This window comes from Cnephaeus nilssonii, assembly GCF_951640355.1.
Source record: "Cnephaeus nilssonii genome assembly, chromosome: 8".
Classification (NCBI taxonomy): domain Eukaryota; kingdom Metazoa; phylum Chordata; class Mammalia; order Chiroptera; family Vespertilionidae; genus Cnephaeus; species Cnephaeus nilssonii.
The window spans coordinates 43,269,127-43,413,305 of NC_137079.1; the positions used below are offsets into that span (position 1 = coordinate 43,269,127).

The following is a 144,179-nucleotide window of genomic DNA, read 5'->3' on the forward strand; positions in this document are numbered from 1 at the left end:
CCCTTAGCCCTTCCTTGAGCAGTCACTGTGATTGACAGTGGGCAGACAGGTGCAAGAAACTAGAAGTCACTACATGCAGCCAGAACATGTCCACTCAACCCGAACGTCTTTTGAGGAATAGTCTCAGACTGCCCCCTGAGACGACTTACTGTTTACAAGACAGCACTCGTTATACACTTTCTATTAAATATATGAAGAAAGAATCATTAGGAATGGGGACAAAGACTGCAAATCTGATTAAGACTGCTTTACAAAATACATCCTGACCCCCTTTGCTGCTAGAAAGGGATAAAATATATACAAATCCTGTAAATAACATGTTTATTTTTTTGTAGAAAGCCATAACAGAAAATGATTAGTCTATAACTATGTAAGAACATTTACATCCATACAATCAACAACTTCAAAAATTCATATTTTAAAAATAGTTTGAGTGTTAATTACAGGAGAGCCCTGATGGGATCATTTGTGAGCGGTTCACCTTGCAGCAGTGCTCTTTAGACGTAAGCATTTTTATCAAACTGTTTGGAGGGGGTTGTGGTTTTGATATCTCCTTCTCCACCATGGTACTTTGTCCGAGAAGACATGACAGACGTGGCCCCATTGTATGCGTATCCCATTCTGAAAGGCAAAACACAGTTCGGTAGATTCTGTTTTACACGTGGGGCAAACAAAAATGGGAAGAATCCATTCTCCCCCTACTTCTGTCATAGCTAAGTCCAAGTCCCCCTGATTACTTTCAGTTAGCCTTCTTCCCAAGAAATGTTTCAAAGTCAGTTCTGAACTGCTGGTGTGATAATCTCTGCAGAAGAAACTCCTGGCTTTTTCATTTGTTCAGTGATTATCCTTTAAAACCATTATTTAAAACTTCTCTTCCGGGAAGCTAGGAGACCACAGTGACCTTCATCAGCAATTTCTATGTGAAAGTTATGATGAGGCCAAAGTGAAGAATGCCCCATAGTCAGACCCATGGTTCTACTTCCAGAACTAGCTTTGAGATGTAAGAATGATGAGCTTAAAAAAACAAACTATAATTAGCTATATTCTATTCAATATAATATTTACTATGTTTAATATATTTACAATATATTCCTAACCTTTCCCAATTCTGGGTTTTTGAAGTTTCTAAGAAGCATGAACTATCTATAACGTCTCACACATAGTGATTTAGAACAGTATAGTACTTTTTAAAAGGTCATTTTGTTTTTTTTTCATACCTGGGTGTTTTGTTGCTGTCAGATATTGAAAAGCAAAATATGACGCCACCAATTATGCAGAGTGTGGCTCCTGACCATCCAATAAACAGAGCGGCTCCTAATTCATACCTGTGAGGAAGTATTACACAAGTATTACGGCTTCTTATTAAGGGGGTCGGAGGGTGTTAAACAGTAACACTACTAGCTAGCATTTACTGAATGCTAATTATAATTTTTGCTATTAGAGTTTTTACAGGAAGTAATAACACCTTGAATCCATATAATGCTTCAAACTTTTCTCTAAGTGTTTTTATAGACATCACTTGATTATATATCCCCAGAGAAATAAATAAAGAATAAGAGTATACCCAAATCTCAGGGACTGTGTTTCTCATGTTTGTCTATCCCATTCTTGAAGAATAGTGGTGGTTTTTTTTAATAAAGAAGTGGTTCTCAAACTTTTTGGCCCATAGTCTGCCATTGCAAGGGGAAAAATGATGTTGCCATTCCCTACCTAAGGGTGCTTTTCATTGTAAAGTGAAGTCACAGTAGGAAGGTCTGATGATACAGAATCCACAGAGGAACTAAGAAAGGAAAGTAAGAAGTGAGGGTAAGAAAGACATGCCAAGGTTAACTCCCTCCCCAGCCCAACCCCCTGAGCCAGGTGCAGAGCCAGGGCCAGAGTGTGGTATCAAGGTCACACCATGATGTTGACAGCAGCTGGCCTGGGCCTGTCCTGAATTTGTCTCATCTCTTTCTATGCGCCGTGTCCCCACCCAGGCTGGGCAGGTCTTCTGGGTGGTTTGAGTCACAGCAGTGGTGGGCAGTGGAACAGCCTGGCCTTGGCCACCACCTGGCGCAAGTAGGAAGCAACACCTACAAAATGAAGGACTTATGGTCCACTTGCCTATTTTCAGATGTGACTACAGAGGCAATTTCATGGCCTGTGTTTGCAATTGGGAGGGAGACATGTGCACAATTCATGCTGCCCTGGGGTCCCTCCTTTCCTCATCTTGTGTTGCCTTTCCTTGGAAATCAAGGTGATAGTGGAAGCAAGGCATAGTTGTAAGCACCGCATCCTGCCCTGGAGCCTGATTAGGCTCTGGGAACCTAGAAACTTCGACTGGTAGCATCAGAGGCAATGGCAGAAACAGAAGGTTGGAGGTAAGTAGAGAAAAACATCTCAGTCTGCACAAAATAAACAGTCCAAAAGAGGACTGAAGAGAGACGCGCATAGGTAAGAAGCGAGCTGGCCAGATCAAGAGTGTTGAATTGGCAGTTTTATCAATGATACCTTCATTAAATATGTTATACATCTACAAGGGATGTCCTGGAATTCCCACATCAGCCCTGCTTTTAAGATGTTTTAACAAGATTATGCAAATAAAACAAGCACAGTGCCAAGCTGTAAGGTCAAAATATCATTTGAGCCCTGGCCGGTTTGGCTTAGTGGATAGAGCATTGGCCTGCGGACTGAAGAGTCCCAAGTTCGATACCGGTCAAGGGCACATGCCCGGGTTGCAGGCTCGATCCCCAGTGGGGAGCATGCAGGAGGCAGCCGATCAGTGATTCTCTCTCATCATTGATGTTTCTATCTCTCTCTCCCTCTTCCTTCCTCTCTTAAATCAATGAAATCAATAAAAATATATTTTAAAAAAAACAAACACACACACACACAAATATCATTTGACCTTAAAACATCTAAAAGTCCTATAGTAAGCTGGCATCATATCCATCCATTCTCTTCCTCTTACTGCAGAGACAACTAGATGAATAGCATACTGAAAATTTCTATTTGAAGGGCACTGTTATAAGATTACAATTTAATGATACTTTCCACTTTTCTCTATCTCCCCCCCCCCCCACACACACACACACCAGATTTTACGCTGTTTTCTCTCCTGAAACTATGTGTTAGTATAACTTAGTGTAAATAACTCTGGAAGAAACAGTCTGAGATTTTCTGACAGTGGCCAGGTACCATGGTTGATTAAAAATAAGTCTAATTGACCACCAGAGCTCGGTGCTATGGATTCAAAAGAACATGTAAACGTGTGCAGTGTTGTGACAAATCAGAGGATACATTACCCAGGCAGCTCAAATGTCAGCAATTGTCTTTATATTTATTTAAGCATCTTGAAACTTTCTGAAGGGATTTAAGAATCAAGAGTTTGGCTTATACTAAAAATTGGTTCACTTATTTCTTTTTAAAATATATGTTAATTTTCTTAAGGTCATGGAATATAGACTCCAATACAAGGAAAATATCATTTTCATTTGAATTCCTTGTGATTTTTGTTGGAGACAAACACTTAATGAGTGGTAGTACCATTTTAGGGTTGAAGTTTTTAAGAGACTCCATGTCTATACCAATAATTTTTAACAATTCGGATGTGAGGGCTTTTGTGACTTGGTGCTTTCTCTTTCGGAGGCTTTTTTTCCTTTATTCTGTTAAAAGACATGTTTAGCAGACTTACTCACAGTTACTTGAATTCATACCAATCAGTGTGCATGATCTGGCAAAAATGGACTTCCATTATTGAAAGTCGGGACTGAGGAGAGCAATCTGCTATCCACTCAGATTTGCCATGAGGACACATCCTTGACACTGATTGGGAAACTGTCTCTGCTTGGAACTCTTTCTTCATTTTGGTAATACTAAGAAGCTGACTTCAACACCTTAGAAGACTATCCAAATTGCAGGTCTGTCTTTTGTTAACAATACCCTCCTGGCCCTAGACTAGCTTTCCCTCTCATTGTGTGGTCTTCTTATTGAGCTGTTACAATCAAGGAAGTGCCTTCATTATTCTAAAAGGCTAAAAATCTGCTTAACCCCAGAGGGCTCTATCATCAGCAGGTTGAAGACAGAACCTCGTTTGATAGATCAGAACGTTGTTTTTGGAGCCTCTCTCAGATATTCTGCTCAGTTGGTAGGACTAATCCAAAGCTGCCTATAGGACTTCAATTCATGTATGTAATTGAATGCAAATTTAGTAAATGAGTAGAAGGGGAAATTGTACTTGAATTCAGAGACATTAAAACACAGATTATGCACTTAAAATTTTCCCCAAAAAGAACCGTAAAGATCAAAGGCATTGAAATAGCCTCTAAACCAGTGGTTCTCAAACCTTTCTAATGCCGCAACCCTTTAATACAGTTCCTCATGTTGTGGTGACCCCCAACCATAAAATTATTTTTGTTGCTACTTCATAACTGTAATTTTGCTACTGTTAATGAATCGTAATGTAAATATCTGTGTTTTCTGATGGTCTTAGGCGACCCTGCTAGCGGTTGAGAACCATTGCTGTAGAGCCTAAGACCATCAGAAAACACAGATATTTACATTACAATTCATAACAGTAGCAAAATTACAGTCATGAAGTAGCAACAAAAATAATTTTATGGTTGGGGGTCACCACAACATGAGGAACTGTATTAAAGGGTCGCAGCATTAGAGAGGTTGAGAACCACTGCTTTAAACTATTGGATGAAGTTATTCCCATCCGCCAGGTTGTGCTCACATCTCTCATTCCACGTTGAGAGAAACAGAACTAGAACCACTTTGATGGCCTTAATTCTGATGCCTTTCATACTTTAATTCCTATTTCAGCCTGTAACCTTCACAGCAATCCTGAGGGAATGGACTGAGGAACACCTGTTATTTATCTTCACCTCCTATGTTTGCCTTCCTTGCACCCAAACCCCTGCTACCACCTGATCTGCCATCCATGGGGAGCTGGGGAGCTGGGGAGCATACCCTGGTCGCCACCACAGAAACTACAGGCTAAACATCGTGCTAATTCATGTGTTTCGTGGTAGATGAAAGAGACATAGCTCCTTTCTCAAGGACCTCACAGTCTGGCAGGAATAGTCAAACATTAAGCAAACAATTATAGTAAAGTGTGATGAAATGTAACAATAGAATCAGAAGAGCATTTATTTTTTCAAAATAAACATTACCAGTACTCCCAAATCCATATAGATGTGGTTCAAGTAAATGTCCATGGTGACAAAAGTTACTATTAATGTCAGCTCATGGTACTGGAACTTTTTTGTGTGCCAAGATTTTTTTACACATATTACCAAATTTGACCTCCATTGCAATTCTGAGAGATGGGTTTTATAAATGAGGAAACTGAAGCTCAGGGAGATTAAATTACTTGACCCATATCTCAGCTAAGTAAATGGTGGACAGAACCAGGATTTAAAACCCATAACTGTGATCCAAACCCTGAGCTCTTAGCCATCACTCCTTCCTTTTATGCACACCTCAGCTAAGTAAAAGACTTCATTAATATAAAAAATGCGATCAGTGCACTGGTTTCAGTTGTCATTTCAGAAGCCGTGTGTGTTCTCTCTCCCTGGCTCATTATGTTCTCAGTGGCTCAGAGCTTGGGGGTATGGAATTTTTCTAAATTCCCTCAGGCTATCTTTTCACCCAGCACAAGAAAAGGTGAGAGCAGTAATTAAAATCAGGACATGTTGGACTTGAAAAAGAGAAAATCAGCTCCTCTAAAAGCAAAACAAAAACTGTTTGGTGAATGAAAATAACCACATCCTTTTAAGATCCCAAAGAAGTGAAGTGACCTTGCCGAAAGTCACGGAACTAGGAGCCAGGTCTTTTGACCATCAGGATAGTGGTGTTTCCCCCCCAAAACACATTGTTCTACTCCTCATTTTAACCAAGAGTGGCAGGAGCCAGCCTTTTGGCTCTCTGAGCAGCACCATGGCCGTGGGCAAGAACAAGCAAGCGGCTTACGAAAGGCGGCAAAAAGGGAGCCAAGAAGAAAGTGATTGATCCGTTTTCTAAGAAAGATTGGTATGATGTGAAAGCACCAGCTCTGGTCAATATAAGAAATGTTGGGAAAACACTAGTCATGAGAACTCAAGGAACCAAAATTGCATCTGATGTTCTCCAGGGTCGTGTTTTTGAAGTGAGCCTAACTGATCTATAGAATGATGAAGTTGCGTTTAGAAAATTCAAGCTAATTACTGAGGATGTTCAGGGCAAAACTGCCTAATTTCCATGACGTGGATCTTACCCATGACAAAATGTGCTCCATGGTCAAGAAGTGGCAGGCCATGATTGAAGCTCATGTCAATGTCAAGACTACCGATGGTTATTTGTTTTGTCTATTCTGTGTTGGTTTTACTAAAAAGAGCAACAATCGGATTCGGAAGACCTCTTAGGCTCAGCATTAGCAGGTCCACCAAATCCGGAAGAAGATGATGGAAATCATGACCCGAGAGGTGCAGACAAATGATTTGAAAGAAGTGGTCAAGAAATTGATTCCAGACAGCATTGGAAAAGACATAGAAAAGGCTTGCCAATCTATTTATCTGCTCCATGATGCCTTTGTTAGAGAAATCAAAATGCGGAAGAAGCCCAAGTTTGAATTGGGAAAATTCATGGGGCTTCCTGGTGAAGGTAGCAGTTCTGGAAAAGCTACTGGGGATGAGACAGGTGCTAAAGTTGAATGAGCTGATGAGTATGAGCCTCCAGTCCAAAAATCTGTTTAGAATTCAGACATTTAATGGTGACAAATAAAAAATCCTATTTGTGAAAAAAATAAATAAAAGAATGGCAGGAGCCAAAATAAATATTCCAATTACCTTAAAACAACTAAATACATATAAAAATATTTGAAGTTTAGAAAGTACACTTATATATTATCAATATTAACATTTTAAAATTGAATTCCATTGGTTTGCCTTTTATTTTTTTTAAATCCTCACCTGAGGATAAGTTTTTATTGATTTTAAAGATAGATGAAGGGAGAGGGAAAGAGAGAGAAACATAGATCGGTTGCCTCCTGTACGCGCCCAAAATGGGGATTGAACCCACAACCTAGGTATGTGCCCTGACCAGGAATCTAACCTGCAACCTTTTGTTGTAAGGGACAATGCTCCAACCAACTGAGCCACACAGGCCAAGGCAGTTTGCCTTCTTTTAAAGATTACCATCTAAAATAAACTTTACTCAGAAGCTTATAAAATCCAAGATCTATATAATTGCATGGATGGATTTTATCCTATATAATAAAAGGCCAGGGACCATAAGCTTAACGACTAGAATGACTGCTCGACCAGTTGCCATGAGGTGCATTGACCACCTCTTGGCCCCTACCCTCCCCCAACTCTTTCACCCCCTCCCACCCCCACTCACAGAAACCACAGGGAACCACGGGGAACCACAGAGAAGCAGATGGGTGGTGGTGGGGCAAGACTGGGGACTGGAGAGTGGGCAGAACGGCTGACCTCTTGGTCCCTCCCGCCAGCCTGCAGGCTCCGATGGATCAGCGATGGTGAACGGGGGAACTGGGGTGGGTGGCAGGGGGACCAGGCTGGCTGTCAGGCTGTTGGGATCCCCAGCTCATCCCTGGCTGCTCGGGGGCTCAGGCCGGCGGGAAAGCGGGCACCGGCGACTTCACCTCCATGTGCATGCACCGAGCTGGCCATTGATGGAACGCTCTGCCCGCTCGGGACCACTCATGCAGGCACCGCCACCAGAAGCTGCTGGGCGCACCTGTGACCTACCCACCCCGGTGGCGGAAGCGGCGTTCAACCTGGGGACTGGCGAACGGGCAGAAGATGGCCCTGATCGCAGGCTAGGTCTAGGGATCCTACCTGCACGATTTCGTGCACTGGGCCTCTAGTATTAAATAAGTACCCTAACGGCATTATTTACAAACAAACATTTCCCCCAAATACTCTTCATTCTAGAAGCAGGGTGTTTAGTGCCTTTTTTTTCTCCCTGAGACTGTCGCAGTCTAGTCTCACTTATGCAATTCACATCATTTAACAGTTATCTCATGCCGCCTGAATGATGCCCCAAGATTTCCCACTTAAGTCTCCACATGAGACGACTAAAAAGTGGCAGGTGCCTCCCCAATGGTGACTAAAGTAGAATGGGATAATTTAAATAATGTCTACTTATATATGGAAACTTCATGGAGTATTATCAAATTTAGGAAACCCCAAATAAAGACTGATTTTTTTGGGGGGGAGGGGTGCCAATTCTAAATTGCTTTTCAGTGGCTAGTTTATGGTAGACATGCATGCATTATCTTTCCATGTATTATCATTAGGGTAGTTCAGAATTCTACACATTCTATATATTAATACAGGTACACTGTAACACTTGTTGATCACATACCATGTGCTGCTGTGGTGGGTGTTTTATATTTCCTTTCATCCTTAACCTTCACAAGCAGGAGGTGCTATCTCTGTCAGCCAGCCAGGGTCTGAGCAGAGGTCTGACTCTAACACCTGCCTCTCAATCTCTCTGCCTCCTTCTCTCTTGTAAAGTGCTCAGTAGGTATCTTTACAGGAGTTCAGATTTTTGCCAATTATTCATGGGAACTTCATAACCCATCCACAGTATAACAATATGATATTAGCCAAAGAACATCTCATGTCCCCAAAATTACATAGTTCAAAAACAAATCAGTTGTTTAGCAATATCCATGCCATTGGTCTCCATTCATGTGTGTAATTGGGAGTTTACTGAGCCTGCATTTTCAGTGAGAAATGATATGCCGGGTTATAATACTCCAAGTAGGCACAATAACATGTTTACACACAAACGTTGAAGTCTGGGTAAACTGACTGCAGAGGGGGCTGTGCTTCAAGATTACAAATTCTGAAGACAACCAACACTGTCCCGAGACACTTTAGGGCAAGACCAGCACTGGCGAGCACAGGTCAAGAATCTGTGGAGACAGGTGTGCACATCTGTTTGTGTTGAGAGAAAAATACACAGATGGACTTGGAGCAAAAAAAAAAAAAAATTTGGATCAATTAAAAGCATATCTGCATTTTGCTCAGAATCCTCAGCAGCCTACCCGAAAACATTTCAGAACCAAACCAGGTGTTGGGGAAGATGTATGCAGAGTGGGTTCTTATTAGAAGGGCTTCAAGACTTTCCATTTCAATTTGTTGTGTATCTCTAACTCAATGCTATGAATGAGGTGATGAGAAATAAAGAGAAGAAATTATACAAGCCTTGTTTCTTTACAACGGTTTCATGCTAGACCCCTTTCAAGCCTACCTTCTAGTTTAGAGCCAAGTATCTTACAACAATTATCCTTTCTACTAGGTCTCCAACATTTCAATCTACAGTTCTCAATGGCTAGCCTTAATATACTGTATAAGGTAATAAAATGGTGCATTAATGTACTCTGCTTAAGGGCCAGTACCCTTTAAAATAATAGCTAACATTTACTGAGTGCTTATTATGTGCTAGGCACACTTCTAAAGAGCTGAAATGCGCTACCTTGTCTAATTCTCACAATAACCTCAGAGTACCTACTACCCATTTTACAGACGAGGAACACAGACCACAGAAAGGACAAGTAACTTCTTCAAGATGCACAACTAATAAGTGGCAGAGCTGGGGTTTACTCCCAAGTAGCCTGGATCTGGGGTCCTTACTCCTTTTTTTAAAAAATAATTGTTAAAGCTTTTAATAAATTTACATACACAAGTATGTACAGGTCAAGTTTCACAAATTCAACATGCATGTGCCGCAGGAATCAATACGCTAGAGCCGCACTGTGCCCCCTTCCAGTCACGGCTCCTCTCTCGGACTTCTAACAGCTCAGGTTAGTTTTGCCTGTCCTTGTAGTTAAATAAGTGGAACCATGTTATGTGTACTCTTTTGAGTCTGGCTTCTTTCATTCATTACTCATTTTGAGATTTATCCAAATGGTTGTAGATGGTTTATTCTCATGTCTTTTAGTGTCCCACTGTGTGAATATATAACAATTTGTTCACTCACTCTACTGCTGAGAGGCATGTGGGTAGTTGACATTTTAGGCTATTACAAAAAGTGCTGCTATGAACACTGCACGTGTATTTTTATAAAAATATGGATGCATTTCTGTTGGGTATATTCCTAGGAATGTAATTCTTGGGTCACATGTCCAGATTTCGTAGATGCTGCCACACAGGTTTTCAATGTGATTGTACCATTTACATTCTCACCAGCAGTGAATGAGAGTTCTGGTTGTTCTATGTCCTTACCAACATATTTTCTACCTCAATAATTTTCAAACATGCCTTCAAACAGAAGTTTTTAATTCAACATTTCTTGAGAGCCTGCTATGTGTCAGGTGCTCTTCTAAGTGGTGGGACATGTGGGTCCTCACTCTTAAACAGTACATTATGCTGCCTCCTCTCCTCACTCACTTAACCAAAATCGCCTCAAGCATGCTCACGTCTTTCTACTCCAAGAGAGATGCAGACAGACAGACAGACAGTCACACAGCACTGCTGCTTGACCATCCTTGCTGTAAATGTCATGGAGCATGGACTGGCTGCAAGAGACTCCAACAATCAGCAAGGCGTGATCTCTGCTTTGAGATGTTCCTGGTCTGGTTTGGGAGATGCACCAATAAGCAAGTGCTAATCTCCCAGGAGGATTATGATAGAAGCATGAGGTGCAACATCAGCAGCCAGGAGGCCCCTCACCCAGAATGCAAGTCCTGCAGGAGAAGCAGGGGTTAGCCAGGACGTGAGGAGGAGAGGGAAAGGGCTGGAGGGCTGGGGGTGGTAACAAGCTGAGTGACCAGAAAGCATGCATACTGGCATGGATGGGGACTTCATTAATGGTCAGTAAGAACAAAACACAGATGTCTAACCCTTGGTTTTCAAGTCATGCTGGCATAACAAAAGCATCAAATAAATTGGTCTGAAGTGGCCTGGCTACCACCAAACACAGTCACAGAACAACACCTTACTATTTAACAGTTGCATTTTTTGTTCATGTGGCATTTCTACGGAATCCCTTATCCAAGAACCTATGGGCTGTTTACTGATATTAACCCATTCTCCAAATAACCTCATGAATGGAGTAAGCCTGAATAAACAAAACCTCCATAATTCATCAAATTATAAAAAGGACAGAAGAAAGAAGTTCAATGTCTTGGCAAGGTCACCTAGTGAGATCGATATTCATTTCAACTTCACCAAGGAAAATGTTTAAAACCATTCTATAAATGGTTTTAAAAACTCTGAAAATAGGAAACCCTGCAGGTAAGACCCAAACATGAAAAATATCACAGCCAAAACATTAATGATAATTCTCATATACTAAAGAAGAATAACTCTAAGATTGTGATCACCTGTTTGATCAATTAGGGCAACTGGTTCAGTGCTTTAACTTTGCATGCTTTGAAAACAAGTTCCTTTATGTCAATCACATCTTACTTGGAACAGTTTATTTAAGAAAAAAAAGCAAGACATTCAGGAAGTTAGTGGTTTGGATGACAATACAAAGGTGGAAATAATGTAATTAAATTTTAACACCCTGGTAAGGTGAATCACTAAGGGGTGTCTGTTACCATAGGCTTGCAGGAGAGTAGATTGCGGGGGGCGGGGGTGTGTGTTTGGGGGATTATGTAGGTTTTGTTATAATAAAAAGAAGGAATTTAGTTTGAAACAGCCCAAAGGGAAGAACTGAGAAATAGTTTTTAAGGATTTGCAGGAGCCCATCCAGGAATCATAAAAGATAATTGTAACTTGAATGAAAACAAGGAAGCAAAACCAAAGGAGAAAAATGGGGAAATGGCAGAATACAACCAGAATCAGATGACATTCTTTAGATCGAAATCCTGTCAAATGATTGCAGCCTGGAAGAAAAGTCTTCCTGATAAGTGGTGGGAAGGGAAGGGTTTCAGAAATAAATAGCCACTGAACATAAGCGTGATAGTGTTTGCCATGCTCCTGCCACAATCTTTAGTCCAACTATACCCTAGAAGCCACTCTTCTTTTTTTTTTCTCAACAAAGTGCCTACTGAGTTCTTTGCATATAGTAGGATTGTAGTGGAAACTATTTTTTAAATATATTTTTATTGATTTCATTTATTTCAGAGAGGAAGGAAGAGGGAGAGAGAGATAGAAACATCAATGATGAAAGAGAATCATTGATCGGCTGCCTCCTGCATGCCCCCCACTGGGGATCGAGCCTGCAACCCGAGCATGTGCCCTTGACCGGTATCGAACTTGGGACCCTTCAGTCCGCAGGCCAACGCTCTATCCACCAAGCCAAACCGGCCAGGGCATGTAGTGGGAACTTTTTGATGACCTTAGCTATGTTTTCCTAATTTAGGCAACCAAGATGGGCCTTATATAAGTATGTGCTGGAAATCTACAAAGAAGATTCAGTCCATTTAATACAGAATTCTTAAGAAAAACAACAGCAGCAGAAGCAAGCCAATAACAAAACCAGGTTCTGAGGCCTGAACCATTTTCCAGTGCATTTTAGGGTTTAGGTATGGGAGAGCAAGTACATGCTCACTAGAAATTTAAACTAGGGCATGAGCAGAGCAGCTCTCACTGCCCTTCCTAAGCACCTACCAGTGATGGGCAACCTTTTGAGCTTGGTGTGTCAAACTTCGCCAAAAAACTGAGCATAACTCGGGTAGTGTGTCACTTTGAGGAAAAAACATTATTTCACGATATTCATAGTTTAAATAACATAAATGTATAATTGTTATATATAATTGTATTTAATAAACCAAAAACTAAATATTTAGTGCTGACACGCGTGTCAGAGGTTCGCCATCACTGACTAGACACTCACCTGCCTTCTAGGCCTGAAGGGATAGATGTTAATTGGCAGTAGCTGGCGTTAGGAAGAGTAATATGTGCTAAGGATGGTAGGAGGAGAGTTGAGTGTGCCTTCTATGTCCATCCTCTCAGAGGCTTCCTCTGTCTGCTGGGACAACAGAAACCTTTCCTGCTAATTATGAAAAGACTAGCTCTACAGATAAGAGTTTCACTTACCAGGCACGGTGCTAGGCGAGTAAGATAGAGGTGAAATATATGTTTTCTGACTTCAAGGAACTTACTCTCGTGCAGGTCAGTGAAGGCACTGAAGAAAGTCAGAACCTCCAAATTTCAGCTCACCTGGGCTTGGCCCTGCCTTTAGCCTTGATTCCCTGACATATTCTAAGTTCACGTACAAACTAAATCAGAGGCACACATCACTAAATTCTAGCAAATGCCAGCTAAGGAGTGTATCCCCCTAGAATAAGCCAAATGAAAATCTTGCTTCAAAGATCATATTTTAAGACATGAAATGCGTTTATTCTATGTTGAGAGACAATTTGCAGCTTATCGATCTTCTCAATTTTCATATCCTCTATGAGAGGTGTTGGTAAAGGGAAAACAGATGAAGTCAAGTTAGTAGACTTGGTTTGCACAGAAGTGAGGTTTTTTTAAAAAGTCTGTAAATTTCTCTAGATGTCACATCATTTTTATGTCTCTACTAGAGACCCAGTGCATGAAAATTCGTGCACTCAGGGGGGTCCCTCAGCCTGGCCTGCGCCCTCTCGCAGTTTGGGAGCCCTCAGGGATGTCCGACTGATGGCTTAAGCGCTGCTGAGGAGGCAGGATAGGCTCCCGCCACTACCGCTGCACTGGCAGCCGTCAGCCCGGCTTGGGGCTGAGCAGCGCTTCCCCTGTGGAAGTGCACTGACCACCAGGGGGCAGCTCCTGCATTGAGCATCTGCCCCCTGATGGTCAGTGTGTGTCATAGCGACTGGTCATTTGGGTCAATTTGCATATTAACCTTTCATTACGTAGGATTCTATCATTGTAGGTGGTTAGAATCTGATCATATTTACAACTTTCAGGCCTTGACAACTCCTTGATCTAAGGGATTTTATGTAAGTTATAGAAGGCGTTTCTTTGTGCATGATGAGTGAGAAAAATAGTCCCTATCGCAAAGAGCTAACATCATTTCAATAAGCAGGATTTAAAAAAAAGTCTATATTTTCTATAAGTCCTTGATATGGATGGCCTGTTACTTACAAATACTACCAATCTGTAAGTCCTGCTGTTTTACATAATCCCTAGCTCTTGTGTTTTTAATTACATGAAAGTAAATTGGCAAATTGTAGGTGTTCTATTTTAAGTCACTGCAGAAGAGCTTAATAAAGACATCTATAAAGATAAGCCACATCTTAAATACAACATGTAATTTAAAAAGCAATCTATAATAATAAAAGCATAATATGCTAATTTTACCGGAAGTCCTTCCAGACGAAGCCGGGGCTGTGAGGGAAGCCAGTGCCAGCAGCCGGGGGAAGGCAGGCCTACTCTTGCACAAATTTCATGCATCAAGCCTCTAGTCTTAATAATAATAGCCAATACAATACAGTAATAGCTAACACAGGGGTTTGCTCATTTCTAATCAGTTCTGAACATATATAAAGGGCATCCCAAAAAAATGCATACACAGTTTAACAGCTGATAGCTCAGTTTTGAAACTGAAATGTACTTTGATAAACACTGCCTTTATAATTATTCCAAGTGTGAGAATACATTTTTTGGGACACCCTATAAGCAACCTCTCTTAACTCTCAGAGCAACTGTATGTGAGGGGTACTAGCATTAGCCTAATTTTGCAGACAAGAATGCAGACGCAGAGGGCGTGAGTAGGCATAGATGGAAAGAGAAATGCTGGGAGGCTGAGTGGGAACAGGATAGTTCAATGTAGCACCAAGAATGTGGAAAAGAAGAAAACCTTTCAGAATCCATAATTAGTGAACTGAGTTTCACTAAAATCTGAAAGGAGAATAAGAAATTCTAATGTACTAAACTGAATAAGGTGACTGAGCATAGAGCAGCACATACTAAAACCACACAAAGAACACATGTAAGTTACGGTGCATACATGAATTAGCTGTGACCTTTGAGGAAAGGTTAAAACTATTTTTAAGTTTCTGATATCCTTGATAATTGTCAGGGAAATAAAAACAATGATGTTTAGGAAAGATAATCCAGAAAAGTCAGCAATGTCTTTAATACAATAAACCAAGAGAAATACAGTTTTGCTCTATATTTATGATACTAAACCCTGAAATAAAAATGTATCATTGAAATGAAAAATAACATTTCGTTTAAATATCATTAAAATGTTTCCGATCTTCAGGAGTCATCTCAGTTTTCATCTCAATGCTCAATGTTTGGTGTCATGTACATCTGTGCAAATACCATTATTGAAAATTTATAACTGAATACATTTTTCTAAAATAGGCAGAAGAGTAAAAATTACACTAAAACAGTTGTTTTTGTTTCCCATTTAATAAAATTTCAGAATAAAAACCATTTTTAAATGTACAAAAGAAACTCCCTTAATGAAAAATATATGTAGCATACTGTAACAAAAATGATAAAGTAGTCCAATATTATAAATCATGCATTTTAGAGCAAGCATTCCAGAGTTTGGCCGCCTGGTTTGAGTCGTAGTTCTATCAGCCTTCTAGTTTAGTCCAAGTTCCGGTGGACACATTACTTGAACTCTTTCCTCAATTTAAAAAAAAAAAAAGGGGAGTACCAAGAAAACCTACTTCATAAAGCTGTTGTAAGAATAAAATAAAAAATACCTGCAATGCTCTGCCTGCTACATGGGAGGGACTCAATGTGTTAGCTGTTATTTTCATTACATGTCATTATGTAAGCATTTCATTATATAAGCATTTACTATTTATGCATAAACTATACTAAAGAGAGAACTAGAAACTCAATTTTTCTGAAGATTTCTAAATCCACTGGAAAAAAGTAATGTACACCTGACCAGCCATTTTAGTGATTACTTTCTTAAAATTTCTATAACATTTTATCTAAAGACTGAAAGAGAATCATCAGCCTGGTGGACAGCATACCCACATGGCTCTCCACAGAGTTATGTGGGTATACTCTCATGAAAGACAAAACATCTGAAATGTTATTATTTCTAATTTGGTGCCCATGGGGTTTTCCCAATGCAAAGAAATAAGCCCAAGGAAACTATAAAAAGCAACAGCCCATAGTTAAAACAACAACAAGCAAACTGATCTGTAAATGCCAAAGCATTCACCTGCAACTGAGACCAGTCACATCTGAGTGTCTGTGCCACGCCCAGAGCATTTAAAAAAAAAAAAATGCTTGCATCAAGTACAGTGTTTTTTTTTTTTTGTTTGTTTGTTTTTACATATAAAAGTTTATTAGGTGGAGCATGTTAAGGCCATAGTTAACAGAGCAAATTTAAAAGGCTAACAAAGAATAAAAAATAATATTTCATATAAATATCATTAGAATGTTTCTAATCTTCAGAAGCACAGTTTCCTTTCAGTTTTAATCTCAATGTTTGAGATGTAAACTGGCCTAGAGCTTAGCATCTGGCAAATACCGTTCTGGATGGACAAAATCAAGGCAAGCTTTCAATTTCCTGTTCTCACCCTTCATCATTCTTTCCTCCCCAATTACACTTCTATTCCACTTTCCCTCCATTTAGCTTCAATTTTATGGTGTCCAGTGGATGAAGTTTAGATTTCTAAATCCGACACCTTAAGCTATTTAGAAACAAGACAACATGTAACACTCATGTAGTAATTAAAGGCATCATTTGCCAACGTAGCACCTAAAATGTTTACTCTTGAATGATGTCATCAAATACCATCTAGCCCTTATATCTCACTTTCTTTTCATAAGCCATGGAGGAAATTTCCATACCTTAACTTAGAATATGATTTTATGTACATTTCCTATGAGCTAGAAACATAAAGACCGAGGTGAGTACTTACTTTTGATCAATAAAAAGAGGATCAAAGAATTCCGTTGTGATTTTGTTTGCATACAGGGAACAACCGGTCATTGAGCATAACCCTAAAATGTATCAGAGGAAAAGGACCGTGGTTAGTGAGTGCTATTTCATTAACATGGTGAAAGTACCTTGTTTGGGTGAAAGTTACTATTTACCTGACAGTATGAATACAACCCCAGCCAAACAAGCAATTTTAGCTTTGGCTTTCTCTGAGCCTCCGACTTTGGTACACTTCATTCCAAACAGGGCAATTATGGAACCAAAAAAGCCCAGGCTGACAGCGGCAATCATAAGTCCTCTACATGCCTGGATATAACCTGCAATTAGAGTAGGTCATTTACATGTTAACATAAAACAGGTGGCTGTCCGGGAGAAATCCTCATTCTACATTGTCCTCCTGAACGATTGTTCTGTTTTCCCCAAAACAAAAAAGCAAATAAATAACCGTAATTGTTAAAACACGGGGTAAGACAAGCAAGAAAGGAAAACAAGTTAGCTTACATGGAGTGCCTGTTCTATGCCACACACTTTTAAGTTCAGTTTATGCATAATCTTCAGGTTAGCTCTCTGGGTGCTATTATTCACATATGAGGAAACTGAGGCAAGCCAAGTTTCTATGATATGCCAGAGATAATTAGTAAGAGGCAGAAATGGACTTTATGCCGATATGACTATAAAATCCAGGTGATGCTGCCTTCCACTGTGCAAAACATCACCTGCCACTCTCTCGAGCCTCTTACTCCTTTGTACATTGGAACTTTTAAACAGATGTCTGAGTGGTTCAGACATTATAAAATTTATCATTGGGCAGCAAAACCTCCCAAAGGATGAAATCTTCCAATATCAGTGAAAGCTTGTAAATGAGAACAACTAAAATATAATCATGAGCCACGAGGAGCCTAAATTAAGAATTATTTTCATGGCATTGTATTATTTTTCAGGGCACATATGATAAAACGTGGTTTAAAAAAGCACTGTCTATTTACAGCAAGAATAGCTTATAATTAGTAAATTAACTGATTACATATAAATGGATGCTTTCAAAGCAATCCTAAAAGCTTGTTCTCTTGGTTTGTTTGATCATTCTTCCTACAACATTTATTTCCTTAGTCACATATTTTTATTTGCACAGTCATGGTTATGATAAACTTCAGCCTGCCTTTCATCCAGACACTAAGAAATGCTAAATTAACAGGATTTAGACTAATAAGCTTGTCCACATATGGACATTTTCATTTCAGCATGAAAAAAATGCCATATTTCAGTCTGAAACCGTGATGGCCCATACTAGGTGTAAGTACATATTTGTTAAGCAAATGAACATACATGTACTTTAGGTTTACATTTGGAATTAAACTTGTTAATCTGAAAAACCTTGTTAATGCCAAGAGACTGAAAGTTACTCATTGTGTGTCCTCAGACAAAAGCTATAATGAACAATATTTCTAAGACTATGAGAATTATAAACTCAGAAAATAATGCTGGCACGTGGCCTCCCGTCCATGTTTCTTTGGGAAAGAATGAAATTTTAAGTTTTAATCCTATTCCTATGATCCATTTTAAAGAGTTCACAGAAGATGTTCTATTTAATTGAACAAATTTAGGCCCCCATATATTCAGACTGCAATGACAATCATCTTCTATTTTGTAGCATGAACTACTTCCAAACAAAATCATTTCACTGATGGTGAGACCATCAAAAACAGCAACAGGAACATTTTTAGCAAAACGGGATAATGGAGGCTTGTTTTGGTAGCAATGATCATGCTGCAGGGCTCTCTGGGGGACTGCTGCCCAGTACTGACCTAGCTCTATTTTAAACTTCAATCCTCAAGTCCTTCTACCAGAACCCAGGGAGCAGGTAGAAAGAAGCCCAGAGAGAGAGAAGCCTGTTAGTTCCTTGCAAGGTTAAAGAGAGTCTACCAGAACCGCAACTGCCTCATCACTTATCACCAGGGCTACTGGGACAGTGTGTGGGTTCTTTATAGCTTTGTTTTAATCTATGGTTTTGAGGTGTTTTAGCTGACTCTTGACTGAAATCACTAAACGGACAAAACAGCGTGTGTATGATGTAACCTCAATAATATATGTGTAAAAAAACAACTATCCTACAAAACTTTACCATGAACCTTAATTTGCATTTACTTTAATAACCTTACAGGCTTTATGAATAGAAAATGCAGGAGCCTGGCAAAAGGTTAAGTCCTACAGTCCGGCCATGTAGACTACAAAATGCATTTTCCCAGATGGTGAACAGTGGTTAGAATCCCATGCTGATAAATTCAGTTCTTAATATGACTGGGAAAACAATAGCAGCCTTTAAACTTTATTTAACCACTACTCATACCCTTTTGTTCTGAGTTTCTCACTCAGGTCTCCCATCTCAACCCTTGGCACATGTTTGGGAGTAGAGATGGGAAAGCAGGGTTCTGATGTGGTCAGGTCCTTCCTCAGTACCACTCAAAACCCTGATGTGAGGGCAAGGCACCTCTCTCTGGAGGGAAAACAGTACCAATAAGTAAATTGCTATTTTGTCGCATGCACAAAAAAGGCACTTCATCAGCACAATCATTGGCTAGATTTTCTAAAACGGGGAGCAAAGAGCAGGGATTGGGGTTCCTTAGGGATAGCTCCCCTGCCAGCTGTAAATGCAGTTCAGTTGTTGGTAAGCCTGAGCTTTGTGAATTAGGGGCTACCAGTCCTTAAAACACCCACAGACTCAGGCCTTAGGTGACGGCCAACAAACTCAGAATTTATCTTTTGCAAGGCAGACCTCTACAACCTTGCTTTCAACAGTTCCTCGGGGCAAAACTTAGAAGTAAAACCATCAAGTGAAGTGGTGGTAAAAACTAGTCAAGGAGGCCATTATTTTTGACAGGTCTAATTTACTGACACCGTTAATAGCTAATTAACACATTAAGGTGCTGAAGCATGAACATATTTACTTAGAAGTTCTCTGAAGTATAATTTATAGTTAATTCTCTTGTAAGAAATGGCAAACATTCCCACTAACAAAAATAGGTGGCATATACTAAAAAAACAACCTGGCTGAAAATTATTCTCAGCTAAAGTTCAAGTGGTGTTTTGAAAGGAACATGGGTTAGCAATAAACAGAAATCACTAGCTTATTCAACTGTGAAATTTTTAATTAGTAAAATGTAGTGGCCTTAATGAATTCTGTTAAAGGAAACCTTCAAGGTGTCCCTTACCTAAAAGTTAAGTGTTTCACCCTGGCCAGGTGGCTCAGTTGGTTGGAGCATTGGCCCATACATCAAAAGGTTGCAGGTTCAATTCCCGGCCAGGAGGAGTACTGGAGGTAACCGATTGATCTCTCTCTCTCTCTCTCTCTCTCTCTCTCTCCTCCTCCTCCTCCCTTCCTCTCTCTCTCAAATCAATTTAAAATAAATGCATATCCTCATGTGATGATTAAGAAAAAAAGTTAAGTGTTTTCCAAATGATGTGTACCTTATTTCCCATTGCAAACTAGCAAAAATGAAAATAGCCACTTGGTGGAGACAATTTCCTAGTAGCACACATGCTAATATTAAAGGGAGAAGGAAAAAATGAGCTTTTCTTATGCTCGTAGCTTTGTGCATTTTTTGCGAATACTTTGAAAGAAGATCGGTATGGGGAGAAGGCATGAACTTTGAATTTTAGCTCTGGTTCTTCTATTTACCCACTGTGTGCCCTTGATTATGTTAGCTAATCTCTCAGCCTCTGTTTTCTCATCTGTAAAATAGGACAAGAACTTTTATTTCACAGGATGAATAAAATGAACAAAGTGTCTGGTGAGGGGGATAAGAAACTCATGGAAGCTTCCCTTCCATAATACTAAGATTGATTCTAAGCAGAAATTAGGGTTGGGGTCTTAATATATTTTATTGATTTTTTTTTAACAGAGAGGAAAGGAGAGGGGTAGAGAGTTAGAAACATCAATGAGAGAGAAACATCCATCAGCTGCCTCCTGCACACCCTCTACTGGGGATGTGCCCCCAACCAAGGTACATGCCCTTGACTGGAATAGAACCTGGGACCCTTCAGTCCTCAGGCTGATGCTCTATGCACTGAGCCAAACCGGTTAGAGCTAGGGTTGGGGTCTTAACATGGCATAACACTAACTCTAGACATTTAGCTTTTTCTCAGCCTCTTTTTCCTTACAGAGAAAACTGGGGTGATCTGATACCACCTGACGATGAAGAATCAGAGCTTCGAGCTCCCATAGGAAATTCAGAGTAATGACTCCATCATCTGCTTCCGAGAGGCTTGTTCTTCCATCTAAGACTAGACAGGAGAACCACGAGCTTTCTCTCTCCTTTCTTGGCTTTTCTTCTCAATCCGGACCTCACGCCCGGTCAGGCCTGGGGCCCCCAGAGTCACTTTCTCCCGTCACTGCAAAGGCAGTGTGAGGAAGTCCACACGCAGCATGCTGTCAGCAGGACCTGCCTCAGGATCAGCATCCAACAGGTGCGGCTGCCCGGAGACTGATGTTCTCGCCCACACTGATGTTGTTGTTATTTCTCTCTCTCTCTCTCCCTTCCTCTCTCTCTCTCTCAAATCAATTTAAAGTAAACACATATCCTCAGGTGACGATTAAGAAAAAAAGTTAAGTGTTTTCCAAATGCTGTGTACCGTATTTTCCATTGCAAACTAGCAAAAATGAAAATAGCCACCTGGTGGAGACAGTCAAGGGGGCCGCTTTGAAAAGTTCCGCTGGTAAATGGGGCAATCAACTCCTCTCGCCATGAAACTGTCGCAGTGTCACTGAATCCCCGTATGTTATTCTGGGAGATGCAGGAAAGTAAATCTGCCGCTTTGGCGGAGCCAGCAGGAAGAGTCTGATAAATCTGACTATAGTACACATGTCAAAGCCCTCGTAAGTTTAAAAGACAAGCAACAGGCCGAGAGTGCAACATTTATAACAAATCAAAGATTGACATCCAAATTTAAGAAAACAAATCATTTAAACCAAGAGGAAACTACAGAACCATGGGTATAAGATATGGACAAGCAATTCACAAAAGGGGCGGGGGGAGAAGATCAATATATGATAAGATGGTCAAAATCAGTGCTAATCAGATCAGGGAAATGCCAACTTAAATGATAACATGATAATGTCACCTATAATATTAGATGAAAAACTTAGAGATGAAAATGTAGAGAAATAGGTATTCTCACACACTGTTGGTAGAATGTAATTTGGCAGTATAAACTGAATATTAAAATGAATATTCTACAGCCCTGACAATACAATTTCTCAGCATGCACTCTATAACAACACACATACAGATAAAGAGGCAAATACAAAATTTTTCAGTAAAGCACTAACAAGAATGAAAAGCTGGAAAGGGTCCAATGTCTAACAACGGGTAAATGGTTAAATAAACCAGTTTGTCCAGGCGAATGAATACTATGCAATCATTACTTCTATATGTACGGACTGGGGAAGATAAGTTATTAATTTTAGAACGCTGCAGAAGAGTACGTAGTTGTGGTGTTATTTGTGTTTTTAAAAGTCCTTTTCTAGACACATGGAAGGCTATTTTGCAAACAGGGTTGTATATAAATGTCACTCCTCTTCCATTTGCTCCATTCACAACTCCCTCTAGAGCTAAATAAGTGAGGGTTATCCCTCCTTCCTTCTGCCTCCAAATCTTGATGCCATGCCCACTTTCACCTCAGACGTATTCTTCTGCACGTAATAATACCCAGCGAGCTCTTATTTGTCTCCCTTCTCTCTTGTCCCCCAACTGTCCTACAGAAGGAGCCATACCTATCTGGCACTCTATCTCAGGTTAACAACAATACAGTCACAACAGAAGAACGCGCTTAAAACAGTAACTGTTAAGCCCATATTCCTGAACGTAAACCACAGCAACAAAGAAACAAGAGGCTGCCTGTTCAAAGCATCGACCTGGATGTGCGCTCTGCAGAGCCACAGGAAATTCAAGGGCAATTCTAGGGAATCCACAGTGTGCCAGCCACTAATTTTACCCAGCAGGGTGTCACCCATCTAAAACCGGACACGTAGGCCCTTACAGGCAGGTTCCATCAAATACCACCGTGGAGCAACAAACATTTGCTTTTCGTGGCAAGCACCATCTTAGGGGAATTAAATCTTGTCTTTTATTTACTCAGCTATGCAAATAAAAATGTGCAGGGCAGTAATAAAAGAAAACACCTCAAATCTAGAAATAATGTAAATTTCTGTGGGGATCCATCCAGTCCTGCGCTGTTAAAATCCTGGAGGAAGAGCCCTAGAGCATGAGCACGCCTCTGACCCCGTTGATATCGACTGTTCTCTTGAGACTAAAACAGAGCCAGTTTTCTATGTGACCATCTCTCTACCCGTTGCTATAATGCAATGCAATAGAAAGCCCAATGAACAAAAACGATGTAGCAAACAATTTACAAAAGAACACCACGAGGGAGGCCCGGAGAGGCACCGACACAGAACCTGTCAGTCTCCCGCACGAGATTCTGAGTGGCCAGGACTCTCCACCCGCTGAGGCTCAAGGGCTGTTTATTTTCCTAACATTTGGAGGAAGCATTAAAGCCCTGGCTGGCACGTCTGTAGAAGAACTATTTTTTTTTTCGCGGTGGGGGGGGGGGGAGGGCACCCCTATAATATTTCTTTTCTGCTGCCCACTTTAAAAAGAATTCACGAAACGGCTAAAGGGAGTTCCAGGCAAGCCTATTTCGCTTTGAGGAGTCAATGACACCCTTAGAAGCCAGCTCTTCTGGGGAGTCGACGTGGAAGACAAGCCCCCTCTGCGTGACTGCGTGTCCTAACCGTCCGCAAGAGACGAGGGCCCCACAACTGTGTCCTTTACTCTCAGGACAGCAAAACTGCTCCCCTGCACCCCCGACACCCGAGAGTCACCCGCCGCATTTAGGCCTGTCTGCGTGTCCCCCTCCTAACCCCCACCCCCCCTAACCCTGGGATCCCGGGCTCCAATGGGCGCCCATGCAGGACAGACGTCCAGGGAAGGCGAATGACGGAACTTGGGGGCTCTCCCCAGCTCCCTCGGGCCCCAGGGGAAAAGAGGGACCGATCTCAGAGGAGTCTGCTCCCCTCCCATCAACCCCACCCCCACGAGGTCCCAGCGGGGGTCCCGAAGCCAAGCGGGCGCCCCGTCCGTCCACTGGCCTGACAAGAGGGAGGGTCGGGGGCAGGGGCCGGGGGATGCAGACCGTCCAGCGCCAGCATGGAGGGGAAGTCCTTGCAGCTGGAGACGCCCGTGGAGTCGGTAACGCATGTCTTCCACAGGTTGGCCCAAAAGGTGGCGGTGGTGATGACCGTGCCGTCGTTGGTGGATACCTTCCAGTAGTCGGTGGGCACCGTGGAAGAAACCAGCAACCAGCCCGAGATAGAGACCGTGAAAGCGATGATCTCCAAGGCGGTGCTCGCCATGCCGCCCGCTGCAGCCGCGCTAGCGCTCGCGCTCCGCTCCCACTCAGCCCGGACCCCGAGTGCGGGAACACGGGCTCCGCCCCGCCGCCCCGCCGCGCCCCGCCCCGCCGCGCCCCGCTCCGCCGAGACCCGCCGTTCGGGGGCGCGCAGCGATCGGAGGGCGCGCAGCGATCGGAGGGCGCGCAGCGATCGGAGGGCGCGCAGCGATCGGAGGGCGCGCAGCGATCGGAGGGCGCGCAGCGATCGGAGGGCGCGCAGCGATCGGAGGGCGCGCCCTCGGAGGCAGAGCGCTCTCCCCGCGCTTTTAGGAGGGCGGCCTAGCTTGTCTCCGGCAGGTGCTCGGCGCCCCAGGTGGAGAGGAGCGCAGGTCTGCGCACCCCTTCCTCCCCCCGCCCCCGCATCCCGGGGGCCGAGGGACCGCGGAGAATGGCTCTCCTGTTGGACAGACTGGCAGCCGGATGTGGACAACCTGTTGCGTCCCACCTTCCCCCACCCCTTCCCAGACCTTCCCAGGGCAAACAGCTTGGCTTCCAGAGTACCTTGTAAACGCAGAGCAGAAAAAGCCTATTGTGTGTCCTGCAAGCCCTGGGCCTGGTAACGCAGCCTCTAGAGGGTTTCGTGTCACACTTGTTGGGTGACCCTGTGCTGCTTGTCAGGAAGGGATTATTATGGCAGATCTGGGCTCGAAATCGGCCTTGCTCTAAAATTCTTCGGTTCTTTTTGGCCCTGTAGGATATGGGAAGCCATTGTGAAGAGGTGCTTGGCACAGACCTAAATTCAAGATTGCCTCAGGTGGCGAGCACAGGCTCCATCGGGGACTTCATTGCAGTCCCGAGCTTCCGTGCTCCAGCCACAATGCTGGTCTGTTGATACTAGTGCACTCACCACACGCAGGACATGTATCTAAGACATCTTCCTTATGGGACCCTCCCAGCTCCCAGGTCTGCGGCTATTCTATGAATTGATGGTTCTGTCGCAGTGGAAACGGCTCTATATCTTGTTTTTTCCACCTCCACCTTTCATGCCTAATTGAAAAGTTTAATTTATTCCTTCATTGCTGTCTCAAGGTATGCATAAAGATCAGGGTGTACTTTTGGCTCCTGAGGTCACGAATCTGGGCATAAATGAGAGAACAAAGACACTGGCTTTACTATGGGGTTATTATTTATCTATTTAAGGCTCTTGGTATGAGCTTTCAGGAGTCACTTCTTGCCAAAAGTAACCAAAGGTCCAAAACCTATAAATAAGTCCACTATAATAAAGCTAGTCGCTAACCCTCTGTTTCACAATCTTTGTGCAGGAACACTTTGGCTCTTTGTGAAGAATTTCTCAATTCCCTTTTGTCACTTTATTTTTTTAACCAAATGGATACAGAATGAAATTTGAGGAGAAGAGAGGAGGTTGGACCACAGAACCGTCAAAACAGCTTTGGAAGGACCGCTGAGGACCGCTAGGACAAGCTCGCACTAAACACAATTATCTTTTCTAGAGATAATATTTAGTTCACGCTCTAACCTTCAGAGTCATGGGTTCAGTGTGTGGCAAAGCGTGTGTTATGGTTTGCTTTGGTTTTGACAGCCTTTTAGAAAGTTTTTTTCTTCATATTGAACCCAAACCTATCTCTCCTTAATTTCCACCTAAATGCCGTAATCTCAACGGAGACAGCACAGGGTTAATCCAACTCTGGCTCTGCAGCAGCCCCTGGGAGGTGGGTGCGTGTGTGCTTGCCTTGTGTAAGTGAGAATAAGGGAGAAGATGGTTTGCCTGGTGGGATGGAGAACTGGTCACACCACTGTATTGCTCTTGGTCCCAACTTGCCTTAGTGTCTCCTGTTAGGGTCACCAGTGGGTCAAACTTACAGTTTGGGAAGCACCTGCCTAACCTCAATCTTCTCATCCTCCCTGCTATTCAGAAAGTCACCTTTGAGTCCTGACTACAAAGTATCCTCGACTCCTTTGTATGGTTTGCCTTTTTAACGTGCTTTTATCATCTGGTTTCTTGCCCTCCAGCATATTTCCACAATTATTTCTATGCCGTATTCCTTTCTAAGCAATCTACCTTTTTCTGACCCATTTTATTATTCAGAAAACACAAAAAGTCATGAACCAAGGCATTCCCTGTAGAGTTTCTTAAATTAAAAATTTTACAAATTTTGGTTTTGTACTTTATTTACTGGCCTTGTTTGACAGTCTCTTTGTTGGCTTGTGTCTTCCTCACGGTAGTTACTCACTAAAATTGGTGATTCTTTTTTGTTTTTATAAGATAAAATGCTTACCTATTTTTGGCACACACAAAAAAAAGTATAGTATTGCGACCTTGAAGACACAAGAGTTACTAATTTATCAACAGGTAGGCTATAAATTTCATGGTTTAATACCAAAGGCAGGCACATTATTAGTTAAAAGAAGGAACTATGAAGAATGGTTTGGTGTTTTAGATCAGTTCCCAAGAGTTATTTAACAGATAATGTAGCTCTGTCTGTGGTACTTAAAAAAATCCACAAACCCAGCTCACCATTGCAACATAGCTTCCAGAGGAAACAAATCCTGAATTCTAACTTGAATTTCCAGGAAAGCACATTCCCTCCCCCGACCTCCCCACAGATCAAATCCTTTAAGCCAGAGTCTCCACCAGTGGCTCTAGTAGTGATCTCTCCGAGGTTTCTGTTTTATAGTCAGGTTGGGAACCACGGCTCTGACTGTTGGAGATACACGTCTAACTTGGTAAAACAGATGGTGTGTATTAGAGAGAGAAAGAATATTAACCTCTTAGTTGAATACTTTGAAAACAAATATTCTTTTGCTGTAGAGATTGTAATGCACCGTTTTAACTTTAAAGGAGTTGAAAATATCACCAGCAACCCATCAATTAAGACCTGGGTGGCAGCACTATTGGTTCCTTTGCCAGTTCAAACAGACTAGGGTCGTCATGCCTGTGGACTTGATTAATCTTCTACCTTTATCCTTTGTTCATTCTATGAGGCCGGACAACCCAAAACACTTTTTCTTCCCTGGCATGTACTGCATATTTATTTTAAAGAGTTATACTTTAGACCCAACAAGTGCCTGACCAAATGATGAAAAACATTAACTTTCTCTAATACCTAAAGAATATTATGTAATGAATCAGCCATTTATTTTACAATGTCTTATATCTTGAGCTTTTCAAAACAAGCTTAGTCAGAAGAAACATAAAGATAGTACAGACTACCACATAATTTAACGTAAGAATGTCCAGGAAATGAATGGACCAAATAAAGATTTTTAAAAGAAGTAATGGATAAATGACCCATTTCACTTTAAGATTATAGAGTGCCAAATAACCTTTGCAGTTAATCTGCAAACCGATCTACAGAATACATTTCATCGGATAAATGCTTCTTTATTTTCTTTAGGATTCAGTTCAATGAATTTTTTATTTAACTATTCATAACAAACTATTCTTAACTTCAATATAAAAGTGAATGCAGCTAGAAAGTTACTTCTCCAAATTATTCAAAGTAACACTTTAATTAACAATAATTTGGTCTTTATAAAAACACCTGTAGATTTCTTCCTATATGAAAACTAATATATCTCCAAATTAATAAATTTGACATGAATACATGTAACATCCTGAGCTAAATGCTGAGCCTTTCTTTGAGACCTAAGCCACTGGGATTAGCACTGGAAGTTATTTCTTTGGAGTTATTATGCTTATTAAAGAAAAATTGAGGATTCCCCCACCCCAGCGGTTATTCAATAGGAGTGAAACCAGTTTAGCCAACTGAGCAGGAGATTTGCAGAAATTCTTTACTTGAGATTCAACTCATTTGCCAAACAACACAGGTGTGCCTTTCAACAGCTCAAGGATTTTCTAAGCATAAAATTTGGTTTCAGTATACATTAGCTCCTTCCTAGTAGCATGCATCTAATCAGCTGGGAAGAAACTGAAGTCATGATAAATGCAGCATTAGCTAAAAAAAAAAACCCCCAAAAAAAACAACTGCCCAGGAGCCAAATATAGTTACACCACGTCAGAGAAGACTTTAATACCGATACTGAGATAGTAAAATAGCATATCTGTGTTCTTTTTCCTTCCATTTCCCTAACACTCTTAGTTTATCTAATGCTCTAGATATTTGTAATCTACTTAGAATGAAAGCCACAGAGTGATAGGTGTAGTTCTGAGAATGAACACTCATACTTACTATTGCATCACTGATCATATATATGTCTGTCTACATATATTTTTTTTGCAAATTATAAGAAAACAAACAGTGCCTTATTTTGCTACTTTGGTACCCTTTGAGGCTGTACTGCATCGGAATATTTCAATGGGCCTATTACAAGTGGGTGCCATATATCTTGTGGGTTTGTTTTTTATGCATTCAATTAAAACACACTCATTCTCAATTCTGAGGTGTCTTAGGGCCTTCGAGATTCCTCCGGAGCCCCTGAACAGGTAAGGTTTGGGCCCCAGCAGCTCAGAGTTATCTTGGTGAACACCTTTCCAGCCTGGAATGACTCTCACTCTGAGATGCTGGAACCGTCAGGGCTTGCAGATGGTTGGTTATATTTGGCTGGTCAATAAACATCTTACGAATATTAATTCAACCTACCCAGGTTGGGTAGCACATAAATCTGTGTTCTGGGCAAGTTTTATTGATCTGAGTTGCAGCTTCCTCATTTCTAAAATGAAGGAGTTATTTTGGATGGTCTCCAAGAACACTTTGAACTCTAAAAGTCTCTGAGTCTATGATTCCTAATGAGCTCGCCCAATCACAGACTAAATCAACAAGGAGAGAAGGGAGGCAAGAGTTTTCTCACTGCTTTCCTTTCTACCCACTTCCTGACATTACCTCCCTAGCTATATTTAAAGGGGGTGGATGATGGAGAGGAGGAGTAATGTGGCACTGAGAAAAGAAGATGGGTGGGCACTGAGGAAAAGTGGAGGATTGTTTGGGGGAGGGAAGTGCATGAGGATAATGTTCTTACAATCTCTATTGACAGTGTCATCTTCAATTGTCAATTTTATCAGAAACGTGATATAGCATGGTAGTTCAATTCACTTAGGAAGCAGGGTGATATAGGGGACATCTTATCCAACTGATAAGATGGATAAAATTCTAGCTCTGAATGGCCTTAGGCGGGTCACCTAATTGTTCGGCTATGTTCTTCAATTATAAAACAGGAATAAATAATAGCTTCTTTCGAAGTTATTGTGAGGATGAGAGACAATGTATATAAAGGACCTGGAACATGGTAGATATTCAATTTTTTAAATGTGTATTATTCAGTTCATTCATGCTCTTTCATTTCCTTGCCTCCCTTTGAAGTGATAAAGTCACATTTTTCCTAAAAGTGGTATTAGTCAGAGTTAGTCTGACATGTAGTAAGTAAACAAGAATGGGCTATATTTCAAATCTTAACGTCAAAAAACAGGAAGTGTTTATAGAGTGCCAACAAAGAAGAGGTAGGTGCTGAGAGCAGAGGGTGAGAAAACAGGGAGCAAAAGCAAGCTTTGTGTGTGTGTGTGTGTGTGTGTGTGTGTGTGTGTGTGTGTGTGAGAGAGAGAGAGAGAGAGAGAGAGAGAGAGAGAGCAGTCCAAAGGAAGTGTGACAAAAGTGAGAAAACTAGAAGGTAGGTAATGTAAAAGGTGGACAACTACAAGATAGAATAAGGGTAATGGAAAACTGCAAGGCGAAAGGAAGGGATTTTAAAAGAAAGAGATGAGAAGGGGGCAGGGACCTGCCAAAGAGTGGAGAGGAGGAGTAAGGTGGCACTGAGAAAGGAAGATGGGTGGGCACTGAGGAGAAGTGGAGGATTGTTTTCACAGCCCTCACCTTTCTACATTACTGCGGGTAAAGGGGGGAAACAGCACTTTCTAGTGCCTGTTACAAATGAAGAGACTTTCCCCTCTCCCTGGTCCTCAGAAGAGAGCTAGTGAGAGGTTTCTTTATTTAAAAGTACTCAGAAATCCCATGTTTACCATTTGGCTCACTTCATGGGAAAAATTATTGGAAGTTTAAAACGAAATTTTTATGAGTCAAGAATGCAAGTTCTTCCAGAAACATACCCATAAGCAAATACTTGTGAGGTGGTTGTTGTTGTTTTTCCAAATGTAGGCTTTCTTCTATTTTTTTAATCTAATAAAAACGTATACTGTACCTTTTGTATACCAGTCCCATTTCCAGTACTTAACTCATTTAATAACAGCCATACAAAGTAGGTGGCATTTTCATTCCCTTTGTACAGATTCTCATCTGTACACCCAAATCACAGAGAGATGGGAAAACTTGTTCTAGAAGGAGGTGGGGTTTAACAACATAGCCCCCTTAGTTCTAGAGTCTTTGTAATAAATTGCTTCCAACCAAGACAACTCTGTAGTTTGTGTAGAGTATTCAGTTACTATCCACTGAGTATATGAACCTACACACCCACAAAACATGAATTGAAGCAATTCCAGATCATTTGTATTTATCTTTATAATGCAGAAGAATGGCTTTTATAATCAGATTTGAACAGGGTACCTAATTTCCTTATTTAATTTCATTGTTTGATTAGATCTTGCAATAGGTGAATTGAAGTTCAGTAATATTCTGTTTAACAATGTTCTGGGCAAGGCTGATTCATTATATCACAGTTTGTGTTTAGAACATTTATCTTAAAATGTGTGTGTGTTTGTGTAGATGTATGTACGTATGTATACATGTCTGTATACACACATATGTATACACACATTAGACTAGTACACAGTTCGTTGGAGTACTTTGTTAACTCTGTCTTTTCCATACTGTCAGCCAGTTAGAAAATAATGAGCACCCACCCTTCTCCCTGCTTGTCCTGAATTGGGGGTGTTCTGCAGTCTGTGTTGTTTACCGTGCTAGGCCTGTCTTCCTTATGTTTATTTTGCTTTCTGATGAAGTTTGACCCATATTCGCTGACAAAATGTATGCTACAGTCAAACAAAGGAAAAGTGTCTCATTCATGGGTTAAAATGCAATGGCTGGTTGTTTCTGGAATGACCATACTGCCTGGTGTGTCCACAGCAGTGCAGGATGATTCTTGTTTTTTCATATCCTTAGAAGCACACTTGTTTTTATCTGACTATATAATTGTCATATTACTACTTTAAACCCAAATTTGTCCATTTCCGAAGTTCATCTCCTTATGTTTAAATGATATCCTAGTCATCTATGTTTTGAAGACATTCAAAAACATGTGTTTAAAGATAAAAAATACAAATACTCAAAAGTTTCAGATGTTACTGTATCCAAAGTTAAAAGGTCATTATCCAAACATTTTGGGGTCCATTACTGTTTGTTGTTCTTTGTTGACCTCCTCTTACCCGGTTATGACACACACACACCAAGCGCAAAGGAATAGAGGCTAAGAGATAAAAATAAAGGGAGAATAAGAGTGACATATAATAAAAGAGAATGTTTTCTCTAATTGTTAAAACATTGATTGGAAGTGAAGGTGATAAGCGTAGGAGATGATGAAGGGGATTTTTAATATGAGTTTGTGTGTATGTGTGGAGTGAGGGGGGGAGCAGGACATTGACCAACTTCTGCTTCATTGGGTTGCTTTAGCCATCTCAATAGATAGATAGATAGATAGATAGATAGATAGATAGATAGATATCTGAAAACTATATCTATACACATCTGAGCACTGGAGATTTAATACATTTAAAGAGCCATAATTAGTCCTGTGTTTTGGGAGATGAGGAAAAGGCAGAATACAATGACTGAATTAAGCATGAAGATCATATCAGCAGGACCAATCTCTTCTTTGATTTTTTTCTTTAAAGCTAAATTGCTCAAGTGCTGGAAAAGAAGTTTGTGACCAGAATCTCCTCATCACCAAATATTATGTGATAATTGCTAGGTGTGCCAAAAAGGCAAGTTTTCTTGCCCACTGATTTTTGTCTCCATTTCCTTAACAGTATCTTTAAAGGCAACCTCAGCTGTCATGGAACTTGATGGGGATGCCTTTAAGGAAATGATTTAGAAAACAGAGTTGATCAGAGACTATTGAACATCCCTGAAGCTGGGAAGAATGACCAATTATTATGAGAATAGTGACCTGAAAAAACTTCAGCCAGTGGTTTTGATTTCTGGTAATTCAAAGAGATTGGGGAAGCCAGTGTAAGAGGGTGGGATTTATTGCCATGAGATGCTAAAAAAGCCCATTTAGTTCACTCAGTTTTTCCTTCCATTTCAAGAAGAGCATTATTCATTTATTATAATTCAAAATACATTTATTGGGTGCCTATCATGCTGCAGGCATCCTTTCACACTTTGTGGATATGGTAAACAAAACAGACAGAATCTCTGCCCTGACACAGCTTACATTCTACTGGTGGAGACAAGAACAAGGTAAGAAGAAGATTTAGTGTATCAGACAATATACACTAAGATGAGAGAATAATCACATTTTAGGACCTCCTGCAGGTCTACAAGGTGCCTTTGAGTCAATTCAAAAAAGATGCTCCGTCATCTGTGTGGCTGCAATCCCACAGCGTGGACAGCAGAGTGTGGGTACAGGAGCCCCTGCCATATGCAGCCAAGCCCCGAAACTACTTCATCATCACTGTCTTCCCCATGTTTCACCATGTGGTTAAAGCCTATAAGGAAATAGCTCAGATGCAGCTTTTCCATCTACGTTTATGTCTATTTGACTTTTACTGAAATATATATACTTAGTTTGATGCTGTTTAAAAACAATATGGCACACATGTTTTATAGTTCTAGAATATTAGAATTAGAAAGACTTTAAAAATTATTTAATTCATCATTTTACAGAGGAGGAAACTGGAATCCACAAGTAACTTCTTTTAAAAAAATTTTTTTTATTGATTTCAGAGAGGAAGAAAAAGGGAGAGAGAAATAGAAACATCAATGATGAAAGAAAATCATTGATCGGCTGCCTCCTACATGCCCTTCCCCCCCCCCCCCCCCCCGGGGATTGAGCCCACAACCCAGGCATGTGACCTGACCTGAAATCAAACCATGACCTCCTGGTTCATAGGTCAATGCTCAACCACTGAGCCATGCAGGCCAGGCCTCAATGACTTCTTAATGTATATTAATTTACTAAGTGTATGTTGAAGTATGATACTAATTGGAATAATATTTTGTATATGTTATTCTTCAAAAGTGTATGAATTTGAAAAATTGTTCGAGTTGAGTGCTGAAGAAAAATTTGAATTATAAGCAAGGTTTAAATATTTAAAAGTGAAAATTATCACTTTCATGCAGGTTCTTCTCAATGCTATGTTTTTTTCCAATGAAATATTAATAAGTATATTTCTAGGAGGTTTTTGTTTCAGGTAAATGCAGAGTCATCTGTATAAATGGCTTTTGAATAGTAACATCAAAAGAAAGGAAATAATGTTTGCTGATAATAGGGTAGACAGATAACTGGCACACCTCTTTTTGTGGTTCAAAGCAATTGTTGTTTCTATGTTTGATTTAGGGTTTGTAGAAAGAATTACTGAAAAGACCTAAAAAACAAAGTTGATGTCATGTTTTGCCTGTGATTATTATAATGCCACACCTCTAGGATTTGGAACACAAAGCTTTCTGACAAACAAATATGCCCTAAGTCAACTACTTCCCCAACATACAATTCACCCATGTATGTAATCCTACAGAGTTATGCAATGTTTTGTTTTCCAATCAAAACATGATATGAAGATTATATTTTATTTTTTTTGACATGGCAAATGAAGTAGCCAATAAAATTTGGTTAAGCAACCTGAATGATTTTCTGTTTGTTAGTTTCTAGAGTTTATATACTGGAAAGGAGGAAAGCAAATATAAGTCATTATTTTATGTTAATTTCCAAATATGAAATGAATTAAAGCATAGATGTTACAAAACTGAATAATTATGAGCATTGATAAGTAGTTGTTGGATTCAATTGTATTAATCAAAAAGGATAAATGATAAAACATTGAATGGAGTATTAAGCATAAACTCTCAAAGTCCATTTGTAAATATCTAAGTTTTAGTTACTCTTCCAAGTAAATAACCTTTTTAAATGAAGTAAAGTCATATATTTTCAAATTATAATTTTGCAACAAATATGGGGCCTTATTTTATACTTCAAATGATCAAGTTAATCCTCAAATAATTATTCCTTTGGTCTTTGACAACCCACTATATTATACATTATAAATAATATATTTATCACGAAAGAATTTTTCTACAGATGGTTTGCAATCACACAATGTGAATTTAGGAAAATGCAATATGTTTTTTCATTTGTTTATTTTTCTCCGTTTGTAAACAGAGTTGACCTCTAGCAGAGTAGTGCACTTTTATTGCACTTTGCAATACTGAGCTTCACAGATGTTGTGTTCTTTACGAATTGAAGGCAAGACCCTCCACCAGCAAAAATGATATGATTTGCTTTACTACTGTGGTCTGAAACCAAACCTGCGATATTTCTGACATATGCCTGCACTGAGAATCTACCAGGAATAGCTACATGGTAAATTTGATCACAGATTAGGCTCACCAGTTTCTTGTATACTTTTTCCTAACAGTGAATTACTTTTGACTTTCATGATGCTTGTATTTCACTGGTTTAAGAAAAACCAAGCTCAGTTCTAAGTAGTATGCACCACCTCAACCCTACTTACTTAAAATAGCACCTCTCTTTTTTCTCACCACCTCAAAAGCTCCAGTTGACTCTCAAACTCAGGACACAATACTTCTCAAAAGGGTGGATTTTATTTTTTATTTATTTATTTATTTTTTTAAATATATTTTATTGATTTTTTTACAGAGAGGAAGGGAGAGGGATAGAGAGCTTGAAATATCGATGGGAGAGAAACATCGATCAGCTGCCTCTTTGCACACCTCCTATTGGGGATGTGCCCACAACCAAGGTACATGCCCTTGACCGAAATCGAACCTAGGACCCTTGAGTCCGTAGGCCGACGCTCTATCCACTGAGCCAAACTGGTCAGGGCTCAAAAGGGTGGATTTTAGACTTCCCCATATATACTAATGTTCACTTTACCTAATCAATGGACAAATGTGAATGTGGCTCCTTACTGATTATGACTTCTGTTTTACTATGGTTATGACTATGACTCTGACTTTAACTATAACATTTATTTATTTATTTACTGAATGTAGCATACACATTTCCAGTGCAATGTTTTATATCTGGTAAATAGAGCCAAAGAGGAACCACATCTGTGACTACATTTCAAAATCACATTGACTTTTGAAGTACATACATTCATATTCTGAATAAAATAATCTTTATTAAACACAAAATAATGGAGTTTAAATGCCACCCTGCCCTAATTCCTATTGTGTTAAAGTAATGAACATAGCATACCATTTTTAAATATGAAAATATAAGGTCAATACAGCATTGGAAGGTGTGTGTGTGTGTGTGTGTTTATTGTTACCCTTGAGTGCAATGTAAAGAAGTAGCACTGGACTGCCCTTTAAAGGACCTGGCAACAGATACATGGAAAGGTGCTGAACCTCACTGGCAATTAGGGAAATGAAAATCAAAATCACAATGAGATACCACCTCACATCTATTAGAAGGGCTATTGTCACCAAGACAAGTAATCACAAACGTTGGAGATGTTTTGGAGAAAAGGGGACCCTCAGTCACTGCTGGTGGGAATGTTAACTGGTACAGCCACTATGGAAAACAATATGGAGGCTCCTCAAAGTATTATAGAGTTACCATGTGTCCCAGCAACCCCTCTTCTGGGTATCTACCTGAAACTTTCAAAACATTTATTTGTAAAGATACATTACCCCTATGTTCATTGGAGCATTAATCACAGTGGCCAAGACATGGAAACAACAGGAGTGTCCTTCAATAGATGACTGTATATGGAAGATGTGACATACACACACACACACACACACACACACACACACATACACATACATACATACAATGGAATACTATTCAACCATAAGAAAAGGTGAAATACTGCCATTTGTGACAAGATGGATGGATCTTGAGAATATCATGCTAAGTCCAACAGGAAAAGTCAAGCACCATATGATTTCACTCATATGTGGGATATAGAGCTGAAAGCAACAGATGAACAAACAAAAACTCATAGACACAGATAACAACATGGTGGTTACCATTGGGAAAGGAAGGTGGGGAGGAGGGTAGTAAAAGGTAAAGGGGGTCAAACATTTGGTGACAGAAGGAGATTTGACTTTGGGTGGTGAACACATAATAAAATATACTGTTGATATATTATAGAATTGTATACTTAAAGCCTATATGATTTTATTAACCAACTAGAGGCCCAGTGCATGAATTCATGCATGGGTGGGGTCTGGCCAGGCGGACCTCAATTGGCGGATTGGAGCTGGGCCTGTTGGGAGGAGGAGATGGTGGGAGGTTGGCCGGCCCCGATTGGGGCCTGATCTGGGCCAGGATGGCTGGGGGGAGGGTCCTTGGGCGATTGGCCAGCGGGACCACCCCTGATTGGGGTGGGGGGCTGATTGGGGGCAGGGCCGGCCATGAGGAGGGCCTGTGGGCAGTGGGCCGCCAGTCCCCTCTCCTGAATGGGGCTGAGGGAGGGGCCGTGGGAGGTTGGCCTGCCAGTCCCAACCCTGATTGGTGTGGGGAGGGGGGCGACCTGGGGCGGAGCTGGCTGGGGGGAGGGGCTGAAGGCCAATGGGGTGGTGGGGGCTGATCAGGGGTGGGGCTGGCCATGGGGAAGGGCTGCAGGAGGATGGATGGCCGGCCCTGCCCCCTATTGGGGTGGGAGGGGTGGTCAGGGGTAGGGCCGACTGGGGGAGGGGCCACCAGCTGGCCCCACCCACTCCCCCCGATCAGGCCAGGTCACTGGCTGCAGTGGGCGTCATAGTGACCAGTTGTTCTGGTCGTTCTGGTTTTTTATTTATATATATATCACCCCAATAAATTTAGTAAAAAAATGCAAATAAGCAAACAAATAAATAAACAAATAAAGGACCTAGCATCCTGTACTGGTGCTGTCGCTACTTTGTTAATTTATAATTACTTGGGTCTATTTTTCCCATCTGAAAAGTGAATGTTGAAGAGAGTCTAAAATTCTTCTTAGCTCTAACAATAGAGGGAGGAAATAAAAGTTCAGTAGGAGAATATTGTTTCCTTCTCCCCTTCAGACAGGGCTGACAGAGGAAAAACAAGAAGGAATGTGGAGACAAAGGCAAAGAGAAATAGGAGTGAAAGGAAGGTCCGCACACAGAGCAAAAGTGTTAAGCACGTGATGGAGTCGTTGTGCTAATATGGAACCAGCAGGAGAGTTAGAATCATCCAGAAATCTTTCTCACCACTCCCGAGATCTACCCTTCAGTTCTCAATTTCATTCATCCTTACCTCTGCTGTCCACTCCCTCCTGGTTCTGTTCACTTGCTTATACTTGCCTCTTTCCATTGGAAGCAAAGAATAGCCACCTCAGCCTGGCCATCTCAAATTCCTCCCATCCCCGACCAGTGTTAGAAAGGAAAGGCAGACCCAGAAACAAGGAGGCATGGATCAGACTGTCGGGCCTCAGAGGGAGGGTAAGGGAGGGTGGGTAAAGGGGAGAGATCAACCAAAGGACTTGTGTGCATGCATATGAGCCTAACCAGTGGTTAAGGACAACAGGGGGGTGGAGGCATGCGTGGGGAGGGGTGTGGGATGGGAATGGGGGGATGAGGACAAATATGTGATACCTTAATCAATAAAGAAATTTAAAAAATAAATAAATAAATAAATAAAAAAGAGAGGGAAAAAAAAAAAAAAGAAAGAAAGGAAAGGCAGAGAGAGTTTCAGCTCCAAGTGTGTACGTCCTAATTCCCTAAGCTCTATCCTAGGGCACTGCTGCCTCTGTTTATTTTCCTGGCTGGAATGAAGCAATTTGTAGAAGGTCCCACAGCAGGTTAATGACGAGCCAGGTTTAGCATGCACAGCTGCTGGTTTCTCAGTGTGGGCCCTGGGCCACAGGGCCACGTGGCTGTTCCACACGCTGTTCCAAATCACACACTTGTCAACGGCAAGGAACTTCCTATGCCTACTGTGGTGGACAAGCTTTCTTAAGCAGGACACGTCCAGAAAACCTCAACGCCCAAATCTTGAAACTTTAAAAACACTACGTTATGGGAGTGGGGGGGGGGGGGGGCAATGGTAAGATATGTACAAATATAATACCTTAATTAAAAAAATTGGAAAAAAAACCAAAAACACTACGTATCTCTTTCAGTTCTAAACAAAAAGATTGTTGTAAGTATTAATCCGGTATTATCAGTGTCAGTGAAAAACAATGTTCCAACAAACATGAGACTGTAATCGACTACTCAAGCTCTTAAGTTAGAGGTTTGATCATATTTTTACAGATAACAAAGGGAGCCACATCATTAGCCAGCATCTATTTTTTGTTTTATTTTTTTCTGATATTTTCAAAGGATTCCTATATGCCATTTGGTTCTTATCTAATTCAGACAAGCAATTAAAAAGTAGTGTTTTATAATTTAATATACATCCTGCTGCATTTCAGTTCAAAACAGTTCTTAAAGGTAAACATTTATTAAAGGATCAACATTATTCTTTGAAAGCTGGATAAGACCCCAAAGAATCACATTTATTTGAGCTCAAAATAAGGAGAAAATTCTAAGTTCCACAGCTTTTCTAAAAACAACAAACAAACAAAAAGGAATGTGCTAGTGTCCTCAGGACAAAATGCTGGAAAGGTAGTAAATATAGCTTCAATGACAAATAAAGCCATTTGGCAATTAGCTCTCATTGCCCATTTACCTTTATGGATTATTAATGCTCTTAAACAAGGCATCAGCTTTCTTCCAGCTGTACATTTCTAACGGGATCTTTCCTTTTGTCTTTATTATAAAGTCATATTCATTTTCTAAACAAATTGATTTCAGAATCCGAGTTTTACACCCCTGAATGTGTACCAACCGGAAAAGGATCATTTCAGATAAAATATATTGAAGAATGCTCCATTTCCAAATGCCTCAATATAGATACAAAGTCTGAAGACAGATTCAAAATCCAATCCAATCCTCCCACCAGCCTCCTCAGTCTTTCTTCCGTACTGTTGTAAGATGTACTTGTGTCTTTGACTCCTGATGCTCTCCACTGTCACCAGCTGTCCTCAAACATTTTTGGTGGCAGATGGGCCTGATCTCTATTGTTGGAGAGCAATAGGAAGGTTCAGAAATGTAACAAAGTTCAGCATCATCAAACAAGTTGAGCATTTAAAAGTCACCTTCTTGGTGGAGTCTACTGGAAATGGAATCTAAGGGGGTTAGAAGTGCTGCCATTAAGGGGTACAGCAGAACAAGGGAACTGGCCGTGGCATGGGGCAGAGGAAGAGGAGGAGTCATGGGCCCCCAAAATCTAGAAAAGAAAATGTGATCCCGACTATGCTCTAGAGAAGACGAGATGCAGTGTGAGAATTTCAAGGTGAACATATACATTGACACTGCAGTTGGATGGCGTGCATGGCGAAGGCACGTTTTAGTCACAGGCAGTTCGTCAACCACATAAGCAGCGGAAGTATGAACTTCTTTGACATTCTTACAAATAATTTAGCAATGGATTATAGACTGTCATTAAATGAAAACTGAAAATAATGCTCAGTTATTGTTGTCATGCTAGTTCCCTATCAAAAACGTATGCGGATTTTGACAACGTCGTTTCAGACTGGTGCATTAGAGGGACTATGAATTTAGCCTTTGCCATCACTTAGTGCTATTTGTATGTTGCCGCTGAAGAATATGGCTAATCAATTAGCTAATAAAGTTTCAGTGATTCTCAACTCATGGTTGGTTACATTTTTAGGCTAGAAGACAAACAAAATGGTGTTTCTTTCCTCCGGGGTAAGTGTTCATTGTTACCACCCACCAGCAAATTACCAGGCAATTACGTATGATAGAGAAGCTGGAATTCGGAATGCAAGCCTGTTACAGAAGCAAGAATAAACTAATAAATGCATTGGTCCTGCAAATTTGGAAGTGCCATTTGTGGAGTGAGGTTGTGCCTTGATCTATATATTTGAAGTACAGAATTTGTTTAATGGATTTTTTTCTGTTAAGTAAGGGATACCTACAGTACATCACTACCATTGAGAAAATGACTTCTTTGCATTTTCCTTCCATTTTCATAACTTGCATGTAGGAAGCACACCACCATGTAGGGACATCTTTGGTACACCATTCCCCAAAGAAAATGTACGCAAATCATGGAGAGGCTCAACCTAAAGAAATAGCTGAGATTGGAATTCATGTCATCCCCTCTATTCCCGTCACACTGCCTCTTGTATGTGAGAAGAGCCATATATAGACTGGGTATCTGAAATATGAACAATTTCACCCATGGCAAAAATAAACAAATGGTTAACTATTAATTGTTCTTTACACCATGGTAGAAAGGAAATACACTCTAAAATTAGAGGACTGTAAATAAACTGGCTCTTTTTAAAAAGTCTATTTAATGTTTAATTTTTAAATTCCTATGTTAATTTGATTTGACTCCACAAAATAGAAAAATGTTAGCTTCGACTTATTTTTGTATGTTAGCAATAGTCTGGGTTTTCTTTGAAAATACCCTAAAGAAGCAAAAGGCTCTTAATTAGCACTCGTACAGCAGGATTTAATTCATATTCACATGCCACTGGAATGACATTTCAGCATTAAATTACAGCAGCTGTGACATTTAAATACTAGTAGGATCAAGAGAATTTGTGAAGTATAGAATTGTTCTATAGTTCATGAGAAATTTGCGCCCTCTTTTGGATAAAAATTGTTAAGACATCTAAACATGAACTTGAAAATGAAGTCAATGGCTTCAAAATAAACCCAGCTTTGTTCGAAAGACCATGGGAAGGGAGGAGACAGAACAGATGGAAGGGACATTACAAAGACAGGCCTAACAGGGCTGCAAGGTAAAGATTTGAGACTGCAAGACAAAAATGGCCATAAGAAGGACCCAGAATTAGGAATCCATAGTTGTCTTTTGCCGAAACCGGTTTGGCTCAGTGGATAGAGCGTCGGCCTGCGGACTGGAAGGTCCCAGGTTCGATTCTGGTCAAGGGCATGTACCTCGGTTGCGGGCACATCCCCAGTAGGGGGTGTGCAGGAGGCAGCTGGTCGATGTTTCTCTCTCATCGACGTTTCTAGCTCTCTATCCCTCTCCCTTCCTCCCTGTAAAAATCAATAAAATATATTTTTAAAAAAACAAAAACATAGTTGTCTTTTAATCACAATTGTGTTGGGAAATTTTGCCCAATGTTAAATTACAAAGTACTGTTTCTTAGGGCCAATATTCTCCAGAAAACAGTTGGTAAGCACTTATCTTCCTCTTGAGACTATAATTTTTGCATGGGTATGGACAAATTATCCCGTGGGTGATCTTTCTGCCTGGATGAAGCAGGTCTCAAGGATCTTGGGGGGCATTTTGAAATTTTTATTCATTTTTCTTTTTCAGCCAAGTATCTTGAAAGAATTGTCTATTATCACAATCTTTTTCCACCATCCCATCCACTTCTCAACCCACTGCAGTCTAATTTCCTCCCTTTCTAATTTTCTCCACTGGCACACCTCAGGCAAAGGTGGTAAGTGGCTTCATGCTATCTGACTTACTGGACATTTCTTATTCCTTACCTTATTTGACCTCTGTACTTTTTGACACAGTTGCCCAGTTCCTCCTTTGTAAAACACTTTCTTCCTTTGGTTCCCATGACCCTATTCTCACTTCTATTTCTCTGCCTATTTCATTGTTCTTCTCTATCTCCTCTTTATGGGCTGGAATCCCCAGCATTCTGTGTCTGGAACTTGTCCTTTTTCACATTACACTCTTTCCTTGGGCAAACTGGTGGCCCCGAAATGGGATTTCCTGACCCAGTCCTTCTGCTTTTAGTCCTTAATGGTCATCTCCTTCTCTCGATGGCTCACAGATACTGCAAACTCAATTATGTCTACGATCAAACCTCTCATCCTCACCTCACCTTCCCTCTGATTTCCTCCTCCCCCCCCTCCCTTTTTCCTTCTGTAACCTCTGCACTGATCTGTCAACCCACTTACACCCCCAACCAAGTCATGATTCCATCGTGAGTCTTCCCGGACCACTCACTTCCCTCTATACTCCATATCACCCCCTCTGGTTGATTCTATTCCTCAACTAGCTCCTCAGTCATTCTCACCTCTATGCCCACACCACTCTTCTTGATTCAGGCCCTCAACTCCTCTTCCAACAATGGTCACAATGGCCTCCTGACTGGCCTCCCTGCCTCTAACCTCACCCTTTCTGAACCATACACCATATGACTTCCCAGGTTATTTTCCTAGAAGGTAAGTCTGGTTGTGTCCCTTCCTTTTTTAAAGCCCTTTACTGGTTCTTCATCACTTATAGTGTGAAATCCATTATCATAATGTACAAGATACCCCAGAATCTACTGCCCTCTCCAGCCACACCCAAATTTGCGACACTCTGCTGGGATCATACCAAAAACACTCCACAGTGTTTCTCTGCCCAGAATTTTTTCTTAATCAGCCTGGAGAATTTCTTTTCATTCACTTTTTAAACAAAACTCTTTCCTCGTCCAGCAGGCCGGGTCTGAGAGTTAATCTCCTATTCCTCTTGCATCCTTCTGTTGTTGCATCTAGTAAACAATTTGAGTTTACACCTATTTTTCTGCTAAAGTGTGAGCTATTTGAGAGTAAACACAGATTCTTATTTATTTTCTTTGTGGTTGTTATGCTATAATCATACTGGCTACATTTTCTGAATGCTAGGAGAAAAAAACACAGAGGTTTGGAGATATTAAGTGAACTGTTCAAAGCCTTATGCTCAGTTAGTGGCAGAGCTGTGATTTAATCCTGGGGTTTTACAGTTCAAAGCCTATGCTCTTTTCAAAATAATACACAACAACTTAGAGATTTTCTGATAATATTGCTATTACTAATAATAATTATTATAACTATTATTGTGAATCAAGCATTGTACATGCTTTATATAATGATCAGTTTCTAAAATATTAAGAATTGATTTGGTTTTAATTCTTTAACAGTTTGATATAAATAGCTCTTTTAAAACAATTACTAAGGACACTCATAGCTTTGACAGAAATATAGTGAAACTTAGCTGGACCAGATGACCCACAAGGTCCCTGCCAACTTAAGATTCTAGGCATCTACACACCTTTTCCTTCTTTTGACTTAAAAAAAATATTTTCTTGAATTTATTTAATTAAGAAACTATTTTGGCAGTAGATTTAATATGGTTATAACAATGTGGGTGTTTTTTTTCTTTCCCATTGAGAGAACAACAAAAATTTTATGTTTTCCTATGTAACTGTCTATGTAACAGATGTTATGAATTGCTGGAGATATGATTGGAATTTAAAAGGAAATACTGTTTATTTGTCATTAAGTTCAAAATCTAGCAGAGGAGACACACATTACTCAAATGATCTCTCTGGTGATCATGTAATTATGTACTGAATCAAATCCTTTTGAATGAAGGCTCACTGTACTCTGAAACAGAAAAAAAGGAACTGATCTGTGCTGTGCTATGGTTCAGGGAGAATGTCCCCGCGGAAATGGGCTGGGTTTAAGGCTTGATGAATGAGGTGGAATACTCGGCCCGGTGCAGGAGAAGAGACTTGCAGACAGAGCCAACAGTCTGCATAGGCACCTGAGGTGAGAGGAAGTCGAAGTCGGAGGAAGATCAGTGTGGAGGAAGGAATTGTGCTGGGGCTAGCTGGCCTTGAAGGCTCTGCTGAGGTTTGAGTATTTATCCTTCACCTGCATCGCCTGCTGGTAAGATCTAGGTCTTCAACGTCTCTGTGTCCCTCAGGGTATGCAGGTAGTTAATGCTCAATGAATACTTCTTAATGTATTGACCTAAGGGTTTTCCCTTCCATCTTATACCTCTACAATTACTGGAAGGCGCTAAAAAATACCAACCTGATTTATCTTTTCATTGGGTTAATAAATAAATTAGTCAATTATTTATTGCCAAATAGTCTCATCAGAAAGCAGTTCTCCAAAATAGTATTAAGAAGGTGGTCATCTAAAGATCACTAAAAGATGCCGAAGCCGGTTTGGCTCAGTGGATAGAGCGTCGGCCTGCGGACTCAAGGGTCCCAGGTTCGATTCCGGTCAAGGGCATGTACCTTGGTTGCGGGCACATCCCCAGTGGAGGGTATGCAGGAGGCAGCTGATCGATGTTTCTCTCTCATTGATGTTTCTGACTCTCTATCCCTCTCCCTTCCTCTCTGTAAAAAATCAATAAAATATATTTTAAAGATCACTGAAAGGCCAATTATTTCTCTTAAAAATGCACCTTCTTTTTTTCTCAATATTTTCTTATGAAAATGTATCAATATATAGCAATGTTGAAAGAATTTTTCAGTGAGCACCCATTGTTATGGATTAAATTGTGTTGTCCCCACCCCCTACCCCAAACTTATATGTTGAAACCTTAACCCTTAACGTGACTGTATTTGGAAAAAGGACTTTTAGATGGTAATTGAAGTTAAATGAGGCCATAAAGGTAGACCTTAATTTGATAGAATTGGTGGTCTTATAAGAAAGAAAGAAAAAAAAAACCAATCTCTCTCTGTGTCATGTGAGGACACAGTGAGAAGGCAGCTGTCAGCAACCCAAGGATAGAGTTCTCACCAGAGAATAATCATGCAGGTACCTGATGTTGGACTCTAGTCTCTAGAACGGGGAGAAAATAAATTGTGGTTGTTTAAGCCACCAGACTATGGTATTTTGTTATTGCTATAACAAAAGCTGACTAATATACCTGTAATTCATATACTAGTACATCACCTTGATTCTACTATTAATATTTTACTTGCTTTTCTTTCTCTCTCAATCTCTCTCTCATCCCCTCCTCCTCTCTCTTTGTCCGTCCTTCAGTCTATCTTATTTTTTTGAAGACTTTTAGAATAAATTATAGGCTTCAATATAATTTATTCTAAATACTTCAGCATGCATATCATTAGCTAGAGATTAATAGTTTTTCTTTGACATAAAATTTGTATATAATGAAATGCACACATCTTAAGTGTACCCTTATTGACTTTTGACAATGCATACATCTTTGTAAACGAAACAAACCCATATCAAGACACAGAATGTTACTATCTCTCCAAAAAGTTCCTTTATACCTCTTCCCAGTCAATTCCCACCCCAACCATTCTTCTTTTTTTTTTTCCACAGTAGATTAATTTTATCTGTTCTAGAACTTTATCTAAATCAACTAGTATGTACTCTTGTATAAAGCTTCTTTTATTCAGCATATTGTTAAGATTCATCCATGTTTTACATATATGAGTAGCTTATTTCTTTTCTCTCTCTGTTTCTTCTCTTTTTTCCTTTCTTCCTTTCTCTCTCTCTCTCTCCCTCCCTTACTCCTCCCTTCCTTCCTTTCTCCTGAGCAGTATTCTATTATCTGGAGGTACCACAGTTTCTTTCTTTTATTTTTTAGATGAATATTTAGGTTATTTCCAGTTTTGAGTTATTACAAATTAAGTTGCTATAAACATTCTTGCACTTCTTGCAAGTGTCTTTCTGTGAATATATGTTATCATGAATAAATATATAGGCTCAGAATTGTTGGGTTATACTGTCAGTGTATGTTTAGTTTTGTAAGAAATTGCCTGACTCTTTTCCAAAGTATTGTACTAGTTCACATTCCCACTAACAATGTATGGGAATTCTAGCTGCTCTACATCTTTGCCAACATTTGATGTTCATTTCTATTTTAGCTATTTTAATGGGTGTGCAGTGGTATTTCATTGTGGTTTTAATTTTCATTTCCTTGATAACTAATGATGTTGAACATGTCTTTGTGTGCTTATTACATTTTCAAATACTTATTTTGTGAAGTGTCTGTGAAAATTTTTTTGTTGGGTTATTTCTTTATTAATTTAGGAGTTTTTAAAATGTAGTCTAGATAGCAGTCATTTATCAGATACATATTTAGTAAGTGTTCACTTTTGGTGTACACAGCTTGTGTATTTTCTTAAAGTCATCTTTTCATTAGCAGAAATTTTAAATTTTGATGAAGTCTAATATATAATATTTATATGCTACAGATAAAATATATAATTTATATATTTCACCCTGTTTTTCTTATGGGTATTACTTTTTCTGACCTGTTTGAAATAATTTTGCCTATCTCAAAGTCATGAAGATGTGCTTCTATATTTTTCTCTAAAACGTTAGGGTATTGACTCTTCTATTTAAGCCTTTGTTAGAAATCAAATGCTTGTGTAAGTGTAGGTATACTTATCTGTCTTTGTAAAAATGTAAATACTGAGCACTAAACATCCAACAGTTTTTGTTTTAAAGATCATCTCTTCATGTCACCTTTATACACCATAATCTGGATAAGAATTTCATTAGGGAGATATACTGACTTCTAATAGCCTATTAGAAAAATTGAAACCCTGTATCTTTAAAGCATGAGTTGGCTTTTTTCTCTTTCAGTGATTTCACATTCACATGGATAATTAAATATATTGGAACCATTATTTGAAGAAAAGGGGCCTTAAAAATGCAAAACAACAAAAACAACAACAAAACAACAACCCAAAACCCAAAACTATGTTACTGCTAGTGTATCCTATTTTAAAGTTCACCATATTTTATTATTTAATAAAGATGACCAGTTTACTCTTATTGGAATCTCATGTGATTGTTCAAGGGGTGTTTTTATGAGTTTACTATATAAACTTAGGTAACTGACTTCCTTCATTTTTTATTTGTAAAGAAAGAAAAGTATGAAAGAAAATAAAACTGTATGGGGACACATGTTAAATAGACTTATTTTGGTGATCATTTTGCAATAAATACAAATATTGATTCATAATGTTGTAACACCTAATATAATATTATATGTCAATTATACCTCAATAAAAGAAAGAGAGAGAGAGTGAGAGAGAGAGAGAGAGAGAGAGAGAGAGAGAAGAAAACAAGTAATTCTTAGACTGTTCCTATTACAATAGGGTACGGTAAAGACCAGTGAGTTTCCAGAAAATGCTTTAGAGAAACATATGGATAAAACAGTAAAATATAGCTGAAACCGGTTTGGCTCAGTGGATAGAGCGTCGCCTGCGGACTGAAGGGTCCCGGGTTCGGTTCCGGTCAAGAGCATGTACCTTGGTTGAGGGCATATCCCCAGTGGGGGGTGTGCAGGAGGCAGCTGATCAATGTTTCTCTCTCATCGATGTTTCTAACTCTCTATCCCTCTCTCTTCCTCTCTGTAAAAAATCAATAAAATATATATATTTTTAAAAATAGTATGCGAAAAAAAACCCCAGTAAAATATAAGTGGCATGAAACAGTTCATAAAAACAAGGTGTTTTCGTTGGACATCTATGTATCAGGAAAAAGCGTGTAATAGTGTATTAACTTTCTCTTTTATATCATTTGGAGTTTGTTCTCTTTACACTAATAAAGGTGGAAACACACTGTTTCTTTAGATTGAATAGACTCAGGCTGGTGAGAAGGAACAGAGAATGTCCGTCTTTCTTAGCCACCACTAAGCTTGCCAAACCAGGTGGATTTGCCTGCTCTTGACTCTGGTAATTCAATACCGTCTTTCCTTCCGGTAGAGATTGCCTGACCACTTACAGCCTGCCATGAGTCTTTGTCTCATGCCATTCATAAATGTTGTGGCTTTTGACACAAAGAATTCTAACATCCTTCACATCCCAAAATAAACAACAGCTCTGAAAATGTCATAGGGCTTTCATTTCACAGGAAATGGATTTAAATAATTCACAGTGAAAACTTTCGGTAGCTCTCCCCTTCCTCCAGTTTTCAAGAACAAACAAATATAAGTGCTGGGAAATGTGAACCTAATAACACACTTTCTAGTTGGTGTTGGTGGACATTAAAAATCAATTTTTGAGGGTAGCCTGATGTTTCAGTATGCAAAATGTATGCACTCCTAAAATATTTTTTTAATTGAAGTATAAGAAACTCAGTGTTTTATTTGATAATGAAAGTAACTTTCCATAATAATTACATGGGGTTTGACTCTAGGATAATTTATAATGTCTTCCTCACCATAATTATTAAAAACAGCACTAAATGCTCAGATGGAATAAGCTAGTTTCAAGTGAGAGCTATGTCTTGCTAAACTAAGAAATATCAAAATTAAACCCAAAACCAGTTGAAACAAATGATCTATACTAATAAAAGGGTAATATGCTAATTAGACTGGGAGACCTTCCAGGAGACCTTCCGGACGTTCTTCTGGACAAAGCCATGGTGGCGGGGCCGAGGTAGAGGTGGTTAGAGGCCAAGAGGAGAGGGCAGTTGTGGGTGATCAGGCCAGGATGGGATGGCAGTTTTGGGTGATCAGGCTGGTGGTGGTGGGGGGATTGGGGGTGATCAGGACAGTGGGGGGACAGTGGGGGTGAGCAGACCAGCAGGGGGGCCAGTTGGGGGCTAGCAGGTCATCATTGGGGGTCAGTTGGGGGTGATTAGGACAGTGGGGGGGTAGTTTGGGGTGAGCAGGCCGGCAGGGGGGCAGTTGCGGGAAAGCAAGCCAGCGGGGGGGGGCAGTTTGGGGGCAAGCACACTGGCACGGGGGGCATTTGGGAGTGATCAGGCTGGCAGGGGGGCATTTGGGGGTGAGCAGGCTGACGGCAGGGGGCAATTGGGGCGAGCAGGCCAGCAGGCAGAGTGGTTAGGGGCAATCAGACAGGCAGGCAGGTGAGTGGTTAGGAGCCAGCAGTCCCAGATTTCAAGAGGGATGTCCAACTGCCGGTTTAGGCCCTATTCCTGTAAACTGGCAGTAGGACATCCTTCAAGGGGTCCCAGATTGAAGAGGGTGCAGAGGCTGGGCTGAGGGACACCCCCCCCACCCCCATGCATGAATTTCGTGCACCGGGCCACTAGTAACAAAATAAAAATCCTAATTGTAACTATTATTTGTAATAAGCCCTGAGTATGACCAGGGCTTTCCGCACACTTTATGTGGAGAACTAGGGGGCTAGAAGATGATTAGTGTCCTACAAAAGACTTTTGGGGAATGGAAAAGGACTTCTTGTGCATGAATGCTGCCTCATGAAGCCAAAAATAATGAGTTACAGGAAAGTCAGGTGACTAAATTATTCCAGCCTGGAGGCAGGCTCACCTAGGAAGCTGAGAATTCTACTTCGAAGGGCTGGAGTTCCCAGTGCCCTTGACAGTACCAAAAGATAACATATTAATAAGCCTAATGGTTCTTAACAATTCCTTTCAAGCCCTGTTTTCTATGTAACGTGGCACATTCTTTTGAAAGAAGCGTGTTTACTCACTTCAATTAGTTGGAAATCTCACTCGTTGTGGAAGAACTATTTCATGAGATCCGATAAAAACATTCCCAGTCATGGGAAAAGAAAGCACCACTAACTTACTGGTTGAAGAAATAAAACCTCAAGCAAAGCAAGAAGAGATTTTTATAGTATCTGTTGAATTTACTTCTGATTATTTTGGGGACTTAGTTTTTTTACTTTAGAAATTTATAGGTAATAGCATGTGTTCTTATAATCATACTCACACAAAAATATTAGGAAAAAACTTGGTGTGGGCAGTAATACCTCACCGATCCAACCAGTTCGGCATTTAAAATAAATTTTGTTTCCAGCTTTGTTTTCAAAAGAAACAAAAGATCCCCTCTTAGCCATCAATTGGTCGTGTATGTTGGCACCTTTTCTAATTCTCTGTAGACAATCAATTCACGCTACGTTCAAGCTCAGTCAGTTTGTGTGGAGTCTTAATGACCTAGCTATTTGCTCTCTTTAACTTAGTGTTACCAAGTTATTGAATAAACGTTGTTTTTGTTCTTGCCAACTACCCATTTAATAAAATGGGACTTAATGCAGTCAAATATCATTGGCTGGTTTTGCTCTGGTGTGGTACTCGCTTCCTCCCTTTCCTTAATTAGCTCCACTGAGTTTGGCTATTACTCCAAGAAAAAAAGTCATTGCATTTATTTTTATTTGATCTTACTTGTCAGGAATGCCTTATTTAAATTTAAGTTTTGGCAGGTGATTGGATCATTCATTGAACTCTTCATGTCCTTTAATTGGTATCTCTTTTTGCTGTACTGTATGTATAAACCAAGAAATGTTTTTTGTGAGATAATAGCCTAACTTCATTTTTTAAAATTGCTTTTGCTTTTATTTTATTTTTATTTAATTTATTGGGGTGACATTGGTTAATAAAATTATACAGGTTTCAGGTATACAATTCTACAATACATTATCTTTATGTTGTATTGTGTGTTTAGCACACCAAGTCAAGTCTCCTTCCATCACCACTTATCTCCCCTTTACCTTCTACTTTGCCTTACCCCACTTCCCTCTGGCTATCACCATATTGTTGTTTGTGTCCATGAGTCTTTCTTTCTTTTTCTTTTCTTAATCTCTTTACCCTTCTCACCCAGCCTTTTAACCCCCTCCCCTCTGACAGCTGTCAATCTGTTCTCTGTTTCCATAGGTCTGTCTCCACTTTGTTTATTAGTTTATTTTGTTCATTAAATTCCACATATAAGTGAAATCATATGGTATTTGTCTTTCTCTGACTGGCTTATTTCAGTTAATAATAAGCCAGTCAGAAAAAACAACAACACCATAATGTTCTCCAGGTCCATCCAAAACCAAGAAATATTTGATCCACAGAATATATGATTCATTTGCATATGGTGGCATTACAAATATACAGTGTAATAAAAAGATTTTAAGCAAAGCATGCAAGTAAGTACTTCATGTAACCCCAAAACACACATGCAGATCATAGTATCCAGTCAGAGTCAAAATCTCCAGGTTGCCACTGGTCTTAGAGGTCAATAGTTCAGCATATATCCAATTCAACTAGAGCAGTTGATGAGCAAAAATCTTTCTTCGGCAAGTGCCACGTTACTCTTAGAGTGAATGGCTGTAGCTGGAAGTGAGTGAAAATGTGCTTTGCCTTTGGATACACAGAATTTCACATGGCCATAGAGTGATACACATTAACCACATACTGTTTGCTTGTTTTAGGTCAGAAGTTTAAAGAGAAAAGGTAGACATCTTGGGAAAATGGCAGACATAGATATTTACATTTGTTTCCTCCTAAAACTCCACTAAAAAAAGACAGTAATCAGATCTCTAAAAAATATATTGTATAAAACCATCAATATGAAAGAGGTAGCAAATAAAACAACATAAAATTTTGGAATCTATATATATAAAAGGCTAATATGCAAAGTGTCCTCTTGGGAGTTCGACTGGGTGACTGGAAGTTCGATTGCTCGCTATGATGTGTACTGAACACCAGGGGGTGGCATGGAACGAAGGGAGGCCCTGGCCAGCAGCCAGCAGCCAGGGAAGGGAGGCCCTGGCTGGCAGCCGAAGGCCCTGATTGGTCCTGATCGCTGGCCAGGCCTACGGACCCTACCTGTGCACAAATTTCGTGCATCGGACCTCTAGTTTGTAAATAAGTTCACAAACTGTAAGCTGCCTAACAGAGCTGTAAGGTTGAATCCTAAGTTGGCAATAAGGAAAGCCAAGAAACAACCCAAATTAAATGATAGAACTAACATAATTAGAAGGTTTCAGGCATCTTTGGAAGAAAGAGACAAAGGAGGTGCTAAAAACAGGAGAAGTGGCTGAAAGTTGACTTAGAACGTTGAGCCTCAGATTTCCTACTCATTCCTGCTCAATGGGGCAAATGCAAATGGAGTATAAGATAGCACAAGTGCACAAAACTAGATGCAAGTTGTTTAGCCAATCATCGTTAAGTTATTCTGTAATCAGCAACAACCCAGGAATCTCAATGTGGCTTTCAACAATAAAGGTTTATTTCTTGTTCACATTACATGTCACTTTGGATCCTCAGACAACCCACAGAATCAGAGAAAACATTTGCAAATCTGACAAAGGTCTATTATCCAGAATATATCCTGAGCTCTTACAACTCAATAATAAAAAAACAAATAACCCAACTTAGAAATGTACAAAGGATTTTAATAGACATTTCTACAAAGAAGATATATAAATGACCAATAAATGCATTAAATGATGCTCAACATCATTAGTCATTAGGAAATGCAAATCAAAATCACAATGAGATACTCTTTCATACCTACTGAAGATGGCTTCAATTAAAAAATGGAAAATAACAAGTGTTGGCAAGAATGTGGAAAAAATATAAACCTACACATTGCTGATGAAAATGTAAGATGATACAACCACTGTGGAACACAGTCTGGCAGTTCTTCAAAAAGTGAAACATAGAATTACTATATGACCCAGAAGTTCCCCTCTTATGAATAGACCCAAGAGAACTGAAAATATATAGTCACACAAAACCTGTACACAGATGCTATTTTTTTTGCCATCCAATAGGCCGTTTATTGAGCAATTAGTGTTGCTAGACCTATAAAGATGCCTTGCTTATGAGCAGCTCCTTCCAAACAAGGACTGGACTACAGATTCTAGTGACCTATATCTGAACTCTTTCCACTGTACTCTGCTCATTATGGACTCCACAAGAGTCAAACAAAAACACATTGCCTTACCACTGAAGGTGGAAGGCTCTGGGGGACAGTCTCTATCAATAGCCAATAGAAAATGACTTACTAGTAGCTGGTGGACAAGCTATATTACATCAAGTTAATGGACAGTGGCTTCCATTAACCATGGGCCTGTAAGAAAACCAAGAAGTGTGTGTTTAGAGCTCACTGTATGTCCCCCAATATCTGGCTCTCCTTCATGGGCACACAGTTAAACTACATGTTCTAGTACCCTAGCATCTGGATGCGCCAATGCAGCTGAAGGGTGGCTGATGATATACAAAGTGGAAGTGAGGCATAATACTTCCAGTCTGGCCTTAAAGCATCCTGCCTGACCTTCCACTCTCTCATTTTTCTCTGCCTATCTGGAAGTGAAGAACTACATGACAGAAGAGCCACATGATGGAAGATGCCCAGATCTCTGAGTGATTGTTTGGAAGAGAGCTGCTCATAAGCATAGCAACTGCATTGGATCTTGCACTTCTAAAAATAAACCTTCATTTCATTAAGCTACTGAAATTTTGTTGTGCTTGTTACCGTAGCATAACCCAGCCTTCCCTGACTAATACAAAAGGTCCTGATGCCTGTTGTTGAGTAGATGAACAGGTGGGGGAAGGTTATGAGTGCACTTAGCAGCATTATTCATAATAGTCAAATGGTAGAAACAACCTAAATTTCCATCAACTGATGAATGGATCAAATTAATTGTCAAATGTGATATTGGGAAATTAGAAAAAGATGAAATAGTTATTTACAGGTTTTACATTATTGTCTATATGGAAAATTCAAGAGAATCTACTGTAAAGTTATTAATAAGGTGAGTTTAACAAGTTTGTTGGTTCCAAAGTCAACATAAAAAAATTAATGAATTTCTATGTAAATGTGGCCAGCAGTTTAAAAATGAATTTTTGTCCTTAAAAAATAGAATTAAAGAATCAAATAACTAGAAATAAAATGTAAGAGAGATGTTCAAGTTCTTTATGCAAGGAGCCTTAATATTATTCAATGATATTCAAGATTAATATAAAACAATATATCATCAGTCCTGCTCTGACTTTATGTAGGACCTAGGGCAAGAACACAAATGGATGCCTGCATGTCATATGTCTAAATATTTAAAAGTTATAAATATAGCTAACAAATGGTTGAACAAAATATAATCTATTTTCCTACACTGACAAGTATATCTTCATTACTACCTGGAAAGCCAGGTTTAAATTTTGAAATTTGGACTCTTCAGAATTCTGTGCTGAAATGTAGGCCCTGGCTCACATCCTATGTGCTTTCCCTAATCCCCACTTCTCTTTCCACCCTGGCTCCATCTAACACTGGACCAGGAGGGGACTTTCATGTGCATTCTTGGACACACCAATCTACTCTTTCAAGCTCCATCCACAGTACGTGTATTCCTTAACCTCCACCTTACCATCCCTTAACCAATCCTCAAGTCTAAGGGTGTACACTGATGAATTATCTTCCTGTGGGAGGATAGGCCCAGGGAAGAGGTCTGTGCAATTCTTAGAAGTGGGTTTGAGGACATTTGGACAGAAAGGTTCAAATTCCTAATCCCCAGATTTCAGCTAGAAGGAGGGAGTGATGGCTGTGAGTGACACATCCCATTGACCTATTGAACTCTGCACTCCACAATCCACATAGGACCTGAAATTGTGGTCCAGGATAGGACCCCACTTACTAGGGTCTGAGGATTATATTTATTTATATGTCATGTTCATTAATTGGAAGACTCAATATTATAAAGATGGCCATTCTTTTCAACTATCTTATAAATTCAATGCTATCCTCAATTAAATTCCAACAGGTTGTTTGAGGAACCTGACAAGTTGGTTGTAAAATTCACATAGTAATACAAAAGTTCAAAATAGTTAAGATATCCTTAAGGAAAAACAAATTGTGGTGGTCTACTAGATTTAAGCAGAAGGAAGTACCAGGATATAATCAACCAAGGCAGGGATAGTTTGTTAAGATTCCATGATGTGAATGAGTCTAGGTTTCTTCCTTATAAAGATTGACAGTGGAGTTTAATTTCCAAGGCCATTTTCTAGCATTAAGAGAAGTATATTTTGAAATTTAGAGAAGTTAATGCAGTACTTTAATTTTACAAGCTATGACCATGAAATAATTTTTATGACTATCATTCTTTTTTTTAATCTTTATCCTAGAATATGTTTTTCATTGATTTTGAGAGGGAGAAAGAGAGAGAAACGTCAATGTCAGAGAGAAACATTGATTGGTTGCCTCCTGTACGTGCCCTACCAAGGGTTGAACCCACAACCTAGGTATGTACCCTGATATGGAATCAAATCTGAACCCTTTTGATATACAGGACCCCACTCCAAACACCTATCATTTGTCTATCATTCTTTAGTAGCCATATGATTAAGTAAGAAGGAATACCTTTTGGAATTTTAATAAAAACTTTAATGCTTTAAAATAAGAATTCTAGTCCTAGCTGGTTTGGCTCAGTGGATAGAGTGTCTGCCTGTAGACTGAAGGGTCCCAGGTTCGATTCCAGCCAAGGGCACATGCTGGGGTTGCGGGCTTAATCCCCAGTAGGGGTGTGCAGGAGGCAGCCAATCAATGATTTTCTCTCATTGTTGATGTTTCTCTCTCTCTCTCCTTCTCCCTTCCTCTCTGGAAGCAATAAGAATATATTTTAAAAATCCTATCTAATAAAGAAGGAATATGCAAATTGACTGTCATTCTATCACAAAGATGGCGGCACCCATAGCCACAATATGGTGGTGCCCAGTCCTCTCAGCCCCGCCAGAGTCCCCCAGTCCTGGGGGGCAGCCGCTGAGAGCAGGCAGCATGAGCAACGAGGCAAGCATTCCACCCTGGCTGCGGAGGGCCTCTGGGCAGCAGGCACGGAGCGGCCGGGAGAGGGGGGGTGGTGGTGGGAGGAGGACACTTACATCATCGCCCTGGGGATGAGGCAAGTGTTCTGCACCCTGCCACGGAGGGCCTCTGGCCAGGCCAGGCGCGGAACACTTGCATTGTTGCAGGCCGGGCTGAGGCCCCGCCCCCCCCATGAACAAATTTCCTGCACCGGGCCTCTAGTAAATAAATAAAATAAAATAAGAATTCTAATGCCAACATTAGAAAACTTTCTGCCAATTGAATAGAGATAAGAAAAACGAAAACCCATTTACCAAAACGAGGAAATTTACTAATATTAGATGTTTTCTGTATGTCAGGCACTGTGCTAAGCACATTATGTGCATTATCAAATTTAATCATTAAAACCATGTTATGAGGTGAATATCATCCCCATTTTACAGATGAATAAACTGAGAGGAATTAAAGAGTAAAACCATAATTTTGGCTCAGGAAGTTCTCTTTATTACTGCATCCACAATTTCTTCTATCAGTCTAGTTGTTTTTGTCATTGAAGGAATGATTTATTTATATGATGTTTGTTAACTGTGGTGATTTTTTAAACATATTTTAGAATACACAAATGAATCTTATTACTGTGCCATCATTTAACATAAAATATATATTTAAATATTAAAAACTGCTTAAGTCACATCAAATGTAACATAATATACCATTCAGAAAATCTATTTTAATATAAAACATTTTGCATAAAATCAATCTACCTGGGCTGAAAGTTTTTATTAATCTAGAAAGCTTAATCCAGTATTATTTCTGATTTTTTAACATGATCTATTATCAGGCACATGGATGTACTCATTTATGTACATACATGCATGTTCATCTACATGCACATACACACTGTATTCCTAAAACTACATTTTGAGGGAAAACACAAAGTCATAATTGTAAGAGCAACTCTGTTGTTGTTTTTTTGCACTTTAGATTTTCATATGCCTTTCATACCTGATTTCCATATTATGATTTCCATAGATAATTTTCATATATGATTCTCATTCACTTCCCATCTTAATCTTTAAGTTCTGCCCCTCCCTTTTCTCTTCACCCTGAGTAGACCCTGAGATGCTCAGACTATTTTACAACACATTATTTTAATTTATATTGATTATACTACCTTCCATGAATCTCTTTATTTGTTGCCTTAAAACTCATCTATGTACCTACACCAAAGTATTGTTCTAGTGGCAGTTTGGTGTGGCAGAAAGAGTTATGAGCTAAGAGCTAGAAGAAGGGTAACCTGAGTTAGAATCCTTTCTGCCATTTAGTACTCTTTGGCTTTGAGCAAATTTTTTTACCTTGCTAGGTTCAGTTCCCACATCTGTAAAATGGGGATAATACCTCCCATGTCTACTTCTAGGGCTACCATGAACAATGGTGTGATAAACTGCTACATAATTAATAGCTAACTACAGCAAAGACTGCCATATTAATTCTCCCTCTTTTAAAAAAACTAACAGACCCCAGATTTTTATATGCCTGGCTAGTGCACAAAGCCTGGAGGTGATGGCTGCAAAAGCTGTCTTGTGACCAGACATGACAGAAAGACCCAGATTGTCACAGAGACCTTCCTTCTGCCTTCTCAACACTCTGGACCAGTCCTGAGGTTTTCTTGTTTTGTGAGAGAAAAATAAACCCCAATATTTAAGTCATTACTTGTTTCTGTTACGTGCAAGTAACCTCAATCTCGACCTGACACACTAACCTCTAATGAGCTTGTATTATGTGCCTGCCACTGTGCTAAGCACGTGCCATGTATTATGCGCTTCAATCCCTAGGATAGCCCTTCTACAGGAGACTGAGGTATAGAGAGATTAAGCAGTTTGCACAATGTCACATGGCTTTATTGATGACTGTCATGTGTTCACGGTGCCTCTGCCATTGCCTCAGTTATTTAATTATTGTCAGAAATATAAGATCACACCTTAAAACAAACAAACAAAAATTTTTTGTGACCAACATCTGCCAACAATTTTGTAGCTCTGGTCACATCAACATCATTGAGTTGCCTGGTGTCCGCTTTATCTTAGAGCAGGAATCAGGAAGTTGCAATTTCAAAATCAGACATTCTATGTATGGAATATCTTCTCTTAGTAGTTGCCATTGGTAAGACCAGATTTTGCAAATGTATCCATGTAAACAATTATAGATATGATCAATGACAGAACTTCATGACTTAGATCATCAGTTTTTGGGGGATGTTAGAGTGGACCAGGGGTCCTCAAACTTTTTAAACAGGGGGCCAGTTCACTGTCCCTCAGACCGTTGGAGGGCTGGACTATAGTTTTAAAAAAACTATGAACAAATTCCGATGCACACTGCACATATCTTATTTTGAAGTAAAAAACAAAACAGCAAAAACACCTGCATGTGGCCCACGGGCTGTAGTTTGAGGATGCCTGGAGTGGACAGACCCCGTTCTTGGCCCTGCCCTCAAGGATTCTCTGTGAGGGAGGGTGATGATAAAAATAATGGTTTCTAAACATTTATTGAGCACTAAGTATATGTTAGATATAATTTTAATCACTTTACATGCATTCACTCATTCTGTTCTCACAACAACTCTGTGGAAGGCAATATAATAATCTTCATTTTCCAGTGAGGAAACCGAGGCCAAGAAATGTTACTTGTCCCAAACTTCTTAACTGCTAATAAGTGACACAAAAGGAATTTGAATCCTGGAAGGCTGGCTCCAGGAATATGCCCTGCCTAATGAGAGAGTATTCATTAATTATCAATGCATATTCTCAATCTCCTAATTAGTAACATGAAAGAGCTACACTTCAGAGTCTTGTCAGAAGACTCACTGCCTGTTTTAAAAGTATGGTATAAAAATAGAAGATTCATTGAGAATTTTCTGAAGAATATGAAGTGTATCCATACTCTTGGTTCAAGTCGGCATCGTCATTTGGAAATACATTGTTTTGATTCCCTTTAGAATTGACTTTACTGTACTTTGGCATTTTGAAATTGACCTGCTTTGAGGGATGGTACAAGAATATTTTACAAAACTTTTGTGTTTACTGTAATGATCTTGTTGGAAGTGTTTTCTGCTCCACCACACAATGTCATTATATGGGTGAAGGACAAAAAAATCCAGCACAAACTAGATAAAGCAAAATTGGAAGTTATTGGCTCATGGAACTGAAAAGTCTGGATGTGCTTCAAGGACAGCTTGATCCATACTCAAATAATGTCAGCAGGATTTACTTTTTCTCATTCCATCTCTCTTTATCTTGACCACATTTTCAGACAAGTGCTGTTCTGAGGTCTCTTGACTGAGGTGCTGTTCTGAGGTCTCAACAGCAGCTCCAACACTCATGCCATCTCATGTGCAAGTTCAGAAGTTCTTTCCCAGAAGTCCAAGTGGCCTGATTAAAACTGATTGGGTCATGTGCTTATCTTTGAACCAATCCTGTGGTGAGGGGAAGACAATACATTCAATGGTGTTGTCTGAGTCACATATTGAACCCCTGATTGGTGGGAGTGGGGGGTTGCCACGGGGAAGGGATGTGGAGCTAAGTCCACAAGATGTACATGGATCATGGGTGAATAGAGGATGACTCCCAGAGGAAAATGATGTTTAGTTATTGCAGTACTAGTAAGGATAGATGGATGCTGGGCAGCAAAACCAGCAGACTGCACTCCACTCCACTTGAGGAATATCTGTGGAAGGAATTCTGGCTTGATGTTATCGACACTGTGACCATTGTACCTGACTGTGTGTCCCATATGGTAAGAAGGAGGCTTGGCAACATATCTACTGGACACTTCGTTAACTGTAAAAGACCTATGACGTGCCGGCAGTTTTATTTCATGTTCTAATATTATTTTCTTAAATTTCTTACTTCAACTATTCATATATATATATATATATATATATATATATATATATATATATATTATAAACTGCTTTAAAGTTTTTTTTTGGAAAGAGAAAGCATATAAAGCCTTAAAATGTTATTTTTAATACTGGATATGTTAATATTGTCTAACTGTACAGCTAAAGGGTTTTCTGTTCCACAGCCTTTCCCTTTACTTAACCTTCCCTAAATTTAATAAATATGTATTTTCTTTTTTCAGGGGAAAAATCCTCTATTTATTGCTTTTAAAATCCAGCAGACCAGAAAGGAGAAAGGCTGAAAATATATCATGAGTTAGAAGGGTGTCATAAGGGTGTATGAAGTGAAATTAGTTTAAACCCCTCAAGTGAAACGATTTCTTATCTTTATGTTCATTAGAAGACAAGCTGCCCTGGCCAGCGTGACTCAGTGGTTAGAGCATGGACCCCTCACACTGGAGGGTCTCAGGTTCAATTCACCATCGAGGGCAGTTACCTGGGTTACAGGTTCGATGCCCAACCCAGGCGAGGAGTGCGTGCAGGAGGCAATCAATCGAGGTGTCTCTCTCACATCGATGTTTCTCTCTCTCTTCCCCTCACCCTTCCCTCCCACTCTCTCTGAAAATGAATGGGAAAAATATCCTTGGCTGAGGATTAACAAAAAAAAAAAAAAAAAAAGAAGAAGAAGGAGACAAGCCTACCTTCAGTAAAGCATGTCCTTCCCTTCGTTATATGAAATGGGAATGTTTTCCTTTGCCACTGCGAGTCTACTGCCTAGCACAGTGCCTAGCAGATGGTGGGTATTCAAATATTTGTTGAGAAACACAGAAGCTCTTGACTTTGGATTACAAGGGTTATGCTACAATGGTAGGAAAATTCCAAATTCAAGTTAATAGACCAGTTATTGAGTATGTAGCAGGTATTAGTAAAAACCTTTAGGTACTTTCTGTGTATGGAAAGCTGGAGTTTCTGCATTCTGGTTCAGTCCATTCTCTTAAGCAAGCCTGGAGAGACATGAAGTCCAGGCACAGAAGCACCACCTCCCGGCTCTCCTGAAAGCACAGGTGGTAGAGGTGGCTCTGTGCTCTGAGAAATTCACAAGACAGCATTCTGTGTGGCAAAAACTAAGCTATTTTTCTTAGGTGTGATCTCCTACCTCAAAGGGAGTTCAAACATTCCCCATGCATGTATTCATCCATCTCGCCCTTCCAAGTCTTGTCATGGGTGGGCAAAACATATTGTTCCCATTTATAAGAAAGAAAGAGAGGAAGGAAGGAAGGAAGGAAGGAAGGAAGGAAGGAAGGAAGGAAGGGAGGGAGGGAGGGAGGGAGGGAGGAAGGGAAAAGAAGGAAGGAAGGGAAGGAAGAAAGAGGAAGGGAGAGTGAATTTTCACATTAAATGGTTTTTCCTAGTTATACTATTTGCCTGGATCTGAAACACCAACCAAAAGGAATCCTCATCTCTTTTTCTCACCCATGACAGAAGTAAACTCTTGTACAAAGGAATATTCTGTGAAACCAGTTCCTTCCCATCACCCAAGTTTCTCAACACTTGTTTCAGTTAATAAACAGTCATAGGTTTGAAAGGTCTCCTTGTTTTCAGACATTTTGTTCTCTCTTTCCTTTTTGTTCTCTGCCATTCTATCATAAGGTTTGCTTTTCTCACCTAAAGGAAATCCCACAGTGGCTTGGACAAGTGATACTAATCTGTATTTATGGTATCTTGCTGGAAGCCAATTCTAGCATGTCAGCAGGACTGAATCATCTGGAGTGGCTGAAAGGCACTTCTCCAAACCTGAAAAGGATGCATTAAATGATTGCTTGCTGCCAGACAGCTCAGGGCATCTTAATCTACATGTTATTGCCTTCTACTGACCGAACACCTGAACAGCTGTAGGCTATTCCCCAATCTGACAATGGACTCTGTAGACTAACCCTGGCCTTTGATGAGTATATCTCCACCTTGCCTTAGGACAAAGTGTGTCAATAAAAAGCAAGGGGTCCTGAGACAAGAAGAACTTAGTTCCTTTAGCTAAGTCTTTCTCTGACTCCCCAATATGCCTTTGAAAATTATGTTTCATCTCTGAACTCTTATTTAATTTATGCACAGCTCCTTCTCCAGATTGCTGAACCCTTCTAGATGCCAGATCAAGACCATCGGCATTAAATGGCGCTCGATAGAAGGATGGAAATTTGGAGGAGAAGTATTTGCATGAGCAGATAAAACAGCACCAGTGATGGTGGTAAGATTAACTATGCGTAGAGCCAATGTCAGCTTTGGAAGCCTGCAGATCCGCTAGTGTGTGGGTGATACTTTTTGTTTAAGTCAGATTATAATGGGGAAGAATTTGATTTATAGGCAAAATTATAAAGAAATTGGAATATTAAAAGGTACTTTTTAAAATCAGGCTGAAAAAAGAGTGCTGTGTTCATCTTTAATGTGGTTTCTTGTTCAAATCATAAAATACCTAATTTGTTTTGAGGATTGAAAATCTGTAATTTCTAAAAAGCCGCCAGATCCTCCATTTCTGATCTCAAAAGCAGCTGGAGAGGGTGGAGCTTTCAGCTCTGCCATAAAAATATTCCCTAATGCTTCCTTTAAGAACTATAGAAGAACACGTCAGAAAAAGCAAAATTTGGCGAAAATCACCTTAAGTGCCAGTCATTACTTCGGAAAGTGAAATAGGAAAAAATTTAAAATCTATCTTTCTCTATTAAGCATGCCTTTAATTGGGAAAAGAAATGTGACAGAATCAGTTGTTGATGTGGGGGAAGGGAGACACATGGTGATCCTGTAATATGGACGCCCACTCCCCCAGTATGCTAATTTAAAGTCTCCTTCTCACCATGAAAAGTTTTACGAAATTTAGAAATGTGTCTGGGATTTCTGTGTATGTGTAAAGAGAAAAGCTAGTTTAAAACAAATGTGTGCAACTGTCAGATTTCAGATGTTAGATAGTTTTGAGCTAAACTTGAGTCTCTTTATGGATGGTACAGAATAAAACTCCAAAGACTGGTTTTTCCCTCAGAAAGATGGCAGATTTGACCCAGAGAAAAAAATGCAGGTTGGTTCTAGCAACAAGATTGGTATTTCCATAATAGAGTAGTTTTTAAAATGCTAATGAACCACATTCAAGGGTTAACATTAAAGCTGCCAAGAAAATCAGTAAATTGTCTGTTACAAAAATTTGTCAAAGAAAATGCCTTAAAATAATTATAATTGACTCTAGAATCTTAAAATTGTTGAAACATAAATAAAAAATATAATTATAAAAATCTAAGTAGCCCAGGTAAAAACTGGCTATGCCCTTTGTTAATTAAGAAGGCTGGTCTCCCTTCCTCCAGAAGTCAAGTGGCTAGGCCCTTGCCAGCCCAAAACAGTTTTTCCTGTAGCAACAAACTCTTAAAGAAAAAATGTGGTCTTTTTAAATTAGGCAGGTAGACCAAAGTTTCCAGCAAAAAGAATGTAACTAATTTGCATTTGAATGACTACCAAACTCTAGCAGCTTAATCTAAGAAATGCTAAATATTTGACTTGCCAGCTCTAAAAGTTTAAGGTTCAAATTAAATTGGGAGAAATTATGTAGTTGTGGTAATTAAATGCCTAAAGTATAGAAATTTATTTTTGAGATAACAATTCTTGTATTTTCTCTAAATAAATTAATAGTTTAAAATATATTAATATGCCAAGTGTGGTAAAATTTCAACCTAAAATATAATATTTTATTGGTCTAATTAAATAAGAAGGATTAATTCTGTGATCTGAACCAAATTTTTAATACAAAAACCAGTTTTAATTTAAATGATATACTTTAAGATAATTATAAAAAGTACATAGTCTTTAAATCATATATATATATATATATATATATATATATATATATATATATATATTTGCTGGTCTTTCCAAGTTAAATTTCAAGGCTTTGACCGAGGGATAATTTTGGAGCATTTCATGGGCCCTGAAATGTTTTTGAAAAATTTGTTCTCTCTTCTGAAAGGAAATATTTTAAATTTAGCCAATTTAAAAATACTTGAAGTCACATGGAAAGCTTTATCAAATAAAAATTAATCAATATGTTTTACTTATATACATATATTTTAAATGCTATGAAGGTTTTGGCCTCTAAGGAGAGCAAAATAAAGTAACAAAATATTTCTTAAAATCCAACAGCAGAGTTTTAAGATGGAATTTTAATAACAAAAGCCTCTAGCAACCTGCATTTTAAATAGGCTGTAGGTGGGGCAGCGTTTGTGCCTTGTGAATCAGACGTATAAGTTTACTAAATTTGCTTGCTTTGCTTTTTTAATAAAAATACCCACTTTAATTACTTAATAAATTAGCTTTTTAAAATATAATCAAGGTCTCATATAAATTAAGTTATATTAGAAGCCAATATCTTTGTAAGCAATTTGAATCCAAGTAAAGTCTAAGAAAATTACTAAAGCTTTCCCATAATCCCTCTGTATATGCAAATAAGCCAAAGGGGATACTCTTTTAAAATAAAATTCTAAGCTTAATAAAAAGAAGAAATTTTAAAATTTTGAAATCTCTTCCACTAATATTTACAGGGTAAACTAAAAATTGTTGTTAAAATACTAAATCTGACAATAATTACAGTCACCGTAAATGAATGACTTGAAATATATGGCTTCGCGGCAGTATTTGTCAAAACATCCAAAAAGCAAACATGTTTGTTACATTTGTTTCTTGGTGTAAAAAAGAAAGACAAAAACTTTTAAGAGCAACTCTCTAAAAGCTGGCCTGGAAATTATTCTGGAAGAAAGTAAAAAGAGATTTCCTTCAAATCTCTAAAAAACTATAATTAAAAGTCAATATATTAGGCCTCATAAAGAAAAGTAAATAATTTGTGCTTTGCCTCCCTGACAAAGTTTATGTAAAGTTACTCAAAGACTATTAGCAGAAATTTAATTAATGTCTTTTATTGTCCATGGCCAAGGACAAGTTAAGTTTAAAAATAAACCTTATTTCAGATTGATTTAAATTGGCTAATTGAAATAAGTTAATATGCATAAGGAAACTTGATTGTATTGGGCAGGAAACTGTTCCTGAAATATTAACTAAATTTTTTACTGATGGTTCATCTCATGGTAAAAAATGCTTAACATGCAATAAATCCAGAGCAGTCATATTTCTGTATAGAAAATTTTTTAAAAAGTTAAAAATTATTAAGACTGCATTGTAAAATTTCCAAAAGCCTCCTAATAATATTTTAATCAAAAAGGGGGGATAGTAGAATAATCCCCTGTAAGAAAATTACATCAAGCCTTAATTGCTTTAAATTTTTTACTTTGAAAATTATTTTCATTTGTAATGCTGATAGCAAGACACCCATGAAAAATCACATGGTATCAAAATAAGCCAAAGGAAAATCGTTTGGGCAAAAATGAAAAAATCCCAAGTCTAATTTATAGAAAAGATTTTTTTTTAAGCTTTGGTCGAGAATATGTTTGTATATTTCCAGAAAACTCCTCCAAGCCCGTGTTGATTCCTGCAACAACAGATCCCAGAGAGAAACTGACCAGATTGCTCCAGCCACAGAAATAACTGTGGCCACCAAGACAAGAGGAGAAACAGTCCAGAGATGGAAGATGGTGAAGATGCCTTGCCATACCAGTAGTCAGCAGCTGTGCATTGCTGCAGGTTGCTCAGGACGAAACCAGAGAAGGTCGGACCTGCATTGTCCACCATCCAGAACTAGAATATCATTGCTGGATGTACACATAGGAACTGTTGGACATTGAAATTGGGACTCAAAGAACTGTTGGCCCAGAAAGAAACTTACTGAAAACTGATTCCTTTGATGCCTAGCAGCAATTTAAAGGGACTTGATAGAACTCTATCCTTTCCATTGAATTTAAAAATTGTAAAACATACATTCTTGTTAAATTTAAAAAATCAAAAAGGGTGAGATGCCAGAAGCCAATTCCAGCATGTCAGCAGGCCTGAATCATCTGGAGTGGCTAAAAGGCATTTCCCCAAACCTGGAAGGGATGCATTAAATGATTGCTTGCTGCCAGACAGCTCAGGGCATCTTAATCTACATGTTATTGCCTCCTACAGGCCGAACACCTGAACAGCTGTAGGCTATCCCCAATCTGACAATGGACTCTGTAGACTAACCCTGGCCTTTGATGTGTATATCTCCATCTTGTCTTAGGACAAATCCTACCTAATAATAGACAAATATGCAAATTGACCACACCTTTGCTATGCCCGAGCCACGCCCACCAGCCAAGCCACGCCCATCAACCAATCAAGATGAGTATGCAAATTACCCTAATAAAGATGGCGGCTAATTTGCATATCAAGACAGCTTAGAAAGAAGCCAAGAGCTGCAGAAGGGAGCAAAGCTGCGGAGAAGCAAGCAAGCCGGGGGGAGGAGAAGGGAGGAGTGGAGGCGGGGCCAGGGGAGAAGGAAGGAGAGCAGGTGGGGCCAGGGGGAGAAGGAAGGAGTGGAGGCGGGGCCAGGGGAGAAGGAAGGAGAGCGGGCGGGCTGGCGGAGAAGGGAGAAAAGCAGGGGGGCTGGCAGAGAAGGCAGGGCGGGGGACAAGGGAGGAGAGCAGGCGGGGCGGGATAGAGTGCAGCAGGAAACCCTATTGCAGGATTTTTCCTGCAACAGGAACACTAGTTGTGTTAATAAAAAGCAAGGGGTCCTGAGACAAGGAGAACTTAGTTCCTTTAGCTAAGTCTTTCTCTGACTCCACAATATGGCTTTCAAAGTTATGTTTCGTCTCTGGACTCTTATTTAATTTATGCACAGCTCCTTCTCCAGATTGCTGAACCCTTCTAGATGCTGGATCAAGACCACCGGCGTTAGTATCTCACTTACTTAATGCTGGTTTTGGTTCTTACAGCTGACTGACTTTTGGATGTATGGAAAGATTGGGTAAGGTTCTCACAAAACTGATCAAGTCCTAAATTTTGTAGATATTCCAAGAATCTTTGAGTTTAAAAAAATACCTGCAGCACAAAATGTTTTATTTTCTATAAAATTCTTATGCTTGACAAATACATCATACTCATAGGGTACTATTACATTAGAGTTCAACTACTTTTTTTCCCATTTGAGTTCAACTACATTTACATTTGGCTGACAACGTCTTTCTAACATTCTGAAAGCTTTCTTATTACCCTTGTTTTATGCTTGGAGGCCAAAGGCCTGAATAACTTGCCTCAGATAGCAAGGTAGTAAGTAATAGAGGTAAGTCTCCAATGAACCACTGAATCTTATTACTTTAATTTACTGGCAACATAATTTATGAATTTAGCAATATTGAAAGATTTCTTTACTGTGCAAAGATATTTTATATGATTACAAAATAGTTAAATGTTCAATATATATATATATATATATAATGATTATATACTCACCATAAAAATGATTTCTAAACTCCAGGCCCTAATAAAGATTAGGGTAAGGCAAATCAGGGGAGGGCAGGCAATCAAATGTTCAAGAATCAATTGTGCATAGAGATGAGATTCTTACCCTAAGAAATTTACTATCAACCTGGAAAAACAAAGAACAAGCATTCTCTACTTGATGCTAGCACAAAGAACTACTGACTTTGTGCTAAATCAAAGGTCTACAAAATGGCAAAGTAAGAAACAAATTCATAAACATTAAGTGTGCACAGATACGTCAGAAAAATCACAGAAGGCTTCTGAAAGGTGGACAGTGAATACGTGCATTGACAGGGAAGGGGAAGATTGGCCTACGCAAAACTCAAAGGTAGAAATTTCCAAATATTAATCCTTGAGAAAGGCCCTCCCTTGTAAACCAGACTATACATTTCATTCCAGTTTTCCCCTCCAGGGGGAGGGCAAGGAACACAACCATGTTGAGTGTGACTCATCTCCAGTTCAGAAGCAGTGCTGTGCTGGAACCCACTTGTAAAGGCTTAGGGGAGCTTCCCCATTGTTAAAATTTTAGGAATTTTGAAAGGCCATTGACAGCATGTCTGTAGTTTGCAATCTTCCAAGGTGGGAGTATGTGTACCACAGAAATGAGACGGTAAATTGAACAAATCAGCTCCCCATGCCCACCCCGCCCACCAGGTGTTAAGCATTTACCAGCACACCTGTAAGATAGGCGGTTTATAGTCGGGGAATTATTATGCAAGTTGTGTGTGAGGAAGAGAAAGGAGATTGACTGGAGAGGGCAGAAACAAATAAGTAAGGAGTCATAGGTGAAACAACAAAGACAAGCGTGGCAGGAAACCACGAATGACCTTCAGGAAGAGTGAGTGAGCCCTGGACGGTTTGGCTCAGTGGATCTAGAGCATCGGCCTGCAGAGTGAAGGGTCCCAGGTTCGATTCCTGGTCAGGGCATGTGGCAGGTTGTGGGCTCGAGCCCCAATGTAGGGTGTGCAGGAGGCAGCCAATCAACAATTCTCTCTCATCACTGATGTTTATATCTCTCTCTCCCTCTCCTTTCCTCTCTGAAAGCAATAAAAATATTTTAAAAAAGAGAAGAGTGAGTGAAAAGCTTGGGCACCAACTGGAACAACTGGAAAGAGATGTGTCTAAAGGGGAGAGGCATCACTTCCTTTATATGTTTCAGGGAAAGTAAAGTAGCTTAGAGCTTTGTATTGTATGAGTGATGAATGGAGGTTTTTAAAAAATATTGTTATATTTTACCCCACTCCTAACATTTTTATGAAAATAAAATTATTGTGACTTTGCTATATGGCCTAGACACTTCTTTCTCTGTTCGTTGGGCAGATCCAGAACAATTCTTTTTTTTTCCCACTTCCAAACATTTACTTTAGGTTGCACAAACAAAAAAGGCCAAATATGTTCATTCCCACTGTAACAGCAAAAATTTCAAACAACTTAAACAATAGTAAATTTGTTAAGTAAATTATGGCAAAGTGATACAACATCTCTGCAGAGGTTTTGGAAAAGTGGATTGAGTTCTGAGATATATCACTATGTGATCAAGGCAATAGAGTTCTACTGGAGTGTGTCTTGCATGGTCCATGTGTATACATTTTTAAAAGTGTATGTGTTGTGTGAGATATATTTATAATAAATTTCATATAACCATAACATATTTTTCTGGAGTTATAAATTCTCTCTAGTTGTAGTGCTTCTACTCAGCCAGCTTTCCTGCAGTTTTGGATGATAGTTATGTATTTTAGTTGTAATTTTGATGTGGTTGTGGGAGGCAGCAAGTACAGGTATTTACCTATGCCGCCATCTTGGTTCTCCTCCAGAACAATTCTTAAAGAATTTTGGCCCTGCCTGCAAATACACCTGCTGCTCACCTCTGAATTAATGTAGTGATGATCTCATTATACCCAATGTTCATGGAAGAATATCAGCTCTGTCCCTCTGACCTAATTCCTTATAGGGGATATAGCTCCATATTTGACTGTCACATAGTGCGCTGACCTTCATACACTTGTCATTGTTGAACAGATCTAGCACCACATTCATGATCACTCCCCTCATACTTGCCTCTTCTCCCACATCCCAAGCCTTGCCTATCACCATCTAAGTTACACAGAATAAAAATTTGGGCATCATCTCTGGTTTCTCTCTCTCCCTCACCACCCACATGTAATCAGCTGACGTTCCACCTTCTGATTTTCCTTCACTGACTGGGTGGACTGCTCTCTGAGATCTGCCTGGCTCTTCTAAAGAAAACATCATCTAGTTCATTGTGTGTTTGGAAAGGGAAGGTAGATGTGGCAGGAGAGACTTGGAAGAAGGACAGAAGCTTCCCTTTTATCATTTTGTAGGGCTCTAGAGGAGACATAGCTAAGTGGTATCTCCCCACTAGCCCCTCATACCCCCATGGGCAGCTGCGGAGACACCCTGCCCCCCCCCCCAAAACAAACCCCATCTTACCAGGCTGATTGGCAGCAGAGAAGACCCTTTGGGACACTAGACAGTGAGACTGAATTCCCTAGCCTATCCTACCCTACCCAGGATTAATTAATCCCCTTTTTAAAATAGAGTTTTAAAGGAAGGGTCTAGGCACAAAAGTTACAAATGTGTCTATTTTATCTCATTCGAGCATTAGTGCAGGTCAGCCTTACTTTGCAAACATCTTCTTTGTCCACCTCAGCAGTGCATTTAATATGTTGTGGCAGTAATCCAACAAATAGATGAGAGCTTTTGAATTGTACTTGCTTCTCCTGCTGCCAACAGGAAGCCAAAAATATCCTTCAGATAAGCCACAAAGAGACTGTTGGCATGGATTGGACTCAAAATCAACTTTCCAAGACCATAGTATTTACACTAATAAGAGCTACTAGTAATAACTGTGCACTGAAAAAAGTGAGTCAGTCAACAACCAAGACCTCACTGGGCTCATTGCAAGATATTCCTGGCATATGACTCTGCAGGTGAATGATGAATGAACCATGTGGTTACAACAATGCCTACCTTTTCAAACTCCTGTGTGCTGCTAAATTTCCAGAGAAATAGAACCGGAGACCTGATTTTAGATTTTTAGTGCCTTGAAATTAGTGAAAATTTTCAATGTAATAATATTCAGTGGTGATTTATACAGATAAACAAACGGATAGCCCAGGCAGTGTGACTCAGTGGTTGAGCATCAACCTATGAACCAGGAGGTCCTGGTTTGATCCCAAGTCAGGACACATGCCTGGGTTGTGAGCTCCATCCCAGTGTGGGGCGTGCAGGAGGCAGCCAATCAATGATTCTCTCTCATCTTGATGTTTCTATCTCTCTCTCTCTCCCTTCCTCTCTAAAATCAATAAAAAATAAAATAAAAATGATGATATATACTATGTTTTTTACCACAGTTTTAAAAAATGGTGAAGGTGGTAAATTTTATGTATATTTTACTACAATTAATTTTTTAGGGGAAAATATATCACTCATACACATATTGTGTCTGTACTTGTACTGGAAACTGAAATTTTCTTCAGAATATTTTCTACTCTGATTCTACTTGAGGAATATCTAAAGTAAGGATCCGGTGTTTGGCATTGTGGCCTGGGGTGGAGGCGGGGGATGCTAATGATGCTAGGAGATGAGAGCTGGATTGTGATTTACCAAGGAGTACTTGCCTCAGACCATGACTTTGACATTTTAGATAACTTCTCAGGAATATCCTCACTTCATAACTCTTAGAGGACCCTAAGGATCTCTAACAAAGAAGCTCCGTTTTTATTTTATTACTAGAGGCCCGGTGCATGAAATTCATGCATGGGTAGGGTACCAAGGCCCGGCCTGTGATCAGGGCTGATCAGGGCCTTCCTTCTGGCTGCTGCTGTCAGCCAGGGCCTTCCTTCGTTCCGCACCGCTCCCTGGTGGTCAGTGCACATCACAGCAAGCGATCAAACTCCCAGTCTCCCTGTCAAACTCCCGAGGGGACACTTTGCATATTAGCTTTTTATAGATAGAGATATCCAGAAGTTGATGGATTGTAAAAATTTTCTCTTGGTTGGCTTTTAAAAATCAATTTGTATTTTACTTCTCTGTGTGGTTTTTGAATATTCTCAAATTCAACATCATTTTAATTTTCTTAAGACTTTCCTTCTCTTCTTTGACTTTTTTTCCCCAGAATTTCTCCAGCTAGCATTCACTCAGTAGCCCACTTTCTTTTGAGAGAAAAATGTTTGGCAACTTACTCTTTGGCTGCAGAAATGCTGAACAGGTTTTATTTTATTTTATTTTTTAAAATGTATTTTTATTGATATCAGAGAAGGAGCGAGAGATAGAAACATCAATGATGAGAGAGAATCATTGATCGACTGCCTCCTGCACGCCCCATACTGGGGATGGAACCTGCAACCCAGGCATGTGCCCTTGATTGAAATCAAACTTGGGACCCTTCAGTCCACTCTATCCACTGAGCAAAACCAGCCAGGGCCTGAACAGGTTTTAAATCCTTGGATTTCCTGGCTGGCACTAATCCCTTGCCTTATTACATAAAGGGACTCTGCACACCCTTGAAGGGGAACATTTGTGTTCTAAGATTATTGGTTAAGGTAGATACGGATGTGTTATGGCTATGTGTGTTTAAAGAGGACGTGAATGGTGGTATTATTTACCGTGAGTACTAATGTGTCTGCATGGAGCACAGGGTGTTAGGCAGGCCTGCTGCCCTCATTGTGACTGGTCTGTCCTTTACAGAATCACGCTCTGTTTCCTGCCCAGTCTGTGGTGGTTGGCACAGCATCTTGGCACTAAGGTCAGCGGCCCCTGCTCCCTTAAACCGAGCGACACCATTTCAGATTCCTGGCACATGTTTGCGAAATCAACTCCTGCTCTTTCTTTCAGTGCTACATTGCCCTCTAGGAGCCTGCAACCTAAAATAGAGGCCTTAACACTGACCCAATGGTAAAATTCAATACCCAGCCTAAACAGAAATTAAATATTGCCTTATAACGAGTATTATTAATTATCAATATGTTTACTAATAATTGATAAAATAAATTGTTCAAGTATACAATTCATTGTCCATAATAACATTCACGAGTGTCGCTAACTTTTTTTGAGTGCTTACTCTGTGTTGTATTCTATTGCTCTGTATTAACTCATTTAATTCTCACAATAACCCTAAGAAGTAGGTACCATTAGTATCCCTATTATATCAGACTAGGGGCCCAGTGCACAGAATTTGTGCACTGGAATGGGGAGAGGTCCCTAAGCCTGGCTGGTGCCCTCTCGCAGTCCGAGACCCCTCGAGGGATGTCCGCCTGCTGACTTAGGCCCACTCCCCGCAGGGAACAGGCCTAAGCCAGCAGCCGGACATCCTTCTCGCAGTCCAGGACCCCTCGCTGCTTACCGCCTGCCTGCTTGCTGCTCCTTACCGCTCAGCTCGCTACTCCTTGGTGCTGCTGTGGAGGCGGGAGAGGCTCCTGCCACAGCCACTGCGCTCGCCAGCCGTGAACCCAGCTTCTGGCTGAGCAGCATTCCTTCTGTGGGAGGGCACTGACCACCAGGGAGCAGCTCCTGTGCTGAGCGTCTGCCCCCTGGTGGTCAGTGAGCATCATAGCAGCCAGTCATTCTGGTTGTTCTGCCATAAGGGTCGCTTAGGCTTTTATTATATAGATGAGGAAACTGGGACAAGGAGAGAGCAAGAAACGAGTTCAAACTCCCACAGTGAGAACGTGGTGGAGCTGGGATAGATTTTGGGTGGTCTGTTTTCCAAGCCAGGCAGTCTGACTCCAGAGCCTGCACTGGAGTATGTATCCCAAGATTCATTCTGCACAACACACTACAGGCGATACAATGAGAAAAAGGAGAGGGCATGTTATGGACTGAATGTTATGGACTCAAAATTCATATGTTGAAGTTCTAGCCCCCAGTGGGATGGTATTTGGAGATGGGACCTTTGGGAGGGAATTAGGTTTCGATGAGGCTTGCTCCCACTCTGTGTCTTGTGAGGACACAGCAAGAAAGTGACTGTCTACAAGCCAGGAAGTGGGCCCTCACCAAGAACCAAAATTGCCAGCAGCCTAATTTGGGACTTCTCAGCCTCCAGAATTGTGGGAAATAAATGTCTGTTGTTTGTGCCACTAGTCTACAGTATTTTATAATAGCCCAAGCTAACTAAGACAGGCGAGGGTGTTCTTTAATCAAATCAACTTGGAAAATGCACTATACTTGCTCCCTATCTTAAAGAACTCACAATGTCTACTAGGAAATTAAAGGTTCTGAAAAGTCCTGCAGTTGAGAAAGCTGTTTAAATTTGGTTAAGCAGATGCTTCTTTGACTATGAAACATTCCTCACTTATGAATACTTCACGGAACACACTTGGAGTGACTAAAACGCCTCCGGTACGACTATGAGCTTGTTTTCCAGGTGGGATGTAACTGCCCAGTGAGGTCAGCAGCTTCTGTAGTGGAAGGTTGGGGAGGTGAGGCAAGAGGAGGGAGCAATGCAGGCAGACCCCGAGAATGACAGAGCAGAGGGCTGCATCCAAGAGGATGGCAAGTGGCACTGCAGGAGAAAGAAGAGCCCCGAGATTCCAGAATGTGTGGGAAGATAAGGGGGAAGATCTACTTTCTGTAAGGAAGTTGTTCTTGGGGTAAATCTGGTGAGAACTTTTAAGAGCAAAGTTTAGGGGATTTGATTTTAAGAAGAGAAAGCATGTTCTGGTATTAAGTGTTAGTTTGAATATAAGAGGATAAGATAACAAAGGACTCTCAGAATTATTGTCATCTGCTGGGCAGAGTCATATATGCTGCTCATCAGAAATTTAATACAGGCTGCTTTCCTAGATGTCTTAATTTCTTTCTAGAGAATTACAAAACACAAATTCCAATAAAAGGCCCAATTAAGCAAGAGAGCAAGATGATCTTGCTTGGTCCTAGCAGCACCCAATAAATGTTTGCTGAATATATTGAAAGGACAGGAAGGGGGATTAATTACGCAATTTTGGTTTTGTGTCTTCAAAATGAAATATTAATTATTATTCAGTAGTTAGACATTTTAATAGTTTATTCTTGTTGTAGAGTAGGGGTGGGGGGAGAGAAGGGGAGATGGCAAATATGCACAGAAAACCATCAGATTGCTGTGTTATTGCATAATGAGATTCCACGTCTGCTTCAGCTGAGGGCCTGAGAAATTCCATTCAAATCTCACATCCTGATTCCTCATTCTTCATAGCATGCTAGTGGAAGTTTGGAAAAGAAACTTTAATTCAGATGTAGACACACTTAATACAATTCAGTACATTTGTGATGGATATTTAACACATAGATCAGTTGTGCAAATAGACTCAATTTGCCTTATTTCTTAAGCCAAAGAATATAAAAATGTAAGTGGCCTCAATCATTTAACACTGAAAATGTTGACATAGAAGAGGTAACCCTCAATAATAGAGAAATGGGCTGTCCATCTTTTTATTTAAATCAAATTAAAATTTGTTTGAATTTAACAATTTTCTTTGGAATTGGAATGCATTGAAGTTTTATGCATATTACACAGAGCAAACAGGGCTATTTTCAATATTTGTGTTCATATATTCACCTATAATTGCAAGCTGCACACACATAATATTTTCTTTTGAGTAAATGCCTAGTGGAGTTAGCAAATGTTAGTTTAGTGCCATCTATTGGTTAAATGTAGTATGAGAACCTTTACTGGACACAAGACAATGAGCTACTGTGGGGACAGGGAAGTGAGTAAAAGAACAAATAAGACAGGGATTTTGTATTTAAGAATTGCAATGAATCTAATTTTATGAGACAAATAGAAATTCAAACACAGAAAAGGGTATTTTATCACATTAAAGAGTTATTGCTAATTATTAATTACTAGAGGCCTGGTAATTTAAGCACTGTGGGGGGCGGGGGGGGGGGGGGGAGGCGGAGTCCCTCAGCCTGGCCTGCACCCTCTCGCAGTCCGGGAGCCTTTGGGGGATGTCTGACTGCCATGGAGGCAAGAGAGGCTCCCGCCACCACTGCTGTGCTCGCCAGCTGTGAGCCCGGCTTCTGGTTGAGCGGTGCTCCCCCTATGGGAGCGCACTGACCATAAGGGGACAGCTCCTGCATTGAGCGTCTGACCCCTGGTTGTCAGTGCGCGTCATAGCAACTGGTCGTTCTGCCATCGGGTTAAAGACAAAGAGAGAATCTCAAAAGCAGCAAGAGAAAAGCAGTTAGTTACCTACAAGGGAGTGCCCATAGGACTGTCAGCTCATTTCTCAACAGAAACTTTGCAGGCCAGAAGGAAGTGGCAAGAAATATTCAATGATGAATAGCAAGGCCCTACAACTAAGACTACTTCTGCCCAGCAAAGCTATTATTTAGAATTGAAGGTCAGATAAAGAGCTTCTCAGACAAGAAAAAGCTAAAGGAGTTCATGAAATGTTCAAGGGTCTTCTTTAAGAAGAAGAAGGGAAAAAAGATTTTAAAAAATAGGAACAATAAAATGGCAATAAATACATATCTATCAACAACTGAATCTAAAAATCAAAATAAATGAACAAGCAGAATAGAAACAGACTCACAGATACAGAGGCATTTTGATGGTTGCCAGATGGGAGGGGTGGTTAAGGGGATGAGCGAAAAAGGTGAAGGGATTTAGGAGTACAAATTAATAGTTATAGTTTAGTCATAGGGGTCTAAAGTACAACATAGGAAATATAGTCAATGATATAACTATATATGGTGTCATATGGGTATGTGGTTTTTTCAGGATGATCACTTAAGATGTTTTCTAATGTCTAATCACTGGGTTGTTCACCTGAAACTAATATAATATTTTATGTCAACTGTAATTTAAAAAATGAGTTGGGAAAAAAAAAAAGAATTGTATGACCTTGAGCAAGTAACTTACGCTTTGTAGGTTTGTTTTCTTGTCTGTAAGATGGGAATCCCAAATAGAATTAGATGTGATAAGTAAAAACACATCCTTGCTGCACAGCTGAATAAGGGGCGGCTCCTGTTTATCATGAAGCTTGTTACCTTATTCCCCTGCACTTCCTGATGCTTGATGTCATAGGCACTTGCCACTGGTTGATAAGACAAATTTCCTCAAACCCCAAGCACAGGAAGCCAGTGATTGTGCTAGATCAGTGCTTGGCCAGTGACCTTGAACTCCCTGAGCCTCCCGGTGAAGGAGCAACTCCTGAAGTCACTGCCAAGCTGCTCATTGTGTTTAATTCCTAGGATATCCCACCCATCAAGACCACACCTTGGGACTTACTCTCCTCATATGTTTGCAATGAAGGCTGGCCTCTGTGAAACCTCCAGTCATAGCTGTGCCATACTGAAAGCCATCACTAGGGGGAAGCAGAATCCAAGCATCCATGTGCGGAGAGTGGGAAGGCTGTGAAACGCCAAGCTAGGAAGGCTACATTGGGGGCGAGAGGAATAGCAGGCCCTAGTCTCACCCCAAGTTCACCCCACACTCCATACACATAAATCACACTCTTGGCCCTGCACTCGAATCATCTGGTATGCTGTTTCCTGTTTCCTGTTAGACGAGGTACACTCCATTATGACTTTTTATTTTATTTTTTATTATTTCTTTATTTTTAAAGAATCTATTTCATCGACTTCGTGGCAGGAAGAATGTTCATTAGATTTTTTGTTGTTGTTGTTAATCCTCACCCGAGGATATATTTTTTTTCCCATTGATTTTTAGGGAGAGTGGAAGGGAGAAGGAGAGACAAAGAGAAACATCGATGTGAGAGAAACACATTGATTTGTTACTTCCTGCACGAGCCCTGACCACGGCCAGAGCCCGACGAGCCTGCAACCAAGGTATGTGCCCTTGACTGGAATTGAACTCAGGACCCTTTGGTCCACAGGCTGATGCTATATCCGCTGAGCCAAACCAGCTAGAGCCATTATGTCTTTTTAAAATTTATTTGTTGTTGTTGACAGTATTACAGATGTCCCCCATTTCTCCCACCCTTTGCCGCCCTCCATCCAGCCCCCACACCACCCCAGGCCTTCACTGCACTATTGTCTGTGCCCATGGGCTATGCATATAGGCATAGAAGTTCTTTGGTTCATCTCTTTCATTATGTCTTCAATATTGCAAAGGTTAGTGGTTCACAAACTTAGCTGCAAATTTGAATCATATGGGAAACTCTGTAAGATCCCAATGCCAAAGACTTATCTCAATTCAGTTAGAATCTCTGGGATGGGAAGGCATCAACAGTTTCTAAAACACCACAGGTAATTCCACCTTGCAGCCAAATTGGAGAAACACTTGTAGGTAAAAGATCTCATTTCTTCCCAAATGGCAGCTGGCTTTCATTGCTAGAGGCCTCCCCCAAGAAGCCTCCCTAACTAATCACACATTCTTCTCCTCCATCTGTCCATGGGTCTGTCTGTAGTTGGTGCCAGAGCTTTTCATATTTGAATGTGTATAAGGATCACCTGAGAATATTGTTAATGTGCAGATTCAGACTCAGTAGGTCCAGGTGGGGCTGAGATTCTGCATTTCTACTAGGCTCCCAGGTGCTGCCTCACTGCTGGTCCATGGGTCCATGCAGCCACACCTGGCAGGGGTTATAGCATTCTCTGTTTCTGCACATGTGCCTTTGTGATTCTTCTAGATGTTCTGTGCTACTTTTCTGCCTTCCCTGCTACAATGGAAAGAGTGGTTGGTTTCCAACTCTTTCATATCCTGCCTCTCATCCCATTTCCACTCAGGTCCCAACTGCTTTTTCCATTATGTGAACATGAGATCCTGAACACACAGTCAATGACTGTTGAGTGAAGATATAAATACATGTAGTGATAAATGTCCTAAACTTGGAGTATGAAACCTGGCTTTGTCACCTACAAGCTATGAGAATTTAACCAAGTGATGATCTCTCTGAAACACATTTACTTCACCTGGTTAACTTATTTCATACTCTTATTGTGAGGATCAAATGAAACAATTTTGTTGAAGCTCCTTTGCATCAACATAGTAGCATCTCTTTTCTCTCTCTTACTTGTCACCATTGCCCAGGGGTCCAGTCTTGCCCTTCATACACTCCCTGGGAGGTCCTATCTATTCCCAAGGCTCCACATCTTCATCCCCAACTCAGACTTTCCTCTTGAGTTCCATATGCCTAACCAAATGCCTACAGAACACTCCATCTTGTTGACTATATGTCATATTTAACACATCAAAAATCAAGTCTATATTTCTTTGCATCTCCCAAACACCTCCTTCTGTTATATATCCCATCACCATTAACTCCCAGAAGGAGAGTGGCATGTGGAGAAGAAAGAGGTGATCTAAGATGGGTGGCAGGGGTGTGAAATAACCTGGAAGAAATTTGGGATGAGCATGAAGACCACCCAGCACCCTCAGGGAGGCAGCCATTAATTATAAGTCAAACCACAGAAGGGTTATGACACTCTAATTCCAATGAGCAATAAAATAAAATCCAAGGGGCTTTGATCTATACAAGTGAGCTTGGGATTGTGGGAACATAAGAGAATAACCAACCCAGGAGGGTATAGCTGAGACCCTACCCACAGAAATGGAGTTGGAGAGCATGAAGTGGGCAAGAAGCCACCTTCTGGAGCTCCAATCTGGGCATCCCTGCCCTACAGTGAAGGGGCACAATCTCACCAGAAGCCATGAGACCCTCTGGGAAGAGAACACCCAAACTCTTCAAAACCCTGCTGGCCACTCTCCTGGCCTAGGAGAGGAGTAGAGATGCCAGAGGTCACAGTACTCAGCAGGGGTAGTAGAGATGGTGCACAGGTTCTGGCACTCTCATCCCCAGAAAATGGCTGGAGGATCTGATAGGGGCCATGGAGGCTCATCTCCTCCCAACTTTTAGTAACTCAACAGAGAGCTGGGTCAGCAGATTTGGTCGTTCCTGTTATGGGTTGCAATGTGTCTCCCACCCCCAAATTTATATGTTTTTGTTTGTTTGTTTTTCTATCACCATTTATTCCCCTTTTACCCTCTTTCACCCCCTGCCCCCAATCACCACACTGTGTCCGTGTCCATGAGTTCTTTATTTTCTTTTTTGCTTAATCCTTCCATGCCCCCGCCCCCCCCCCCAACACCCTCACCCTACCAGAACTGTCTGCCTGCTCTCTACCTATGAGTCTCTCTATTTACTTGTTAGTTCAGTTTGTTCATTAAATTCCACATATGAGTGAAATCATGTGGTATATGTCTTTCTTTGACTGGCTTATTTCACTTAGCATAATATTCTCCAGGTCCATCCATGCAATTTATATGTTGAATTCCTAATTGTCAGTAGTGCAGAATGTGACCTTGAGTTACTGCAGATGCAATTAGTTAAGATGAGGGAGGTCATTAATGTGACTGTTGCCCTTATAAAAAGGGGAAATTTGGACACAGGGATGAAGGAAGTGAATGTGGTGCTGTGGCTACAAGCCAAGGAATACCAAAGACTGTCAACAAACCACCAGAAACTAGGACCAGAGGCACAGAAAAGATTGTCCTCGAAGCTCTTGGAAGAGAAACCAACCCTGCCCACAACTTGATTTCAGATTCTGGACTCCAGAACAGTGAGAGAATAAATTGCTATTGTTGAAGCCGCTCAACTTGTGGTACTTATGGCAGCCCTAAGAAGAACAGGTTGATACCGCCCCTGAGCCATTGCCTGTGGGCCTCCTGCCTTTCTGAACACGAGGCTCCTTCTTCCTGGTCTTGCACCCACTCCCCTACCTGCTGGAAGCAGAGGCTAACCTGTCCTCACCTACCCCAGACTCATGTGGGCCATTCCCCTTCTCTACACTCATCAAAACCTCTTCTATCCTCCATTAGAACCCTGCGATTTTGCATTGTGCTATAATACTTTCTTTTCATTTTTGTTTCCTCCACTAGTGGGCGACTCCCTCAATGACAGGGATTTGTGTCCTCCAGAGCTTAACAGCCTGGCACAGAGCAGGCCTTTGACCAGATTTCTGTGGAATGAGTTCACCACTAATTTTCAAAATGTTGTCCTTGTTACAAATGCAAATCCACCCCGCAAGACCTGCTGACTCTGAAACTCTGGGGCCCAGGTTTCACAAACCCTCCCAGTGATTCTGATGAATGCTCAAGTTTGAGATCAGCTGGAATAAACCAATGAGAACTCAATGAAATAGGATGTGAATGGAATTTGCTATTATTTTTCAGCCTAGACTGAATCATCAGAGGGACGGTGCCTGGTTGCCGTCACTAGGAATCAATGGGCATTAAGGCTGCCTGGGGTGCCTGTTGCTCATATCTCCCTCAGCCCTTGGTATGTTGTCATGTTATATTGCATCACTGCCCGAGTGTGTTGTTAATATACACAAAGTTCTCAGGAGTATTTTGAAGAGAAACCCAGTGATTGGAGGGAGCCCTGGATTCTAAGTGCTGTGGTTGGTACAGTCAGGCTCAACTGTGTGGTCACGGTGCCAGGTTTCTCATCCTACACTCTTAACTTAAAATCACATTGTCAAAAACAAAACAAAACTCAAAGATACAGAGAACAGTTTAATGGTGGTCAAAGGTGAGGGGAAACTCCCAGTTATCAAATAAATATGCATGGGGATATAATGTCCAGCATGGTGACTATCCTATATAATAAAGAGGTAATATGCAAATTGACCATCACACCCTTGCACAAGATGGCCGCCCCCATGTGGTCACAAGATGGCCATGCCCATGTGGTCACAAGATGGCCACACCCAGGTCATCACAAGATGGCTGCCCCCATGTGGTCACAAGATGGCCATGCCCATGTCATCACAAGATGGCCACCCCCATGTGGTCACAAGATGGCCACACCCATGTGGTCACAAAATGGCTGCGCCCATGTGGTCACAAGATGGCCATGCTCATGGGGTCACAAGATGGCCACCCCATGTCGTCACAAGATGGCTACCACAAGATGGCCGGCAAGGGAGGGCAGTTGGGGGCAAACAGGCCAGCAGGGGAGGGCAGTTGGGGTGGACCAAGCCTGAAGGGGAGGGCAGTTAGGGTTGACCAGGCCAGAAGGGGAGTGGTTAGGGGGTGATCAGGCAGGCAGGCAAGCGGTTGGGAGCCAGCAGTCCTGGATTGTGAAAGGGATGTCTGACTGCGGGTTTAGGCCCGATCCCACAGGGTGCAGGCTGGGCTGAGGGACACCCCCTGCCAGTGCATGAATTTCATGCACCAGGCTCTAGTCTATATATATATAAAGCTACTATGCTAAGTGTCCAACCATCCGACTGGTCGCTATGACACGCACTGACTACCAGGGGGCAGACGCTCAACGCTGGAGCTGCAGAGCTGCAGTGACTTGGCAGCGGCGGTTCTTGGTGACGCACCCCGAAACCAGAGAGAAGGGAGCCCTATTTCTCACAGGGCTGTGCGATTCCACCTTTAGCCATGGGTTATTTTGTTGTTGGGGCACTATTGGCCCCAAATCTGGTTTACTGCACAATTGTGTTTGCGTTCCACACCTTGTATGACAGCAACTTTGCAGAGTGCCCTCTCACACTCTGGGACCCCTCAGGGGATGTCAGAGAGCCAATTTTGGCCCAATCCCCACAGGATAGGCCCAGGGACCCCAACTGCCACCAGGCCAAGGGATCCCACTCACTCTGCAGATTACCCTTCTAGCCATGGCACCACCCCAGGTGCAGCCAGTCAGGGAGGGCCCAAGGGAGGTTGGCTCCAGGGCGTGTCTGCCCCATCTCACTCAGTCCCACCCCACTGGCCACCTTCTAATTAATTTCCTTTCAATGTGCATGAATCCGTGCACCGGGTCACGAGTAGTTAATAATACTGTAACAAATATTTGAAAGTTGCTAAGAGAGTAGATCTTATAAGTTATTATTACATACCAAAAAAAAATGTAACTATGTGTGGGGATGGATGTTATCTAGACTTGTCATGGTGATCATTTTGCAATATATACAAATATTGAATCATTATTTCATACACCTGAAAATTAATATAATGTTATATCAATTATATATTAATTTAAAAATATTTTTTGTCAAGGGAATCAGAGCCCTTTTGCCTTAGAGTTTCCATTTTATCTGTGGTAACAAGTATCCCACTCTCTTTTAAAACTTATTTTAGAGGGTGGGCGAAAGGAGGAGAGATCAACCAAAGGACTTGTATGCATGGATATAAGCCTAACCAATGGACATGAACACCAGGGGGGTGAGGGCATGAGTGTGTGTGTGTGTGTGGGGGGGGTGAGTTGGGGGTTAATGGAGGGATGAGGACACATATGTAATACTTTAATCAATAAAGAAATTTTTTAAAAAACCTTATTTTAAGGGAGTTGATGATGTATTCCTTTTAGCCTTTAACTTTTTGTCGTTTGGTTCTTGGATATATTTGGTGTTTTAGAAAGAAACACAAAGTATTACTTTATGAACTTCTTAATGGGAAGGCTGTTTATTACTAACTAGAAGCCCAGTGCACAAATTCGTGCACCTTGAAAGGAACTGTGGGCCACGAGGCTGTGGTGGGCACAGGGGCGGGTCTTGGCCCATCTTCTGTGCCCCTGCCCAGCCCCTCTCACAGCATCCTCGGGTTCCCTGTCTGCCGGCAGCCCCGCTCCTGCTTCCACAGCTCCCATGTGCTGACAGCGCCGGACCCGCTCACACCCACTGCTGGTGCAGAGCAATTAGGGCTGGCACCAGCAGCAGGTGAGAGCGGGGCTGGCGCAGTCAGTGGGTGTAAAAGGTGGCTACTGCCCCAATCGCCCCTCAGGAGCAGGGGTAGGTGGAGAAGCCCTCAGGGGCGATCAGGGCTAGCAGCCGCTCCTTGCACCCACTGATGGCACCAAGTGATTGGGACCGCTCAGGCACTGGCAGCGGGTGCAAGTGGTGGCTCTGGTGCTGCCTGCGGGTGCGAGCAGGGCTGGTGCTGGCAGTGGGTGCGAGCAGGGCCAGGGCCGGCAACAGGTGCAAGCACTGGGCAGGACTGCGGTGTACGGGAGCAAAGAATTTTCAGTAACCACCAGAGGCTCACCCCAATGACAGCAACTGGCACCCCACCTTGCTCTAGCACCCCCATTCACTTGCCCCACCATCCCGCCGCAGCCAATTCCTGCCATGTTCCGCACATGCCCCCTGATGGTCAGCGCACATCATAGCAACAGGTTGTTCGGTTGTTCTGACGTTCAGTCTATTTGCATATTAGCCTTTTATTATATAGGACATTTTTCTCCCATGGCCTACCACCATGCTGGACCCCTAGTTGGTGCTCAAAAAATACTGGTTTTTGAATACCCAATGAAAAACTCTGATAGGCCTTAAGAAGCTTGAAAGCACTCCTGAGGACTAAAGAATATTCATAGGTCAAATTGGAAATTACTGTGAGCACTTTGAGGGGGTGCTGTGACAAGCTCCTCACCATTTGATTCCTGTCTTTCTTGCTTGCTTCATTTTGACCTTGTCTCTCTCCAATCTATGCTCTACCATGTCTTGACCTTTTATTCCTTGAATTCACCAAATTATCATTTGTTTTGGACCTTTGGACCTGTCTTTCCATTACCTGGAAACTCTCCTTTCCTCTTTTATTAACTAACTCTTACTCCTTCTTGAGGTCAAAAGTGAAATATTACTTTGACCAGCAAGACTCCTCCACTTCCTCCATGAGATTAAAAACCTACCCTTGTCTGTCCTCACAGTCATCAACTTTGCTGTAGCTGATCCTTTCTCATTTCCCTTCCTCCTTTAGCCTGGAAGAGCAGCAACTGTGTCTCCTTCATGTACTCCCAGCACCTGTCTCAGAGCCTGACCCACAGTATGGGGCTCAAGTATTTGTTGGATGACTTTGAAAGTACACAGGCATTAGGTGAATATCTCCCAAATTTGTATACCTATTTTTTTTTATCCTTTAACTAGAATTTAGCTGATAATAAACTGGGGGTAAGAGGGGGTCCCAGAAAAAGAGACAAGTGTACGTGATTTAAACAGAACACATTTAGAGAGAGAAGGAAGAAAAGAACGTGGCAGTTCAGGAAGTGCATGGCCAACAGGAAGTTGCCACAATTCCACCAAAGCCTGACCCTTTCATTTGTGAAGGAGTATCATCTCTGAGATGTGGAGTTTCTGTGGGCAAGGCTGTAAGCAGAAACTGAACTTGGAAGAAAACCAGAAGGGAAATACATGTCATGTCTCTGCATAAATGATTGCTACTCTGTAACCTAAACAAGCCACTTTAATTGGGACATCAGACAAGTCACAGAATTAAAATCTTTCATCCAATCTTAGGATTAAAAGGGACATTGGATGTCACCAAGTCGCATCCTTTGACTTCTGCAGGAATCCCCTCCTCAGATATCTGATAAGAACTTGCCCTCAGATCCCCACTTCACTAACTAACAAGGCAGCCAAATCCGTATTTGGAGAGTTCTAATTGCTGGAAAATTCCCTTTAGCTCAGTGCCTTGTATGTGGTCGTGGATTATTGAATTAGATAAACAAACACAGAAACATTTTACAATTAGGACAGTAGACATTATTTCAAAGTTATGTTGTGCTGGGTTTTTTTTGATAAAAGATTGTGGGAAATTGTCTTAAATGTTTGAAATAGAGTCTCTAGCCTTCACATTGTGGCAGATACATGTTCTCTGCCATCTTTATTACCTAGACAAGTAAAAAAATAACAGCAAGCAATAAATTCTTTCTTGATATATAATCAGAGCCAATTAACAAATATTTACCAAATGACTGAGAAATTCTCATAAACATTTATTGAGTATCTTGAATCTTGAGATTAAACTTTCAGATGGGACCTTCTGTGCTCACTGCAAAAATGACAGTTCCCATCAGCATTCCCACAGGAGGACAAGGGAGCAGGGCACAGTGCAATGGAAGGGAGATGGCAGGTTCTTTTCCGGTTCTGCCCCTGCTGCTAACTACCTGTGTGATGTTGGGCAAGTGATTAGACTCTGCTGGATCTAAGGTTCCTCCTCTGAGTTGATTAAACCAGGTGACCTGTAAGGTTCAGTAGCACTCTAACCCTCTATGGCTCTAGGACTTTGCACTTTCCTCCTAAAGACAAAAGCCTCATGAGTGAAATTAACCCGTAAGCAGTTGGGTAATTGATCATTAGCAAGGATCTAACTCCTATTAAATGTGGATGATTATATTAAAGCGATTATTGTGAATCTATGTACATATCCTCCCCTAAACCAGCAGAAACTTGAGTTGATAAATAGGTGGCTATGGCACTCAGATCATAATCCCTCCAGGGTGCATCATTTCTATCTTCAAAGTTGGCTAAAACTCCCTGGGGGTCAGCTAAATCTGGACTTTTTAAATGCTTCTATTTTTTAACCACAGTAATTGGACTATATAGTCATAATGAGGTGTATACCAAGGAAACAAAATAAGTCAAAACAATCCAAAAATTGCCAAGAAATCTCAAATGGTTTTCAGTAAATTACTGAAATTACTAGCATGATTTTTAGATTAATATTATAATACTAGAGGCCCAGTGCATGAAGGGCGGGGGGGGGGGGGGTCCCTCAGCCTGGCCTGCCTTCTCACAGTCCGGGAGCCCTCAGGGGATGTCCTACTGACAGGTTAGGCCCACTCCCCAGGAGGAGTGGGCCTAAGCTGCAGTCTGGCCTCCCTCTGCAGGAGGCAACCAGGCAGGCCGATTAGGGATGGTGCCACCCCCATCACCCCGCAGATGCCTCCACCGATGGTCTCTCTCTGTGGGAGGCGACCGGGCGGCCGATCAGGGAACGGTGCTGGCCGGCATGGCCCCACCCCCCTACCACCCCTCCGCCACCGCTGGTCACTGTCATCTCCCCCCGCCCCCCATCACCGTCCCCTCCCTCTGCCCGCTGGCATGCACCTTGGCTGGCCTGGCACCACCTGCTCGCTAGCCCTATCCCCCACCAACTGGTCATTCTGCCGTTTAGTCGATTTGCATATTATGCTTTTATTATATAGAATTTTCAGACGATAAAATACAGTTATTATAAAACAACTAGAGGCCCGGTGCACGAATTCATGCACCAGTGGGGTCCCTTGGCCTGGCCTGTGGGATCTGGCCGAAATCAGCTCTTCGACAACCCCCGAGGGGTCCTAGATTGCGAGAGGGCACAGGACAGGCCGAGGGAACCCACCAGTGCACAATCAGGGTCGGGAGGGATGCGGGAGGTTGGCCAGCCGGGGAAGGATGCCGGGAGGGCTTCAGGGCGTGTCTTGCCCATCTCGCTCAGTCCTGATTGGTCAAACTCCAGCAGCAAGCTCACCTACCAGTCGGAGCATCTTCCCCCTGGTGGTCAGTGCACGTCATAGTGAGCGGTTGAGCAGCCTTAGTATATCATTAGCATATTACGCTTTGATTGGTTGAATGGATGACTGGACGACTGGACACTTAGCATATTAGGCTTTATTATATAGGATAATATATTTAATACCAAAGGAAGTTAAGTATATATTTTTATTAGGAACCAAGATTGCAGTGCATGAAAAGAAAAAGGAGATATAAGTATCAAATCAAAGAGGTTAAATAGAAAACTGTATCCTAAGTTTGAATTAGAAATATTAGTAAGAATACATATGTGTGTTCTGTCTAAAAATATTATTTTTAGCTATATCTGTTGAAAAGGCAAAACAACTGAAGAAGAAGGCCAGGTGGGCTATTACAGAGAGAAGGGGTCCTGTCGTTGGGGAATGCCTTGACAAAAAGCATTTACATTCAAAATGTTTTGGAAGCACTAAGTAGCCAACAGAAAGGTGGCAAAAGCCTCAGTCCTAGAAAGCAGCTTACTATCTCTGATTAATGAAATAAGCATAAATTAGGTACTTCTTTGTATCCCTGAACCCATAGATTGAGACAGCCTTTTTTCTTCCAATCAGATAAATACCTTGCAGGAACTGAACTACTAAAAGCTTTGAAGTGCAACCTTACAGAATATTTAGAGTTGCTTATCTTTCCCCCATTTCTGGTTGCTTCCAGACCCTTGACAATTTCTTCCTCTCTCTCTCTCTCTAGCTAAAACTCAACTACTATTTTTTTCTTTATTTCTGAGCATTTAATGCTTCAAACACTTTGGTGTGTTCTGGCGTAAAAGCCAAAGTATTTAGAGAATAATCAAAGAAAATCAATTATGGTGTTAATAAATTTAAAAGTATTTACAGGATGAAAGAACAAAATGAGTGTGAGTATAGAGATTGTAATCTGAAAATAACTCAGTCATGTAGTATTACACAGTCATTTTAAGAAAGGTAAAATCATGACTCTTATATAAATATAAAATTACCATCATTAATCCATGAGGTATTTATTATTATTATTAATTCATGATGGGATCAGTAAGGCACTAAAACTGGTTTTTATATTCTTTCCCTGAGACTATAAATTCTTCTACATTGCCATGAGCAGGGATCATTTGCACTGCTATGAACAGGAATCACTTGTACCCCTACCAGTTTTCTACAAGTTAACTTCCACCTTAACAGACTTGTAAAATACCAGCAAAGGGTCATAATCTGGCATTCCACTGAAAAGATATTCTGTGAACTCTCTTGACCTTTCAGCAGCTTTCACAAGAGAAAAGACTTATCCCATCAGTTGTAATCATTTTTTAACATCTCTCCATCTCATCTCAATCCCTATCCCTTGCTTCTTCCCCCAAATCACAAGAAACCCTAGGCTTGGGTAAAGTTTTCCATGTATGTTATGGACTATGTGAAAATGTTGGAAAGCTTGTAACCATTTAACAAAGATGTGGAGAAAAAAGGCCCAACTTAGCAATAAAGTTTAATTACTGCATGTAAAGTGTCTTATAAAGAACAGAACCCGTATTTCACAGAAGCACAGAGTTCAAGCACTTGTATTGTGGCAGGGATGGTTATTTTTTACTTAAAAAGCAACTTAATCTTTAAGAATTTGATTTGGGAAACTGAAGCTGTTTTATTTTCAAGTTCCTTTTTTCCCCTGGAATAATTCAGATCTCCAAGGTAACTCTGGGCTTCACGAGCCATTAACAGTCCAGGGAAATAGACTACTAATGATAATGACAGTGTAGGAGAGTGGAAAGAATATTGAGTGAGGTAGAATTCTGGAGATCCGACCATAAAACAACAGAAGTAAAATAATTTGGGGATGAGAGTAAATGGGATCAATAATAAAGTAAAAAAAATAAAGTGATTTTTAGCATAAATCGAGGCTTTGAGAAATGTCTGTCTGTCCTTCCTATAACTCCATTATGAGGGGTAGAAATCAAAGACTTGTGGAATAGTGAGAAATAGAGATATTAGAGTTTTTTAACTTAATTTCTTCACTCAAGGTCATATTGTAACTTAAAAAGAGTAAAGAATGCAAAACATCAAGAAAGGAGAGTAGGATTGCATGGAGGTCACTGCATAAGTGTTCTAATGATGATATATTGCTTTGATAGCTCCAATTCTTCACTTCTTATAAAAAAATCCCTTTGCATATGTAATACTTTCAACAATAAAGATTAATTTTAAAAAACCCTTTGCCACCTGACTTTGCAGTTCCTCCCATCAAAGTGAGGAGTGTATTTCCCTATCCTGTGACACTGAGTCCAGCCATATGAATGACTTACTTTGGCATAGGAATGTCAAAGAATGTGATTAGGTTTGTTCGGCTCTGTTTCTGCCATGAAGATAATATGCCTATGCTAGCCTACGAGTTTGAAGAGGTGAGCAGGTAGAGAAGAGTTATTCTATCTAGCCAATCCCACCTGAGCCAACCCCCATTAGATCCCCGGATGCATCAGAGAGATCCCTAGCTGAGATCAGCAGAGCCACCCAACTTAACCCAGCCTAGATTGGCTAAGCTTCACTGGTGTGAGAAATGAAGTTATTGTTGTTACACAGCAATTTTTCTGACAATGGCTAACTCATATGCCAATCCATTTTCATGAGACATTTCTGAGATGAGAGAACTCTGTGATACCCCTGCTTAACAGCTGATTCTGGTTTGGAGTTTGAGCTTCCTATGGGGTCATTAGGAGAAAAAAGGGTCAGAGGCCATAACCACAAATCTGAGTTGCCTTTTCTGTTTGGAAGGAATTCTTATTCGTAAGCCATTCAAATACTAGGCTAATGGCATCCCCAAGGAAACTGAAGACTATAACTTATGTCTGATAATAGGGAGGAACCAAGGTAATATCCAGCTGCAGCGTATTTCAAACTACTGTGGAGGACTAAAGAATGGAACCAACAGCCCGGAATGTGGCTCAGTGGTTGAGCGTTAACCTGCGAACCAGGAGGTCACGGTTCCATTCCTGGTCAGGGCACATGCCCAGGTTGCAGGCTCGATCCCCATTATGGGGCATGCAGGAGGCAGCCAATCAGTGTTTCTCTCTCATCACTGATGTTTCTATTGTTACCTTTCCCTTCCTCTCTAAAATCAATAAAAAGTTGTTTTTTTTTTTTTTAAATAGAACGGAACAAACAGATCCATTGTAAGAAATCCCCCTGTATCAGTATATGATTCACCAAGTAAAGGTCAAACAGATAACCAAGACTCCTGCCAGTTTTCAAGAATGTGCCTAGCACAGGGCCCAGGAGCCTTTGTTTTGGTTTTCCCTGAGCTACACACCTGGCTTCTTAAACATAAAGATTCCATTTCTATCTAAACTTAACCCTGCAATGTAGAAGATGGTTGTTTAATTAGAAGAAGATTTTATAGGTTTGTGAACCTGTAAGGATTTAATTTAATTCAACAAATATTTCTTAAACAATGTCTTACACATAGAAGATACTCAATGAATATGTGTTGGATGGATGGATGGACGGATGGGTGGATGGATGGGTGGATGGGTGGGTGGATGCATAATCAAATGTCCTTGAGCGGAGGTTTTACCTTTGCTTCTTGGAGTTCCTTAGAGCAAAGTATAGAAGAGCAGAGGTTGGAAATGGGTTGCAAGATTTGTGGAGACAACAAACAGACATATAAAAGATAAGAAAGAAGAACTGGCAGAAGCTAAAAATAAGTTGCATTTTGGAAAGCAAGGAATGAGGGCTGAGATGGCTAGATGATCTGCTTGGTGTACAGATAACAAATGTAGTTTTACATTTAAAGGATATAAAACTAAAGTTTAACTCCAAGTGACATGCAATTTTATTGCTCCCAACATCACATTAAGTGAAAGTCTCTTCCAGTTTGTTTGCACTTGGCCTAATGCAGTTATTTTTGTTGTGTGAGATAGCATTTGCTTTCGTTATCAACCAGAGACTTTCTGCTAAGTCATCCCAAAGTCTAACTTGACTTGCACGACATGCTGTTTCGTAATTAAATTAAAATCACAGGATGTTTTGGATTAGAGGAATCTTCCTTCAACCAGATCGGAGGTCAGTAAGAGAGTGTGACCGTCTGGAATAGAATTCCCTCATCCAAAACATCCGGAACATTTCACTGGGTTAATTTGCAACTTCCTGGGAGATTTTTGGTCCACTTTTCTAAAGATTTTCTGTCTGCTTCCATTTCTCTTTTCAATTCAGGTCAATATGCATTTATTCAGCTCTTTTATTAAAAATAATATGAAAAGTATTACTGAGTCGAAAGAATAAAGAAAATGGCAGATAAAATGCAAGGAAAGAAAGAAAGGTAATGAGTGAATAAATAAGTTCATTCATGAATAAAGAATTTATTCATGAATAAATAAATGCATTCATCCAACAAATTAACTTACAGAGTCCTTGTTTGTAGCATGCACTGAGCTAGGTAAGTACTGTGCAATATGGAGAAAATTATAAGTAAGCCACTGCTTCTGTTCTCCAGAAGTTTAGAATTTTACTTTTTTTTTTAATTAAAAAGTCATTGCTGGACAAATTAAATTTAATTTATATTGGCACTTTAATCCAAAAAACTTCACAAACAAATGACCATGAAAAATTTCCTTGCATCTTTAAAAAGATGTTGAGCATTCTGTGTGGGAAAAGCCTAACCAGATCACATTGCTCCACTGGATAGGATATGCGTGTTTTGGTTGGATTGAATCCTGTGGCCACTGGCCAGTAGGCTACAGGAAGAGAAATTTTAAAATATATTTTTCCATTAGGGGCTGAAGGAAATAATCCTTGGTATAATATATCAGGTCAACTTTGTTTTTCTGAGCATTGTCATGATCCTATGTAGCTTTAGAAAAATTCTCTTTAGCAAAAACAATTTGTCACGTAGAACCAAATGTTGACATAGCTCTGAAACATACTGAGAAAATTTCCATTTAATCCATCTTTGCCCCAACCTTGGCTCCTTTGTTTGTCAAACTGTAGTTCTTCATTCTTCAATGAGACAAAGTATGGAAAGAGTCAGAAATGCCAGGATGGAGTGCTACGAAAAAGGTTAAGAAGATGAGGAAGATGAACATCCATACAGAAAAGATGGTTATTACACATATGACATTTGAGGGCTGTTCCTCCCTGCCCCTGTGTCTTAGTTAGTTTGGACTACTATTCCAAGGTACCACAGACTGGGTGGCTTACAGACAACGGAAATGTGTTTCTTACAGTTTTGAATACGGGGAGTCTGAGATCAGGGTGCCAGCATGGTCGGGTTCTGGTGAGGACCCTCTTCTGGGTTGCAGACTTCTCATTGTATCCCCACACAGTGGAGAGAGCAAGAGAATTCTCTGGGTTTTCTTCTTTCTTTCTTTCTTTCTTTCTTTCTTTCTTTCTTTCTTTCTTTCTTTCTTCTTTCTTTCTTTCTTTCTTTCTTTCTTTCTTTCTTTCTTTCTTTCTTTCTTTCTTTCTTCTTTCGTTGTTAATCCTCACCGATATTTTTCCATTGATTTTTTTTTTTTTTTTTTTTTTTTTAGAGAGAGTGGAAAGGAGGAGGACAGACAGATAAACATTTATATGAAAGAGACACATCGATTGGATTTCTCCTGCATGTGCCCTGAGCAGGGCCGGGGAATCAAGCCCGCAACTGGTACATGCCCTTGACCAGAATTGAACCCTGGACCCTTCAGTCCATGGGCCAACACTCTATCCACTGAGCCAAACTGGCTAGGGCTGGGGTTTCTTTTGTAAAGGCACTAATCACCTCCCAAAGGCCCCACCTCCAACATCATCACATTGGAGCTTAGGGTTTCAACATACAACTTTGGGGAGGGACACAAACATTCAGTCCATCGTACTCCCCCTCATTTCCTCCTATTCCCACTAGAACCCAATCTCCATGAGGACTTTGTTTCCCTTGTTTTCTGCTATGTCTCTAGTGCCTAAAATGAACAGTATCTAGTAGGATCTCCATTATTATCCGTAGAACAAAAGAATTAATAAATGAATGCTTCTCCTGCATTGGATAAAGGAAATGTTGAATCCACTGCTAAAGACCAAAGAAAGAGAACTTCCTTGCATCATCAGTGACTCTTGTAATACCCGACTTTCTTGTAATGTACTCCAGCCATTAATCTATCCAGCCAGCCAGCCAGCAACTTGCATTAAATCTGCTGCTTCCCTGGTACTCTGCTACATATTGGAATTATAAAGATGGAAAAGATAAGGTATGAGCTCGCAAAGAGCGTGCAATCTCAGTTCCAAGAGGATTCTGAGGACAGGTAAAAAGAGAAAGGAACTGATGCATCCCAAATGTGAAAAATAGAACTAGCATGGGTTCTGGATAGAGAGGAATTATAGAAAACAATAGTAAGTTAGGTGAATTGTGACTGAACAAAGGTAAACTGTATATCACAGAAAAATATAGACGTCTGATTACATACCTTCACTTCCAGGATGCCCAGGACCATGAGTAAGACTGAGTTCCAAGCTATAAGATGCTAATATATAACAGGGAAGATGAAACAAATGTGCAGGTGACAGTAAGACACAAAATAGTATGAGGAGGAGCCATAAAAAAAGTCTGGTAAGCTATGAAGTGGATCCAAAGGAAGAAACATGTTTTATCTCCCTTCCACGTTGTCATATCATATCTGATATGTATAAGGTGCTATGGGGAAAACAAAGGCAATTATTGGAGCCTGTCCTCCTAAACCAGTGGTTGGCAAACTACGGCTCGCGAGCCGCCGCGGTTTGCTGCTCTGTTGACTAATGAGTTTGCTGACCACTGACCTAGACTCTAGATTCCAATAATTACAGGCTGTTGTTGTTCCTTGTGATTAAGCCCCTTAGTCAACAGTGTGGCAAACCGCGGCTCTCGAGCCGCATGTGGCTTGCGAGCCGCAGTTTGCCGACCACTGTCCTAGACCTATGGTGTAGCAGGGGAGATAGACCACAGCCATCCATAACCAGTGGTGTGCCGAGGCTGACTTGCCCTGGCTCATACCAGCTCTCAAGAGCCCATTGCTTAATTTTCAGGAATTCTGCAAGCCAGTTTGTAAAAAAGTATGTAAATTGACAATTGAAATAAATTATATTGAAAACAAAGGTAATAAGCACACAAACTCGTCACTTCCTGAATTACTGCCTATGCTCTTGAGGTTTTCAGGTCTATTACATCTGTATAATTGTGTACTATGTACTTGTATAGCTTTCCAAATGCTCATCAGTGACATCATGTTGGTTGCTTGAAATTGCCATGGTTGAAATAGTTACACCATTTACACCACAGAAATGTGCAAATGCTACAAATAAAGATTTCTTATTATTCGTGCTTCTTATTTTCTAGATTCAAGAAAATAATGGAGAAAATATTAAAAATGCAGATTAAATCTAAAAGTGTGTCATGTCTGAAGCCATTACATTATAAGAAGCAAAAAATTTGAGAAAATATTCCTCCAATATTCAAAACGATTCTCCAATACAGCAAGAACTTACACATGTTTTTGACTACCAAGTGATACACCAACATGCTTTCACATGACTTGCTATATATCAAATATAGTTATACTAGAGGCCTGGTGCACGAAATTCGTGCACGGGCGGGGGGGTCCCTCAGCCTGACCTGCACTCTTTCTAATCTGGGAGCCCTCAGGGGATGTACTACTGACAGCTTAGGCCTTCTCCCCGTGGTTCTCTGCTCTCTTCAGGGCCTGCCTGCCGCCCCCCGGGACTGGGAGACTCCGGTGGGGCTGAGGGGACTGGGCGCTGTCATCTTGTGGCTATGGGCACCACCAGCTTTGTGATGGAGTGATGGTCAATTTGAATATTCCCTCTTTATTAGATAGTTTATTTAACAATCATGTGGGAGCCCTAACCAGTTTGGCTCAGTGGATAGAGCATTGGCCTGCAGACTCAAGAGTCCTAGGTTTGATTCCGGTCAAGGACATGTACCTTGGTTGCAGGCACATACCCAGTAGGGAGTGTGCAGGAGGCAGCTGAATCGATGTTTCTCTCTCATTGATGTTTCTAACCCTCTCTCCCTCTCCCTTCCTCTCTGTAAAAAATCAATAAAATATATATATATTTTTAAAAACAATCATGTGGGAATTACACTTGTTGACTAATTGCAACCATTAGTTGGCCATGGATGCAAAAATTCAGCAAAAGTTAACAAAAAGCCTTCTGTGAGAATCAATTGATTACATGAAATTTATAAGGAATATTGTACATTTTATTATTATTTGTATATTATGTGCTATGAAGTATTTATTATAAATGTATTTACATGTGTATACATATACATATACATATATATGTATCTCTATCTTTATATTTATACACACACTTCTTTTGAAGCACTGGTTGTTAGATTTCACCAACATACCGCTATGCCAAACTAAAAAACAGGGTGGAAAGTAATAAATGCTATAAGAGAGTTGCATGGGGTTATGAAAGCAGGTTCCCTAGGAAATGGGGAGAGCTACCATATGCTTGACGGAGGAGATGTGAACCAGTGGAGGCAGAAGAAATCAAGATAACCATTTCCTTGGAGGCCTTTGACTTTGCCTGTCCAACTCATCCCTGGGAGGAGAAGGGAGGGGCCTTGCTAATAAGGAGGCCACTGCCCACCTGAGGCTGTCACTGTGGTCTATTTCCTGGAAACCAAAATGGGACACAGGCTCTGAGAACCACAAAAGGATGTGTAAGGAGATGGAATGAACTCGGGATTCACCAAAGCTTCTATGAACAGGAATATTCAACTTCTGAGGCTCTATGTCTGGCAGTGTAGAGCAAGAGAGAATGGGAAAGTCCCACTAGCAGAAAAAGTCAACTAGTCAGGGACTTCTGTGGAAGAGCACTTTGCTTTTACTGGACTTGCTGGCTTGGAATTCAGACATTATTGGGAAGGGGGAATAGAATCAGGCCCCAAAATAACTTTGGCATTTAAAAATCACATACTGCATATGGAGCTGGACAGCATCTTTGCCCTCCTGTTTTGAAGATTCACAAATTTTCATAGGAGTCAAGTTTTCTGAAAGCAACTAAGACCCTGACAACACCCCCCACACTTCTTTCTTTACCCATATGTACTCACATGCCACCCCTGTATAGTACCATCTCCACTGAACCTCTAAGATGAGGTCAACATGTAGAAAGGACAAGACTTTTCTTCCCACCCTGAAATCAATCCCATAAAAGGATTGATTTTGCAACCTAGTCTCAGTATTTTCCTTCTCTAACCCTGGACCAATGTGACATCAACTTTATATGCATCCTGACTTGGACATCCTGGTACATTTTGAGGGAAGCATCTACCACAGGTGAATTAAAATTCTAGGGACCCTTGGGACAAGTCCATCTGCAGTTAACATGGGGAGAGAGGGAGAGGAGGAGACAGGGTGGATGCAGGGATGTCAGAGGCCAGGGGATGTCCGATGGTGGAATGTGACCTTGAGGGAGAAATGATGGCACTGAAATTCTTTTTGTTTTTCTTTTTTAAATTAAATTTATTGGGGTGACAATTCTAAGTGGGAAGGACTTAAGCCCAGCAATGCTGTTGGGAGAGCTATGCCTGCCTGTTATTGGAAGCTATATTTGCACAGAAAACATAGTTTTACTCTTCTTGTTTGTTTATTTAGAGGAAAGGCTGATGGAGTTTGCAGGTGGAGTGGTGCTGGTGGTGGGACTTGAGCCAAGCCATAGCCCTGTTGAGAAGAGTCTGAGTTTCCCCTGAAGATAATAGTAAGTAAGAGATCATTAGGAGCATGGCTAAGAAGCTGAGATATTTAGGGCAGGGGGCCCTAGAAAAGTCTCAAGTCCTGCCTGTATTCTCTTTAAATTGTGGCATAAATGTAAAGATAAAAGCATTTGTTGCCCTGGCTGGTTTGGCTCAGGGGATAGAGCGTCGGTCTGCGGACTGAAGAGTCCTGGGTTTGATGCCAGTCAAGGGCACATGCCGGGTTGTGGGCTTGATCCCCAGTAGGGGGCGTGCAGAAGGCAGCTGATCAATGATTCTCTCTCATCATTGATGTTTCTATCTCTCCCTCCCTCTCCCTTCCTCTCTGAAATCAATAAAAATATATATATATTTTAAAAGCAAGCATTTGTTCTCATCGGCTGATGTAAGGTAAAGCATAATTTTTACACATGGGAAAAAAGAAAATAAAAAAGTATGAGATATATGAGGGGTTAAAAAAACATGTTGATTAAGGGAAGAATCAAGATTTATGAACAGGAAGAGAAGACCTGTCAATTATATTCATAGTAAGAGGTAAATGCAAATATTTGAAGAAGCTAAGGAAATACAGTTGAGTTGTGGGGTCTGTGTGGTCAGGGAATAGGGTGACAATGAGAAAATCCTGACAGGGAAAAAATTTAGGAAGGAAATAACTTATTGTTAGAAAATGGCTTCCACTCCTTATCTCAAGCATTTGAATTAAAAATAAAGTAAGACGCATGAAAGAACAACTATGTCCAAAGCCATCATCCTCAGACATGTTTTGTAATATAGATAACCCCACTGGGAGCACGCTATCTCGAGAAGGTGATGGTTCGTAATTTAGTCTGCTTTCAGTGAATGGCACTTTGTGTTTACCTTGCACTTTTTGCCGAGTTGCTCATAACATGCAGAAACTTGCTTCCTCACAGACATGGCCACGTAGTCCAGCCACTTTTCAGAATCCAGCGGATGAGGAGCTGGAGGGGTTGGTTTTTCTGCTGACTGTGGTCATGCGTGGCTGGATGATTTATGGACAAGACCAGCAGCCACATCCATATCTCAGAGTCATTAACTACCAAGAGGAGGACTTGGCACAGAACCACTCAGAGGAAAAAATCCCCAGAGAGTGAGTCTGTTTGGACAATCAGAGCAATCAGAGCCACTTTTATCACATTCTGACTTCTCAGCTGCACCTTTTAAATACAGGCTGTTTCCTAGGACCAAAAGGGAACATTGAGAATGGTGCTGGAGACTTTTCACAATGTTAACATCTGAATGAAGAGATCAGATGTGATCTTCGAATGAAGACAAATAAGACCAGGAAGAAGGTCAAGGGAATGTCTCAAATTTCAGAAGGGTTCGTTTCAGAACTCACCATTGGTAAGCTTGGTAGCAGACCCCAGATCAGTTCTAGAATAGATCATTAAAGAGATGGTTTTAGAGCTCATAGTAAAGAAAGAAGCTCCCGATAAGAGCCATCACGATCAGCTAAGAGCAAGAAATGCCACCTCACACACTTTCTCTTTTGATGAGTTTACTAGGATGCTTTTCAATTTCTATTACACCATGCTGTTAGCCAGGAGAGAGAAACATGAGCCTGGCAACCATCTGGAGAGACTCAGTAATGGCACCAAGGATGGTAAACCTGTAGAAGGTGTCCATGTCCTGTGGTCCTGTCCTTCCTCCTATTCATTCAATTCAACATTCACTAGCTCAACATACAACTATGGAGCATGGGTTTTATGCAGGGCACTCTTCTAGGCAAGGAATAGAAAGAAATTGCTCAAACCCTGTCATCAAGGGGCTTATCATCTGCTCGTGGGAAAGGACAAATACACTAATAACCGCAACACAAGCCAGAGCGACAAAATGACAATTAGAAAAGCGCCGAGTGCCACACGGGATAGATGAAGATAAAGGTTTCTTCCAGTTAGAAGGTTAAGTAGGCTTCACATGGGAGATGGTATTCGAGGTAGAGTTTGAAGGAAGAGAGAGTTGGAAATGATGAAGAAAGACATTTGCCCCGAATGGCCTGAGCAGGGGCACAGACTAGAGAAAAGGTTAAGCACCTAGTCCGGTTTGATTGAAGCAGGGGGACTAGAAAGGAAGGTCAGGACTGTTGTGACACATTCCTCTTGCTGAGGATTAGTCGAGGAGGGGGGGGGCGCGGGGGGTCGGGGGGGTCTTTGATGAGCAGGTGATGACATGTTTGGGTTCAGGAGTCACAGAATCTTGCCATAGCCACCACCTTAGCCATGAAATTGGGCACGTTGTGGACTTCTCCAAGTACTAGTTGCCTCAGAACCACGAAATGGGCATGATTATAGTGCCTAACTCAGAGGGTCACTCTGTAGGTTAAATGAGACTATGTCAAGTGAGAACTGGCACGGAGTAAATGCTCTCTAAATGCAGCTGAATAAATTCCAGAGTTAAACTGGGGAAGCTTTGCCTTTGCAAGTTTTATCTGGCAGTGTTGGATAGCCTTGATTAGAACGAGTCGAAGTGCAGAAAATCTCTTTCTAATATTTGACCCCAACTTAGGTCAGCAGGAAGAGCCTGGAGGCTGAGCCAGAAACAATGAAACCTCCTGGCAAGGAGATTGGGAAAGTGGGGCAGGCAGATTCTACAGGATTTGGAAGTAGACCAGGTGTGGGGTCAGCAGTTTGGAAAAAGCAAGGAGGAGAAATATGTGCTGATGTCCTCCTAGATTTGGGAATCTGGGAGCAAGTGTGGGCCTGGGTAAGGGACGTTTTCACCTCTCTGGGAAGAATTCCACAGATACCACAGGGCATATGCTGAAGTTTGGATGATGCTAAACTGGGAGATCAGCTAATACAAAGATGGCCATATCAGGATTCAAAGCAGTCTTGAAGAGTTAGAATTGTGGGTTGGAGCAAACAACCACAATAATAGCTTACTCATATATTAACTCATTTAACACTTTCTATAAGGAAGATACTATTATTATTTTCATTTTACAGATGAGGAAACTGAAACACAGAGAGGTTAAGTAATACCAAGATCACACCGGTAGTAATTGTAAACATGGGATTTAAATAAGAAGTCGGGTTTCAAGGTGTGTGCTCTAGAAAGAAGGAAGGAAGGAAAGGAGGGAGGGAGGGAGTGTGGGATGGAAGAAAGAAGGCAACTGATCATGATGGCATATACACAATGTGACAGATTCACCCAAGGAAATACTTAGGAAGCTGGAAGATCTTGATGGAGGTAAGATTATTTAAAGTGTATTTTAGCAGGAAAAGATGATGGTGTGATGGAAGGTTATTTCTAGGCATTCCATGGCCTGTGAGAGGTATTTGAGGATGAGTCCAGAAGCTAAATTTCTTTGCTGACCCTTGCTCCAGTTGAATTACTTCTTACTATGATTCTGGCGAGCAACAATCTTCAACTGTTTCTGTTCAGTGATTCTACAATTCTCTGTGAAAGTCTTGGTCTCTAAGTCTGTCTTTGGACTCTGATGACTATAGTGTGTGATATGTGTAAGATGTCTGCATGGTAAGTGGTGTGTGTGTGTGTGTGTGTGTGTGTGTGTGTGTGTTTAGGTGTGGAGCCTACATGGTTGTGTATGGATGGGTCTTTGGGTGTCAATGTGTGTGGTGCCTCTATGACAAATGTGAGTCTGCTTCTGTGTGTGTGTGTGTGGTTGTATGACAAGTGGTTGTATGCATGTATATGTGCAGCCTGCACGGTGAATTTGAGTCGTGTATGTGTGTGTGTGTGTGTGTGTGTGTGTGTGTGTGTGTGATGAGTAGAGGTCTCTCCATGGCTTGAGTTTGTATGGAAGTATAGTTAGTGTAGAACCAGCTATGTCTGTGTGTATGTGTGTGCCCATGTGGTATGAGCACTCTAGTGTAAATTTGTTTTATTATTCTAGATGGAATTAGAGCAAAACCTGAATGGCTCTCCGTCCTGGAAAAAGGTAGGCTACCTCCATCACTCCTAATAGAGATTATTGAAAACACAGGAAGCAAGAGCATCCCATATAATAAAGAGGTAATATGCAAATTAACCATCATGCCATCACAAGATGGCTGCCTATGACCAGGCCGGCAGGGGGGTTAATGAAGGATGACCAAACGACTAAACAGTAGGCTGCATGGGGTGACCAGGATGGTGGGGGAGGGGCAGTTGGGGGCAACCAGGCTGGCAGGGGGGGAAGTAAGGGGTGACCAGGCCAGCAGAGGGGGGTAGTTAGGGGTGACCAGGCCAGCAGGGGGGGCAGTAAGGGGTGACCAGGCTGGTGGGGGGGTGGTTAGGAGCAACCAGGCCGGCAGGGAGGGGGCAGTTGGGGGCGACCTGGCCAGCAGCAAAGGGCAGGTAGGAGCAACCAGGCTGGCAGGGGGGGTAGTTAGGGGCGACCAGGCTGGCATGCAGAAGCAGTGAGGGGCGATCAGGCTGGCAGGGAGGTGCAGTTAGGGGCGACCAGGCAGGCAGGTGAGCGATTAGGAGCCAGTAGTCCAGGATTGTGAGAGGGATGACATCCCTCAAGGGGTCCCAGATTGGAGAGGGTGCAGGCTGGGCTGAGGGGACCCCACCCCTCATGCACGAATTTTGTGCACCGGGCCTATAGTAAAGAGTATGACAAAGGAGAGGCTGTAGTATTGCATCCCCAAGGACCCATGGGGGGCCCCTACAGGACAGCATTGGTGCTGCAGCTGGAATAGGAAGTTTCTTCCCATGGGGTCTCTCTTCTCTCCCTCTCAAAACCAGCCCAGTACTGACTTGAATCTGGGCTAGAGTGAGTAATTAGGATAACATGGGTATTTTCCCAGATGCTATAAATGGATTGCAGATAATTCTACAATAGTATCTACTGGCTCAATCTGTGTAGCTCCATCTCCTACCCAGGCCATGACTGACCTCATTCCTATTTGTCAACTAGGCAGTGGATGTGATTTCTGCTTTACCCCATCCCACCCCCTTTTTCTTTCCCTCCAAATTATCACAGCTTGGAGACATGCTCAAATAGCTCTTCCCAAGGCCCAAGGTGGGAGAAGAGCATGTTCCGGTGAGGGAGAGAGCCAGGGAGGCAGAGGAAATGGCTTAGCTAAGCTGAGAGTCAAAACAGACAATTGGGTCAGGACTGAGTGGTCAGGCAGGCTAGAATTAGGTGGTAGGCCAGACATAAAACAGATAGACTGCCTGGAACCCAGACATCAGCTGCCCGAACAAAGTGACAGGTCTGAGGTCCAGGGTTAGACAGGAGAGTGGGCATCAGCTGACCTCCAGGAAGTAGGAGGCTGAACAATGTGGGAAGAGCACAGCGCCGGGCACAGGGCCAAGAAGGATCTCAACCACTACAACAGAGAGAGTGGGGACATTTCTAGGAGTCTTATGCATTAGGCTGAAATCCCCACATATAACTGGTTCAAACATCCAGAAAAGGCCGATGCAAGTAAATGAGAACCTTTGGCTGTAGTAAGATAGGGAGAAAATAGCTTTCCACTTCCCCCTGCCCACCTTGCCAAAGTCCACAGTTTGTGTTCTAGAGAAAATCAGTGTCCCGATAGGATGACTGGTCTGGTTATTATGCATGGACTATATTGGTGCATATAAATAAAAAACTTTGATCCAAAGACATTCAGTTAAAGACAGGACTTGTCTTCTTGTGTCCCCCTAGCCCCATCACTCAGCTCTGTGCCTGGATTTAGAAAGAGTCATTCCTTCCCCCAGCAAGGGTTCGGTGTCAGACCCCTTGGGTTTGCGTAGGACCCTTTGAAATATCAGAGATGGAGAATTATATATTTATTATATGAATTCTAACATATATTAAAATACTGTTTTAAATAAAATAGCATTAATATAACATATGTATTATAACATTTACTACATTAACTCATGTTTCCTTCTGAGCTGTGCACATCTCCTGGGCAGAGACAAGGTCTTTTGTTTCCATGTTCCCAAGTTTCCAGCAGAGCCCAGCAGTTGTCAAAAATATTTAAGACGCCCTAGCTGGTTTGGCTCAGTGGATAGAGTGTTGGCATCTGGACTGAAAGGTCCCAGGTTTGATTCTGATCAAGGGCACATGCCCAGGTTGTGGGCTCGATCCCCAGTAGGGGGCGTGCAGGAGGCAGCCAATCAATGATTCTCTCATCATTGATGTTTCTATCGCTCTCTCCTTCTCCCTTCCTCTCTGAAATAAATAAAAATGTGTTTTAAAAAATATTTAAGGCAATATTCAAATCAGGAGTTTCAATTTTTAAATATTTCTCTATGCTTTTACATGTTCACAGAATCTCAGATCTCTCAAATTGGAAGTGGCTTTAGAGATCAGCTAGTGTCTGTCTTCCCAGCCAACGCAGGACTTATTTCTACCACCTTTTAGCAGAGGGTCATCAGCCTCCTCTGGATGCTTCTAGCCAGGTCTTTGTGAGACAGCCTGTTCCATTGTTGGGCAACGCTAATAGAAATTTCCTATTCACAGCGCCCCTAAATCTGATTGCCTAGTAACATTTACCAGTGTTCCTACTTGTCTTCTTTCCTCTGCCCCTGTCCCCGCCACCATATTCTTCTCTTTCCCAGGTGAAACAATTTCCCATGTGAAGTTATTTCAAATCCTTCTAGTTATCCACTTCTAGAATCAGTAGATGTGGTTTATGTCCATGTCCCTTAAAAATGTGGCACCCAAGACTAGCACTATGCAATCTGACTACAGAGTGTGGCAAGGACCGGGGGTGGCTATTATCCTCTAACTCTGGTGTTCTAACACTATTAATGGCACTTAACGTTGTATTAATAATCTTTATAACGGCTACATTTTCCCTTGGTTTTTAATTGAACATCTAAAAAGTACATTTACTTAAAAAGTAAATTCAATCAAACCATGCCCTCTCACTCTATATAGTTGATTTTTTTAAAAGTGAAACATTAAGTTTAGAATCTGATCACCTGAAATTGTGATATTTATTGGAAAATATTATACTAGGAGGAGGGACTGGAACTTCTATTGGGACCTGCTCTTCAACCAGCTTTTTCTTTCACTAAGGCACCAAGTCTCCAGGCAGGCAGCCTCAGAGGTGTCCCTGACCCCTCTCATCCCTCGAGTCACCGAGTTACTAAGTCTTATTAATTCCATGTCTAAATATCTTCCTGTCTGCTTCCACTGCTACCCTCCTGATTCAGTTCTAACATGAAATACTACAGGATCTTTCTAAGACACGAGTCCCATAAGGTGTTCTCGGCTCTAAATGTTTTAATAGTGTTCCAGGTCTAAGACAAAGTCTAAATTTAATGAAATCTAAATTTACCCTTGATAGAGCTTAATGGTCCCCTTGCACGTTCCCTTTTTCTACATCTACGGCTCGATTTTTAAAAAAATTTTTTTAGCCTCATCTGAGGATTTTTTAAAATTAATTTGAGAGAGAGAGAGGAAGAGAGAGAGAGAGAGAGAGAGAGAGAGAGAGAGAGAGAGAGAGAGAGGTTGCCTCCTGTACACACCCCAACCGGGAATCAAACCCACACCCTAGTTATGTGCCCTGACTGGGAGTCAAACCTGCAACCTTTTGGTGTAAGGGACGATGTCCCAACCAACTGAGCCACCCAGCCAGGGCATGCAGCTCGATTTTTAACATCCTCCTATATATTTTATTTTTCAGTCATTTTAATATGCTGCGGTTCCCTGATGCACTTGGCTCCCTTCTGCTCTGAGGCCTTTGCTTGTAGGCCAGACATCACTCTAAATGCTCTACACAAATTAATTCACTTAATCCTCACCACCACCCTCTGAAGTAGATAAGATTATTCCCATTTATGGGGGTAGGGGGCTCATATATTAAGCATTTTGCCCAGAGTCATGCAGTTAATAAGTTGTACAGCTGGATGAGTCTCAGCCTGAAATGCCCTCCCTTTCTCCTTGGCAAACTTCTACCCATCTTTCAAGACGCTTCCAGCACTAGTTCCTCTGGGAAGTCTGCCTACCCATTGAACTTGACCAGCAGATAGCACTTCTCATTCTGGGCTAGTTGTTAGCTAACTGATTGTCTTCCTCCAAGCAGCACATCCACTGAGGGTCCCACTCCTCACCCAGAATCTATATCGTGTGCCAGGAATCTAATGAATGCTTTGATGAAGGGACTCATTAGTGAATAAGGGAATAAACTACTTACAGATTTCCTTGGCAGTTATAACATGGCATTAGAGCAATTTTTCCTGCAATGCATACAGAAATCTGGCCAAAGCAAAACTGAAGACCAGCCATCCCCTAAATATCAGCTCAATTATCTCGAGTTCATTGAAGAGCAGTATAGCATTCTGAAGTGCTCTGGAATGATCTAAAAATGCACAGTGGCAGGACTTTTAAAATTACTAATCCCAACATTCTGTTTGGTCAGAAGATGTCCTTTGAGTTTCTAGCTGCTTTAGGTTGGGAGTTTGTCTAAGACTGAGTAATGGAATCTGTGCCCAGGAGAGTCAGTGAAGCCTGCTTGTTGCATATACGGTCAGATGGGCAACACGCAGAGAGAAGTACTGAACCCTGTGGGGAAAATCTGAACCTTTTCTACACAAAATATTCACCAGGAGAAAGCAAATACTGAAGATCAGATAAGCATGTGGAACCCTGAAGGGAAGGTGCAATAGCGAAGCGCTTGCCTTGCTGACCCACCTACGCAAACAACACTGAAGGATCTAGTACCCATACTGTATAAACATATTTTCTGCATTCTCAGTGCTCTGGCATCTAGGACCTCAATGATGACAGGAGGGAAAACTGCCCTCCCAAGGGGGGCAATTCTTAGAGATAACAAAAAAAGTGCACCTTTCATAAGCAAAGCAACAAATTCAAAGCCCACACCCCCAACTACTTCTTTTATCAAGCTTTCACGCATCAAGTCAATATTCCTCTGCCCTAGTCAGCCCAGGCCTAGGTACCAGACAACTTGACACAGCTCCTACACCCAGAGCCTGCTGAAATTATTCAAAGTAGCCAATCCCACCCCAGCCAGTTTGGCTCAGTGGACTGAAGGGTCCTGGGTTCAATTCCGGTCAAGTTCAATTCCGGTAGGCTCAGTTCCCAGTAGGGTGCATGCAGGAGGCAGCTGATCAATGATTCTCTCTCATCATTGATGTTTCTATCTCTCCCTCCCTCTCCCTTCCTCTATGAAATCAATAAAAATATACATTTTTTTAAAAAACAAACAAAAAAAACACACACAAAAACAAAGTAGCCAATCCAAACCTGCTTAGGCTGGTAACCCTGCCTTGCTCATTCCTTCCCATGAAAACCACAATAAAGGCTCCTGCCCATGCTTTTCTCTGCAGTAGTTCCTGGTCCTGGGTTTATCCAGTTCGATGCTAGCGACCCACAAAGATGGAGTCCATGCCCAAGAAGACCAGGACTAAACACCAAATGTACAGTGTCCCCCTTACACCCGGGGATAAATTCCAAGTGGATGCCTAAAGCTGCAGATAGTACCAAACTGTGTTTTTCCTATACATACATACTGAATTACAAATTTGGCACAGTATGAGATGAACAACAATCTATATATATATATATATATACATATATATATATATAAAGTGGTAATATGCAAATTAGCCAGGCGTCACGACTGGCTCAGGAGGAGGCTGCATCACAACCGCTCGGGAGGAGCTGCGCGCGCAGATGGGCAGGAGGGGACTGCGTGCCGCCCCCAGCCCCAGCGGACACACACCAGGGTGGGGTGTGCTCCGAGTGGCCGAAGCATGGCTCAGAGCACACCCCTGGTGGGTGGCAGTGGTGGCTGGAGTGAAACAGCCCAGGTCCTGGATGCCGGGCAGCGGCAGGAGCGAAGCAGTCCAGATCCTGGGTACCGGAGGGAAGCTGGTGCCAGCAGCCAGGGAAAGGAAGGCCTATTCTTGCATGAATCTTTGTGCATTGGGCCTCTAGTATATATATATATATATATATATATATATATATATATATAGATGAATATGCAAATTAGGCTGGAACGCCATAATGGGTCACAACTGGACAGGAGAAGGTTGCCCGTGCAGGTGAGGTCTGGAGTGGAGATGGAGATAGAGACGGGGGGCTGGCGAGCCGCCACGCCCTGACTCGGGCCAGCCCCCCGGAGCTGGAGCGGACACGGACAAGGACAGGGGGGCGGCCCGCAGCCTCCGTGGTGTGGTACGGTTCCTGCTGGCTCTCATGGAAGCGGTGGGCGGCCTACTGCGCACGATATCACGCGATGGGCCACTAGTAACTAATAATAAAATAGAATAATTATAACATTATACTGTAATAAAGTTATGTGAATGTGGTCTCTCTGAAAATATCTTTTTCTTGTGATGATGTGAGATGATACAATGCTGACGTGAAATGAAATGTGAATGACATAGTCTTAGGCTATTACTGACCTGACAGTATGTCAGAAAGAGGATCAAAAATAGCACGAATTTCTTTTTCCTTCTTCAGTTTCACAGGTAGAAGATTTGTTGTTACTATAGAACTTAGCAATCTCAGCATATGATTTTTTTTCTGTCCTTATTAAGTGGAGAGCTTTCACCTTTTCCCTTACAGAAAGCACTTTACAGCTCCTCTTTGGCATATCTGAATTGCCAGCATCACTACTCTTTTACTTTGGGGTCATTAGTAAGTAAAATAAGGGTCACTTGAACTCAAGAATTGTGATACCTTGACAGTCCATCTGGTAACCAAGATAACGACTAAGTGACTAACAGGCGCAGAGCGTCTGCAGCATAAACGCTGGACAGAGGCATGATGCATGTCTGTGATGGAGAAATTGGACTCGCGAGATTTCATCATGTTACCCAGCAGGGCATGCGATTTAAAACTTATGACTTTATTTCTGGAATTTTCCAGTTAATATTTTTGGACCATAGTTGACCAAAGGTAACTTCTGCAGAAGTTGCAGTTGCTTCAATCGACAAGCCTTTATCGAGTGCCTACTAGGAGTCAGCCACAGTGGTGGGCCCCAAGGATACAGGATAGATAAGGTGCTGGTCCTGGTCTTTAAGAGGGGAGCTGTTAATGGAGCCAAGCTGTCCTGAATATCTCTGATCTTTGACAAAAGAACATCCTTGGAGCATACTGACAGGATTCCAAGTCCACTCACGGGCAGTTTTGGCTCCAGTACCACTGTCACCGCCACAAGGCATGGGCACATTTCAGCATTGTGCTTGCCAATTTCTTGGCACAAAGATTATTTTAAAGGCTCGTCCTGTCCAGATTCTACTGTGTCATTGAGTGTGTCAGTAAACATCTAAAATTATGCCATTTTTGGTTGGGACAAGAACATGTTGATGTTCCTTAGGCTCATTTTTGGGGTGATAAATGCCAAAGACAAAACTTGAGGTTTTCTAATGTTTTTATTTTATTTTATTTTATTTCCTTTTCTCTATATGCTTTTAAATAACTACATGCATCTGGAACACAGCAGGAGAATAAATCTAAAATTAAAATTCACTTTAGGTTTAGTTATTGAAATTAAATTTCAGAAAGCAGAGTCAGAATCTTAGCAAATAGAAGCCTCTCCTGAGATTAAAGGTAAATGTCTTCCAAAGATGTAGCTATGTATTAAATGTATTAGTTTTGAAATATTTTTGAAGCTACCAAATTACTAAAGGTAATTTTCCTCATTGACACCATCGTTTTCATTTATTCATTACTGTTCTTTGAAATTTATGACTGTTATTTAATCATGAACTAAGGCACACATTTCAACTAGCAAGAAATCTAAAATCATGGTATCAGATGGCTCCTAGCCATTCCCTGTATGTCAATAAATACCCATAGAGAACCTCCTTTTCTTTAGCAAATGCCGTTCTTTTCATCCCCATTCTTATGGCGTGACTGATAAGGGAATGGGGAGAGGTGAAAGAGTTGCCAGGTGAGGAGAGAAGGTTTATCCTATAGGCAGCCAGCATCATTTGAATGTCAGCTTCCAGAATAGCATTTGGTTTCATTCCACCGAAATCCTGGCACCTTTACTTGGGTCATAAAGACATTTAAGGTCATTTCAACCTATCTCTACCCAGATAAGAGTAAGATTCTAAACAGTCAGAAACACAGGAAGCCAGTCAGCCAAGATAATAGATAAGGGGAGAAGAAGGACTAATCTTATGAGCAATTACCTTAGAAGAGCCTTTTACAGCTATAATTCTTTGGTGAACTTATACTGCCAGGTGGTGAAACACTGTGATGCTCTTGAATTGAACATTAGGTTGAAAGATACTTTGAGGAACTCTTGGAGTCCAGCTCTCTCAATTTATGGAGGAGGAAATTTATGAATGAGATGCAGAGAGTTTCATTGCCAGAGTCAAGGTCTCGCAGCTGGTTAAATGAGTCAGAACCTGAAGCGCCATCTGCTGAATTGCAACCCAGTGATCTTCCTTTTTGTCGCCTGAGTACATGTCCTAAGTTACTCCTCAATTCATGACACTCCAGCCTTCCTCCAGCCCTCATGATGAACTATCTGTCTGACTCATGATTTTGCTCATTCAGTAATGTTTCAAATATATATCCAGAGCTCAGTATGTGCCAGGAGCACAAGGAGAGCACAACAGATCAGGCCCCTGTCCTCCAGGTGACCACAACTGAGCTTTAATTTCTACTGATAGCAATGCCTTCTGGATCCAGCGTTCCCTGCCAGAAATCACTGCTTCTCTCCCTATGAGGAATGCTTTACTCTCATGTCCATGAAAACATGCCTATTAACATTGACATGAGAGAAAACACACACAACAAGCCCTGGCCGGTTTGGTTCAGTGGATAGAGCATCGGCCCTGGGACTGAAGGATTCTGGGTTTGATTCCAGTCAAAGGACATATCTCGGTTGCAGGCTCAATTCCTGGCCCTAGTCAGGGCACCTGCAGAAGACAACCAATATCTCTCATGTCAATGTTTCTCTCTGTGTGTCCCTCCCTCTTTCTTCCACTCTCTCTAAAATCAATAGAAAAACATCCTCAGGTGAAGATTTAAAAAAAAAAAATACACAACAAAATGAGAGATGCAGCTGTTAAAGAGAAAACCACAGGCCCAAAATGCAGTCACTTCTGCCAAAGCCCATGACACCAAACCTAGACTTAATACCTAACTAATTGCATAACCTTCTCCAGGAATGCGATATTAATGGTTCAATCTGGAATTCGGTGGTCAGTACCAATGAGGTAATCTATCACATGGAGCCTCTCTATCCCTCTCAAAAGAAACTGAGGAAGTCTCCCTGACAAGATCCCACCTCAAAAAAAGGTACCCTTGCCTGAAATAATCCTTGCTTTTCTTTCTTTTGCTAATAACTATTTTGTCTCACCCAGTTTCTGCCTATAAAAACTTTCCATAGTGTACAACTTTCCAGGGCTTCTCTTTACTTGCTGGATGGGATGCTACCTGATTCATGAACCGCTCAATACAGTCAATTAGATCTTCAAATTTCCTCAACTGAATTTTGTTCTTTAACACAGCCTATAGTGGATATTGCATCTAAAGACAGTAAAGTGCTCTTGAAAATTAGTCAAAAAGTCCCCCCCTCCCCCCAAAAAAAGAAGCTTCCGCTGCGATGAGGACTGAATTTCAAGTCTCCCTACAGTGCTTTCCTGAAATTGATTCCACAGAACTGCAGCTGGAGGGAGCCTGTGTTTTTCGCAATTACTGTAAATGCTCCTTGTCCAAAGAGGTGCTAGCCTACATCAAATCTTTAAAGTTTAAAGGGTGCAGTCACCATTAACCTAAATGAGTCCCTAAAAAACTTTGGTTATAATAGGGCACCTAAGAGGGTTAGCAGAAAGAAGATATGGAGCTGGTAATGAAATTATGTAACCACCATAGGAAAACACACACACACACACACACACACACAAAACCCCATAAACCTAGCAGTTTAGAGGAGGCTTAATCTGACCTACGTTTACGAAGATTCATCTCAAATTGACAAAGGAGGAGTAAGTCGTCCATTATTTTATAATGTGATATAACCATTTGCACTCCTCCTTGGCTTCTGAGTTCTTTTCTCAATTTGGAATCATTGTGATGTTGGAGAGCCTGTTGGCATAAAAAGCTTTCCCAACACCCCCATTGCTATGTTTTCAAATAGGAATAAAGGAAACGCCACCAACCATCCCCGTCAGCAATGATTCTCCGTGAATAGGGAATCCAAACTTGTGAGTTCCTATTTCCTTTGGAAATACGGTTCAGTGTTCCTGATGCTGAAAATAGATTTCTGTAGTAACTACCTTTTTATAAAGACTTCACTCCAGGGTGAAGATAGTGGAGAGATTATGTCAAATAAAATTTAGCATATTCTAATCAAAGCTTTGTCAGTGGACGAGATTTTTCGATTTACCTCTTATGTGCAGGGTACACACCAGGTATAGAATACGCTATTTTTACTATCAAGAAGCAAAATTAGGGGATAAAATTTTAAGAGTGGAAGATTATGTGGACCACTACAATACATAGTAACAACATTTCTAACTCCATGTTTTCTAAAATGTATTTGGGGAAGTAGCTGTTGACGTGATACAGAAATCTACCACGTCCTTGGGCCCACTTTGGAGCTGAGGTTGAACGTTTATTTTTCACAATACCTAGTTCTTGTTAGGGAATATAAAATGAAGGGTAATAAGGCAAAACACTTTCTTTCTTTTTTTAAAAAGGTGAACCCAGTAAAGAACAAAGATAAAGACTTAACCACATAACATATGTTTGACCCGCTGGCCACGGTGGCAATGGGCCACGAGGGGACCATGGAGAAAGAACCATCACAGGAGGTTTACAGAGTGACAGCAGTGTCTCCACACACTCCTCTCCTTTTAACGTTATCCCTTGTACCAATTGTGAAATGTCCCAAAGTAAGTTTAGACATTGGGACAAGAGAGACATCATTGATTCCTAAAATGGGTGCTTAGGAAAGTCCATGTGATTTGACAGCCTAACTGGTGTCCAAGCTCGAACATTTTCATTGACCGTCACTAGAAACCTCCTGGCTTTAACTAAGTTTCTCTCTGTATCCTTTGGCACATACTGTGGACTAATGACCTGAATACTTGACACAAAATTCCCATAAAATATTATGCTTTAGTAACTTCCTAGTTAAAATTTTATTTCATTGTCTTTACTGGGGCCAAGGTACAGTTTTGGCATTGGATTGTGAAAAGTCTATATTTTATAAAATATCAGGGACTATTTTTAACATAATAATACACACACGACTTGTGGCAGATTTGTAAAGGTATCAAATGGGCAGAAAACAGAGGCAGATAGTGGTTCTTATAATGACATAAAAGCAAATAACTGTTTCCCTGGAGGTGTCCTATGATATAAAGTGCTTTTTTTTAAGTTCCCTCTTTAAAATACATATACTTGCAATAGAATTTCTAATATGCATAGCCATGAAAGCTTGCCTACATATTTAAAAAATAAAACCAAGTAACAAAAAGGTAAAGCTCATGGGCATTGTCCTTCACTTAGCTACTTTTAAATTCTTCTTGTTCTGCTATTTTATCACTAAACATGGAAAACCCTCTGAAAACAGAATTCTTTTCTCACTTCACACTGTTCGTCTTGTCATATGCTTCCATCACGTTGAATATATATGTGCATATACATATGTATGTATGTATTTCATGTCCAGGTGGCCTGAGGAAGCATAGGATAAATAAGATTTATTATATGAATGATTCCTCCACAAGACACATTGAAACTAGCTTTTAAAATAAGCCAGTCACTTCACCCTTTCCTATGAGTCTATCATTTGCACTAGGTATTTCTAAAAAATCCAGAGAGTTATTCTTAACTTTTCTTTGCCATATACAACACCTGATTTAATTCTTTCAGCCAACATTCATATACCCCATCCATCTTGGGCAAATCATGGCACTTTAATGAAGCACTCAGTCTGTACAGTATACAGCTAGTTCAGAAGAGTGAAGACAAAAGTGGCATTGTCCTTCAACCCCAAACAAAGTTATTCTATTTACCTTGTACTTGGAAGATAGTAAAGTGCGGCCGGCAGTGGAAAGAACCCATCGCGTTACCTGCGCAGTTCATCCACAGACCCTGGTAAACCCAAGTGGCAGTTATCACCGATGATGCTCGGGTCGTTACTCTCCACTCATTGGACGTGGTGGCAGCAACGAGAGCTCCAAACCCTCCAACACCAAACACCAGAGCCGAGATCTGTGCCCTGAACATGCCGCCCAGGCTTCTCCGGTGACACTGTCCAGACAGAACACTGGTGGTCTAGGCATGCAGCGGGCAAAAAGCACTTGGACAAGTGTTACAGCAAGTTATGTGGGTAGGTGACCGTATGTCATACTTGGGTGGCCCGAGGAAGTACCAGAATGTAGGATAAAGTCTGATTTACTGACGGCACTTTAGAGATAGCCTTCAGGTGATCTTTCTAATTTGCTACATGGTTATTTTACTAAGATTTTGTAGATAGATTTTAAAGGTTTTGATTTCACAGATTTTTATTTCCTGGCACCATAGTTAATGCTTAATTTTCTGTTATCCTGAAGCTTAACGAACCATGCAACTACCAGATATTACAAAGTACAAATTATACAGTAACAGTGAAGGCCTTTTTGACCAATTGCTGTAGTCTTATATGCTTCTGAATCCTGATGTAAATGGAATCATGTGGGTGTTCTTCTGTAACCTATCTATTCCACGCAATATCATGTTTGTGCGATGTATCTCTGTACGGGAATATAACTATTGGTCATTAAATACTAGTAGAACAGCTGCATATAATATCTTCCTAAGTGAATCTGTTACAATTTATCCATTTTCCTGGAGATGAACCTATATGTTGCGCCCCGCCCCCTCCCCATAGCAATTGGTACAGCTGTAAACATTCTCGTAAGTTTCTCCTTGTGTACATGTGCACGAGTTTCTCTGAGGTATATCCTAAAAACAGAATTGCTAGGATGCAGGAAATACCTTCAACTTTATAGGTCATACTGAACTGCTTTACTAAGTAGTTATAGGAGTTTACCTCCCACTATCAGTGGGTGAGTCCTCATTTCCCTATGGCTATGCCATAGTACTTGGTACTGTGGTGTAGTCAGAATTTTTTTTTTCTTTTGGCCACTGTGATCATAAAAGTATCCCATTATAATGATTGATTTGTATTTTTCTGATGATTGAGGTTGAGCATCTTTTGATGTGTTTATTGGCTCATTGTGTTTTTGCCTACAAAGACATTTGAAGCGTTTGCTCATTTTATCCATTGAGTTGCTTGACTTTTTATAATTTGAATGAGTCATCTATGCATTCTTTTTTTTTTTATGTGCCTCAGGCATGAAACAGCTCTGGCCACCGACACAGGCATCAAGCTAGGATGAACTAAGGACTGTACATCTGCTTTGCCCCTGATTGATATAAGAGCAACACCATCAATCAGGTGTCTCCTTGCCCATTGCCAGGGGATCATCTATGCATTCTTAAGAGTAATAATTTGTTGATTATATTGTTGTAAATATTTCCCCCTAGCTTGTGGTTTGTCTTTATGTAGCCATTTGATAAAGTGTCTTTGTTTTAATGTAGTCAAATTTATCAAGATTTTACTAAATAATTTGTGCTTTTGGAATCTAGATTAAGAAATTCTCCCTCAGATATCAAAAATACATTGCAAAAAAAAAGGTGGAAATAACTCTTAAAAAGAAAACACATTGCCCTTTACTCCTATTTCAAAGTTTTAGCTTAAGTTATAAATCATCCAGAATTATTTTTTGTGTGTTTTATGATTTGGTATCTATTTCATTTTTTAATATGGAAACCCAATTTTTAAAATCATTATTGAATATCCCTTGTCTCCCTATTAATCTGCAATGTTACCTCTGTCACATCAGGTATCAATATTTGCATGGTCTGTTTTTGGATTCTCTCCTCTGCTCCATCTACCTGCTTCTCTGTTCTCATGCCAATACAAACTTCTTAATTACTCTAATTTTATAAATATATCTTGAGATCTTGTTGGTGTCTCATACCATGTTCTTGTTTTTTCAAAAGTGTCTGGGGAATCTTTTAAAGCTATTTGCTGCTCTTTATATATTTTAGAACTAGAGGCCCAGTGCATGGATTAGTGCAATGGTGGGGTCCCTCGGCCTGGCCTGCGTCCTCTTGCAATCCAGGACCCCTCAGGGGATGTTGGAGAGCTGGTTTCGGCCCAATCCCCGCAGGCCAGGCTGAGGGACCCCACCGGTGCACCAACGGGGTCAGGGAGGGACTGCGGGAGGGCTCCAGGAAGTGTCTGGCCCATCTTACCCAGTCCCAATCACTGGACCCCAACAGCAAGCTAACCTACTGGTTGGAACATCTTCTCCCTAGTGGTCAGTGCGCGTCATAGTGACTGGTCAGATGGTTGAATGAATGGTCTGACACTTAGCCTATTAGGTTTTTATTATATAGGATAAGCTTATCAAGTTACACACATGCATATTTATTGGGATGTTTGTTGGAATTGTATCTACTGGTCAATTTGGAAAAAGTGAATAACTTTATAAATTAAGTCTTCTTGTTCATGAGAATCATATATTTCTTCATTATTTAACCATTTTTAATGTTTTCCACTAAAGTTATATACTTTAATACATAAAGGTCTTGTTGCATTTTTGTTAGATTTATTCTTAAATATAAGACTTATTCTAACATCTATTTTATCTAACATATCATTTCCCTAATTTTTCTTATGTGTAGTTTTTCTATTCTTGAATTTTTCTGAGTTGAGTATTTTTTTGCATTCCAATTTTTCACTCTATTAAATTGGAAGTTATACATTATTTGATTGCTTAATGGTTATTCTAAAATTTTTCATGTATATTTGACTTACATAAAATTAATCATTGTCTTTACTCCCCTAAATAATACAAGAACCTTAAGGCATTTTAACATTAATAACTCTTCTTCTGCTCTATGTTATTATGTTATTTCTGCTGTTTGATTTTTTTAGCCCACAAATTGGATTTTTAGCTCCACAAATGTTAGCCCCACACTTATTATTATTACTATACAATGTAATCATTTACTTTTTTGTTTTATTTTTCCATTTTGTGTCTCAAACCTTCCTTGTGATTTTTTCTTCTTCTTAAAGTCTCCTTGAGAAGTTTTTTTTACAAAAATATCCTCATCTGATGATATTTTTATTGATTTGAGAGAGAGAGCAAGAAAGGGAGGGAGAGAGAGAGAAACATCGATGTGTAAAGAAATATCAGTTGGTTACCTGTATGTGCCCTGACCGGAAATTGAACCCGGTACCTTTTGGTGTAATGGATGATGCTCAACCAACTGAGCCACCCAGTCAGATAAAGAAGTTTCTTTAGTGAGGGACTGATGGTAGTTATCTCTCTTCGTTTTTGTTTTTCAGATAATATATTTATTCTGTGCTTGCTTTTGGTAGATAATTTTGTTAGGTATACAGTTGTAAGTAGACAATTACTTTGCCTGTATAATTTCATTTTCATCTGACTTCCTTTGTTGCCACTGAGAAATCAAGAGTCTGATTTGTGCCCTGACTGGTTTGGCTCAGTGGATAGAACATCATCAGGCAGACCGAAAGGTCTCAGGTTCGATTCCGGTCAAGGGCATGTACCTTGGTTGTGGGCACATCCCCAGTAGGAGGTGTGCAGGAGGCAGCTGATTGATGTTTCTCATTGATGTTTCTAACTCTCTATCCTCTCTGTAAAAAAATCAATTTAAAAAAAAAGAGTCTGATTTGTCTTTCTTTTTAGATTAATCTGTGTTTTCTCTTTGGCTGGTTTTAAGATTATATTTTTGTCCCTGGTTTGGCAATTTCACTGTGCTTTTCCAAATCTGGATTTTATTTTTACTCTTTTTTTATTATTATTTACTGGAGTTCTTAAAACTTATGATTCATAGCTATCATCAATTTCGAGAAACTATTAGTTCCCTACTTTCCGTATATTACCTCTGTCCCTATCCTTTCTTTATCTCCTGTAACTCTGATGAGATCAATTTTTAGTTTGTTCTATGTCTCAACCTCTCCTTACTATTTTTTATCTTTTAATCTCTCCTTGCTGCATTGTTGGAATTTTTTCAGCCGTAGGCTATGATTTATTAATTTTCTCACCAGTTATGTGCAATCTGCTGTTAACCCATTCAGAGTTTCCTACTTCTATTACTATCCTTTTTAATTTCTATAGGTGACATTTTGTTCTTTTCAAATCTGCTTTCTTCTTTTTTTCTAATCTCTTGTTCATTAGGCATAACTCAAATGACCATTTTATTTTTTTAAATATGTTTTTATTTATTTCAGAGAGGAAGGGAGAGGGGCTAGAGAGATACATCAATGATAGGAGAGAATCATTGATCGGCTGCCTCCTGCATGCCCTGCTGGGGATTGAGGCTGCAACCCCGGGCATATGCCCTGACCGGAATCAAACTGTGACCTCTAGAGCTATGCCAGCAGGACTAGCTACACTTTTAAGACTCTTCTGTGTTGCTCAGAGCATATCTAATGATTCTAATTCATTGCTTCTAGCAGTCACAGAGTAGCCCATGGTGAGCATCCACTACAATGTCCCGTGGGTGGGTTTGCCTCCCACTTCCCTACCCCAGCAACACTCCAGGAATATCCAGTGTTTGCTGTCTTATGGACTTGTGAGAATTCCTTTGAGTGCAGTGATTCCTTTGAGGAAAAGAGTTACTGGGTCATAGGGTCTTCATGCCCAGTGCTTAGTTTGCCAAAGTGCTGCCATATTGTTCCTGACAATAGCAGCACTGATCATGAAACTTCCAAATCTTCACCAGACTAATAAATGTAAAGTCATATCATTGCTTTAACTTGCATTTATATGAAATTTTGAATTGGAGCATCTCTTTACATGCTTTTTATTTATTTATTTATTTTTTAAATATATTTTATTGATTTTTTACAGAGAGGAAGGGAGAGGGATAGAAAGCTAGAAACATCGATGAGAGAGAAACATTGACCAGCTGCCTCCTGCACATCCCCCACTGGGGACGTGCCCGCAACCAATGTACATTCCCTTGACCGGAATCGAACCTGGGACCTTTCAGTCCACAGACCGAGGCTCTATCCACTGAGCCAAACCGGTTTCGGCTCTTTACATGCTTTTTAACCTTTCAGTTTTTCTTCTTCTAACTTGGCCCATTTTTTGGCGATGGAAGGAGACTTGACTTGGGGTGGCAAACACACAATACAATATACAGATGTAGAATTGTATACTGAAAACTATATAATTAGTTAATAAAATTATGTAATTTTATTAACTAATGACACTCCAATAAGTTCAATTAAACAATAAATAAATTTGCCCACTTTTCATTTGGAATTCCTTATTGATTTTCAGGCATTCCTTGCATATTCTAGATATCAGCCCCTTGTTAGTTTTAGGCATTTCAAACATTTTCTCCCAACCTGGCATCTGTTGGTTTGTTTAGAGTGTTCTTTGTGAAACAAACATGTTTAATTTTAATGTAATCAAATGCCCCAATGTTCTGTGCTTTTCAAGTTCTGTTTAAGAAATCCTTCATTAATGTATATGAAGACCAAGATGTCTTCATATACATATACTAGTGGCCCGGTGCACGAAATTCGTGCACGGGAGGGGGTGTCCCTCAGCCCGGCCTGCACCCTCTCCAATCTGGGACCCCTCGGGGGATGTCCGACTGCTGGTTTACAGGGACCGGGCCTAAACCAGCAGTTGGACATCCCTCTCGCAATCCGGGACTACTGGCTCCTAACCGCTCACCTGCCTGCCTGCCTGATTGCCCCTAACCACTCTGCCTGCCGGCCTGCTTACCCCCAAATGCCCACGCCAGCCTGATCACTCCCAACTGCTCCCCGTGCCAGCATGCTCTCCCCCAACTGCCCCCCCCCGCTGGCCTGCTCGCCCCCACCTATCCTCCCCACTGGCCTGCTCGCCCCCAACTGCCCCCCTCCTGGCCTGCTCACCCCAAACTCCCCCCCCCCGCTGTCCTGCTCACCCTCAACTGACCCCCACTGATGGCCTGCTCACCCCCAACTGGCCCCCCTGCTGGCCTGCTCACCCCAACTGCCCCCCACACTGACCTGATCACCCCCAATGGCCCCCTCCACCAGCCTGATCACCCACAACTGTCATCCTATCCTGGCCTGATCACCCACAACTGCCCTCCCCTCTTGGCTTCTAACTGCCTCTACCTCAGCCCTGCCACCATGGCTTTCTCCAGAAGAATGTCTGGAAGGTCTCCCAGTCTAATTAGCATATTACCCACTTATTAGTACAGATAAAGGCCTGGTGCACGGGTTGGGGCCAGCTGGTTTTCCCTGAAGGGTGTCTCAGATCAGGGTGGGGGTTCCCTTGGGGCATGGGGCAGCCTGGGCGAGGGGCCTGTGGTGGTTTGCAGGCCAGCCAAGCCCCCATGGGGTGAGGGTCCCCCTGGGGGGGCATGGCCAGCCTGGGTGAGGGGCTGAGGGCTGTTTTCAAGTTGGCCACACCCCCTTCAGGGTGGGGATTCCTGCTGGGGTGTCTGGCCAGCCTGGGTGAGGGGCTGATGGCTGTTTGCAGGCTGGCCATGCCCCCCAGTGGAAACCCTCACCTCATGGGGGCATGGCCAGCCTGGGTGAAGGGCTGAGGGCTGTTTTCAGGCTGGCCACACCCTCCTCAGGGTGGGTGTTCCCACTGGGGTGCCTGGCCAGCCTGGGTGAGGGGCTGAGGGCCATTTTCATGCTGGCCACACCCCCTTCAGTATGGGGGTCCCCACTGGGGTGCCTGGCCAGCCTGGGTAAGGGCCTGAGGGCTGTTTTCAGGCTGGCCACACCCCCCGGTGACCCAGGCTCCCAGCCCCTCCTTGAGCAGAGGCCAGGGTGGGTTGGAAGCCCCTCCTTGAGCGAAGGCCAGGGTGGGTGAGAAGCCTGGCTTCCTCCATTGCTGGGGGCAACCCAAGCCTCCTGCTCACTCCAGCTCCATGGCCGCTGCCATCTTCATTGGGTTAACTTGCATACTCACTCCTGGTTGGTGTAGCAGAGTGACAGTCAATTTGCATGTTTCTCTTTTATTTGTGTGTGTGTGTGTGTGTGTGTGTGTGTGTGTGTATTTATTTATTTATTTATTTATTTATTTATTTATTTATTTTTTACAGTCCATTATCCCTTGTTCAAAATTGTGAAAGCCAGTAATGGTCACAGTGAAGAAACTCAAGTTCAATATCCCCACAGTGCTTCTTGGTGGCCCAAATGTCCTCATCCTTTTAAAAAGTTGATTTTGCTATTCGTGGACCAGAGGTGGATTTGTCATGAAGCATAAGAAGCTTAAGCATCAAAGCCTTGCATTTGCACATACTCATGGGTTCCTGAGCATAGCCAGGGTTCCTGAGGATTGCCCGGAATCCTAGGATGTTGGAGGCAGGGAAAGAAAGGCAGGCTTCAGTCAGCTAGCATTTCTAAGTAAACACATCTCGTAAACTGCATAAAAAGATCTCACAAGGAAGGACCCCAATCTCTATTTTGTTGTGGTTTCTTTCCTCATTTTAAATAAATATTTACTTTCACACCAATTTTTTAATTTCTCCAAGAGAGCCTTTAAATCTTTATAAAGTTTGATTCAACCCTGAGTGGACCTTAATTTCCCTACATACATTTTAGAGCAAGCATGTCAAACTCACAGTCTGTGGGCCAATATTTTTGCAGTCCAGCCAATATAATGATATGTAAGAAACGTTTTAATAAAAATTTCATAACTTAATGTTTACAATATTCTGTTATACATAACCTACATATATAAAAGCCTAAGCAACCATTATGACCGGTCGACTGAACGACCAGTCAACCGGTCACTATGACGATGCACTGACCACCAGGGGGCAGGTGCTCAACGCAGGAGCTGCCCCCTGGTGGTCAGTGTGCTCCCACAACCAACCTCCTGCAGCCAGCCAAGCTCCAGCGGTCCCTCCCCCCAGCTAGCTGGCCCCGATCAGCCCTGATTGGCCCTGATAACCAGCCAGGCCGAGGGACCCCACCCATGCACGATTTCATGCACCGGGCCTCTAGTTATTAATAACAAACTACAACGTTCGCTAATGAATGATTACTATAATCGTGTTGCATTCATTTACCTTATGCACCTTACACCATTTCTCTCCACTAGTACTAGCAGCGAATATTTTAGCAGCCGATTGCCACGTCATTAGTCTTGGACTGACTTGTTTGGTGTGTGCAACAGGAAATATTTCGCTTTCGGAGAACAAGAAAAATAGGTTTATTTGTGTTAAGCTTGTTAATTTGTGCAGTTATTCAGTGTCTGGTAAGTTAATGTTCAAGAAAAAATATTTATTTTTATTAAAATGTTCTATTATTTTATTTTAACAATTACTCATTTATTTCAGCCCTTTGTATTCAGCATGTCTCTATTGAAATAAACCTATGTTTCTATGAAAATTGAAGCTTTTGTTTTTTTGTGGCCCACATAAACTTCAACCTTGTTAGTCTTTGAGTTTGACATGCTTGTTTTAGAGTAAGTTTATCAATTCTTCACATCATAGTGCAATAAAATTTTAATGTTTTTAGGCATCCATGAGATAAAGAAAGGAGACTGTGCAAATGGAAAGAAAGTAAACCTCTAGACATAGGCTTTCATTTATCAGCCTTGAATTACCTTTAAAAACTATTCTCTTGCTGTAGCTGGTTTGGCTCAGTGGATAGAGCGTCAGTCTGTGGCAGAAGGGTCCTGGGTTCTATTCCAGTCAAGGGCACATGCCTGGGTTGTGGGCTCCATCCCCAGTAGGGGGCGTGCAGAAGGCAGCTGATCAGATTCTCTTTCATCATTGATGTTTTTCTCTCTCTCTCCCTCTCCCTTCCTCTCTGCAATCAATAAAAATATTTTTTAATTATTCTCTTGATTATGTTTGGACTTAGGTAAAAATTAATCTCTTAAACCCTTTTTGGTAAGGAATCACAGACATCAGATATTCTTTTTTAATTGAATTTATTGGGTAACATTGGTTCACAAAACCATACAACTTTCAAGTGCACAACTTGATAAAACATCTGCACACTGCATCTGCACCCATCATCCCACGTAAAGTCTGATTGAGAAATAGTGAGTTGTTGACACTGGATAAATGAGGCGGCTAAAGAGGTATTTTCCATGTTCCTACAACTCCCTTAGGGAAAATAGGCATTAATGTTACTATATTGTTTATTCAGTGTCACTGAAAGTTATCTAAACACAGGAGGATGGATGTATTGCTATCCCATGTCTATTTCTCTGATATTATACTAATGTAACCACAGCCATGATTACAGTTTTACTGCAGGAAATTATAAAATGGATTGCCTTGCCAAATGTGTTTTCACTTTGGCACACTCATTTTAAAGTGGCTTTCAAAGCAAATATAATGAACTCATTATAGTCGGTAAATTGAATAGAGGTCTCCTAAAGCAATCAGTGCTGGGAAAAATTAACAAAGCAACCTAATCCAGGATTGTAGTGGGATTTTTTTTAAAAAAAATGCTGTTGACTTATTTGTCACTTATTCAACAAATAATATGATGCATGATACTATGCACATAGCAAAAGTTCAGATTTATGATTTGGACTGGATTTTCCAGAAAGCCATTGCGTACACCCAGTTCTTACTCCTACGTTGAAATCGGTCAATTGCCACCATGAGTAGTGAATCAAATTGCTTGATTTGGTTTTTACCCAGGATGGAAAGCTTCACGTTTTTCTACTTATGAGCAAACAAAATTAGGAGTAGTTGTTCCAAGCACACTTGTTTGCCATAAAGTCAGGCAAGAGCCTTCATTAGGTCCAGATAAGCGTGACCTGTGCTGGTTCTCTTGATGTCTGATGTTGCCCAAATCTGCCCTGAAACTCGGTACAGAGACCCTTTGGGTACATTCCTCCTGAGCATCCCCAGGAGGGTGGATGGAAGCCTGGAGCTAAGATGACATTTCAGACTTCCATCCCCAACCCGGAGCATTAACATAATCACCCTCATCTGCAGAGGAGGCGTAACATTACACAGCAACCAGCCTCAGCTTCAGCTCCTAACTGAGCTGCAACACGGACAGGATCAAACACAGCAGGTAGGAGTACAGAACACGATCATAAACACCCCAACCCGGTCCTCGTGCTCGTGCAATGCACGGTTTCTTCTTATTGTGAAATACAGCTTCTTGGGCAGAGCACACGATAGCTCACACAGGAGAGTGTCTACAGCATAACATACCACAGTACTGTGCGTGGGGAACATGCTTACGAGGGAACGCTGGCTGTCCTCAGAGAACTATTTTGCTCTAAACCTCGTTAATGGCCTGACCATTTGTATTTAGCATTTGCCTCCTAATTCCAAGTCTATTTCCAAATTGTCCTTTTTCATGGACATCAGTTATCTGGCCCAGGTGTCAGATATTGATTCTGTATATGGGTGTGGGGTCAACTTTTTTTTCCTAGCACACTTCAGACCCTTTTCCTTCTTTTTTTTTAAATATTTGGTTATTGCATTTATTTTACTTTTTTATTTTTATTGATTTCAGAGAGTAAGGGAGAGGGAGAGAGAGATAGGAACATCAATGATGAGAGAGAATCATTGATCGGCTGCCTCCTGCACGCCCCCTACTGGGGATCGAGCCCGCAACCCAGGCATGTGCCCTTGGCCAGAATCAAACCTGGGACCCTTCATTCCGCAGGCTGACGCTCTATCCACTGAGCCAAACCGGCTAGGGCCCCTTTTCCTTCCTTATTGTCATTGGTTAACACATCATTGGACCTTATTTGTTTCAGGCTGACTCCCCAACTCACCCCAGTAGGACAGAAGCCTAGAGAGATGACTCCAGAACCCTATGTGGTGTCTACATCTACCTGGACAGGTGGAGAGACGAGGTGAGTTATGGTGCGTGTTGGTGTCAGGTTGTCAGCTCACAGAAAACCGCCCTTACTTTCCTTGAGAAACTCGCTGACTTCTTTAGGAAGATTAAAGATCTTTCAAAGCACATGTTTATGCGAGTTCAATATTTCGTACCACACTCAGCAGCTCCTTCTGAAAGGAAGCCTATCTCTTGGCTTACTTGTCAAAAACCTCATCCTCTCTCCACATATCTTCCTGTATTAATATGGATTTCACTAAATACTAGACAGGATTTTTGATGATAATTTCATAACCATATCTTCTTTTGGTGCTGGAACTGCCTTTTTAAAAATTACTTTGTAGCCCTAACGGGTTTGGCTCAGTGGATAGAGCGTCGGCCTGCGGACTCAAGGGTCCCAGGTTCAATTCTGGTCAAGGGCATGTACCTTGGTTGCGGGCACATCCCCAGTAGGGGGTGTGCAGGAGGCAGCTGATCGATGTTTCTCTCATTGATGTTTCTAACTCTCTCTCTCTCTCTCTCTCTCCCTTCCTCTCTGTAAAAAATCAGTAATATATATATATTTTTAAAAAAATATATTTTATTGATTTTTTACAGAGAGGAAGAGAGAGGGATAGAGAGTTAGAAACATCGACCAGCTGCCTCTTGCACACCCCCTACCGGGGATGTCCCCGCAACCAAGGTACATGCCCTTGACTGGAATCGAACCCAGGACCCTTGAGTCCACAGGCCGACGCTCTATTTTTAAAAATTACTTTGTAGTGATTGAAAGCTCAATCTCTCTCTTTCAAAAACCACCTGACAGCTTTCAGGTGCCTGGACTCCTCACACCGATGGCTGAGCCCAGAAGCGCTTGGTATTTAACTGGTGAGGCTCCTCTGCTGGCTGGGCACCTGGCACACAGCGAGTCCAGGGCGAGCCCTGCAGGCAGCCCAGGAACTGTGTGAAACGTAACAGGGTTCCCACGGGTGCTGTCCACCAACAACTGGGTAGGATGTCTATTACAGCCTGGGAGCGGTGGTGATTTTTAAACTGCTGCCTCGGAAGCTCAGAACATTTTTCTTTTATAAAACTTGCCAGATGTGAAGCAGGACCCGTATGAGCCCAGGCTGTGATTTTTAAAAATTGATTTCAGAGAGGAAGGAAGAGGGAAAGAGAGATAGAAACATCAATGATGGGAGAGAATCATTGATCGGCTGCTTCCTGCACGCCCCACACTGGGGATCGAGCCTGAAACCCGGGCATGTGCCCTGACCAGGAATGGAACCATAACCTCCTGGTTCACAGGTCAACGCTCAACCACTGAGCCACACTAGCCGGGCTAGGTTGTGATTTTTTAGTTTTCTGGGTTTGCAACCTCACTATGGCCTTTTCCTTACCCTTATAGGAACCCCAAAGACTTAAACTCTTCCTGTAGGTGGCTCCTCCCCAACACCCTTCTCTCCTTCCCCCCAAGCCCAAGAGGGGGCTGCTCTCATCTGCAGGTTAGTGTGGATTAGGTCTGTGCATGCTCCTCCCAGAGATGAATGTTTTTTAGCTCAGGGACTAAAGGTTGAAAGCTGCACCCCACTTACCTCCATCACTTAAAAGTGTTTTGCTAAGTAAATGCAGCTTCAAGATAGTCCCCTAGCATCTTTTCCAAGAAATGGTCTCTTAGTCCATCCTACATAGGAATTCTGGTGCCCCAGTAACTTAGCCTTAGGCACTTGTGTAGAAAGTAGGATGTGTTGTTAGCCCCTGAGAGCATCTCTGAGGCAAGAGACCCTAGGGGCCACGGAACAGAAAGACTCGAGATCCAAAAGGGGCACAGGCATAGGACAGGGTGTAAGGGGGATAGAAGGACCACACTGCCTGAATCGTGACCAGTTCTCTCTGTCTCTCTCCTGCATCAGCCTCCGGGCAGCACCACGTGTGGACCAGTGCTGCAACTCAAGCGAGGGGGAACCAACAGCGGGCAAACACACCACCTGTTCTACCAGAGAGACACGGGGTCATGAACACCTGGTCGCAGCTGCAGCTTGCCGGAGCCTGCTGAGCTGCTCTGTGCTTTCTCTCCCTTTTCTTGGGCAGAGTACACGATAGCACTTATGAGTTTCATGCATCCTGCCTATTTTTCTTGTCTTCTCTAGCAAAATTGACTCTTGCCAAATGATACAGCAAGCATGCATTATATTACTCGACAGGCGGGCTTTGGTCTCCATCAAAGCAATTCCCAGCATTCACAATCAGGTAGCAGAGGTTTGGGGAGAAAAGGGGGCCTTCGTATTGTCCTGAATTCATCCCAGGCAGGAGTGTCAATCATAACTTCCACAGAGGAGTCACGGAACACTATCAGATGTGCAAGTAAGGGTGAGCAATATGTAACGAGGTTTCGACATTACATTTGACATTTATCGATTTAATCGAATGTGGAATATCAGGAGGTCTGTTTTCACAATGCTATATACTTCTGAAATGGTTGTACTGTGTCTTGAATAATACTGAAAAAGAGACATCTGTGCTGCATTAATAATAAAATGCTCCTCGTGCCCAGCCAGTGTGGCTCATTGGTTGAGCGTCGGTGTGCAAAAGGCAGCCAATCAATGAGTCTCCCTCATCATTAATGTTTCTATATCTCTCCCTCTCCCTTCCTCTCTAAAATCAATAAAAATATTTCTAAAAAATAAATTAAAAATTCTCCTTGCAATTCCTTCCGGTTCCTGCGATCCTTCCCTTTTCTATTTCTATAGGCATTGGCTTGTGCACTTCTTGTTCCTGCCACTGGTCGGTTAAAACAGAAACATGAACTTCTTTAAGCAGATGTGAATTAATGTTACTCTGTTTAAACAAAAACAAACCAAACAAAACAGAGAGCTCTGTTGTCATCCAAAATAAAGCACTGGTGTGTCCCAAATGGCATGACTACCCCTACCATTGCCTAATTTAGCCACGAGATGGCACCCTGCACCAGTAAGACACTATGGCTGCTTCAGAGTCAGGCTGGTCTACAAACTTGGGTTGGCTGCAGATAGGTCAGGTGGAGGGGTGGTGACTCCAAGAAGGGACATGAACATAATGATGAATCCAAGGAAGTGAGTAAAGGTTGAGAACAGAGAGGTATGTAGAGTAGTGGTTAAGAATATAGACTTTGGGGTTGAATAGCTTACTTTCCAATCCCAGCTCTACCTCCTTCCCAGCCCCTGTACTCTTTAGCTTTCCTATTGAGAAAGTAAGAGGACTTGCTCAGGGTAGGTGTGTTTTTTTGTTTGTTTGTTTAATATATTTTTATTGATTTCAGAGAGGAATGGAGAAGGAGAGATAGAAACATCAACAATGAGAGAGAATCATTAATCCTGCACGCCTCACACTGGGGATCCAGCCTGCAACCCAGGCATGTGCCCTGACGGGGAATCAAACCATGACTTCCTGGTCGACGCTCAACCACTGAGCCAGGCTGGCCAGGCATGTTTAGATCTTTTGGTAGTAAATAAATGGAAAGATACTGTTCAGCACCAAGCACAGCACCCTGAACTCACTAAGCACACAGTTCTCACTGGGGGCCTAGAACATGGTAGAAACTCAAGACTACATTGTGTTTGTTGATGGGGAACCACCAGTGAGACTTGGCATACACCAAAGACTTAAACTCAGTTATCTCTATTAGTTCTCATTTTGTATAAAAGGGAAATGGAAGTCTAATCCATCAAACTAATTTATCCATAGCCAGTTCATAAAGCCCCTGAAATGTACATATCCCCCTCCTCTCTCTCTTCTCTTCTCTCTCTCTCTCCTCTCTCCTTCTCTCTCTCTCTTTCTCTCTCCCCATCTGTCAGCAACACTATCAACAACACTGCTGGAGAAAATATTGCCATGATAAGGTTCTCCTTCCCCAGGAGCAACCCCGAATTGCTGAAGGCTGGGTTTTAACCCCTCTCCCCCGTCAACATGCCACACTGATTAATCTCTTATTAAAGAGAATGGGAAGTTGCTTGAGGGGCAAAGTTTCAGGTTATCAGTTTAATGATTTATTTATTATGAAGAAGAGGAAGGAAAAGAAAGTTCATGAGTCATGCATGGCATGGCACCACTTCTCTTTCTTGTTTTTTTGTTTTATATATATAAAAAATCAAGTTTGTTCCCCATCAACAAACACAATGTAGTCTTGAGTTTCTACCATGTTCTAGGCTCCCAGTGAGAATACACACACACACACGCACACATATACACACACACTATATATATATATACTGTATATATATACATATATATATATTGATTTCAGAGAGGAAGGGAGAGGGAGAGATATAGAAACATCAATGATGAGAGAGAATCATTGATTGGCTACCTCCTGCACGCCTCCTACTGGGGATCGAGCCCACAACCCGAGCATGTGCCCTTGACCGGAATCAAACCGGGGACCCTGAGTCCACAGGCCAACGCTCTTTCCACTGAGCCAAACAGCTGGGGCTCTTTCTTGTTTTTATTTCTTTACATATGTACACAATAGCAAAGAAATTAGGCTTCACAGCAGGGCTCATTTAGAGATTCCTTTCTAATTTTAACATTCATTTAAAAATATTTTTGTTTACCATTCACAATTGAACAGTATTGTAGGCTGTAATAATAATCAGAAGTACACACCCATAAGGAAAACTAATTGTAGCTATAAGTTGCTTGACATTCTGAGATGTCATTTATTTTGAATGAGGGCTGTGATTTAGGAATGATATTACATTCCTTCAAAAATAAAAAGGTACCAATTTTTATACTTCAAGATACTTACTCAACTATAAGTACTGCAGTGCTGACTAGGGTGCTTGACACTCTTTGCTGGTGGAGGCAACAGAAAAGTGGTATCAAATTACAGTAATTTATGTAGGAAGAAAAAGAAATCCTTCCCTCCTACATGCACCACCATCTCCAAGGGTACTCTGGGTTTTGTTTGAAGATTACCTGAAGGTCAGAGCACAAGTGGACAGCAAGAACTCTATTCTCTAGTCTACCCTTGGGCCTGGATGCTACCTGAAGCCAGAATCCCAAGTCCCCTGCTGGGTCGGGGTGGGCCCCCCAAATCACCTGGGAAAGCCCTAAACTACTTCCTCTCCCTTCCAGTCCAGTGCACCCAAAATTCTCCCTCTTAAAGAGTTTGTCCAATGAAAACCATGCCTGTAATACATGCTGTGTCTATGTGTCTTTCTGGGTGTATGTGTGCTCAAAATATGTTTTAAAGGAGCTTAAGTAGGGATTGTTGAATGAAGCACAACTCTATTTAATCCTTCCTTCCTTCAAATTCCAAATTGTAAGCTCTTCAAATTCTGGCCAAAACAAATCTCTTGGGATTTTTAAAACCCTCTATAACTGATAGTCACGCAAGCCTTTAAAAAACAAAACAAAATAGCTGAAACTGGTTTGGCTCAGTGGATAGAGCATCGGCTTGCAGACTGAATGGTCTCAGGTTCGATTCTGGTCAAGGGCATGTACCTTGGTTGTGGGCACATCCCCAGTAGGGGGTGTGCAGGAGGCAGCTGATCGATGTTTCTAACTATCCCTCTCCCTTCCTCTCTGTAAAAAATCAATAAAATATATTTTTTAAAAAAGAATTAAAAAATTCAAAACAAAACAAAACAAAAAACACGTTTCTTCTTTAAAAAAATTTTTTCATTGATTTCAGAGAGGAAGGGAAAGGGAGAAATAGAAACATCAATGATGAGAGAGAATCATTTATTGGCTGCCTCTTGCAGGACCCCTACTGGGGATTGAGCCTTCCACCCAGGGCTTGGGCCCTTACTGGAATCCAACCGTGACCTCCTGGTTCATACGTCGACATTCAACCACTGAGCCATGCCAGCTGGGTGAGCAAGCCTTTTTTGAGGAGGCTGATGTAGTTCTGTAGCCTGACTATGTGGTGTCAATAGAGAGAGAAAAAAATCAAGAAGTTGCTTGGTGGTAGAAACTTGGATTTGACACTGGATGAGGGAAGACAGTGTCAGTAACAATTACAATGCTTTGGGACTGCATATTGGGCATGTTGCAGTGCCACCTCCTCATAAGAGGAAGAAAGGCAGAGAACGCATTTTGGAGGGGAGATCAAAGACAAAATGTGGACAAGAAGTCTGAAATGCCTGTGTTATATCCCAGGGGACAGGTCATATGCTCAACTGGATATAAATGTGCAGAGCTTAGGGTGCTAGGGGCAAAAATAGAATACTGGGGACTAGCTATAGTTATATATAAATATATACATATATCTATATATATATATATACCTATATATAGATATATATTAGAGGCCTGGTGCACGACATTCGTGCACTGGGAAGGGGGGGGGTGTCCCTCAGTCCGGCCTGCACCCTTTCGCAGTCCGGGAGCCCTTGTGGGATGTCCAACTGCAGTGGAGGTGGGCCGCTGCGCTTGCCAGCTGTCAGCCTGGCTTGTGGCTGAGTGGCGCTCCCCCTGTGGGAGTGCACTGACCACCAGGGGACAGCTCCTGCAGTGAGCATCTGCCCCCTGGTGGTCAGTGTGTATCATAGTGATCAGTCATTCCGCCATTTGGTTGATTTGCATATTACCCTTTTATTATATAGGATATATCTATATTTTTATATAAGAAATATAAATCATGCTCTGTTAACAGTGATTGTTTTTTTCTGATTAAAGAAAGCACATTTTAATCGGGCTGGGAGTTGTGTGCCCCTGGGACCTGGGAGTCAACCTAGGAATTGGACAATTCTCATTCAAGAACTACCTATTGGCATGGAAAGATTAACAATCTTGTTGCCCAAACAATGGAGTCCCACCCGCATTACCTGTAACCATTATACCCATTCTTATTCCTTTTTAAATATGCTATTTGTTCCAGGATCAACACCCAAACAACTGAGCCACAATGACCAACAAGGCCCCATTCTTACTCCTTTTGCCACTTCCCCATGCCTACAATACTCATTTTGCACACCCAATCTTATTCTTTCTGCCTGCTTCCCCATGTAATCTTTGTCCTACCCAATATAAGAAGCTGGCTTATGGGGAAGTGCAGAGCAGACTTTTGTGGATGGCCAGCGGCTCTCCCATACTTCCGGCATTATTGGAATAAACGCTCATTTAAGATTCAACCCTGTCTCTGCTTAATTAGCTCAAGTAATGACAGGCAGCCCCGACCCATTGCTTGTCTGGTTTCAAGGACTTCCATCTGAAAGGACTGACCAGTGCTGACGGGAAAACTAGGAGAGGAGTGTTTCAGCAGATCCTGTAAGCTATGGCGTTAAATGCCTTGAAGAGTCCAACATATGAGGACTAGAAAATGTCTACTGGATTTACAATATGGAGGTTCCTGGTGATCTTTTCAAATGTGGGTTTTGTGATGTTGTAGGAGTAGAAGGCAAACTGAGGTAGGTTGATATTGAATGACTAAAAGTTGAAGACATACCAAGAGTGTGGACAATTTTTTTGAAATGCTGTTCTGGGAAAAGAAGCAGACATCAGGCAGTGACCAAAGGGCATAGTGTGTTTAAGAGTTTTGTTTTAAATTGAAATATAATTGATATACAACATTATATTAGTTTCAGGAGTATAACATTTATATATATTGCAAAATGATCACAATAAGTCTAGTTAACATCATCAACATCATCATCATATGTAGTTAAATTTTTTCCCCTTGTGATGAGAACTTTTAAGATCTGCTTTCTTCCAGCTTTCAAATACACAATACAATATTATTAATTACTAGTGGCCCAGCATGCAAAATCACGTGTAGTAGGCCGCCTGCCAATTGCGCGGGAGCCAGCGCGAGCCATGTCGCTTCCGTGCAAGGGAGGCAGGAGGGAGCTGCACTGTTTCTGCAGGAGGCGGGAGCAAGCCACTGGTGCCCGCAGGAGGTGGGAGCGAGCCGCCAGCGCCAGTGGGAGGTGGGGGGGGGGGGGGCGGGGGGAGACCGGGAGGTGCTCCATGCATCTCCTGAGGACCAGTTACACACACAGCCCCACCCACCTGCGTGCCTGCTGCGCATGCAGCCTCCTGCTGATCAGTCGTTACACATGTGGGCATGATGACCATTTGTATATTAGCCTTTTATTATGTAGGATAGTCACCATGCTGGACATTATGTCCCCAGGACTCATTTTATAACTGGAAATACCTTTAACCACCTTCACCCATTTTGCCCACTCTCCTGCCCCACCTCTAACAACCACCACATTTGTTCTCTGTCTATAAATTTAGTCTTTGTTTTTCTTTTAAACATTCCACATATAAGTGAGATCATACTGTATTTGTGTTAATCTGCTTGACTTATTTCACTTAGCATAATACCCTCAAGGTTTTAAAATGAGAAAAACCTCTGCATGTTTATGTGCTGATGGCAATGATTCAGTAAAAAGGAAAAATTTGATGATGCAGAAGAGAGATTGGGCAAAACTATAGAAGCCAAACTTGGTAAAGTATTGAAGAGATAAGATTCATCTTGGGAGTATTTGTGGAGCCGAGGGCCTTTGTCGGGCAATCTGGGGAAGGGATGTGCACATTTAAGGTTTTTTTTTTGTGCTAGAGAAGTTTAAGCTGTCAAAGAAATCACACAAGGTCAGGGCTAGCCAGGTGCCTCCCACTCTCAACACCTCCTCCTCCACCCCCTCCCTAAACACACACAGTCTCACTACAAAGTTAGAAGGAAACAAGCTTTGGATAAAGATATTTATTAGGCAAATAGTCATTAACAAAGAAGACACAACACAATTCAAACAAACCAGTTCTGTAAGCTTAATCCACTCCCAGGTTTCTGACCTTGTAGGTTTGGTATGTTCATTATTTTTTTATTTTTTAGAGAGGGGGGAAGAGAGAGACAGTGAGAGAGAGAGAGAGAAAAACATTAATTGGTTGCCTCCTGCATGATCCCCAACCGAATCCTAGGTATGTGCCCTGACCAGGAACTGAACCTGCCACCTTTTGGTGTAGGGGATGATGCTCCAGCCAACTGAGCAACATCAGCCAGGACTACAAGTTTCATCCAAAAGACTGTCTGTCACAGCTGAGGTTCTACATCCATCGTTTTTTTGTTTTTTGTTTTTTTAATATATTTTATTGATTTTTTACAGAGAGGAAGAGATAGGGATAGAGAGCTAGAAACATCGATGAGAGAGAAACATCGATCAGCTGCCTCCTGCACACCCCCCACCGGGGATGTGCCCGCAACCAAGGTACATGCCCTTGACCGGAATCGAACCCGGGACCCTTGAGTCCGCAGGCCGACGCTCTATCCACTGAGCCAAACCGGTCTCGGCTACATCCATCGTTTTTAAAATGAAAACATTTTGGTGCCAGTCCCTAAATTATGTAACATATGCTAATGAGTTGACATTAAAGAAGGATTATGCCTTGAAAAGAACATAGCACGTCCATTAATCTGAGGTTTCAGCATTCTCCAAAAGCGAGACTGATGACTTCTGAGGGCTGGGCTGGGGCCCAAGTCTTTGTATGAGGACATGCAGGTGGCATCTTGGAGGGACCAGAGCCTCCATGGACCCCGCTCCAGCTGCACAACTCACAGAACTGTCTCACCAGTTTCTACGTAGATGTGCCTGGCATAAGTCAAAGAACAAAAACTCACATTCAGCTCACACTCTGGAGCTCCATGATAACATTTCAATGGGATATCTTCCCCAAAGTATATTTGGTATGTTTTTAGGTAAATGTTAAATGACACAGAACCTCATTGTTCCATAATATCATACCCATTTTACCCAGATATTCAATGGATCTTTCACTTTCCCAGGGTCTGATCCTCATAACTGTGAGGAACGTTTGACACCAGTGGTAGATATCAGAAGAAACTTCAAGAGATCATTAGAATCTCCAGAGAATTACTAAAAAGTTTTGCCAAATCCTGTTCTTTTTTAAAAAATTGATTAATTGCCCTAGCTGGTTTGGCTCAGTGGATAGAGAGTCGGCCCGGGGACTGAAGAGTCCTGGATTCAATTCCGGTCCAGGGCACATACCTTGGTTGCAGGCTAGATCCCCAGCCCTGGTCACGGGGCGTGTAGAAGTCAACCAATCAACCAATCAACCAATCAACAAATAACAAGTGCTGGCCAGAATGTGGAGAAAAGGGAACGCTAGTATATTGCTGGTGGGAATGCAGACTGGTGCAGCCACTATGGAAAACAGTATGGAGTTTCCTCAGAAAGTTAAAAGTGGAACTGCCATTTGACCCAGTAATCCCACTTCTAGGAATATATCCTAAGAATCCTGAAACACCAATCTGAAAGAATATGTGCACTCCTATGTTCACAACAGTGTTATTTATAATAGCTAAGATCTGCCCATTAGTAGATGAATGGATAAAATAAAAAATAAAAAATTACTGCTACATTTACACAATAGGGAACTATTGTGTAAATGTAAAAAAAGCTGTAAAAAAGAAGGATCTATTGCCCTTTGAGACAGTATGGAGGGACCTGGAGAGGATTATGCTAAGTGAAATAAGCCAGTCAGAGAAAGACAAATATCACATGATCTCACTTATGTGTGGAACCTAATAAACACAATAAACTGATAAATGAAATAGAATGAGCCCAGCTGGCATGGCTCAGTGGTTGAGCATGGACCTATGAACCAGGAGGTCATGGTTTGATTCCCAGTCAGGGCTCATGGCCAAGTTGCAGACTCAATCCCCAGTGTGCAGGAGGCAGCTGATTAATGATTTTCTCTCATCATTGATGTTTCTATCTCTCTCTCCCTCAACCTTCCTCTTGGAAATCAATAAAAATATTTTTTAAAAATCCTATCTAATAAAAGAGTAATATGCAACTGACCGTACCTCCTCTACACCCACAAAGCCACACCCACCAGCCAATCAGGCGTGAGTATGCAAATTAACCCAACCAAGATGGCTGTGGCCATGGAGAGAGCAGGAGGCTTGGGTTGCCCCCGGCAATGGAGGAAGCCAAGCTTTCCACCTGCCCTGGCGGGCTCAGGCCTCCGCTCAAGGCTACAAAGTTTCAATTATAGAAGATAAATAAATCCCAGATACCAGGGTCTCTGCTTGGGTCACTGGGGGGCATGGCCAGCCTGCAAACCACCACAGGACCCTCGCCCAGGCCGCCCCACGCCCAAAGGGAACCCCCACCCTGATCCAGGACACCCTTCAGGGCAAACCAGCCGGCCCCCACCCATGCACCAGGCCTCTATCCTATCTAATCCTATCTAATAAAAGGATAATATGGCCGAAACTGGTTTGGCTCAGTGGATAGAGCGTCGGCCTGCGGACTCAAGGGTCCCGGGTTCGATTCCGGTCAAGGGCATGTGCCTTGGTTGCAGGCACATCCCCAGTGGGGGGGGTGCGGGAGGCAGCTGATCGATGTTTCTCTCTCATCGATGTTTCTAGCTCTCTATCCCTCTCTCTTCCTCTCTGTGAAATATCAATAAAATATATTAAAAAAAAGAGATAATATGCAAATTGACTAACTCCAACACACAAGGTGGCTGCCCCCATGTGGTCAAAGATGACTGCCCCCATGTGGACACAAGATGGCCACCACAAGATGGCCAGCAGGGGAAGGCAGTTGGGAGGGACCAGGCCTGCAAGGGAGGGCAGTTGGGGTGACCAGGCCTGCAGGGGAGGGCAGTTAGAGGTGACCAGGCTGGCAGGAGAGTGGTTAGGGGGTGATCAGGCTGGCAGACAGAAGCAGTTAGGGGCAATCAGGAAGGCAGGCAAGCGAGCAGTTTGGAGCAGTCCTGGAATGTGAGAGGCCCGATCCTACCTGGATTGGGCCTAAACGGGCAGTTGGACATCCCTCCAGGAGTCCCAGATTGGAGAGGGTACAAGCTGGGCTAAGGGACAACCCCCCCATGCACGAATTTCGTGCACTGGGCCTCTAGTAATCTATAATAATAAAAGTGTAATATGCAAATCAACCAAACAACCAAACAGCAGAACGACCATCTGGACAACTTTCTGGACGACCACGCTATGAAACACACTGGCTCCAGGCCAGCCAAGGCGGGTGCAATGTGATTGGTTGGGGGGCCCATCACTGCTCCACGATCACTCCGCAGAGGGAGGCCCAGGCTTCCTGGCTGACGGTGCTGCAGCGGGTGGGTGGGGCCTCCCTCTGCGGGGCGATCGATCTGGGGGCCCCATGATACATTGCCCCACAGAGGGAGGCCCAGGCCTCTGGCCAGCGATGCTGTGGTGGGTGTGCACGGCTGGCCAGCAATTGCCCCACAGAGGGAGGGCCAGACCAGCCAAGTGATTGCACCCCATGCCTCTCACCCATAGAAGGAGGAAACCAATGGTGGGGGAGGCGGGGGGCGGCGCCGCACAGATGGTAAGCAGTGGCAGCAGCAGGGGCAGGGCCAGCTGCCAGCAGCCAGGGGAAGGAAAGCCCCGATAGGCCCTGATCACCGGCCAGGCCTAGGGACCATACCTGAGGGGTCCCGGGTTGCAAGAGGGCACAGGCCAGGCTGAGGTACACCTGCCAACCACTCCTGTGCATGAATTACATGCACTGGGCCTCTAATCCTATCTAATAAAAGAGTTATATGCAAATTGACTGTCACTCCAACACACAAGACACAAGATGGCCAGCAGTGGAGGGCAGTTGAGAGGGACCAGGCCTGCAAGGGAGGGCAGTTGTGGGCAATCAGGCCAGCAGGGGAGGGCAGTTGGGAGGGACCAGGCCTGCAAGGGAGGGCAGTTGGGGGTGATCAAGCCTGCAGGGGAGGGCAGTTAGGGGTGACCAGGCTGGCAGAGGAGGGAAGTTGGGGGCGACCGGACCTACAGGGAAGCGCAGTTGGGGGGGACCCAGGCCTGCAGGGGAGAGCAGTTGTGGGGGACCAGGCCTGCAGGGGAGGGCAGTTTGTGGTGACCAGGCCTGCAGGGGATGGCAGTTAGGGGCAAACAGGCTGGCAGGGGAGCAGTTAGGCATCAATCAGGCTGGCCAGGGAGTGGTTTTGGGGTGATCAGGCTGGCAGGCAGAAGCAGTTAGGGGCAATCAGGAAGGCAGGCAGGAGAGCAGTTGGGAGCCAGCAGTCCCAGATTGGAGAGGGTGCAGGCTGGGCTGAGGGACACACCCCCCATGCACGAATTTTGTGCACCAGGCCTCTAGTAATAAAATAAAATTGAATGAGAGGCATGGAAACATGAAACAGACTGACAAATCTCAGAGGGAAGTGGGGTGGGTGGAGAGATTAACCAAAGGATTTACTGTATATTTCCATGTATAAGACACTATTTTTTTCTAAAATCAGTAGACTGAAAATCGAGGGGCATCTTACACATGGTAGTTAGCCAAGGAGGGAGCCGCACAGGTGCGTAGCTGCCCATACCTTGCCAAACAGGCTTCCTCCAATCTCGAGCCTTATTGTTACTGACATCAGCTGATGCCATAATTGGAGGTGGAGGTGGAGAGTGCACAGATGCAACAGGGACCAAAGCATTCTGAGCCAATAAAGATGTCAAAAAATCAAAAAATAAAAAGATAAATACCAGTAAGCGATTGTCTTACTCTGCAAAATTCAAAGTGAATTAATCAGCTATGCAAAAGAGCATGAAAACAGAGCTGCAGAGAGACAATTTGGACCTCCTCCCACTGAGTGTATGATCACACAGTGGAGAAAACAGGAAGAACAACTCCTTAAGATGCCAAAAAAGAAGGCTTTAAGAGGAAAACCAGCAAAATGTTTAAAATATTGATTTCTTAATTTTTGGTTGGAAAAGTGGGGGGCATCTTATACATGGGGGCATCTTATACACAGAAAAATACAGTATATGCATATATGTATTGCCAATGAACACAGATAATAGGGTGGTGAAGGCCTGAGGTGGGGCGGGAATTGGGTGGCGGGGGGCAAGAGGGAGAAAAATAGGGAGGACAGCTATAACACTATCAACAATAAAAATAATAAAAAGGTAATTAATTTTTTTTAAAAGACACACAAGAAGACACTGACCAGGCGAAGAGGAAGACATGGACTGAGGTGATGCATCCAGAAGTTTAGGAACACGGGGTAGGGGGGTTACCAGAAACTAGAAGAGAAAAGGAAGGATCTCTCTGAGAGGCTTTAGAGGGAGCAAACCCTGCTGACACCTCAATTTCTGACTTCTAGCCTCCAGAACTGTAAGAAAACAAATTCCTATTGTTTTAAGCCATCCAAGTTTAGGCACTTTTATGGCAGGCACTAGGAAATTAATGCAACCTTCATGCATCAGCAGAGACACGGTTCTCTTGCTTTCTGTGGTTCTCCTAAACCTTTTGATCAGTAGGACATACAGAGGGACTCATGGAGAGAAAAAGAGACAATGGGAAGTCTCAGAAATGGAAATTCTCCAGGTGATGGATAGATCCACGCCAACGTAAACATAGGCAGCATTAGGGGTGTGTTAGTGACTCTGGCAGGGCTTTGAGGCCCCAAGGCTGTATCCACTTCCAGCAGGCCACGCGATTGTGTATCTTGGCACCTGCATGTGTCCCTCTCTCCACCACAACCCCAGAGGGATCCCATGCCTACCATTCCCAGGGCTGGGCTCCTTGACCGTGAGATGGCATGTTCCCAGCCACACTTTAGCATGAAAGCTTAAGCTGACAGGCACACCAGTAAGATAATTATACTGAAGTTTTAAAATTGTAGCCCTAACCGGTTTGGCTCAGTGGTTAGAGTGTCAGCCTGCGGACTGAAGGGTCCCAGGTTCGATTCCAGTCAAAGGCATGTACCTTGGTTGCGGGCACATCCCCTACAGGGGGCAGCTGATCGATGTTTCTCTCCCATCATTGTTTCTAACTCTATCCCTCTCCCTTCCTCTCTGTAAAAAATCAATTATATATATATATATATATATATATATATATATATATATATTTATTTATTTATTTTTAAGTGAATTGCAGATATTATGACTGGGGAGGTAGGGGTGTGTGTGTGTGTGTGTGTGTGTGTGTGTGTGTGTGTGTGTGTTTGATGGCTTGAGAAGAAAAGGCCTGAGGTCATTGTTTTAGGGAGTGAAAGAGTGAACTTACTTGTGAAGCACAGGACAATTTCTGGCTCCTTAAAATCCATTTAAAATCTGTGATAACATCTCAAAATAAAATCAGTCTGCCCAGGTGGGTGGATTCTTCATTAATGCCCAGCTGCAGGCAGGAGGAGGAGGGGCTGCCACTCTCTAGGGTTGGGTTTTTTCCAGATGATACAACTGAGGGAAAGAGAGAACATTGCAGGTGTTTACTAGGGAATGATTATAATTCCGGGCCGTGGAATCTGGACAGACACTGGAGACCAGAGATGATGGGATCCATGGATGAGGGTCTCAATGAGGCCAAAACGTTGTTCCCATGGGCGTCTTGGACCTAAGAAGCAGAAAGGATAGGGGATGGGTTTGGAGAAGACAATTCTGAATTTGAGATTTTGGAGGTGACACATTTTCTGGTGATGACAAGACCCAGGCTTTGGCATTGGGATTGGGTGGCTGTGATAAAAGGAGTGGAGAAAACGGTTCATGTAGATGAGATTGTTAAGGAAGGGAGAGGGTGACATGCAAATGCTGAGAATAAGTGGAGTGGAGAAACAGAGTCAAGAGATTCCTCTTAAGTGGCTAGGGGCAGTGAGTAGGAAGTTACTTGACGGCAAAAAGTGGAAGAGAGAAAGCAGTGGTCTGAGCATCAGGACACGACAGCTGAGATCATTCAACAGGAAGCAAAAGGAGAAAGGTCTGAAAGGCTGGGAGAAGGCACAGAACCTAGCTTAGGATCTAAGGTGAATAGTTTGTGTAAAAATAAAGAGAATCTTTACAGAGAATTACGGGGGAAGTACCTGTTGGGGAAAGGTATGATGGGATCTGCAGGAGAAAAGGTGGGATTGTATGGATGTTCCCTGGATACAGAGCAAATGTTCCAGGGGAATTCTTCAATGGATGAGAATGAGGAATTGGATCGCATCAGAGGATGGACTGGGCAGTTTGGGGATGACATTTGCAAAATCCAGGATGTGAGCCCTGACATTTCTAGCTCAGTTGTTCAAAACACTTTTCTAGATGGCAGAGAAAAATACCAAATGGTAGGAAGAAAAGAAGTTGTAAGCCCCCATTCTGTTCATTCAAATCACTACTGCATCCAGATAGTTTCCAGTCCTGAGCTTATTCAGTTCAACGCTAGGAGACCCACAAAGCTGGATTCCATGCCTAAGAAGACCAGCATTGACAATAAATATACATCACAGAAAATTTTAAAGCACTATGCTTTTAAGAGTTCTGAGCCTTTTTTTTTTTCCTTTGGTAAAGACTTTTTTTTCCCTTCTCTTTCAGGTCAGGAAAGCTTGCCAAGCCACAAAACAAAAATCAGGTAATTAAGAACTGGTGTTAACAAGGCTCTTCTGTTTTCATTCATAATAAGAGAGCTTCCAATCTCCCTATGGAAAAGAGGTATCGATTTCTATGGTAAAACCAGAACATGGAAAGGATGGGATTAAATGAAGTCCCATTGGCCTTTGCCCAAGTTGGCTCCAGGAGAGTTTGTCACGGTAGAAAGACATCTCTTTGAGAACTCAGGTTAGACAAAATGCCACTCAGGGCAGCTCCCTGGGGAAGCAGAGCAAATGTATTAAGAACTTTCCCTAGAGGTCACAGGGGAACATGTCAAGGACATTGTTGGCAGGTGCAGCAAAATGCCTCCCGGACCTAGAATGGAGAAAAGAGACTCTCCCTGCAGACCTGGTCAAGGGCGGTGCCTAACTCGGAGGGGGGCATTGCTGCATATGCATTTATGACCCATACTGAGTTCTTCACTCACCTCCCCCAGAGCAGGACTGAGGCCAAGAGAAGGCTTGCCATGTCTACATAACCAGCCCCTGATTTTTGAGTGAGCTCACAACTGAGAGATATGAAGAGTCTGAATGAGTATCCTCTAGCTTCACAGCCAGTCCTCCCCCTGCCCTGACCTCCATCATCTCAACCCTTCTACTCTTGTTTGCCCTCAAACTTTCCCCATAAATCCATTTGGGTTTCCCAGAGTTCTATCTCAGAGCTGAACTCTTTCTTAAGCTGACTTATATGTTGTTTAAAAGAATATCGCTTGATAATTGAGTGGATTTATCACAAGGGCAAGGAGAGGGGCTGAGGATGGACATGACATGAGGGTCTGACAGACTGATTTGTAACTTCTCTCAGCTTTTTAAAATTTAGTAACTGTCTCCCAGCTTTTAAACTGGGGTATGGGATATATAACATGCAGCAAAGGCAAACATCATAGCATTTGCGGCAGAACCAGGTCACCTACAATTGTGACAGGTAGGAAAAATTGCCTTTAGTGGTTACAACCTCCATTTGATAGTCTCTCCCACCACTCCAGGCCTTGGTATGTTCATACATCTCTTCAAAATTATTATTATTATTGTTATATTTTTATTGATTTCAAAGAGGAAGAGATATAAGAACATCAATGATGAGAGAAAATCATCGATCGCTGCCTCCTGCATGCCCCCTACTGGGGATGTAGCCCACAACCAGGGCATGTGCCCTTAATTGGGACCCTTCAGTCCAGAGGCCGATGCTCTATCCACGGAGCCAAAACAGCTAGGGTGATTATTATTTTTTTAAAGTTTTTTTTTAAATAGATTTTTAGAGAGAGAAACAATGATTGGCTGCCTCCTGCACGCCCCCTACTGGGGATCAAGCCTGCAACCCAGGCATGTGCCTTGACCGGGGAACCAAATCATGGCCTCCAGGTTCATAGGTCAATGCTTACCCACTGAGCCACGCCAACCAGCTTCAAAATTATTTTTAATTTCCAACTTCAGATGTTGATGGAAAGCTATCTGACTAGGCTATTGCAAAATAATGACAGAAAAGGGAGTGGTATCAAGATAAGATTGAAGCTATTTACCCAATGTTTTCAAGGGAAGAAATAAATTGTTTCAGTAACTGCCATCATGTAAAATTCCAAAGTACATTACTAAGGCACTGATGGTTTGTGAAGATTTAGAAAAGGAAGCAGTGATCATTGGGACTTCTTGGGTTGAATAAATACAGAAATGTAATGCCAAATTAAATGTGTTTGCTTATAAAGGTTGATGGATTGGATGAAAACTGTAGAGAGATCCCTTATTAAGATTTTAGTAGGCACCAGACAAAGTTTCTCAAGATATTCTTGAGAACACAGTACTGAATGTATATTTTCCTCCTAGAGCCTCCACCCAAGTCAGCCCCAGGATGACTGGGTAGTAGATAATGTTAGGGTGATTATCAAATGTGATAATGGTACTGTGATTATTTTTTTTTTAATGTCTTTATCTTAGAGATGTATGCTGGAGTATCTTTGGGTGAAATTACATGTATCTGGGCATTGTGTTAAATACTAGAGGCACCCCAGCAAAAGTGGAAAGTTTAAGGAAACAAGATGGACAAAATCTTAGTAATTGTTGAAGCTTGTTTCATGGAGGTTCAGTGTACTAGTCTTTCTATTTTTAGATATGCTTAAAAATGTCCATAATAAAAGTTTAAACACAAACTTCCCATAATAGGATATGAACAAATGTTTGTTGAATAGAAAAAAATAAGTTGAATAAATTCCCAACGCTTTAGCATTGTAATATAAGTGTGTTCCCATCCACATTTCTAAAATATTGTACAACTTTATTGACCTTTTTTGCTTCTTTTGGATTCCTTTTTTTGTTGTTGTTTTTTACCAATGTATATTTGGAAGTATGTTCTGGGAATGCTAAGCCATCGCTGAATTAAAGAATTTCAAAGTCCTTGTGCTATCCAGGAGGAAGATAGAGATATTCAATAATAGTGGTGATAATGGTCATCTTTATCTAGTTCCTGACTTTGTTTATTTATTTATTTTTTATCCTCACCCGAGGATATTTTTCCATTGATTTCTAGAAAGAGTGAAAGAAAGAGAGAAATAACGATTAAGAACTTTGTGCCAAGCCAGCACGGCCATGGCATACTCAGTCCCACGTTGGGCGCCATATGGGCCAAGCCAGCTCAGCCAGGTTCGATGAGCCTGAGAGGGGGCAGTGAAGGACTGAGAAAAGACAGACAAGAGAAAAAAGCTGCATCTCAGTAGGACACTGTCCTCTCTGGTGGAGAGCTAAGGACAGCGCCACAGCCTGTAAGCCGTGTCTTTATTTTATAGCCAGTTTCCACGAGGCAAACTAAGGGCGTGGTTACAACGTTCTTGTGAGTTTAGAATCTACCCAATTACATGCACCTGATCAAGCTTTGTTTACTTGCTGCACCTCCCGAAGCCCATATTACTCAGCCACTTGGGGCCACAGGTTCAGACCATAGGTTCAAGCTTACAACTATAGCCTTTGCCTATAATTGTGCTGGGAGGGCTTTGCCCTCCAAGCTAGGACTTGAGGTGGCTTTGCCAGGAGAGGACCATGCCCTCTCATTAGTCTGAGGCTTGAACCTGTCCAAACTCTGTGGCCGATCTCCACAGAACTTTCCCCAGAGAAACATCAATTGGTTCCCTCCTGCACATGTCCCGACCAGGGCCCGGGGAAGGGGAGGAGCCTGCAACCAAGGTATGTGTCCTTTCCCAGAATCAAACCCAGGACCCTTAGGTCCGCAGGCCAATACTCTATCCACTGAGCCAAACCGGCTAGGGCTCTAGTAGTTCCTGATTTTGAAAAGACATTTTCTAATTCATAACTAAAAGATGATGATATTTGATATATGTTTCCTGTAGGTTCTCTATAATAGATTAAGGGATTTCCCCCTCTAATCATAGTTTACACTTTTGGGTGGAGTGAGGAGACTTAATTGTGCATTGGTATTGAATATTATCAAATTATATTATAATCTATTGATATAACCATGTAGGTTTTTTTTCCTTATAGTTGTTAAATGATAAGTTGTATTTTCTGATATTAAATCATCTTTGGATTGTTAAAGTAAACTTATTGTGCATTATTAAAATATACTGCTGTTTTTCATTGCATTAAGTTGTTTTATAGTATTCTACTATGATTTTTTTTACACATCCTATTTTAATCTTAAATTTAAAAATTTTTGCCTTCTCACTCTTTCTCTGTATTTTCCGCCCTTGAATAATTTTTCCAGACCTTTACCCATGCTATTATCTATTTCAAAGAACCCATTTTGGTTTCCCACTATATGTTTTTGAAAGTTATTCATTTCTATTTATTTTTCATTTTACTGCATCATGGTAAAAAAAAGTTTTATATATTATACCAATTCCTTTAATACTTTTGTGGCCTAATAAGCTCATTAAAGTGTTTCATGAACAGCCCAGCTGGTGTGGCTCAGAGGTTGAGGGGGTCCCTGGTTCGATTGCTGGTCAGGGCACATGCCTGGGCTCCATCCCCAGTAGGGGGTGTGCAGGAGGCAGCCAGTCAATGATTCTCTCTTGTCATTGATGTTTCTCTCTCTCTCTTTCCCTCTCCCTTCTTCCCTGAAATCAATAAAAAAATATTTTTAAAAAATGTTTCATGAACACTTTGGGGGGCACAGAGTTCTCTATAACTATTAGATCAAGCTTGCTATTTTTTTTTTTTTAATTAGACAACAGGAACCTATTTTCTGATAGTTCTGGAGGCTGGAAGTTCAAGTGAGGGTGCCAGCATCGTTGCTTTCTGGGGAGTATTCTTTTTGGCTTGCAGAGGGCTGCCTTCTCACTATGCGCTTACGTGACCTTTCCTTGGTGTATGCTCCCAGAAAGAGAGATAGCTCAGGTCTCTCTCTTCTTTTAAGGGTGCTAATCCTATCAGATCAAGGCCTTACCCTTATGACCTCATTTCACTGTAGTTACCTCCCTAAAGGCTCTGCCTCCAAATACAGTCATATTGAGGGTTAGTGCTTCAAGATAAGAATTTGAGAGAACACAAACATTCTGCCCGTGACATTTAAGATTGTTACTTCAACTTTATTTGGGGAAATGTTTTCTTTATTTGGGGAAATGTATATCATTTACCTTCACTTTAAACCTTTGATGTTTAAAGTGGATTTCTTATAAATAGCATATATTTAGATGCTGTTTCTTGTTCAACCTGAAAATCTCCTAGGACTGATAAATGTAATAATACCACACATATAATATTACATATATGATAAGTAGAGAGCACTACACTTACATTTTATTGTAATTTTTTTTTGCCCTATTTGAGATAGAGGCTCCTATTTTTCTTCAATTATGGACAATGCTCAATTTCTCTTTAAGAATTACCATTTACCTATTCTCCTCTAGTTTAAGACATTTCAATGCTTATGCCTCATCCTCTAGAATAGCACTTCAACCTAGTATTTTCAACCAGTAAATAAAGCCTGGTTTCCTCGGTTATGGAGAAGAGAGTGATCCTACTTGTAATGGTGACATAGGGACCTTTGTTGTTTCACAAGTTTTTTATTTGTCCAAATCCATACAAACTTCCACATTCCAATTCTCAGAGTCCCAGTCCTTCTCAATTAAGGCCCTAAGCTTCATATCAGGAAGCTGGAGAGGCCACCGAATCACTTTCTCTTGTGATTCTGTAGCCCAAACCATCCAAATGTGGGTCTGAATCAGTCCTGGCTCCAAGAGATCAGTGAGGTTTTTAGGTCCACATGAAAGTAC

At 41.5% G+C, this 144,179-nt stretch overlaps 1 protein-coding gene and 1 pseudogene across 7 annotated transcripts; one reads left to right on the top strand and one right to left on the bottom strand.

Annotated features, from left to right (window-relative positions):
- Positions 1-497: 497 nt before the first annotated feature.
- On the bottom strand, positions 498-112,032 carry CLDN10 (claudin 10; the record flags this gene model as incomplete). 6 transcript variants are annotated; one of them, XM_079778540.1, is made up of 5 exons in its annotated part: positions 498-621; positions 1,218-1,325; positions 16,769-16,850; positions 16,944-17,105; positions 111,839-112,032. In XM_079778540.1, the coding sequence occupies 5 exons, from the start codon at positions 111,993-111,995 to the stop codon at positions 498-500; spliced, it is 633 nt and encodes a 210-aa protein (XP_079634666.1). The 6 variants fall into 6 exon arrangements, with proteins under 6 accessions (XP_079634666.1, XP_079634665.1, XP_079634664.1 ...); XM_079778539.1 differs by having other exon boundaries at positions 111,782-112,032; XM_079778538.1 differs by lacking the exon at positions 111,839-112,032 and adding an exon at positions 23,980-24,199.
- LOC307103969 (small ribosomal subunit protein eS1-like) lies at positions 5,923-6,716 on the top strand (annotated as a pseudogene). Its single transcript has one exon. The product of its transcript is annotated as a small ribosomal subunit protein eS1-like (transcript).
- Positions 112,033-144,179: the final 32,147 nt, after the last annotated feature.